This window comes from Cyprinus carpio, chromosome B10 (genome assembly GCF_018340385.1).
Source record: "Cyprinus carpio isolate SPL01 chromosome B10, ASM1834038v1, whole genome shotgun sequence".
NCBI lineage: Eukaryota > Metazoa > Chordata > Actinopteri > Cypriniformes > Cyprinidae > Cyprinus > Cyprinus carpio.
Window position 1 is genome coordinate 15,472,443 of NC_056606.1, and position 144,179 is coordinate 15,616,621.

The 144,179-nt window shown below is 36.8% G+C and overlaps 5 protein-coding genes across 9 annotated transcripts; all 5 read left to right on the forward strand.

Moving 5' to 3' along the window:
* The first annotated feature begins 20,087 nt into the window (after positions 1–20,087).
* Positions 20,088–51,535, forward strand: lhfpl6 (LHFPL tetraspan subfamily member 6). The gene is made up of 4 exons (XM_019079340.2): positions 20,088–20,331; positions 21,108–21,611; positions 50,568–50,666; positions 50,815–51,535. The coding sequence occupies exons 2-4, from the start codon at positions 21,227–21,229 to the stop codon at positions 50,931–50,933; spliced, it is 603 nt and encodes a 200-aa protein (XP_018934885.1). The 5' UTR covers positions 20,088–20,331; positions 21,108–21,226; the 3' UTR covers positions 50,934–51,535.
* A 2,123-nt stretch (positions 51,536–53,658) lies between these two features.
* Positions 53,659–57,875, forward strand: si:ch211-266i6.3 (cytoskeleton-associated protein 2). The gene is made up of 7 exons (XM_042732800.1): positions 53,659–53,823; positions 54,200–54,266; positions 54,405–55,225; positions 55,878–56,217; positions 56,347–56,419; positions 56,555–56,843; positions 56,931–57,875. The coding sequence occupies exons 2-7, from the start codon at positions 54,237–54,239 to the stop codon at positions 57,217–57,219; spliced, it is 1,842 nt and encodes a 613-aa protein (XP_042588734.1). The 5' UTR covers positions 53,659–53,823; positions 54,200–54,236; the 3' UTR covers positions 57,220–57,875.
* A 302-nt stretch (positions 57,876–58,177) lies between these two features.
* Positions 58,178–62,196, forward strand: thap12a (THAP domain containing 12a). 5 transcript variants are annotated; one of them, XM_019079343.2, is made up of 5 exons: positions 58,178–58,483; positions 58,998–59,118; positions 59,476–59,556; positions 59,695–59,737; positions 60,004–62,196. In XM_019079343.2, the coding sequence occupies exons 1-5, from the start codon at positions 58,395–58,397 to the stop codon at positions 61,899–61,901; spliced, it is 2,232 nt and encodes a 743-aa protein (XP_018934888.1). In that variant the 5' UTR covers positions 58,178–58,394; the 3' UTR covers positions 61,902–62,196. The 5 variants fall into 5 exon arrangements, with proteins under 5 accessions (XP_018934888.1, XP_018934890.1, XP_018934891.1 ...); XM_019079345.2 differs by having other exon boundaries at positions 60,007–62,196; XM_019079346.2 differs by having other exon boundaries at positions 58,179–58,483; positions 59,698–59,737; positions 60,007–62,196.
* Positions 62,197–62,744: 548 nt separating this feature from the next.
* Positions 62,745–77,386, forward strand: si:dkey-250d21.1. Its single transcript, XM_042732798.1, has 14 exons — positions 62,745–63,056; positions 63,618–63,738; positions 64,387–64,494; positions 65,193–65,229; positions 65,353–67,205; positions 67,318–67,345; positions 67,461–69,229; positions 69,320–69,368; positions 69,695–69,738; positions 69,961–70,009; positions 70,117–71,981; positions 72,121–72,157; positions 72,241–72,324; positions 72,404–77,386. Exons 1-14 carry the CDS (start codon positions 62,956–62,958, stop codon positions 76,660–76,662), a joined length of 10,404 nt encoding a protein of 3,467 aa, XP_042588732.1. The 5' UTR covers positions 62,745–62,955; the 3' UTR covers positions 76,663–77,386.
* Positions 77,387–87,119: 9,733 nt separating this feature from the next.
* wnt11 (wingless-type MMTV integration site family, member 11) lies at positions 87,120–97,636 on the forward strand. Its single transcript, XM_019065576.2, has 6 exons — positions 87,120–87,352; positions 88,767–88,977; positions 90,266–90,492; positions 91,581–91,861; positions 92,139–92,431; positions 96,369–97,636. The coding sequence occupies exons 2-6, from the start codon at positions 88,895–88,897 to the stop codon at positions 96,541–96,543; spliced, it is 1,059 nt and encodes a 352-aa protein (XP_018921121.1). The 5' UTR covers positions 87,120–87,352; positions 88,767–88,894; the 3' UTR covers positions 96,544–97,636.
* Positions 97,637–144,179: the final 46,543 nt, after the last annotated feature.

Below are 144,179 nucleotides of genomic sequence, written 5' to 3' on the forward strand. Positions count from 1 at the left end.
AAACTCATTCATCTCTCACAGATGTAAGTAAAGTCAGACTAAATTCAAATACAATCAGCAAAAGAATGCATACTAGAACGTTTTCTGTTTGTTCTGCTATGGGGTTACAAAAGAAAAGCTTCTGTTGTGATTGATGATAATGGGATTAATGATGATCTGTGATGCTTGCTAAGGCACTAATGCTGTTGCTCATACTTAGGGATAGGGAGCAAACCACTAACCGTAAGTATTATAATGTGATGCATAACTCATAAAATACAAAAGAATTATACCTCAGATATTACAGATCATTTTGTTTTGGAGATGTGTGTTATTACTTTTCAAACTGTACTGTTTTCTATCTATCTATCTATCTATCTATCTATCTATCTATCTATCTATCTATCTATCTATCTATCTATCTATCTATCTATCTATCTATCTATCTATCTATCTGTCCATCCATCCGTGCGTCCGTCTGTCCATCTACCAATCTATGTATCTATCTATCTATCTATCTATCTATCTATCTATCTATCTATCTATCTATCTATCTATCTTCATTTATTTATTTATTTTAATTTTATGTAATTTTTAAATAGCAGTTCTTTTAAATGTTCTCTTCATCAAAGAATCCTGAAATAAATATATCACAGTATCACAAAAATAGTCAACGTTGTTAAATATTGTGGAACACTGTTTAATAATAATAATAATAATAATAATAATAATGTAATTATCATTATTATTGTTATAATCATTGCTGCTGTAATGGCTGCTGCAAATTCAGCTTTGTCATCACAGGAATAATTACATTTTAAAATATATTGAAATAGAAAATACTTTTTTATGTAATAATATTAAAATGTAAATATTTAAATTTAATTATTACTGTTTTTACTGTATTTCTGATCAAATAAATGCAGCCTAGGTAAGCATAAGTGTCAAACATGTTAAGACCAAATGAAAACATGTAAAAAATCTTATTGACCCCAAACTTTTGAACATTGGTGTATATATTTAATTTAAACTATATTGTTTAAACCCTGAAAACATCATATCGTTGCAACTCTCTACCGTTACTGTGTGTGTTCGCGTGCATGCGTGCGTGCACGCTCAAGTGAACTGACTGAGTCATAAACCATCCGACATATTAAATGCAACACTTTAAACATGCATAGTTTCTCAGTGAATCAGGGAATCACAGCCATGCAAAACCTCACACAGCAACCCTTCCAAACGCACAAAGAATGAGTTACCCACAGGGAAGTGAGAATTATTAAATAAGAACAACAAGTTATAATTAGAGGTGTGGACCCGCTAGCTGTAATGCTGAAAAAGATGCAACTCACACACATAGATGTAGCGTGTACATTGTATCTTCTGCTCTACAGAGGGATTAGGCACCAGCTGTGAGACACCACCTAATTACCTTACTTGAGCTGTGGATTACACCCAGATGACAAGGTACTAGAAGTGGTAAGAGATCTCGGCCCTCGCAGGCAGGCCTGGACAGGCCCGCTTCAGACCTGGGACAAAGTAACGAGTATCATATGTCCATCTCATGGGATTTGTAAGGTGTTTGGTGTTGACAAGCAAAGTGGGGGTTGAGTGATGGTCCTTAAAATATATGCAGTGGGTGTATTGCCAAAGGCTTACATTAATATTACATGCGAAAGATTTACATTGCATTAAGTATCATTAAATAATACTTTCACAACATTATTATTCTCAGTTAATATTAATTTGTACTTATTATACTTATTTATTATGAACAAACAAATCAATAATTAACATAATATAATAGCCTATAATTTAATATTATAAATAAATGCTCTAAGAATAAAAATATATATTTTTGTTTGATACCTAATGCATTAACTAATGATAAATATGTTAACCTAATTGTATACTATTGTACATGTCCCTAATACATTTTTTTATTAAAAATAATAGTTTTGTATATTAATAACATAATATAATGTGGTTAATGTTAGTTTAATTTCAAAATATAACCTTTGTTAATGTTCATTTCTACATGTTAACTACTGATTAATTAACTATGAATTAATTCTGCATATTTATTATGAACAAATCAACAATGAAAATATAGAATATAATATAATAATGCATTTTAGTTTGATACCTAAAGCATTAACTAATGTTAAAAAATGTCAATTTAGCATTTTAAACCATTGCCATAGCTTCAAAATGTCCCAAATACATAAAAAAATGAAAATAATATATTTTTATGCATAAGTTTATGTTTAAACTCACCTTGGCTTTCATCCTCAAACTATGTCTCTCGGTGTACAGTGAAAATATGAGATTTATAATTTATTTACTACATACTAAGAAATTTACATATGAAAATAGAAATAATTTGAACTTTTCACCCAAATTATTATGCTGATAATGAAATTTGTAATGGAAACTTTATTGAAATAGATTTATAAATGCAAAATAGCAGTATATTCACTAGTGGTCTCAGACGTTGGAACTCGTCATAAGACTAGCGGGTATATATTATAAGACCATGAGAAGAATATTCCCCACTAAAAGGTTTCTATGTATGAGTACTTGTTGCATTCACTTCGAAAGTAGATGGGTGGATGAAGCACTTCAGATGCTGTGATATAATGATTTCTCGTGTCTGTCTGTCTACGGCACTCCACTTTTTTTCTTCCTGAGAACAAAACGTATCTGTATAAAAGCACTGCTGGACGGAGAGTGAATTAAGCTGAGCCTGCTCTCCGAAGCCTAATGGAAAGGCCAATAATTGCTCTGTCTGTTAAAAGATACAAAGTGGGAAACATGGGGATAAGAGTGTGCCATTGAAAGTGTGAACGGGAATAAAAGGACTAATCATGAGGGTTTTTTCACGGCCCTAAAATGCTGCGCTAGTTAAAGGTCAATCTTTATTAGTGGGCTAGTTTTAGCTCATGCAGACCCAGAGCCCGGTCCCTCTCTTCAGATTGTAATTTAGTCTTTATGAAAAGCAAGAGATATTATTTGAATCAAGGGCCATCTGAAAAAAAAAAAAAAAGCGGACAGCCGATGTAATAAAGCTGTTGCACAATGGTTAATATTCCTGTGTGGAAGATAATGCCATCATGCGGTGTCGTAATAGTTAAAGTTACTCAGAGAAATTACCAAAATGGCTTTGATGTGGTGTTCAGACTCTATGGAAGATGGACATTATGAAGGTTATTTTCAGATGTCTTTCTCTCCTGCACTCAAAGTATTTTCTGAAAGTTATGACTCAAAAAGCGAACACACAACTGCAAACTTTTGGGCCTTGTGTTCTCAGGAAAGAAAGTTGACATTTGCGTAGACGAGGACATGAAAGGATCCTCTGCATGTTATTCCGCCGTGTCTCTTGTTGTGGTGTGTTTTGTCTGATCATATTCCGTTGACTGCTGTCTATCCCTTCACTCTTCAGGAAATTGTGTTGAATCTGTGACGCAAGGCCAACTCTCACAATCTCATTTTGATTCAATTATGGCTCACCTAATCAAATTTAGGCTTTAATGCTTTTCTCAATTTAATCTTGGCTATTAAAGATGCTCCTCAATTCCTCACTACTGCTACCAGGTTGTGAAACCATTGGCAACGTGCTTTCAAGATGCCCGAGAAAAGAGGTCAAAGCGCCCAATCAGATTCTTCCTGTCACCTAAATGATAAGATGAATCCTGTATTTTAGAAGATGTGTGTGTAACAGTGAATGTGACGTTTTCTGTGTTATGCATTTATGGTGTTGCATTGAACTGAATGCTTTTCTCATGTTGACCTATGACTCCAATTAAACACTCTTTATTCTCAAGTGTTGTGTGGTCATTTTGTGTTGGTTTGTGTTGAGTTCTTTTCTCATGTGTGTATATATATATATATATATATATATATATTATATATATATATATATATATATATATATATATATATATTTATGCAAATGCATAAAAAGTTCCCTTTATGAAGTACTTTCATGACAAGCATAGTGATGGTGCACAAATCAACTGCACAACGAAATAAAGACATTTGGTCCAGCAAAGCGTGGTTAGTTCTTGGAAAATTTAATATTTCCGAATCATGTTAGGTTCATAGAATATTAAGATCATGGAATTTATGGATTTCTGGTGCTGCATTCATGTTTATAAGGATTTCATCACTGTCATCAAGGCCACATTTTATAATATTGTATTATAACTGAAATCTCTGTCAAACTCATATCTAAATTTCTATAACTAAAATTAATAGATAGATAGAAAAAAAAGTTATCTGTATAATTTAAAAAAGTTTTTCTATGTCATCAAGCTGCAAAAACCTTTTTGCTTCTAACTGGGTCCTTTAATTTTGTAGCCGCAGCCACATTTACCTAATCACTGCGTGATGTTCAGCGGCCTAATTGCCCATAATAATACAGTGACTCGAGTCGTGAGTTGTTGACTCAGTTTATTTCACTGGGGATGATGGGAGACACTGCAGACAGACCCACAGCATGAAGCAGGCATGCGGTGTTTGGTAATGGAGCAGAACGAAGCTGTGTAAAACAGAAAGCTCTCTTATAAACTTTCTGGAGAGACGCTTTTAGCCAAAGCGCCGCAACTTAAATGCGATTAAGGCCGACGAAAATATGATTTCAGGCAGGGGTCTCGCCACTGAAGAGTGTCTCTTTCAGCTGCTGAAAATAAACTGACCCATAATCAGATTTCAGCTGTAATTAACATTATGCAGCGGTTGAAACCACCGAATCTTATTTTGTACAACTGATTTTAAAATGCACCATTTTCCTATACAGTAAATATCAGAGGGTTTCTATTCACCTAAAGTGACTTATTGAACCAGCCTAAAAGAATATATTATTAAAAGAGCAAACCACCAGCTTTCTTTGGCTTTTTGGTTTGTTTTACTTGGTGTGGGTCTGGGTGTGTGTAAGAGAATACCTGAAACACATCATGTGCACTAACTGCTTCACATAAATAGGGAAGATTGATGACTATAACGAGCCAAACTAAAGAGCCAGTCTCTCTAAATCTGTCATTTTTCAGGAAAACAGGGTTATGTGATTCTTTGATTCTTGTGCAATGCTACTACAGTAAGAGTGTCATCATTGAAAAAAGAAAACTCAGACAAAGCGCCTAGTGCGCAGCGCTACTTTTCAATCAATTAAAATAAATATGGACATGAAATATTAATTTGAGTTTAAATTGTATTAGACTTTTACATGTTTATTATCTTTGCGCTTCCACTACTTAAGTAGTCCATTAGAATATAGGTAGGCCTACAAACAGGTCTATAACCACAAAATGATTGGGATGAAGCGATTTTAACGTTAAAAGAGAGTGAGGTAAGAAGTAGGCTTTTACCATAAAAAAGCAAAACAAACGATCATTGATGTGAATTACATGACTTTTTTTCTCAGAAAATGAATATGAAGGTATATGGAAGCCTATCATGTATGCTATGGTTCATGTAGACTAATTCCTAACTAAATGTGACAAGAGTCAAACGCAAAACTTCTTGTCACAATTTATATTGGACATACAAATAAGAGTGAATGTGTGAATATTTTAAAATATGATTTGCAAGTAACTCAAAATATTAACTCTCAAAAAGAATTAGACCTAGAATTTCCTTTACCTTCATATTCTACTGTTGAGGCGTTCCTCTTAGGGCTACACCTCGAGAATATTAATGTTGAAGTCTTAATAAAGTTCAGTACAATTGATTACAGAGATGCAAGATGCTCCAGTTGCTTGAAACAATCTTACCGTTAAATTATATAGAACATGTTATAAGACAACGCTGTGTGGAAAAAAAAATATATGGGTAACAACAGGACTGTCTCGCAGAGATTTCATGGCGACATTGTCTCGTAAATGTCCTTTTCTTAAACCCATAGGGAACATATTGTAGCTTAGCTGATAATAAAAAACAAATTTACTGACAGCTTCTAAAAGCTACTCATTATTTTGGCAAAGCTTGTTTCCATCTTGACATTTTAAGCTAAATCCATCTAAATGCCTAGCAAATATAGATTTAAATAGATAAGCGGGCTGCGGGCAGCTAAATTGCAACCAAAGCCTAAAGCTTTTTCTGTAACATGGCAGTTAATTGAGAAACAAATTTTGAACATATGCGACCAGTTTTTTCCGCCTAAAAATGCAGAGAGTGCATAATATTTACAGACGCTTTATTGTAAGAACTTAACATCAAAAAAAAAAAAAAGTGTACATTTTGGTTAGGTTGGTTGGAGCGTCTCGGTTTGAAATGTGTGAAGTGGCTTTATAACTGCCACAAATTGTGTAATTTACATAGCTGTTAAAAAGTCCAATGCGGCCAACAGGCACATGTCTGACATATTCTTTTCAGCCTGTCAGCATGTTTCAGAAGAGATGGAACAAAGGGAGGTTCCCTTTGACTATGTGAATTCCCCTTTATAATTCTCAAGCTGGTTTGACAGATTATGGGCCGTCTGAAGAACAGGTTCCAGAGTGGTTTTCTCTGATCTTAGGCCTTGCTTTTGAGGCAATCCAAAATACGGTCAATTTGGGTTACATTTTATGGCTAATTGAACAAACTCCACTAATAAAACTTACTGAAGAAACTGGCTGCCACCTTGTCAAAATAAGTCATATGGCTCTCGTTTGTCATCAGATACACCACAAGTGCACTAGATCAGCAGTATCCCATCCATCTCAGGGTGAGGTCTACAGCACAAAATGCAAAACCAAATACTTGTGAGTACCACTGAAGCATAATTTTTAAAGCTCAGCAAGTGAGTTGTCTGTCCTACTTTCTAGCTTTTCCGGGTAAATAGCATTCAAATTAAGTCTGGCAGGCTTTTTCAGGCCAATTAAAGAGTGTAGCGTGACTGGAGATTGAGCTGACAGAGATGAAAGCGCTCTTGTCTACTTTCAGCATTTGCAGCACTGTCCATTGCCAAACATGGCAACATTTTAAAGAGCCCATTAATTCAAAATTGGACTTCTGTTGATTTAAGTCCATATGTTAAAACCATCTATATACACCAGGTTTAAAAAAATGTAAACAAGTGGAAAAAAATTAACCTTTGAAATAAGTGCAAAATTCGGATGATTTCTGTCCAGTCAAAGGCACTCTAGAATGAGAATGTCACTACTACTAATTTTTGCATATGACATTTCATGACTGGCGTACAGTAAGATGACTGACTCTCTTAGATTCCCCACTGTTATTAATAGGTAAAACGTCAACACATGAAAGATATTGGCACCTGATTTACATATTTTTTTAACAAGATTTTGAAGAAAGGAACAGAAAATATTTAAGACAGTGAAGGTCAATTGTTTAAATGGGGTAACGCATTTCAAGTAATGTGAATTACGTAATCAGATTACTCAGATTACTAACCAGTAAAGTAACATTACTTTTTAATTTAAAAGAAAATATCTGAGCTAATTTTTTCAAATAAGTAACGCCAGTTACTTTGTTTTCTCATTTATTGACTGACAGCTCTTCTGTCTGCATATTGAGAGAAATCGGGAGCAAATTCTCTCACCAGCCTCTCGGGCATGCAAGTGCAGCTCCTATCAGTTTGAATGGAGAAACATCAAATTCTCCAAAACTATTTGCGAGGTTTAGGATTAAATTTCATATTTGAAATCACCAATGAAATCTGCCAACAACTGTATCATAAATGTTGTTTATTTTGCTCAAATAGCATTTTAAAAAAGCTTATTTGTCAGGCTAGACCAGCCAGTGAGCATGCGCACTGACTTTACTGATTAGGGATTGGCTCTTGTGCTCAGATGCAAACCTGCAATAATTAAGTTAAACAACACACACATCCTTTATGTATTTAATCCCATTTCATTAAGCAGTGTCTTCGCTGCTGACCCTCGATCATTGCAATCAAAGCAACCATTAATATATTAACAAGCAAAAATTACTTTAGATAAACATAAAATTTGTTTAATTTTTTGTTTTGTTCTAAAGAGAGAAACATGAGGCCAAGCCATATGAGAAAAAGTAAGGCAAAAGTAACATAAGGCATTACTTTCCATAAAAAGTAACTAAGTAACGTAATTAGTTACTTGTTTGGAAGTAACGCAATAATGCTTTACTTTTAAAAGTAACTTTCCCCAGTAGTTTAAATGCATTTCTCTCATCCTAAACTCAATTGTCTCAGTATCACTGTTAAGAGTCAAGTGTAGTCAGAGTAAAGACATTGAAAAGCATAGAGTTGATTCTGAAATGATGTAATACATTGTACACGGTTAGTTCATAAGTGTTTTGCTAACAGTTTATGTTGTAAGAGACCCTTAGCGCCCCTCAGCTTCAGCTTCATATCCACAAATGATGATGGCTGTATACTATATTAAATATTAAATATTTTTAATATATACAGTATATTAATATATACAGTGTATATTGGGGCAGTCGTGGTTAGAGAGTCGGACTTGTAGCCAAAAGATTGCGGGATCGAGTCTTGGTACCGTCAGGGATTGTAGGTGGGGGAATGGCTGCCCACTGCTCCAGGTGTGTGTTCATGGTGTGTGTGTGTGTGTGTGTTCACTGCAGTGTGCACTTGGATGCGTGAAATGCAGAGAACAAATTCCACCATACTTGGCCACACGTCCTTTCCTTTCCTATATTAAATTTAGGCAGTCTGATCAAATAAATGGTCAAGGAGGATAAGTTAGAACTTGCAGCTGAATTTTAAGGTCAAGTTCAGCACATTGCATTCTTTGCATTCTGGGACAGGCCTACAGTATTTCAGGTTTTATGCTGAAAGAATAAAAAGATATGCACATCCAAGATGAACAGCTACAGTTGTAGGGTCTAACACAACAAACTATTTTTTTTTATCTTCTTTTACACAAGTTGTACACTGGAAATTGTTAGCAAATTAGCATACTGTGTAAAGTATAATAATATGTACTGTGGAAATAGTATAGTGTGATATTCCATGACAGTCAGGCACTATAACAAATCCCAAAGCGCCACCTATTGGGTTTCTAGAGAGAATCACGCCTCAATTTGTGTTACATTAATGCTAAAGTGCTCCCTCTAGTGGACTGAGTCTGCATACAGTACACTGTTTAGCTGCCATTTAGCAGATGTTTTTTAGACATAGACATAAGGGGTTTTTGGTCAACATGCACTCAGCATTTTTTTTTTTCCGTGGGTAATAGACCACGATTGAGACCATCTCTGTTTTTAGAGTAGCCTCATCCCACACAGGGTGGCCAAAAATACATTTTAGGTAAACACCAGGTAAGGGCCCAGCTGGAGAGCAGTGTATTTAATGAGCTGTTTTTGATGCATCTGAGGTTTTATTACTGCATGTGGCTATTGACTCGACAGAGAAGTAAAGTGCCAAGAGGAAGGAGATAATGGCTGGATGACTTTAAACTAAATCACAAAATCATGATAGGATAGAATGAATCATCTCACGCCAACTGCTCGGTCTGTCAAGCTGCATGTTTACCTCCCTAAAAGTCTTAATGTTTTCAAATGAAAGTTTTTATTTATGCTTGTGATACCTGTACAGACGGGGAGGATGGAGAATGAGGCTCTCATTCGCCCATTTCTTTGAAGTGGTGGACTTAAATTGAAGTATTTTAGTAGGTATGAAGTAGGCCTATTATTACATTATTCACTGTAAAGAAAAAATATTTTTTCGGAGATTGTAAATAAAATAAATATTATTGGAGGATGTTTTACAAGAAAATACTATTACAGTATTTCACATTTACTGTAATTCAATGTGTTGCTTGATGTTTCTTTGTAACAATGTTTGAAATTTACTAGCAATTTCTGAGTGAAAATTGTTTCTAGGCCATTTTTTCAGTGTATATATCATACATTAAATAGTAATTAATATATTTAGATGGTTATTATATTTTGTTATATAAAAATATAGAATAAATATCACATACTCTAGATTACAGTTTCTCAAATTCTGGGTTGCCCAAATCAACCCAAAAAATTACTGTTCTGAAAAACATTGTAAAATGCAATTAACCATGTAATAATCAAATAATAATAATAATAAATAGGATTAAATAGGGTTGAAAAAAAACATCCTATATATATTATTGCTGGCATCAAAGCTTGTGTGTTCAGTCAAACTCTTCACTTTTTCAGCAAGAGTATTTTTGTGCAATAAAGAATTTTTGTATTGAGTTGAGTAACCATTTTATATCAACTGTAAAATCTGGAACCTGAAGCAGAATCAAATCTAGACCACTGGCTACCATTCTTTTTAGCAGTGGCCCACTAGGGGGCCTCAGTAAGTTTTGAAATGAATGTAAATGACAAAAAGTAACAAACCACTAAAGTGCAACATATAATGCAACATCTAAAGTGACATCAAATTACTTACTCTGGAGAAAAAATCAGGAGCTTCACAAGCAAGAGCACAACAACTGACTTCTTTAATCTAATAAAAGAGATGGCAAAATGACAAGGTTGCGTTCTCCTAATTGTATAGGTCTCTGTTCATGGCCAAGCCAAACAAGTAGCTACCTTGATGTTTGTCATCAGGTGGCGTTTTTTTCTGTCTCTTTGTAATTACATGCTTTGATCTGAAGACAAGTGAACAACAACTGAACAAAACCACTAAAATGCAAGAACATCTAGAACAAATATATATATAAAATTTTCAGTTCTGCATTGTTTTCTTTCCAGACATGTCAGCCATAATCCAAACTGCACTATTGAGGATCAGATGGCGTAACAGGCTCCTGCTGGCACAGCCATTATCTGGATGTCGCTGACTGTCTGGGTCACGCTGTTTGAAAAAGAACACAGTGAGAAAAGCATCAGGGCAATACACACAGAAAAAGTGTCTGTCACTGCAGTTTACAACCTCAACACATTACAATATCTTAATAATGAACCCCAGTTCTCATATTAACCTACATCTGAGCTGAAGTGTGTAATTATGTTAAAATGCTTTCTTTTATCCCATAATTTAAAAAGAAAAACATACATAAGCCATTTGTAAGTTTATTATACATTTTTTTAAGCGTAAACCATTTTTCTCTGGCGCTATCAAAACTTTTCTGTTTGCTTGAGCAGCCAGGCAACAGTGATTGATCATTTGTGAATGGTTTGTTTATTTTGCATTTGTCACTTGACAAATGAACGAAAGACTCTAGACTCTAGACTTATGTTTCTCATAATTTATCTTGGCTGCATTTTAATGATTTACAAAGATTGCTTATGTCGATGTGTTTGTGGGTTTTGACTATTGAAAGAAATAATTTAATTTAATGAATGAATTAAAGATTTGTTTATTTTGCTGAATGAAGTTCAAAGTTTAAGTGTTTCTACCAATGGCAAGAGTTTAGGGGTGCGGCTGTCCGTTAGCTTAGTTATCTGAGCTAAAAGAGACTACAGTGAGAAAAACAGAGTGCTAAAGTGTGAAAGGGGTTTTTGTCTCCTTTATAGAGTGCTGTGTTAGCATTTGTGATTCGTTCATGGCTTAGACTACAGGAGGATGAATAACAGCCAGCTGTCGTCCTCTTTCTGTGATTCATTCTCTCACTCTATGTTGCCCTACCCACATTTCCAGCTTTCCGCTTTTGATAATGCTCAAACAAGGAATCACTCTTTGTTCTTCATGATTCCTCATCTTGGACTATAGCCTATGTGTCATTTGATCAACCACATTGTTATCCAATTGGGTGTGTAGATTGCGTTTACACTTGCCCAAATAAATGTGTTTCCACATACAAACTAAAAACATTAGAAGGGCACAGTTGCTTTGATATAAAATGCAATAGCTGTTATGTGCCACATTTTATTTGGTGCTCCCAAAACATGCTTCCATGTGTTGAGGCTGTTCCATCTAAAAAGAGTAAGAATTGCGTATATGGCCTCCTGAGGTGGTTTGATTGATCACATTGATATCAATTGTGACTTGCAAGGGCTTTTACACTTGTTTTTCATTATCGGTTAGCTAGCTGATCAGTAAAAACACATGCAGTGTAAATACCTTCTGGGCTCAATTCAGTGAAGAAGGGAATGACACTGACAGTCACTGTGAAGTGACTTTCATTGTCAGCCTCACTGATTAATTTCTCAAAGGGAGACTGTTCTGTCATCAAGTATTCACAGTAATGAGGTAAATGTGTGGGTAACTGTGAGATCTCATTAACTTCTTTTGTGAGATTCTTCATCATTAGCAGGTAACAGTTCTAGTGTCTCGGTGGGCCACATTTGTCATTTTAAGCAACATAGTGCAACTACACCACACAAAGTGAGACTATTTAACATGATTCTTATGAAGTTTTGACAGCTCATAACCATCTTGTGCACGGCTTGGGAGAGAGACCATATGTATAATTATGATGGTCGGGTTTTGATGAATGCCTTTGTTCCCTCAGGTCACAAACTGCCATCGAAGTCAGGTGCTCAAATGGCGACACATCAGGGAAATCTCAGTTCACACCTACAAAATCCATATGATGTCATTTACGAGATAGTAAATGTCAGCCTGGCACTAAATTACTGTCTTATACATCTGTGACGTACAGGTGAATTCCAATGAGCTAATCACACATCTGGCACCTACCTTCTTACACTTGTAATAGACATCTGGCTTATGGGTTCACTGAATATTGAGCTGAAATCAGATCAGTCAGGCAGAAAGCAATATGGCTTCTCCAACTTGATTTGGTGCTTAATTAATCACAAGAGCTAATGGAGCCATAACTCTGTGAGGACACAAATATCATAAATTAAAGTCATATCTTTATATGTAGCAGTTGGTAGATGCATTTTATTGACTGTTTCCTACACAACAGCCCATGACTAATAGCTAAAGCCAGTCATGTGATGGATTTATTTATTATTAAGAAATATAATTAACCTTTATTTTACTAGTACTGCCATTTTAATGTTAATTTTATTAATTATAATTTATTAATTGTAGTTAATTTATTAATAATAAAAAACATTAATAATTTAAAAAGGACACAGCTGTCACAAAAAGTAAGATTTTAGTAGGCAAACGAGTAACGTTAAACATGTTTTAAAGATAGTAAAATGAAAGTAAGCACATGTAGTAGTTTAAAAAACAAATACAGATTTTTTTTTTTTTTTTGAAATTTTAAAGGGTTAGTTCTCCCAAAAATGAAAATTAGTCCATGTTTTACTCACCCTCAAAGCATCCTATGTGTATATGACTTTCTTCTTTCAGACGAATCCAATCAGAGTTATATAAAAATTATCCTGGTGCTTCCAAGTGTTAGAATGGGAGCAGGAGGAAGTTTTTGTTCAACAATCCAAAAATAGTCAAATAAACTGCGCTCATCCTTAATAAAACGTGCCTCACACGGCTCCGGGGGGTGAATAAAGGCCTCCTGTAGCGAATCGATGCGTTTTTGTAAGATTAATACCCATATTTATATTTAAAATGTTATAAACATTTTTATCTCACTTCTGCTTACTCTCATATACGTGCAAGCCGTTCCAGGCGGATGATGTAGGACATATGCGTCGCGTGCTCGCACCTGTGAGTAATGCTAGTTCTGCGAGAACCAGTGTCCTCTTAGCTTATATCGAAATCCTCATACATTTTTCTTTACAAATCCTGGGTTTGTGCTTCTAATTCATGACCGGCATTTTGTTTTGCTGTCTCTCCTCCGTGCTTCTGCGTTCATCACTAATCACCGCCGTGACACGTACGTCCTAGTTCATCTGCCGGAACGACTTGCTTGTATGACAGTCAGCAGAAGTGAGAAAAAGTGTTTATAATACACAAATATTTTTCTTACAAAAACGCATCGATTCGCTACAGGAGGCCTTTATTCACCCCACAGAGCCGTGTGAAGCATGTTTTATTATGGATGCACACACTTTATTTGACTACTTTTGGACATCACCCTACTCCCATTCTTCTGGAATAGCCAGAATAATTTTTAATATAAATCTGATTGAATTCGTCTGAAAGAAGAAAGTCATATACACCTAGGATGCTTTGAGGGTGAGTAAAACATGGACTAATTTTCATTTTTGGGTGAACTAACCCTCTAAGTACAACCACATTACTTGTGTTTAATCTGCTAAACCCTACGTAAACCAGACATTTTTTACCTTTTTCTCTGTGTTGGTGCTATTAAAGGGATAGTTCACAAAAAAAAAAGAAAATTCTGTTATTAATACTCACCATCCTGTTGTTACAAACCCGTAAGACCTTCGTTCATCTTAAGAACGCATAATTAAGATATTTTTGATGAAATCCAAGAGTGTTACGAGCCCCTGCACTTTCTTTCTGACCCTGCATAAACAGCAACGCAACTACCACGTTTAAGGCCCAGTAATGTAGCAAGGATATCATTAAAATAGTCCATGTGACATCAGTGGTTCAGTCGTAACTTTATTAAGCTATGAGAACACTTTTTGTGTGGGGGGAAAACAATTTATTCAACAATTCTTCTCTTCCGTGTCAGTCTCTGCTGCGCATTCACAAGAGTACCACAATGCATGGAACTGACATTCTGTGACTCGCTTGCTAAGAGAGAAATGCACATGCATGTGTCATGGTACTGTCATGAACACGTGCCAAATTCTAAACCAGAAGAGAAGAAATTGTAGAATAAAGTCATTCTTTTTCATTATTATTCTCATAGCTTCATAAAAGTATGGTTGAACCACTGGTGTCACATGGACTATTTTAATGATGTCCTTACTACCTTTCTGGGCCTTGAACATAGTTGTGTTGCTGTCTATGCAGGCTCAGAAAGCTCTCTCAAAAATATCTTAATTTGTGTTCCAAAGATGAACGAATGTTTGGAATGACATGAAGGTGAGTAACTAATGACAGAATTTAAATTTTTGGGTGAGATTTACTTTTGAGAGTATGTGTGTTTTTGTATTAATTAATGTTTTTGTGAGTAAACTAATTCTGTAATACAGGGAAAACATCAAGTATACCAACATATGGTCGCAAATACTTTAATAATCTCAAGATGCAAAAGAAAGTTGTTGTTTTTTCTTTTTCTGTACACCCATGGTCCACTGAGAAGCTAAATGATCCGTCTGTCTAACAGGCTTTATGCAGACCTAGTTTGAACAAACAGTTAGAACAGAGATCAGAGGATTGTCTAGACTACTAAAATTGTGCTCCCTCTCTAATGCTTGATTGAGAGATTTCAGCTCAAATGCAAGATCTGGCTCAACTGTGTAGTCTTTGATAGGAGAAATACCTCCCACTGTAGAAGAAGTTGTAAGTAACCCACCAGGTAGCTAAAGATGTAATCACTAGACAGGTAATCATTGGACATACACTTGCTGCCCAGACCTTTAACCACTAGGCTGTATCACAGCATACATATCAAAGATTATGGTCTTTCAATCTGGTTATTTCATGTGCAAGAGGCACTTTCCATGTATTCTGCATGACTGCTTACGGCTGCATCACTTTACACAAGGGAAAGAAGAAGAGATGGGCTCCCTCAATTTGCATTTCTCATCAGGGTCAGAACTGCTTTAACATGCAGCGAATCTCTGATGTTGCTTTTGGTTTATAATAAAATGCATGAAACAGCAGTGAAGATATTGAATACTAAAACATCATTACAGCCACATTAACCAATGCCACCAGAGAGACACTGCTGACAAGAAATAACACTGCAGGATGGAAATTATAATAATGGATCAAGAAGAGCTGCTGACAGTGTACCCTTTCCTCTGTCTGATCCTGAAGGTCGTTGCTGCCCTCAGACCCGTTTTGATATGCAACATCAGTTTTATGTGCCGTTTAGGCAGCGTGACAGCATACAGTACATGTGATCGATGTCCAGGTTACCTTATAAAACTCAGCAGTTTGCATAAATGTCTCTTAGATTAAATCATTTTCTTTTGTCAGGTGCATAAACTGTACAAAAAAAAAAAAAAATTAAAACGTGTCTTACTCACTGTAGAGGGGTATGCTGCATACCAAAAGATCTCCTCAGCCATGCCTTCAAGAATGTCAGACCTTTGTTTGGGTGGTGAAATAAGTAGCATTCCACTTTTGTTGAACTCTGTTTTAGCTCTCTGAAGCTGAATTTAAGCACAACATGAAAAAACTACTAAAACGAGGCCATGAACTGGAAACGTAACCCAAGACAGCCTTGACGCTACTGGAAAACGAGTCATCTGAAAAGTTGACTTCCTGGACTCAATAGCAATATAAGTAACATCTCCTGTATCAAAAGTTTCAGAGCTATAGGAAGCAGGAAAGTGCAGTCTCTTGCATGCTGGAGTTAGTGTCATCAGTTTGTAGAAATATTTCTTTCAGGGCATTCTTTTCTAAAAGTTTAAACGTTTTCAATGTTCCTCCAGTTGTTGGAAATATGTAGACAAACAGTGAATGTCCTATTCACTGAAACCTTTTAATTTTAAGTGCTTGAACCTTTGGGGAAAGCTTGCTGCCATCTAAATTCATAAGTACTTTCTGGAAGAATTCAAATGTGAACCTGAGACTTTGAGGGTAGCTTAAGTTGATCAGTCCGAAGAGCATTACTAATCCAAAGGAAATACTCTTTAAGTGTTGTAGCAGCTTTACATCCTCTATCACAACTCCAACATCACCCGGCTCATCCTCAGCACCAGCACCTTCTTTACGAATAACAAAAAGCCCCAGAGTGGTCTCAGAAATTCCTTTTTCTGCTTCTTCAGTGTTGCAGTCCTAAGGCCAAAATAAGTAAATAAATATTAAATAATTTTATAATAATAAATAAATAAATAAATAAAACACATTTTCAGTTTCACTGAAATATTGGCAACATACAGGCTGGGAATGTATGTTAGGTCCTTAAAAAAGGGCATATGTATACATACCTGGAATTCTTTGATGACTGTTGTCATGTCCTCATTGAGTTACATACACAGACTCTCTATGACACAATCTGTATAATCTATCTATCTATCTATCTATCTATCTATCTATATATATATATATATATATATATATATATATATATATATATATATATATATATATATATATATATATCTATCTATATATATATATATATATATATAAACAAAAACAAAAACAACACTTACTGTTATTGAGTGATTGCCCCAAACTGAAGACAATGTGGAATGATGTCACAATGATGAGGTCTCTGAAATAGTAAAGGTGACATATAACTTGAGTTTTGTAATGACAACTCTGCATCAAAAGAATGCATGATCGACTTAATGTACAAAATTGGTTTTAAATGGAAATCCTATAAACTTTTAATGTACCTTTCATATACTCACATAACGTAATGTCAAAAAAGAGAGAAAATATCAACAGTTTTACAAAGAAATGAAACGAGTACATTTTAGTTATATTACAAAAAAACAAACCATACATACCATAAGTGAGTGATTGACTTTAATCAGATTCAATGTGGAATGATGTCACAACGAAGTCTCTGGAATATTAAAAATGACATATGATTTGATTTTTGTAATGAAAGTACAACTCAGCATGAAGTGAATGCATGTCCCACTGCATGGACACGATTTGCTAATCTATTGGCTAATCTATTATTTTTCAAAATGCCTAAAAAGATGCACAGAGTCGACCATATATATCTTAAAATGATCCAAGTTGCATATATTTGATAACAGATATGAGATTTTTTTTTTTTTTTAATCAATAATTTTTTTTTTTGTGTGTATTTTTTTTTTATAAAATTTAAGGATGATTCTCAACTATGTTATAAAATATATAACAAAATGATTTGATATAGAATTTTGCTTTATGCAATTTGTGTTCAAATAGTCCATAAACTGGGTTTTCCATTAAGCACAATGTTATCTATACACTGTATCTAATTTGCATATTAAAGTGCTTGTTGGAACAGCATGTTGAAAAAAGAAGTGTAATAATGGGAGTAGTAATTGGCCAGATTTTCATAATAATATCTAATATTTCATAAGAATATTGCTATATAATTTGTTTTCCTATGCAATTCTTTTGTCTCCCAAAATGCATAATACAGTAAACATGCTTTTAGTCCTGGTGTCCTCTACAGTCGACGTGTAAAATGATGTCCTGTTTCATAACAGGAAGTCATATTTTGATTTGAAGCCCCATAAACATTTTCCTGATATGTTGATTTATGAAAAACTATTTGAAAGTTAATCAGATTTAAATTATAATTAAAAAATATTATCATATTTCTATAAGGATGTACAGTCAGGTACAGGTAAAAACCAAGGAGAGGGAGTGTTCATGGTGAAACATCCAATCATTTGGTATTTCTGGAAAGCCCTGAATGTGCTCTGTACAGGACATCCAGGCTGAAAAATGTGGCATGTACAGTCTCAGAGAAATTCGCTAATATATAGTGTCCACTACAGAGGCAAAAACTCCACAACAATCCTGCTTAGGGCCAGGGGCGCCCCCAAGGGGTGGCCAGGGGTGGCCGTATAAACTCTGGCCACCCCTGTGGCCACCCCTAGGATGATTTGCAGGGCTACTATTAATTTAAATCTATTTAAAATCTATTAATTTTAGATCTATATAATTTATATGTCATTTAATATAGTTACTATCACACGAAGAGTGACGTTTTTCTCCAGAAGTCTGCATAATTGCAACTGTGACATTGATTTCATACAACAGTTCAATAAACAAGAAGTTAATATCAAGAGTTTTACGTTTTAGACAACATATTCACTTTCATTGCGCTCTATTTCTAAAAACAAAAATCATTCCAAACACAGCCACTGTTTTGCGTCTCTGAGCAACATGATAGTGTTTCGTTCCTGAATGAATCAACCGTTTAAATGATTCGGTTCAATCGCAATGACTCACTTATTAACAGTGACTCGCTGCCACCTACTGGCTGTTTTAATTTCACATTTAAGGTACCATTTCATTTTTTAAACAATTTCAAACATCAGTTTTTCAATGTTTTATGTTTAAAATATCAAAACATTATTTATTAATTTGTAACTCCAGGTTAAAGTATTCCATGTCCCTCAGAGCTCCATTAAACAGTGTGTAAAAAACATCTAAATGGCACTTCAGATGCAGTTTCTGTTTTCTCTGCATTGCAAAGATCAATTTTGTTGATAGTGATTGCATTTGCTTGGTAACAGCCCAAATGCAAGTGTCTGACTTAAAAGATGGTGCACACTTTTAGAAAAAAAATGGCGTAAAGGTTAAAAAAAAAAAGCCTCAGCTGTCAGCACACTTAGAAATAAGATATCAGCACAATTACACACACAGCAAAATATTGTCTAATTTTCGTTATCGATAAAATCCCAGAAATCCACAGAGATATCTTTTTTTTTTTTTTTTTTTGTCAATATTGCAAACCCTTTATTTATTTATTTATTTTTTGATGTGCCACCCCAAGATTTACTGTGGCCTCATCTGGCCACCCCTATTAAAAATTTCTGGGGGCGCCACTGCTTAGGGCACCCATTTGGCCAGCAGCGGCCCTGAACACAGCTTTTGACATTAAGTGTTTTATGGATTAAACAAGGTTTTTGAGACAATCGTTCAGTTTTGCACTGCGATTAATTGAAAATATCCGACCCCCAGATAGCACACAGACGTCTGAAAGACGTCTGAAAGATCTCTTGATCTGAAAAGCATCTGCTGTCTACAAACGTCTGACAGACGTCTTTCAGATGTCAGTTTTACATACATTCTAAATCATAAACATCTTAAAGACGTCTAATATTTGACATCTAAAAGGAAACGTCCTATAGACGTATTGCAGATGAGCAAAATACTTGCAGATGTAAATACAGACGTCAAATAGACGTCTCCGAGATGTACATGTGCTATCAGGGCTATCATTTGAATTGTTGCGTTTTCATTGTTTCAAAATCGACATATAAAATTTTATTGCAGAAATCGTTCATTTGTGAAATAACTGTTCCTATCTAGGCACCATATATGGTGTAAAACAAAGTATGTGTCTTTAAAAAAAGATTTTATGTTCTTTACCATGCCTGCTGGATAAGCCGGTTTTCATTTCTATAAATATTTTCCTTTTTCCCACGGAGAGCAGGAATGAAATTACTTTGACTTTGACGAGGGACTTTGAGAGAGCTCGCGGCAGCCAGGCGGAGTCTTGCGTCGTCTTGGGAAACGCAGCATATTATCAGACCAGCCCCTGGGCGGAGGATCTGGAGATTGGTACCTCTGCTTGCTCTTTCCCACTCAGTTTAACACGCTTGGTTTAGTCCCGGGCAGAGACGTGCAGTAAGTGGACTCTAGACGGCGGAGTTAAAGACTTCAGAGACGCGCAACCCAGGAACGGATAGAAGCGAACAGACAGTATACGCTGCATTTTGTCGTCGTATATGTTCTCTAGGTTTTGAAATCAAGTGGAATCGGACACAGTGAACGACACAGTAAGATCTCTATCGCATGCTTCTATCAGTTTCTGACTCACTTTTGGACTTTCCACATGACAGTGCGCCATTACATGTTTCCTTTTGTTTACATTCCATATTTATAGGTTATTTATAGATGACTGACAATGTGTCCGCTAACTTTTCCATTTTACCAACATCAAGATATTAGATTAAAATGTTTATGAATGCATGTGGGAAAATGTGTCTTGACACACAGCACGTAATGCATGATACATGTAATTTAACTCTGTTCGTTTCAAGGATTGGTATATGATATGGAAAACAAGCCAAATATAGAAATCTGTATAAAATGATAATATAGAAAACTAGCCAAATATATAAAATAATTTTTGAAATCAGAGTAGTAACCCAGAAAAGTCATGGAAAATCAAAATATTTCGTTGATCAAAATATGTGAGAACTATGTATAACATCCTCAAAGCTAAGTGACAAACAGGTGACGTGTTACTGTGCATTTTATGTAAACAGTAGTTTATATTTTTGCTTTTTTAGTATGTATACTAAAAATTGACATATAGTCAATGTTGTCAATTTATTCATCATTAATTTGTGCCATTTTGTAATTATTGCCCTATACACAAGTTTCTCTCTCTCTCAGTGTTCACCTTTGTCTCTTCAAATAGAAAATTACATGAGAAATTGAACACCTTTCAGTTTATGCAGTTCGAAGAGCTTGTCACTTCAGATTTATGACTGAAAACAGATGTCCCACGGTTTTACTAACGCTCCCACACTTTTTACTGTTTCCTCAGGTGTAACCGAGCAGGAAGATGCTGGGAGGATCTAGGCTGGTGGGCTTAGGAGCTCTGCGTGTGTGCTCAACCTGAAATCAGTGTCTTTTGCATCCATATGAAAGTTTGAGCTGAGCGTGATGGCATCTAGTCTTACATGTGCAGGTGTGGTATGGGCCCTGTTGTCCTTCCTTTGTGCAGCTACATCTTGCATAGGCTTCTTCATGCCATACTGGCTGCTTGGGTCGCAGATGGGTAAGCCGGTGTCGTTTGGAACGTTCCGCCGCTGTTCCTACCCCATAAGGGATGAGGCCCGTGGTGGGACGGTTATGTTGGAGCAGTGTGGGCGCTATGCCTCCTTTCAGGGCATCCCGAGTCTGGAGTGGAGGATCTGCACGGTGGTGACAGGGACAGGCTGTGGACTGCTGCTCCTGGTGGCTCTCACGGCAATCATGGGATGCTGTGTTACTGATCTAATCTCTCGCACCATCGGAAGAGTGGCAGGAGGGATACAGTTTGTGGGAGGTGAGTTCAATTACAAGGAGCTTGACTGGAGATTCAGTGGATGGGTAAATGGTGAAATGGTTGGATGAATGGATGTATAGATGGCAGAATGAGTGGATAGATGGAATGAGAGATGAAAAGTGTTATAGCTGAATGATTGAATGGGCAACTGTTATAGTTTTAAGTAATGATAGATTGATACTGGCAATGCTGATAAGTCTGCTGATATTAATTTTGAGTTTTGAGCATTATCTTCCTATAATAAAACTAAATTAATTAAAGTAAAATAAATACATTGTTATAAAATAATCTAACATTGCCTTATATAATATAAATTATTTTATTGTATTTTCTTATAAGAATAAACTAATATAGGCTTTATATTGGCCACCCCAGTTTCTACAGTAGTTAGTTGGTATTGGGATTGGTCAGCTACTAATTTTCGGTGCATTTATTGATTGGATGAACAGGTGGGTTGTCAGAAGGATGGATGAATGTGCTTGTAAATGCATAGTCAAATAAAACACTGCAACTTCTCAAACACACTTTCGTTTGCGTCTTTCCCAGACGCAAGTACTTAGCAGCTCTTAGTGAAACCTGGTGTGCTTGTTTTGACATTCTGTTGCTACGATTCATGTCATCCTGTGAGGATAGGAGACTGTTGATTTGGGCCAACACACCAAACTTACACCCTGGTGAAAATCAGTTCGAGTTTGCTTGGTAACTAAACAAATAGTAAAAAGCAAACAAAAGTTTCCTTTCATGTCCTAAGTACTGGTCAGATGGGATTGTTTTTTCAACCGATGATTGAGCTACAGTTGTTAACACAGAAGGTCTAGGATTTCATGTACAGATTTTGGATGGGAAGTGGGTGTATTATGGAAAATTTGCCAAAATTACAAACTAAAACTAATTTAATTCAAAAGGATATTTCACTCCAAAATGAAACTTCTCATCATTTATTCACTCTCATGTCGCTCTGACATTATTTCAACAAAACACTTGAGCCCATTGACCTTGACATGAGGGTGAGTAAAAAATGACAGAATCATACCCGATGCTCCTACTACTGTGATCTTTCTGATTCGTTTGTGATTGTACTTTCTATATTGCTACACATTCTTTTTATATCAGATGCAATACCAGCAGTACTTGAACCACTGGCTGTTATTTTACCCAGATGGCAAACTGAAGTCAGCCGAAAGGTCTAAATCCATCATGAAGGCACACCAGGCAGTGAAACGAGAAATTTAAGCTTTAGTTTCCGCATTCACCAAAGGTCAAAGTAAATGAGGAGAAGCAATGTGAAAAATAATAAACCGTAATCACACACATTCCTCTCCGAACAGCATTTGATTTCTCCCAGGACCCCCCAAAATTTAAATTGCTCAGTAATTTATACAGAGGAAGGAGGGAAAAAACAGGCTTGTTCAAACGTCTGCGAAGCACAAATTTACCTGACCTCCTCTGGGAAAACTAGTCCTGGCCAAATAAGCTTTTAATGGTCAAGAAAGAGGACGTGTTCAATGGTCAAGAATCCAGGCTTGTTCTATCTCTCTCTCTCTCTCTCTCACACACACACACAGACACACACAGGTTAAAAAATAGAGAGAGTAGGAGGTAACAGAATAAATTTTCTCTTGTTACTTTCCTTTTATGAGATCTTTATATTTGTGAGGCAGTAACAGAGCTGCTTATGAAGCGATTGGCTTTGTAATGAGCAGTATATGAGGGGAGGAGGGCCCCTCATGGGCCCTTATGACTTACATCACCCTCTCTTCTTTTGTCCTGCCTCAGAGCAATGACTTTGCTCCATTTCAGAGAGATGGGAAATAATAGAGGTTGATTATACTTGACCTCTCTATGAGGGACCGTAGGCAACACTTCTCTTTTTCATATCTCTTTCATATTCCCTCCTCCTTTGTGCTCTCTTTACTTTTCCACACACACTTTGATACGCACACCTGCTTTCATTGTGTCGTTTTATTCAAGGGCAACTAAATATTTCCTGTTTGCAGTTTTTCCTTGTCCTAGAGGCTGTGATTTTGCTTTGTTTTTATTACTTGATACAGTAAAGGCAATAGAGACTCACTTACGGACTTACTAATTCTGGGATGGATGCCAGATGCCACATTGGTGTATCACTTCTTCAGTTTGCCCTTTTTAGGTGGGAATATTATTTGTTTATAGGTCAGACTTCAGGGAAGTATATTGTTGTCTGTGCGTTCTGAATGAACGTTATGGTTCATGCATCCTGTTGGATTTCCTCTCACACCCACATCTTGCTTCACAGCACCCGTTGCATGTTTGCATACGTCACACACGCTCTCCTGAAAGACAGTTGGCTCAGTCATGTGTTTCATACAGTGAATTTACCATAGGATTTATGGGATCCATCTGGCTCCTGTCAGAATCCCGGCCAATGAGAACCCAAGACCTTGAAATGAGTCTTTTTCGCTTGAGAGATCTGCCGATATGATTCAGTGGGATCTGGGTGTTTTCTCAATTACTCTCTAATGTATTCTTATCACATTAGTGAAATACTGAGGACATCCTTTCAGAACAACCTCAGCTCCTGGGAGATATTTCTCACTTTGCTGTAATGACATTGCCTGATGAGTTTGTTACAGTTTGCGAATGCAAAAATCAACTGTTTGGATTTCTCCCAAGCTTTCCGTCCCTTATGTATTGCCTTATGCCCCTATCAAAAGTCTGTTCTCTGATACTCTTTCTTATCGTACTCCTTTTTCTCTTTACTTTTGAGCCCTATGTGAATTTCGCAGTAGAAGATGAAAAAGAATGCATTCATTGAACCATAACTATGCCCACTAGAGTCTGTATCACTTTTTTGCATCTTCTGCAGTGGTTGCAGGCAAGAATCTAGTTATTCTGTGGAAAGGATTTCTATGATAAAAAGAGATTAAATACTACACTTTTACACTATTAGTAGCTCTTAGCTTTATCAAATTTACAATAATATTCTAAAATTAAAATATAAGTGACGTGAGCTCAAATTTATATGTGTTATAGGACTTTCTGTGGAATCCTAGAAGCCATATGATTAGGCTGGTTTTGGGCTCGCCTGACAATACGACATGTCGCTTAGGGAACTCTTTATACTAGTCAAAGTGATGAGCTTGTTGTTGAAGAACTAGTCAGCCATTATAAACCATCACTACTGCATACATATCGACTACAGTTCAAAAGTTTTTGCTCAGTAAATTAATACTTCTATTCAGTGAGGTAAAAAAATGACAGCAAATATATTTATAATGTTACAAAAGATTTCTGTTTCAAATAAATACTAAAAACTTTCTATTCATCAGAGAAACCTGAAAAAAAAGTATCATAGTTTCCACAAAAATATTAAGCAGCACAACTGTTTTCAGCATTTATTAAAAAAAAAAAAAGGATGTTTCTTGAGCACCAAATCAGAATATATTATATTTTATTAAATATTTTTTTTTCTGAAGAATTATGTGACACTGGAGACTGGAGTAATGACACTCAAAATTCAAGTTTGCCATCACAAAGCCAAATTACATTTTAAGTTTTATTAAACTAGAAAACGGTTATTTTAAATTGTAATAATATTTCACAGTGTTACTGTTTTGTATTGTATTTTTTGTCAAATAATTTCAATCTTGGTGAGCATAAGAGTTGTTTCAAAAACATTTATAAAATCTGACAGATCCCAACGTTTTTTGTATTCACATGTATATGTATATATACTCACTTGTGAATTCCTTGTCTTCAGTTGTTCAAGTGACAGAAATAAGGCCAGTTCACGTTCAGTCAGTGCTCAGAATATCACAATTGTTCTGTGTTTTTGTGGGCCCTGATTCCAGAGATCACGTTGTCATACTAACAGTGGAGAAATCTTACCCTGAGGAGAACACAAATAAGTCAGGTGGCAACAACTGTGTGTATGCGTGTGCTTGAGTAAGCTTTGAGACGTGACGGTTCAGTAATCCATCCAGCAGCAGTTGTCTTACTGTAAGCTTTCACTTCTTGAGCTGTAAACTTTCAACGAATACCAACAGAGGCTCAATGCCGCTTGGAACAAATGTGTATGTTGTCTGTCAAAGAATTCAGAAACTGCAGCAATTTGGCACTTTACTTGTATCTTTAAGTCCTTAGGCCGCCTATGTGTCACAATAATGATTAACTTTTCCAAAGTTGTCCTTGACTTTATGTCTGGTTACAGTGGACTGCACAACGTGCAAAATTGTTGAGCTGTGAAAGTTTCCTGTTTTCCCTCTGTTAGCTCAGATGTTAAATACGTCACGTTTGCATGCTGTGTAAATCACTCTCGTTTAAATCTAAATTGACAATATTGAATTAGTCACACAAGAAAGTATCTAATTGCAGAAACGGACGGGTGTTGAGAACTGCTGATTTGTGTACATTTGTGTGGTGAACGGAAGCGTGTGTGCGCTTGAGCAACGTGTATTTGTGGTCGTGTGGGAACAGACCTTGCTGAGGGTGTATACGCTGGTTTTAGCTGACCCGTGCTGACCCCTGGGCGCTTGGAGAGAGTCGGATGGAGAAATGAGAGGGCGTAGGGTGGTGTGAATGAGAAAGACAGGCAGGATCCAGCTGATGGAGACAGCTGCAGCAGCAGGAAGAGACTTACTGGCTCCAGTACTGGGGCACATCTCTCACTATGTCTCACTCTCAGTTTTTTTTACTGTCTTTCCGTCTGTCTGAAAAATTCTGTTTATTTCTTGGAATGCTTGGAATGTTGCTGGAAAACTGGAGAAAAAGAGTATAAGAGTGACACAGAGTGAACTGAATAGGACAGAGGTGAAGAAAATCTGTTCCTGTCTTACACAGAAATCAATGGCAGTGTCTATCAAATAATGTCTTGTAAACTCGACACCATTGGGTGTAGCCCATTATGATTGAATTTCAATCCACATTGTATCCTTCCTAAATGATATGCAAGCTTAGAAATCTCACAGGGCCAGTTATATTACAGCACAAAATCAAAATAAAATTTTATTTTACATAAAGTCAATAAAACCATTATGTTTTGGTTTTTTTTGCATTGCAATATTATTTCCATGACTTTTAAGCATATGTAACCCAAAATTTTCTTGCTGTAATGTATCCGGTATGTAATTTAAATGATCTATCTCTTAGTGTATGTAACAAATTCATCAAATGATTGTATCATTTATTCATTTAAACGATGCCTCTGTATTTCTGTAATTCTATAATTGTGCTAAAAAACATAGAATTTTATTTTAAAAATAATCATATACTACAGGTAGAAAAAGAAAAAACTACAATAATGTGAAAATTCTGAGGATTAGTGTTTTTATATTGCAGTAATGAGAATTGAGGGAAAATTTACTTAATTGTCATGAAAATAATCTCAATGAGCCAAAAAAAATTAAATCATTCATTTTTAATGTGAAAAATATATTTTAATTTATTTATTTATTACTTTGAAGTGAAATTTTTGACAGATTTTGTTTATACTAATTCATCCAAAATGATGTTATAGTAAATTAAATGCCAGAATATGCTTTAATGATGTACTAGTGTGCATCCATGCATGTTAAAATTCCCCACAACTTATGTTTTGAAAGAGGAGATGTTGTGATTATTACCTTTCAACCAAGAAAATGGCATAGTGAAAGAATGAAAGAGAGAAAACAAAAACTCCCACAACAGTTTTTTAAATTTATTAAATTAAACATTAAGCTAAGTGTGTTTTAAAGTAATGAATATACCTAATATCATAACAAATTGATATCAAGGTGCAGTTCCATGAAATGAAATGTCTCAATACTGGTATGTGTTTTCTCATCAAAGAGTGCAGATTTTTAATACATAGTGCAGCCGTAGGGATATTTTACACTTTGGGAAATAAAAATGGGTCATTAAACAAGATGTGCAATAACAGCTCTGACTTTAGGAGCCATTTAGGAGACTTGCCATTCTCTATTCTCCCTTGTTATTTGACCCACACACATAATTTAAGGCATATTTAGGAGAGATGGTATCCTTAAAGCAGACTTTTAAATTCCAGAGAAAACAATGTGAGAGCAGTAGGGCACTATCAGCTGGCCAATCTCAACTTTTATAAAGAAACCCTCACGGTTTACAAGAAATGATTCCTCCATGACTCCTTAAGGAAATGACTCAGAAACCTTTCCAACAGGCTGCAATATCGGCCCCTTTGACAAAACTGTACACAACAGCCATAAGGATATGTAGGTCACGGCTATGACTGGGGTTTGCATGTGTTTACATTCTTGTAAGAAAAGCGGCGTGCTGCATGACTTCATTTTCAGTTTGACAAAATCTTTGCCTTTGCTTAGCACTATTCTGGAACGATTTGCTCACTTATTGTAGGTGAAGGAAAAATTTTTTGGGTCGGGATAAAAGGAATATTTTTGTGACACAAAAATTTCGGTTTCAAAAACTAGAAATGTTAAATATGAACACAAATTATGAGTAGTACCAGTATTCAGTAATTTTGTCATAAAATTTACTTCATTCAACATATACAGTGTCACGAATGAGACTGTGCTCTATTGTTTGGTTGGGATGATGAAATTCAGAATGAGTTTGCTATGGTGTGTCGGATATAAAGAGCTTTGTGTTCCCATTTTTTGAGTGTCGTTGTGGGTGTATGTGGCCTGATAAACCGACGTCAGGCGAACATGTGCTGGAAGGAGATCTTTCATTCATGAATTATTCATTAAAACTTAACTGGCTAAAAAAAATCAGTCTTCAAATCCAGTATGATGTTTTAGCTTTGAGGCACATATCTTGAAACCAGCTCACATAATTGAGAAAGGCAGTGATTCACAAGAGAGCGGGGATGTTCAAATCCTCAGATGCTCAGAATAGCATATGTGAGCGTGTGGGTGTGTGCAGCGCATGAAAGAGCGTCCGGATACTTTTTCATATTTGCCCGTATACCATGTCCTCAGTCTGCTCATGCATCTCTTGAACAGTATCTAGCACTCTTTTCTCTGTCATCATCCAAAAAAACTATCAGCAAATTGAGACATTGGACTTTTACTGTTGTTAAAGGGATAGCTGACCCAATGTTTACTCTTCTTCATGTTGGTTCAAACCCATATGACTTTCTGTCTTTCGCAGAACACAAAAGAAGACATTTTGAAGGATTTTTATTTTCCAGTCCATTTCATTCAATGGGAACTGAGGGTTTCATGTTTCAAAATGGTGTGAAGTGGGATAAGTAGTAGTACACACCACTTCAAACAAATATTGACTGAAATCTAAGTCATTATTCACTCATAATCATTCCCTCCAGTGAGCTGTTAACCACTTTGACTAGATCAGTGAGTTAGCTTAGATCAGTCTGATTCATGAACAGATGGTTCAGTTTTATAAAATGGATAAACAAACTCATCAAAAATAAATGTAAGAGTCGATGTGGCTGAAATTTACAATCATTACAAAATTATACCACAATCTTACGTACATGTTTTTTGTTAAACCCCACTGAGACACTTGATGTTCCACAGATGAAAGAATACAGGTTGTACTGGTTTGGAATGACATAAGGGTAACTATATGATGACAAAATGTTTGGTTTTGGGTGAACTATCACTTTAATTTCTTATCGCAATGGTTTTTCTTATCCAGAAGGGCATGAGCTAGACGTTATTAACTTTTTGCAAATACGCACATGCACACTTGAACAAAGCCAATTTTCCATGGATAAGTGAACAAAGGAGCCTCTGTGTTTAAGAACTTTGAGAAGTTCCATGGGGAACTTGGCTCAGTCCACTTCCAGCGCTGCGTGGTCCCTCTCCGGCCCTGGCTCCCTCCCTCAGATTGGAATGCAGGTCTGCATTCTCCTCGGGGCAATCATGCTGGAATGTTCCAGGCTTCCAGATGGTCCTCTAAGGTCCACGACTGTGGCAGCAGAGACATTCTTTGGCTACAGTAAAAGAGGAAATATGGTTTTCTCTCCTAGCTCAGAGAGCGATCCAACAGTGTGGCAGAGGGAGATTTTTTTGAGGATAAAGCAGAAGAGAAGAAAGGTTTGGATTCACACAGATGGCACATGCACATTTGAAGGAAGCTCAGTAGAGAAGAGTTTTCATCTCTTCAGGTCTCTTGCAACCAGAAGGTGGTATCTCTGAGGCACCATTAGAGCTTTGAGGATTTTTTTCCATCTGTTTACTGCTTTCTTGAGTTTGAATATGTATTTTTTTTTCTGCAGCAGCCTGTTTCTTTTTTAGCCTGCTGCATGTGCTGTCAAAGCCAACGTTATGAAAATTCTGTTGCTTACCTTCATGACTTACTTTCTTCTATAGAACATAGAACAAGAACAGATATTGAAGAATGTGCTGCTCTGGACAAAAAGGACACAGAAGCACCAAAACATCATAAATCTTATCACTTATTCACTATATATTCCAAGTCCTCCAAAGCCATACGCTTTGTGTGATGAACAAAACTAAAAAAAAAATAAGACTTGATCTCCTAACTTAGAGGCATGTTAATCTTGAGAAAGTTGCCAAATCTTGCAAAATTTTGCCAAAGAACAAAATGTAGGATTTCTTTTTTCTTTTTTTTTAGAAATTCATAATTGAATTGATCAAATGTGACAGTAAAGACTATATATTCATAAAATAATTAATAATACTAAAATGTAATAATATTTCACAATATTAAAACATTTTTGAAAATCTTACCATCCCCCAGACTTTTGAACGGTAGTGTGTTCTCCAACTGTCAGCTGTTCCATTACAAACTTGGCTAATATAATTTTAAATAGCAAACATATTGTGCTCTTCTAAACAGCATTCCTAATTCATTTGCTGCGTCACACACTTACATTGTGAAGTTTTCCGCAGCCTGATTTAATAAGGAACAGGCTTTTGGAATAATAATGCATTTATGTTCATAAAAACATTCCCAGCTGTTGTTGGCTGTTATGACGGTAAATTAATTCATGAGCTTTGTTTAGGACACACCAGTGGCCTTTTTTTTCTGTGTCATTTTCTCTCACCATATCATTTGTGCCTCACTCTCTGGCTGATTGAAATAAGAATTATGGTCCGTGTAAGTCTGTGGTGGTCTGTAATGGCGTGTGGTGACAAGTGCGGCTTTACATCATGTGCACGAGGCTGATAGCAGCGGCTGGCCGGACGCTTGAGCTGAGCTCAGGAATGTCAATCACGTCTAGGGATTTAATGCCAAGGTTTATGATGGAGCTCAGTGCAGGCACTTCCGTCTAAGCAGCTGCTCACCCCAACTGTTTTATTAAAGGGATATTTCACCCCAAAATGTAAAATTTGTATTCATTAACTCACCATCATATGTTTCCAAACCCATAACTTTTTTCTATGGAACACCAAAGGAGATGTTTAGCAGAGAATTTATAGTTCAAACCAGTTAGAGAAATAGTAATTTTTTTTAGTGCCATGTTATTTTAATCTTAAAGGGATAATTCACCCAAAACTGAAAATTCTGTCATTAATTACTCATTCTGTCTTTCCAAACATGCAACCTTTGTTCATCTTTGGAACACAAATGAAGATGTTTTTGATGAAATCCAAGAACTTTCTGACCCTGCATAAACAGCAATGCAACCACCATGTTCAAGGCCTAGAAAGGTAGCAAGGACATCAGTGGTTCAACCGTAATGTTATGAAGCTACAAGAATAGGCCTACTTTTTGTGTGCAAATTCTCGTACCATCATAAAATTACGGTTGAACCACTGTAGCCGTCTATGCAGGTTCAGAAAGCTCTCGTATTTCATTAAAAAAAAAAAATCTTAATTTGTGTTCCGAAGCAAGAGGAACGATGGTCTTATGGGTTTGGAATGACTTGAGGGTGAGTAATTAATGACAGAATTTTCATTTTTGTGCGAATATCCCTTTAATGTTCCTTGTTGGCCTAGTTCAGAGGTTAAACCTAAAGACGATCCCTGTCTGGAGTAAATAGGAGCGAAAGGGTCATCTGGAGACCATTAACCCTTTATTGCTTTCTCACACGTCACTGTCATGGAATTTTAGTCAGGCTCTGTCTGTCTTTTGGTCAAAGGATTTTGAGAAGAGCAAGTCAGAAGATGGTTTTGAGAGGTTTTGTTCAAACAAAAATCTAGTTAGGTAAGCTTTGTTTTGTTAGTGGTGCAAGGACACTCTAAATTAGCACTCTAGGTTTCTCTTCAAATTTACTTTACCATTTTATTTTACAGGTCCCTTTTGTGTCCACGCTTTGCTGGCATCTTTTCGTGTAGACTTTAACAAACAGCAGCCATTTCATCACAAAAGCTGCCAAAAAAAGCCAGTCATCCATGGAAAATTCCATCTGTAACAGCAGGTCCGAGTCTGTGCAGGTCTTTCTCTGTTTTCACACTGTTGGGTTTTGATAAGACAGGACTGCACTTCCTGGCAATGAGCCTTGATTGGACTGCACATAAACATACACCTGCCTACCCACATATAGACACAACAGGATGTCAGAATTTTTAAAAATGGACGTAATTGCTATGAAGAGTTCCAGATTGCAAGTATGTGAGTTTTGGAACATTCTGTCTTTGTTCTGACCAGTTGACTTGGCAACCCAGAAGTCAACAATGACATGACGGGCTTTGGCAACAGTAACCCTTCATCCCTAGCAGGCCACTTCACAGATAGCGCTCTGGTAATTGAGATGTAATTTGCCCAGTGCAGTTATATATAGATTGAAAAGTGCTTGGTGGAGAAAGTCAGATGAGGAGAAGACAAGCTTCATTATGTGCTAGAACTTCCTCCTTTAGTGGTTTACAAACATTGTACGCCTGAAGCACTTATTTTCTTTACTATGTACAAATGGATAGATTTGTAATGCGTTACATTGATTTTACTCCCTTAACTGGGGTAAAATCTATGGATGCCCCAATTGCAAGATGCCCCACTGATAAATTATTTGCCTTATTAGACCAATTATTACTAATTTTAGACAGCCAAAATAATTGTGTTCTAACACACTGATGCAGTCTCTTGCACTCTTTTTTTTGGCTAGCTTTATGACAGAAGGCTTCGATGCAGGTTCAATAGACCTCCTGTGCATGATTTAAAAGCTATTGATTTTCCATTTTGTAAGTGTGCTTAAATTATATTGTTAGAAAGTAAATGCAAAAAACATCTCACTTAAGTTTTCCTTCAACCTCAGGAACTGATATTGGATTTGAATCACTGCGAAAGACAGGCTGCTTTGGTAATGCAATACTTACATTGATTTCTTTAGGCAAGAAGTAGGAGACGGAGAGGAGTCAGAGGTGTGGAGAATAATCAGAAAAACAATGTTCTTCAATGTGAAACCAGGGCTAGCGGTTTAGTGTGACATTCTAAGATGTTCTTTTTTTGTACCTTATGATTGACTTATGTCTACACTGGCTTTGGGTACTTGTTGTTCTATTTGTCAAGTGTACTAAATGCATGCACTAAATGAACACAACTTGCATCACAAGCAGTATTTAACTTTCCCTCTTTGCCAGTTGCTTGAGAGCCTATTTTACTGCAACTTTACAGCACGTTGTAGCTCACTAGGAAAAAAAGAGAGTCGCGGTCACCTTCGCAAGCTGAATAAAAGGACACAGTATTGATCATGATGGGACACAGATCAATAGGAAGATAATCACTCTTGACCCCAGTGCCACTGTGACCTGTAAGAGGGCATGCATTCTTCTTTGTGCTTATAAAAATGCTTAGAGAATTAGTAAAAAGCGATTTTGTTTGTTTGATTTATTTTTAAGGCAGCATAGTCTCGGGGGACGACAAGAAGTCATAGTCTGTTCTTTGAACTCCTGGTACAGCTGTCACAGCATAATGTGACAGCATAGTATGGCAGCATAGGACGACTGTGATGGACGACTTTTCTTACACACACACACACACACACACACACACACACTCACACACCAATTCTTCACATGAGCAGTGGACTATAAACTAGAGATTTAATTTCCTAGTTGGCAGTCCTTCTATGATTTGCAACCAAGGTTTTCTGTCAGTATGAGCATGTGCATTTTGCATTATTAGTGGTGCTTACTAATCCCAAATTTGTGCTAAAGAATGATACTTGAAATACTGCTGCTTAAAAAGTATGTATGTATATTTTAAATAATTGTATTCATAAATTTATTTTATTCTATTTTACCAATAAGTAACCAGCCAGAACACCCTGCAAAGTGCTGAAAACCAACCAGAGCACCCTAGAATAGTGGCTTCAGATAAAAATCTAGTTAATAATTTATTATGAAGATCATTATCCTTCAGAATAACTTGTGACACTCCTTGTTGAACTCCCCTACCCCTAGATATCTCATTTTAATATTGTCTATTTCTCTTAAATATTAATTTTCTTTTCCTCTTTCACTCTGTTTGTCTCATCAACCTTTGGTGTATTTTTGAAGTCCATGTTCTCATCTTCTTTAATGTTTCTGATGGAAACCTCTGGGTCTGTTTATTTTACTGTAGCTATGTGTGTTATCATTTTCTGCAAAAAATATCACTGTTTCATAAGCTGGAGGCCAAAAGGCACTCAATTCAGCCTTTGTGCCTTTTCTACTTCTTCTTTTATTATTATTATTATTATTATTATTATTATTATTATTATTATTATTATGGCAGAGTATCAAACCTTGAATATTCTCTTTCTCACAGGAGAAAGAGAAAGTGAAATTGTATTGTGGTATCTTGATATCCATCCCACTGCAATCCATTTTCTATGAGCTTAACTGGGATTTTCTTTCTCACGTCCGAGCTGATGATGACTCTACTTGTGATGCATGTCTCTTAGGCAGTGACCTTGAATTCTCTTTTTCTCTCCTTTTAGAAGGTAACCGATTCTGATGAAGTGTAAATTACTCTTCTCCTTCCTAATGCGGGACCTCACTTCACACTCGCATTTTTCATTGGAATGATGCTGGGAGTGATTTTTCACACCTTTACATGTTTTCCATTATTTCTTTGATGTCATTCGTTCCCGTCTGTTTTTTACCCTTCAGATTCCCGCTCCACTGCTCTTCCATGATCAAAGTGCATTTTCTATTTTAAATCACATCTTGAAAGGGAGAAAAATATTAAAATGATAGGCCTACAGACTTATACATGGCAGAAACCTTATATGTGAGCTATTAAAATTCCATTTTAACAAAGTAAAAGGCAGGAAACATTTAAAGTAGTGATGTCAAAATTAGCCTGTTAACGCAAGTGATTAATTTTTTAGTTTTAACGCGTTAAAATTATTTAACGCCGTTAACACAGGGGCGGAGCCTAGGGTTGGCCACCCTACTCATAACTGCTACTTCTGTCTTTTTTTTTGACAAGAAGTACATTTATTCAGTCGCAGAACGACTGAGAACGGGAGACCTTTCAGATACGCACTCTGCTTCACTTCAGTGCCAGGCGTGAGCCAAACGAGTGCGGATACGGTACTGTGCTTGCAGCACATGATCTTCAAATGCACTCACAAAGGCCTGACATTTTATCCAACCCATCAGATTTTCTTACAAGGGTTTCCTTTTTCTCATGCTGGACAACAATATTTAATTTATATGCATTACTGTAAGGGTAGGTTTAAGGTTGGGGTAGGTGTAGACTTTAATAAAACACAATCTAATAGGTAGAAAAAAATATTTATTGTTGGTTTCCTGTAGCTGTATCCCTTCTAGCTACAACCTCGAATATAACACATAATTACTGTATTTGCATTTTTCGTTGTCGAATTGTACTACCCACTGTTTTAATGGGAGGTAGCAAAATCTGACAGTGTAGCACAAATCGTCAGAACACCAGTGCGCGCTGTAGCCTGTACCCATTCATATCAAATCGCGAAAGAAACTACATGCATGCAATGTCGTGGTCAGCCCAAGCGGCAATCTCCAGCTCTCTCTCGTGAGGCCAACACGGAAGTGACTTAAAGGGATACTCCACCCCAAAATGAAAATTTTGTCATTAATCACTTACCCCATGTCATTTTAAACCCATAAAAGCTCCGTTCGTCTTCGGAACACAATTTAAGATATTTGGGATGAAAACCGGGAGGGTTGAGACTGTCCCATCGACTGCCAAATAAATAACAGTGTCAAGGTCCAGAAAAGGTCCTCCACGCCACAAGGATGCACTGTTTCTACGCGTATTTAGCTTTGATTTGAAATAAAACAGCACATCCTTGTGGCGTGGATGACACAAAAGAGCATATGCAGCATAAGGTGATATGGAGAGACACAGAGGAGATCGCTGACAAAAGAATTATTGAATAAAGTCATTATTTTTGTTTTCTTGGCTTACAAAAAGTGTTCCGTCACTTCATATAACCAAAATTGGACGTCTGATGGCAGATGGCGTATTCTGACGACGACTTTCATACCTTTTATGGACCTTGACTCTGTTATTTATTTGGCAGTCTATGGGACAGTCTCTTAAAGAAATAGCAGCCAAAACAAACTAATAACCAGCTGCTGTGATGTCTGTTCATCAAGAATAAAAGAAAAAAGAGGAAATCAATAACTTTTATAGCTTTAAGGATTCATCTGTATTTAGTTTAGAATTTGGTGTTTGATAACTTTATTCAATTGCTGTATATTTCTGCTGAGCGGCACAGGTAGCCTAGCTAAATATGTAATTTATAATGGGTTTATGTGAAGATTGTTTTAATTTCACTTAAATTAGAAGTTATTTTTAAAGTCTAATAAATGTTCAAATTGATAGCTCTTAATTATAATGTAATGTTGAATGGCTATAGTCAATGGTTAAATATTAGGGAATTTTTTTTTATAGGGAAATCAGTATTAATTGGTATCAGTGATACTGGGCTTCAGTCATAAAAAAGATGCCATTAAACAAATATTAAAAATATACTTTGTTGTTTGTACATCCCTTTGAAGATTGAATGTGAAATTATTGCAATATAAAAGTATATTTAAAAAATGTAATGTTATATGGGATTAATCACGATTAATTGTAATTAATTTCAGAAAAAATGTGTGATTAATTAGTTAATTTTTTTAATTGATTGACAGCATTCATTTAAAGTATACTGAATTTGATTTGAATTAAATGTTGTATTCTGTTAAAGTTGTCAAAAACATTTTTTAAAGGGATAGTTCACCCAAAAATAAAGATTCTGACATTAATTACTCGCCCTCAGTCATGTTGTTCCAAACCCTTAAGACCTTTGTTCATCTTCGGAACACATATTAGGCTATTTTTGATTAAATCTGAGAGCTAAAAATATCTTAATTTGTGCTCCGAAGATGAATGAGGGTCTTACAGGTTTAGAATGACATGAGGATGAGTAATTAATGAGAGAATTATCCTTTTTGGTTGAACTACCCCTTTAAAATCCCATCTTGATATGCAGAGATAGCTGTAAGTATGTAAGCAATTTGTAGGTGAATTTCCCACCAAAAAGTGTCAACTATATGGCAAATTTAAAAAAATTATTTGTTTGAGCAGCACAACCTGCCCAACAACAGCAACATTGGCTCAACCAATGGCATGAGTTTTTTGGCGGAGCTATATGTTTGGCATACCAGCAGATGAAACCTGTTTGGAAACAGGCCAGGTATTTATTTATTTTTATTTTTTTTTTTTATTTTTTTTGCTGTTTGGTAATTGGCACCTGTTAGTGTCAAAATTAGTTTATTAGCTCATCAACTGATTTTTTCAACTCTTTTTTTTTTTCCCTATTCTGTAAAAATCCAAGGGGTCCAAACTAGTTCAAAATATATTTTATGTTTTACAGACGAACAATACAGGTTTGTACTGACATGTAGGTGAGTAAATCATGCCAGAATTTATTTTTGGGTGAACTAAACCTTAAACATACAAGCTTTATGGGCAGTGAATGAAGTTATTAACAGCTCTTTCTTGAAATATGTCTCACATACTCTCTCAGTCACTTGATATTTGATGACACACTTCTAGAGCTGCTTCTAGAACAATGGAACACTGTTCTTCTTCCCAGAACCTCTCGAGTGTCATTTTAGCATCTGGTATGGATAGAAATCGTGGGTCTTTTGGGAAGGTTCCTCCCATCGGTTCTTTTTCTCAGTTCTCTACTGCTGATTCCTGTATGACATCGTCTCCTCTATGTGGGAATGTACTGTGTTGTAACTGCATCCAGATGTTTCCATTGTTGACTTCAACCAAACTCAATAAACCTCTCCTTCTCTCTAGGGTTAAAAAGAAAAGCAAAACTCAACATCTGCTGGAACGTTATGTTGAGAAGCTAGTGAAATCTTTAGGGTGTTGAAAGAAAGGCTCTAGACGTACTTCGGATCATAACCTGTTTTTGAAAGAATTTTTCAGGGTGTGGGTTAGGACAACAATGCCTTAGTTTTTCCCTTTTTAATCCTCAATCCTAAATCCCATTTAAGAGCTTGTAGGTGGTCTGGGAAAGTCCTTCGGAAAATACTTGGTCAATGGTGTGGAATAGAAATGTTGCATCGTTCTCAAGGGGCCTTAATTTCATGTTCAAGTTCAAGCTTTGATGGTCTGTGTGGGTACGCTTTTCTACCATATGCTGCCGTAATGAGCCATCTGTGATCAGATCTTCCAACCAAGATGTCACACACTGATGTTAATGACAGGGGGAATGCATGAACATGAAGATCAATGTTGGTCATACGAAGCCTTCATGGCACCATTTTCATGTCTCATTTAGATGAGGCTCCCACTTTATATTAAGTGGCATGAACTACTATGTACTTACGTCAAAAACTAAGTACAATGTACTTATTGTGTTCATATTGTATTGCAAAACACTTCTGCTGCTATTGAGGTAGGATACAGGTAAGGTTAGGGACAGGTTTGGTGGTATGGGTAGGTTTGAGGTTAGATTAAGGTGTAAGGAATGGGTCAGCAGTGTGACTATAAATGTTATTACAGAAACTAATTACAGATGTAATTTCATGTCTGCATTTTTTTAAGTACATAAGTACAATGTAAAAAACATGTATGGATGCAGTAAGTGCATTGTATCAAAGGATTAATTTGAATGTAAGTACATAGTAGTTAAGGCCACCTAATACAAAATGGACCATTGACCCTCTATCTACAATCTCAATTAGGAGTGCCAATGGTCCACTTGAGAGATAGGTGGTGGTAATGCACTTATAAATCTGCGATCTGCCATAAAGCAAGAAGAAGAAGACGCCTCACGCATCTGCTGCTGAGAATGTACTCAGCAGAGTTCTTACAGTTCGGACATTGTGTGAATCAGATGTAAAAACGATATAAATACTGTTCAGTTTCTTGCACAGACCGATCGTTTTGTCTTTACACATCAGTGTATTGTCACGAGCCGCAGGGTTTAATTTGGTTTTGTTTGTGTATGTTTTTTTGTTTTTTTTAGTTCTATTGTATGTTTTTTTAGTGATTATTATCATCTTATTTTATTATAGTGGTGGTATGCTGAAGGTTTTTGTTTTAAATATCTGTTTTTGTGTTCTACTGAAGAAACAAAGTTACCTACATCTTGGATGCCCTGGGGGTAAGCAGATAAACATCAAATTTTCATAGTCATTAACCCTCTGGAGTCGATTAACGCGTATACGCGTTTTGGGGTATTTTCTCCTGATAACCCCGAAAAGAACTTAAATTACACTTTCCAGTTTTGATCGTACAGATAAGTGCAATACATCAATCGAATCTGTAAAGGGTCTACTTTTTTTTTGTATACAGACATAATAACAACAAAACTTTGTGCACTTATAAAATAAAGATAACAAACAAGGAGTCTGTCTGCAGCCTTTGTCTGCGCTGATCTTCAGATACCAAATGCGTCATTAAAATGAACTGTAACTCAGTGAATACTCAACGAAGAGACATGAGAGAGATATCTATAGAAAGCCTGACATGTCTACTTTTAACTACACAATGCTGCTGTACAATATTCTGTGATAAAGTAATCCATATGAAAAAACAAGGTTTTCACGTCTCCCTTCATTATCTTGTAATGCGACCACGCCCCCGCGCCGAGCGCGCTTTTTTGAGATTCAAATGTTTCACTGAAGCGCGCGGCTTTTGAATACGCCCACACAACAGAAGACAACGCAGCGAGACTGTTCTTCAAGTTTTTTATTATTTACTGTTTGCTTCGCGATGAGAGGAATAAGACATAATTGACCCCAAAAAGATGTGATGTGGTTTGAGGATTTGAGAGATTTCCTCAGAAAAAAGAATGAAGCACTTTATTCAGCAGAGATCATAAACATGAGTAATTAATTTATATACTTGTAGTTTTCACATAACGTGTACTAGTTAGACTTTTTTCCAAAGACTTTTTCAAACTATAATTCCTGACTAAATGTATAATCAAGTGAAATTTATGAAGTTTCAATAACAATTTACACTACTATACCTTCAAAAGCTTGATGTAAATATATAAATGTACCAATAAATGTAACTGTAACGTAACAATCTGCTGTTCTTTCAATTTATCCCCCCTAAAAAAATTCTCAGCTCTTTTCAACATTAATATAATAATAAAATAATAATAATAATAATGGTTTGATAGGATCATAATAAACAATAAATGTTTTTTTTGTAGAAAATAAGATTTGTTGATTTCTGAAATGATTGTGTCACTGGAGTAATGTTCAGTTTTCAGCTTTGATTGTTCCTAATAAACTTGTTAACTGCACTCACAAGTGAATATTAAATTATGTTGTGGGATAATTAAATATATTCTAAATAAACTACAAACATAAAATTATATAGATTTATTTTGTCCTCACACTTGTAACTCATCCCTCTCAGTGACACACACTGAATGGCTCATTATGCAGCTCTATGCAGGGCCTTTGTCTTCTCAGGTGTGAATTCATGATAGTTGACGCCTACTCGCATATGACTTTTACCAACAAAAATGTCTAGATTGTTTTCTGTAAGTGAGTAATCAAGATGATTTTCACATCATTTAGAAAAAAAAAATTCTAGGCTACAAGCTCCAGTTCTCAAAATATCTGGAACCAATTTTCTGTATGTGATTTTATTGCCTTATTCAAGTGATTTAACATTTTTAGTTTTTCACTAACCACGCATAACATTTTTTTTTCTCAAAAACACAATCATGTACATACATGCTTAACATATTATTATAGCCTAGTTTTGTGCTGATTACAGTGGGATTAGACTTTAGCCATTTAGATATTTATAAGAAACTGAAAAAAGCACAAATGTCAGGGCAAGACAAAACTTCTCCAGGCCCCAAAAATACCCTTAGACTCCAGAGGGTTAAAGTCCATAAATATCCATTATATTATTAACAAGATTGTAGTTTATCACCAATTAATGGTATAAAAACAATTAAATGGTAATATTTTGCAAAATCGCATAAAAGAATCACTAAACCTTGAACTGAAAATATAAAATTAAGGGCAAATTCAAAATGTTAATAAATAGAACATAAATAATAGTACTGTATATGGTATATAAATAATAACACTAAAATAACACTGGTCCAGGCCCTCAACCCAAAGTATAAGCAATGATAAATGTGATGCTTGCATTAGCTAGTAAATATATATTGCTGTATCACCAATTCAGCAGAGATATTTATCAGTACGGAAGTGGGTTGTCTATTCCAGTATATGGTCCAGAGTATCTGAGCACTTAACAAATGATCAGGCTGAGAGGCTCATTTTTAAGCCAGCGTAACACAATTCTTCATCCTCCCCAACCTTGGAGATGGTTATTTTTCTGAGGAGCATAGAGGGAATGTAAGTGGGTGGGCAGGAGAGAGCAGCAGTGCAGGCATGGAGCCAGACATCTAGGTCATGAAAGAGCTCTATGATAAAAAATCCCAAAGCCAGTAAGGCCCACCAGCATGAAAATTATGGTTATGTCAAGACAGCACACTCCAATTCTGAGCAATGACTGCTTTCAGCGATAGAATGAGAACCAGCTGGGTTTTGTTCTCAATCAGAAGCCATCGCAGCCTGCCAGGGCTTTTTAATAAAGAGGGGCAGATTTATGCCGACATCAAAGGGAGATGCTAGATGTCTGACATTGTTCGCCTACCCGGTGCCAAACTGTATGGAAGGGCAGAACATGATCGATGATAGCGGTATTATCAAACATTTGAAGACTGTATGCTTCTGAAGAAACTTCAAACTAATTTCATAAGTCCAACTTTGTTTGAGAAATATTATACATTATGTAAACACAACAGCTGTTCTCTTATGAGTAAATTTGAGTAAACCCAAAGGGTTATGGTGAATAACACATGCATGTGGAATTACACATCTGGTTGTTTTGCAGGCAACATTAATTCTTATTATTATTATTATGAATTTATTTATATATATATATAGTGTATGCACTTTTGTTGTTGTTGGTATAATTTATTTATTATTTATTTAATGAAATGTAAGTGTAATAATATTATGCATAATATTTGTGTACAGTAATATATTATTATTATTAATTTATATGTATTTTGAATTTTGTTGATGGTGTGTATCATTTATTTATTTAAATGAAATGTAAGCGTATATAATTGTAATAATATTATGTACAATATTTTGTATAATAGTGTAATATTTATTTTATTATTATTATTATTATTATTATTATTATTATTATTATTATTATTATCAAGCCATGAAATGGACTTTTGAAATAGAATTTTTGCACAAAAGGGTTGAATTGATTTACACAGAGTTGAAAAAATATATATATAATTGTGTATTTATATAATAATATTTGTTTAATAATAATAATAATAATTATTATTATTATTATTATTATTATTATATTTTAAAGGTTCTTATAATTATTAAGTGGATTTTAAGATGGGATTTTCCCTGTTTTCTCCAGGTTCTGTAGACATCTGTGGCCCAATCTCAGAAAGGGTCATGGAAAATTTATGTGGCGATTGAAAAGTGCATTCGACTACAAATCTGCAGACCCTAATTTCCATACTTCTTTGATGTGATATCCTCTCTTCTCAGTTAAGACAGAGAGAATGAGATGACTGATTGCAGTGGAGCCAAAAGTGGAATGTTTTGAGACTGTTGTCGGCTGTCAGGCTAAGAGATACGTCTTATCGTTGTGTGCTGAAGTGTTTACTGAATCCATACGTGACTGGTCTCCACACGTTCCAGACAGCAGATCTTTTGGATTGTAAGTGAAATGTGAAGTTTAAGTAATTCCTTTCAGATTATGTAAGCTCTTGAAGGCTGCAACTGCACTGCTGTCCCTTCCTCCACAGTGTGGTTTCTGTTTTTTTCTGGTGAAAAACACTTCAGATACTGTATGAAGGCGTTATCTGTGCACTCACTGAAGAGAGCTTGCGTAAGTAGCAATCAGAGGTGTTGCTCTTTGTGATAAGACAGTCGTCTCAGCTGTCCTGTCTCCACTGAAGACTGTGTCTTGGCGCTCTCATTTCCTGCGGTGTTGTCAGGCTGTGTGAGCTCTGTATTGTGTTAACAGTGGACCATCTGCTGCGTTACACAATAACTACAGTTCTGTGTATCACCTCTAGAAAACAATCTATTCCATTGTTTTCCCTTATCAGGGGTTGTAGCCCCTCGTCATTTTTAACAAGCCTTCAAATTATTTTTAGATTAGTTTTTACTGTCAATTATGTGTATATTTTATGCTTTCTGATTTTTTAAAATAAATTTTTTAATTCTTTATCAGTTAATACATTTTTAAAATTTGTGTTTTTTCCAAACAAAATATGGATCCATGGTGAGATATTTAGAAATGCAGAAGTTTAGAAATTCATTAAAAATAATATTAATCATTATTGTTATTATTAATATTATTATTATTATTATTCCTATTATTATTAGTTATTCATTTATTTATTGTTTTCTAAAACTTTTAAAATTATTCTTCAGTTATTAAATTAAAATATTTTTAATAAAAATGCACCAAATGTTTAGAAATGTAAACATTTAGGATTTAATTAGAAATTAGAAATGTATTATAAAAAATAAAAAAAACATTATTATTTTGTATTGTTTCTAATAAATGTACCAATTCTTCATCATTTACTAAATTCAAATCTTTGAAGTATTTTCTTCAAATAAAAAAATTGATTAATGGTGAGATAAACCCATATTTTTTGCATGATAAACATTAACTAATGCTAATCCACTTGACATAAACCTTCTCATTCCATTGCAAGGTTCTGGAATCGCAAGTATTGGCAAAGCATGTGACATGAGAGTGAGTAGATTGAAGTTGATTGAGTTGTTTTTGTGGCCTGATTGAAAATTCAAACGCTGCCATTCTTCATGCAGGGAGAGAATTGTGTTTAGATGAGGGTTTAAAACAGGATTATGGGTTTCGGGTTAGAGCTTGATCTCTATATGTGAGCAACATGAGAATCCTTAGAGACGAAATGCTTAGAAGTAGCGCCTTGTGCTGGATTGTGTCCTCCTATGCCTCGCTCTCACACAACTGATGCTGCACACAAATATGTAGCAGCTGCACACAATGCCCTTTTCGTCCTGTTACTGAAACTCATATGGAGTAAACACACACATCTTATGAGATCATTATCCAACGAGTCAAACTTTCTGCTGTTTTTTTTCCAATTTGTTCCTTAGATTCATTTTTCCAAGTCAAAGCAAAATTCCTTTTAGGTTCCTTACATTCTGAGCTCTAGTGCAGCTCAATCTGTGTCCACATGACCACCATTTATTTCAGATCCAGTAATATATATTACTTATATGCACATCTCCTAACAGTCAGCTTTTATAGTGCATGCAATTTCATGCACAGTGCATATTAGTTTTTTCTCATGCATATTTATTTTGTAGTGTAGGCCACCTAGTGCATTTTTTTCATGCATATTTATTTTGTAGTGTAGGCCTTCTAGTTCATAGTTTATACTTCAGCCTTGAATGCTACCCAGTGCATACTAGTTTTATTGTGCACTTTACCAAGTATCTGCCGTTTAATGCATACTTGTGTTATAATGCATAAAGTCTAGTTCTGTAGTGCATTAGTGCATACTTGGTTTGTCATCTAGTGAGTATTTCAGGCTAGTTGTGTAGTACTTTTTGTAGCGAAAGCTACCTAGTGCACAGTTGTTTTGATGTGCACTCCACCTAGTATATGCTACATTAGTGTGTATGTGGTTTGTAATGCAGTGTCTAGTTTAGTCTAATTGTGTAGTTAATTTTTTTGTAGTGAATGCTACCTAGTGCATGCTAATTTTGTTGTGCACTCTGCCTAGTATATGCTACATTTTGTGCATACAGTATGTGTTGTTATGCATAGTGTTTTTCAGTATAGTTGCATAGTACATTTTCTGTTATGAATGCTACCTAGTGCATACAAATTTTGTTGAGCACTCTGCCTAGTATATGTGCATACTTGGTTTGTAATTGTAATGGTACAGACTCAGAGAATGAGTGGAGTCTCATTTCCAACTAAATGACTCCAGGCGCATGTGGCAGGGACTGAGAACTATCAGTTCTTTTAAAAGTAAACCCTCTGTTGCGGTGAGTGCTGACTCTTCACTAGCCAACGAGCTGAACACCTTTTATGCACGTTTCGAGGCAAACCGCTCTGAATGCCCCACTCTGTGACTGGGTTCTTGATTTTCTATCATGCAGACCTCAGGTAGTGAGGGTGGGTCAGACCACCTCCAACATTATCATCCTGAGTACAGGAGCCCCACAAGGAAGTGTTTTGAGCCCGCTGCTTTACTCCCTCTACACATATGACTGTGTGTCCTCTCTCACCTCCACTTCTGTTATCAAGTTTGCGGATGATACAGTGGTGATGGGCCTCATCTCCAACAACAATGAGGCTGCCTACCTTGATGAGGTAGAAAGTCTGACATCATGGTGCCAAACAAACAGGCTCTTTCTGAATGTCAGCAAAACCAAGGAGCTGGTTGTGGACTTTAGGAGGAGTCAGCAGCGAATCTACACCCCACTCATCATTAACAGGACCCCAGTGGAGAGAGTGAGCAGCTTCAAATACCTTGGTGTACACATTTCCGAGGACCTGACCTGGACTAATCACATTCAAGCTCAAGTTAAAAAAGCCAGACAACCACTGTACCATCTGAGACTCCTGAGAGTTCAAGGTTTCCCCTGGAATCCTGAAAACTTTCTATATCGGGGCTATAGAAAGTATATTGACTCAGTGCATTTCATCGTGGTATGGAAACAGCTCAGCCCAGGATCTTAAAGCCCTGCAAAGAGTATTGCGCCCAGCTGAGTGCATCTCCAGAACATCTCTCCCCTCCCTGCAAGACATCCACACCAGGAGATGTAAATCTAGGGCTGTTAAGATCCTCAAAGACTCCACCCACCCTGGAAACCTACTGTTTAATCTGCTACAGTCAGGCAGACGCTTCGGCAGTTTGATGGCAAAAACGGAGAGGTTCAGAAGGAGTTTCTTCCCTCACGCTATCAGACTACTAAATATGGACATTAAACATGCTGCACTTTAGAGACTCTGGTAGTGTAGGGTTACCAAATAACTCTTTGCACACTGCACTTTTTTGAGATAACCTATGCAACTCATCCTCACTGTACATTGTTTACATCTCTGCACATCATCTGAGTAGCAGTTTCTGTGTAGCATCAATGCACATCATCTGTGTAGTAGTCTAATATATTGTGTATATTTCATTATTTGTATTTAATCTTCTTATTTTTTTCTTCTACTTCTTATTTTTTCATATATTTCATTATTTGTATTTAATTTTCTCTTATTTTTTGCACAGTCTAAAAAGAGTATGCCAGACCTAAATTTCACTGCTTGTTGTATGCCATATTTGCCATATAACTTGTACGTGACAAATAAAATCTTGAATCTTGAATCTTAATTCAGTCTAGTTCAGTCTAGTTGTGAAGTACATTTTTGTAGTGAATTCTACCTACTGCATACTGGTTTGCTCGGCCTAATATATGCTACATTTAGTGCATAATTGTTTTTTAATGCATAGTGTCTTTCTGGCTAGTTCTGTAGTGCATTTTCTGTAGTGAGTACTACCTAGTGCATATTAGTTTTGTGCACTCTACTTACTATATACTACATATAGTGCATGCTTGGTTTGTAGTGTCTAGTTTTAGTCTAGTTGTGTAGTACATTTTTTTGTTATGTTTTCCACTCTGCCTAGTATACACTACATTTAGTGCATACTTCTTTTGTAATGCCCTTTTGTCTTTCCATCTAATTGTGTAGTACATGTTCTCTAATGAGCGTTGTAACAAAGTTCGTAGGTCGGGAAGAAGGAGGCAGGAACCGGCGAACATTTAAACAAGATTTTAATAATAAAATAAACAAACACAAAATGAAAGTAAAGCGGCAGCACCTCGCGGACAACTGCCACACACAAAACACAAAATAAAGCCCAGGCCTGGTCCTCTCTCATCTTGTACTGTCATCACTCCTCCTTTTATCCTTTCGGAGCTCCTCCGTTGGACTCGAGAACGGTGAGTGGCGCAGGTGTCACGCATTAGCATTTACCCCACTGGCCTCGCTCCATTCCTATGGCTCTCGGCCCCGTCCCTCTCATCACAAGCGCTACTTAAGGCCCTGATATACTTCAAATGAAATTGAAGAACGGACTGATATGACGTTATTTCGAACAAAATCTGGCTGAAACTAAGTTCATTTGAGTTCGTTTTGGCAGTTCGAAAGAGCTGACCAAAGCAAACTTTCTGGGGGAGTTTAGGCCCCGGTATACTTCAAATGAGTTCGTTTTCGTTCTTCATTTGGGGCAAAAAGAAGTTTGAAAAGGCTGAGCGACGGTATACTGTTTCCAAACTTTCCAACACCCCCGCGCTGCTGGAGGCAGGGTGTAGATTAATGTAAACATGACTCGCAACGCTTGCGTGTATGCCCTAAACACAGCAACAATGAAATGATGAAGTGTAGGCAATATAGGTGTGAGACGGGCACCAATGGTCAGAATATTATAGACAAAGGAATAATGATTAGCAGCAGTTCAGAGTCAAGTATCATGTTTGCAATACAAAAGAACCATTATATTTCCATAATCAGTCCTTTATGGGAAGTGTGAATGTCTCGTAGTCTGAAGACTTTAGCATGATGTGGGACAAATATTGGAGTCATCTCAATAACACAAACCTGTTTGTTACTTTATTTTATCAGTGTTCATTTATTTTATTAAATTGGATAAATTATTACACCTTTTTATATTTTATGTGGTGTCATAATTTGATAAAAAAAAAAGGTTTATTATTGTATGTTCTTTTGGCATTTCATTTATTGTAAACCTTTTAAATTCGCTTATTGAAAGAACAACAGCAGCAGGAGTATGGTGTAACATTATTTTGAAACACATGTATTTGGTACTTGCTACCTTATATCTTTACTCTTTCCTTTCATTCTTTTCATGGCTTTGGAAAACTTGCATCTGATGTTTCTCTACGTTTCTTTTTGCATAACTCCGGGTTGTCGACACCAAGCTTCATTGCAATTTCTTTCTATATACCGGGGCCTTTAGTACATACTAGTTTTGTGTACTCTACCTACTATATGGTGCATTTAGTGCATACTTGTTTTGTAATGCATAGTGTCTTTCAGGTTAGTTGTGTAGTACTTTTTTGTTGTGAATGCTAACTATTGCACATTAGTTTTGTTGTGCAATCTATCTAGTCTGTGCTACATTTAGTGCATATTTGGCTTGTTATGCATAATGTCTAGTTCATTCTAGTTGTGTAATACATTTTTGAAGTGAATTATACCTAGTCCATACTAGTTTTTAATGCATACTGTTTTGTTGATGAAGTGAAAACTAGTTTTCTAGAGCATATTTTTTTATTATAGTGCACACACTTTGACTAGAGTGCAATTTAGTTTGTATATGCTGACTATACACTATGCGCTACATACAATTTAAGAACTTTCCTTATGTTGGTGATATTATGACTTTGAAAACGCAGTGCTGCATTCTACCAGAAGCACATTGCACGCACAGTGATACTTTTGTCAGAGTGGGAGTGTGCAGCACTTGGTCCCTTTTGTTTACTTTATCACTGTCAATTTTTCCTCACCTTTTCAAGGGCCACCTCGTTTTACAGTACTGCAATGGTCCATTTTTTTCTTGGTCAAGGAGAACTGCTGTACTCGCAACTTTATAAACCTCAAAATATATGCTCGACCACACGCCAGGGTGAAAGGAGTAAGGCTGCAATCTGCAGAAGTTAATTTCTGCATAAGTCTGCATTCTTTTCACACTCTCACATAAACATAATAACTAGCCCAATATCAACTTATCGATTACTCATAACTTCTCTGATTGCCTCTGAGAAACAAAAGTAGAAGCACTAAAAGCTTATTTTCCTTCCCTCTGTATTCCTTTGCAGTTTTGAACTAGAATGTAATTTTTGTAAGTGCCTGATGCAGTGTAATGGATTTTCAGGCCTGCTTGAATAGATGGAGGTAACAGGAGGCATTTGAAGAATTTTAAAGACAAAGACGAGTTTTGAAATTTCTGACAAGGAGCAAGTCCTACAGAACTGGGATACTAATGTCGGAATCTAGGCTTTTTTTTTATATCAAAGAATCTCTGTGACATCAAAGTCTAAGTACAAATCAAAAGCAAATCATTCCAAAATAAAAACTGCTACTGTGCTTTAGCTTGTGTGGCAGTGTGGGAGTGTTCTTTGTGTTCAGTCCTCTGTCCTCTCATTATCTCAGACAACAACTAGTCGGCACAGACAACTTGAGAAGATCACACACCCATCATTTGTAACCAGACACAAAGAGACCCAAACATTACACGACATGCATAGGTATGCACACAGCATGGTTGCGCTAGCTGCTAAATGTTTCATTTACACTGTAAGTCTCTTATGCTCACCAAGGCTGCACTTATTTAATTTAAAATACAGTAAAAACAGTGATATTTTAAACTATTGTTACAAATTAAAATAACTATTTTATATTTGAATATATTTTCAAATGTAAACCTTTTGTGACATTATAAATGTTTTTACTGTCAATTTAATGTGTCCTTGCTGAATTTTTTTTACTACTTATTCCAAATTATCGAATGGTAGTGAAAAAAATACATGAAAATATTTAAATAAAAACAGTTCTTCTATATTGTAATATTTCACAGTATTACTGTTTTCACTGTGTGTTTGATCAAAAGCATAGATTTTTCTTTTTTTAAAAAAAAAAAAAAAAGAAAAACATAATTATTCTAAACTTTTGACCAGGATAAATATGTGTATCTACATATATATGTGTATGTGTGTGTGTGTGTGTGTGTGTGTGTGTGTGTGTGTGTGTGTGTGTGTGTGTGTGTGTGTGTGTGTGTGTGTGTGTGTGTGTGTGTGTATAACATTAATGTAAAATATATAAATAATAATTAGAAATATATAGACGTCATAGTCACAAAATACTTGCTGAATAAAAAAAGAGCCTTACACTAGCAACCATAATACAAAGCATCAGGGTTGATGATTGCACATGCAGGTCTTTTTTTATTAGGAAATATTCTGGTAAGAATTTTGAGCTCACTGGAGAGGAGGAGCCATATTGAAACTTGTATATGTTTCTGGTGGGAATTGCATGCCTGTTTATTTTTGCTCAATTGGTAAGAACATAAAAGGGAAAATATGAAAGAATTCCCTAGAAGCTCGTTTATAAATAAGCTACTTGCTGCATTTATTATCATATTTTCATAGCTGTTTGAATCTTGAGCCAAGATGAAAACAAGATTTGTGCTTTATCGTCTCTGCGGAGGTGTGTGTTTGCATTTGCGAGTGATAGAGTATCTGTGTCAAATGGGAAAAAAAATGAGCTAATGATCATGCATTGTTTGCAGTAAAACAAATAATAGCTTTTCAGACCAATGACAAAATGCATGAAGCGCTGTTTTTCATGGCTATCATCTATTTTTCAAGAGATATCATGCTCTCCTCCTCACACAGCGGGAAACTATGTGAGCTCTTAGTCATGTTATAAAGTTCTTCTTCTTGTTTACTTTTAGGTCTGTTTGTATTCACAGTGTGTTTTCTCTCTCTGCAGGGCTGCTGATCGGATCGGGATGTGCCCTGTACCCGTTAGGGTGGGACAGTGAAGAGGTCAGACAGACTTGCGGCAACAGCTCTGACCAGTTTGATCTTGGTACGTTGGTATAAAGACAAGTTCAGATTTTTACGCTCATCATTTAAATATACAATAGTATTAAAAAGTCATATTTAACAATATAGTGTGCCTCACATTATATATTGTGAGAACATAACCAATTTTGAGCATTACATGTTTCTTTCAGGTTCTTGTGAGATCGGATGGGCTTATTACTGCACCGGGGCTGGAGCTGTGGTGGCCATGCTGTTGTGCACGTGGATGGCATGTTTCGCAGGGAAGAAACAGAAACACTACCCTTACTAAACATGTAGAAGAAAAACAACAGTAGAGGAAACTATAAACACACATATATGGGCATGACTTTCATTCTTCAATTCAGAGAGCTTCTACATCCAGTGCACTTCCCAAACGCATTTCATATATCAAGGAGACATGACTGAATGATGACCTTTCAGTCGCAGTTACCACTTGAGATTTTTCCTACCACTGATCTTTGACCTGCATTGGGATCTTTTGCATTTAAAGTGGTGCCAGTATCATTAAAAAGGAATATATGTCAGACGACCTATTGACTTTTGAATTTTTGTGTTCAGAAGGAACCTACTGTGTTACTATCACTTATATGTTGCTTTTTTATGTGTTTGAGTAAGTACAGTATTCTCTGTGGTTTAAGTTGTTGTGTTTTGGTATATTGTGTTATTATAATAGCCTGTTCTATATTATGCATTTCATTAATGTCCTGTTATTGCCTTACATATCTCCGCTGCAATAACATCACAATATATTGTGTCTGATATGATCTTTGTTTGGTATTTTCAACTTTTATATAACATATGCGTAAATGTCCATTATATTTCACTGCATTTGTAAATAAATACTGTCATTTAAAAACTCATAATTGTTGGCAATATTATATATGAACATTTATATTTAAAGGATTGCATTTTACAAATGTTCATTTTGAGGGTTTTTATTAGTGCATTTGTTTTTCTGATCTGCAAGATCTGTGTATTTTTAACCTGCGTGTATCTTTCTCTTTTGGAATGATGGATTGCCTGGTGTTAATTTCCGACAGGGTGATGCAGTGCTGAAGTATTCACTGCTGGAATGTGAAACTGCAGGGATCCACGCTGTGGGAAGATGTAAAGGCTGATCAGAAGTTATTGACGATCTGCTGTTCCCATTTAGCACTATCAGCAAACCTTGCATTTGTTTTAGAAATGCAAATGCCTGCCTGAAGATGAACTGTTACTGATAATCACACCATTTCATCAAACCTCACCCTGGTTTAACACTTGACTGAGTGGAGGAGAGTTCATACAGTTTCCCCTTAATTACGCTAAACCTGTCATTGAGAAGGACAGGCCAATTGTGGAAAGCTGCAGTAAATGCAAGGCAAAGGAAAATCAATGTTACACGTGGTGGAGTTTTAACAAATATATTGCTTTGGCAGGTTTTTAGCGAAGACAAGACGAATCTGTCAGACTTCAGGGAAAACAAGCTGTCTGTATGTATTAAGATCACCTCACCTCTGCTCTGTGATTCTCTCTTACTTTAATAATTTTGATGGATGATTTACTGTCTCTACACTAGTATTGTCCTGAATCAGGAAGTTGAGTCTTTGTATGAGATGGTCTGATGTCTTTCAGATATTTCCTAATATTCACATTATCCATGGCAGCTACCAAAATACATTACGTCCATCTATTTTTTTGAGATGCACCTGTAGGTTAAATAATGGACAGGGATTGGCTGATTTTGTTTTCGCTTGATGTTTCATTAGAGCCATATGGTTGCCATCAGTGCCATATGTGAAGTCTTCTTCACATGAGAAACTGTAGGCCATGTTTAACTTTTTTCTCTTGTAACATCAGGATTGAATAACATTTGTTATTATTATTAATATTTGTTTATTTATTGTAAATGATAGCTAAGTAGATCCATGTTAATTTTAAGTCTTATTGTGAACCAATAAGAAAACAATGCTTTTCAGGTCCATGTCTACTTGAAATGAAATAACCAAGAAGTTGGTTATACTTGGTAATCGAACTAGTTTTAATTTGTTCCCTCTTGCCTCTGGTTTACAGGAAATGAGTCCAGATAAAATTAGTTTTCCTTATTTAAATCAAGGTCATAATTAACTGGCAGAAATGACCACATGTGTGACAGACCTCACATAATGATGCAGTCAGCAGAATATCTCATGAATTAAATATTGCATTAATTAAAGTGGTATCCCCAGGGAAGCAATTTGAGATCACAGTTGGAGTCATAGCCTAACAGCTATAAGCTCCTTATTTACTCATTATCACACACTAAAATGCAGGCACATTTCACATTCATACCGTTCAAATGGGTTTCTATTATTCTGCACAGAGCTGGTTTGGAGCATCAAGAGCATCATGGAATCTTCTGCCATCTAGTGGCTGGATATAATTTTCTATGCACTTGCGCATGTGTGGCCTTTCGAGAGGACAAATGAACAGGAAAATGTCCAAACTTCTTAACTGCATTCTGTAGGTATGCAGGAGTTTAGAATATATTCAGTGACGCGCTCACCATTGACTTGCACCCTGTGGCATAAAAAATACCAACAAAACCTTTTTTTTTTTTACCAATCTACTTCTTATCTTTTCATCACATTAAATTAATATTTTTGAGATAAATTAAAACATTTCATACAGACAAAATCAAATATATAAATATGCTGTTCATACACGCTGTTTTTTCACATAAACTCACAATTTAAATTTTCTTACCGAGACTAGAGCTATCAAAAAATAAAAGGAAACATTACATTTTCTTACAAAGACTAGGCCTATCTAAAATTAAATCAAACATTAATGTCATTAGTCTGGAATTTAGGGTGGCTGGGGTCGTCAACAGTTTTGAAACTGAGCAGTTATGAGAGGAATTTTATTTTGGTTCAAAACAGGCTGCTCCCGGCTTTCTGTAAAAGGGGTGAGGCCAACTCAATTTTAATCACGTGATCAGAAACAGCCAATACAAATCGTAGGCTAGAGTGACTCACAAACGGTCTTCGCCAATCCGACGGCTCGCCGCGCTGCACTCAAATCAGTTTGAAACAGCGTGCGCTGTGTTTGAATGTGAGGACAGTTGTTCTTCAAATTCAGTTATTAAACTGAAATATTATACTTGTCTTACCTGACTGGTTGAAGAAGCAGTAGCTAACGTAAGTAGATGCTGTTTTAGCAAATGTTATCAATTTGTTGTGAGTATTGACATGATTTGCATCGTTTTGAAGCGTGTTAATATAATGGGACGTCCTCGCTGTTTCTTTTACTAACGTTACTGATATACTAGTGGGTATTAATTAATTTGTTCGACATGTTATATGGTATTTTTGTATGTCTGGCTGCAACCCCGGTTTCTATTTTATTAAAAAAAATGTTGTTGTTAAGATGAAAGTCCCCCAAAATTATGCAACTGTTATTGTATCATTTTGGTGTAGTGACCCAGAAAAATAAAGCAGTCAAAAGTTGCTAATTTGTGAGACATCTTTTCTTGTTTTGCTTGTTTGAATGTTATAACAATCTGATGTTCTGCAGGAGAAAATCATCATCTTTGAAGAGCTGTCCTTTATAGATGCACAGAATGGAGTCAGTGGTGAGAAAGGTGATCATTGCATTTTGTGAAGCAGACCAGACTTTTTTAAATTTCGAACATTTATTTTTCACATTTAGATGTGTGACCGATGTTTGTGTGCTTGAAATGTAGTTTGCTTAATTCTGCTCCTTTATTCTTTCTATTCAGAGCAACAAGGAAAACACTAAACCAGTATATGGCCCAAAAAAACAAGTCACCAGCAGTATTATATCAAAACAAAAAGTGATTTGTAGATCTGCACCCCTTCAGTCAAAGAATGACCTTAAGGAGGATGACTCTGGAACAAGAGAGAAGGAAAAGGATCTTAGACCGAAGCCCAAAATTAATGCTGATCCTACTAAGCGTAACACACTAAGCCAGGCCTTCCGTACTGAGCAGACTGTAAGACACAGGAAGCTTGTAGAAGAAGTTCAAAAACCACCCTCTACTGTCTCTGTCATCCAGAAGTCCAAACCTGGTACGTATAAGGGTCGTGTAGTTCAGTCTAAAATCGACTGTTTCAGAAAACCCAGTGCTGATGTGAAGACCACAGAAAAGAAGGTGATTTCAAAGCCAGATGTGACCAGACCAAAACCTGAACTGCCCAAAGTTCGGTCCACGTCTGTTACTTCCCTGCCAGTGTCCACTAAACCCAGAGTAAACTCTGCTTCATCATCTAGACCGAAATCTGTCTCTGATATCCAGCTTAATGCCACTGAAAAACCAATCCAGAAGTCTGTTTCCCATAAACGCATACCGCAAAAGGTCCAAGGCACTGTCTCCCAAGCAGGTGCTTGTGCTCTTCCCAGGTCAGCCCCTCTAGCTACAGGGCGACTGGCCATCAGCAAACCCATCGCTTCGAAGAAGAAAGAGATGACGGTGCAGGTGGAGAAACCCAAAACATCCACCACTGAACAGAGAGTCTGCAGGCCTGTCACAAGTACAATCAGCCAGTACAAAATACAAATAGAGACCGCCGAAGAGAGAAGGTGAGTTGAATACATTAACATCGAATAGTTTGGGGTCAGTAAGATTATTTATAATATTTATTTGATTAATTTTTTTTTTTATTATTATTATTCAGCCAGAGTGGATTAAACTGATCAAAGATATTTACTGTTACAAAAAATTATTCATCAAAGAATACTGATTAAAAAAAATGTATCACACGTTCCACAAAAATATTATTCTGCACAACTGTTTTAAACAGTGATTATAATTAATAAAGATGTGTCCAATAAATATTTTCTTGAGCATCCATCCAGCATATTAGAATGCTTTCTGAAGTTAAATCATGTGACACTGAACACTTGAGTAATGCTGCTGAAAAATCAGCTTCGACAACACAAGAATAAATTACATCTTAAACTACATTAAAATAGAAAAGTTGTTTAAAATTGTGGTATTTCGCAAAATTATGGTTTTACTGTATTTTTCCTCAAATAAATGCAGTCTTGAGACTTTTTTTTCAAAAACACAAAATCTTACAGACACCAAACTTTTCAACTATAGTTTATGTATTTTAGAAACTTGAGTCAAGCATAATCTGAATGATTTTATCTGGACAAGCGTGACACTGTGCTGATAGAAGAGAATATATTGATGTGATTGTTTAATGATTCATTTGTACTCTACTTTCAGAGCAAAGCTAGCAGAGTGGCTGGCATCTAAGGGAAAGAATCTGAAAAGGCCTCCGATCTCTGAAAAGTCGGCAACATTTTCAAGAAAACCAAAACCAGCTCCGCAGCCTAAAACTGGACCCAAAGCCGCAACTGGTGCCCAGTCTGAGCCTGTCGCCCAGACTGAGGCTGTAAAACCAACCGCTGCATTGAAGACTGACAACCAAACGAATGATATCGAAGTCCCTGATAATAAAACAGTGTGTTCTAGGAGGTCAAGTAATATCATGAATACCACACTAGACTTGCTGGACAACAGTGATATGGATTTGCCAGTTGACCCAGAGATAAGGATGGAGTCGGTAAGAACCATAAGAGAGTCTTATTTGTGAAACCAATACATAGACAGACAGCGATATTCGCTGATGTATTTTGTCTCTTTTTTTTTTTTTTTTATCGTAATTTCTGTTTTGCTTATATGTAATATGCAGTTGGTGTTGAACTTGTGTGATAAATTGGAGGCAATGGAGACGCCCTCATCATGTGAAGATGGTGAGTCCCATCATATTCTTTATGCAGGAATTGCTAATTAACACTAATATTACCAGAATAAACAAATTTATTCTCTTTTTGAGTCGTGATGTGATTTTTATAAATTGCTCGTATGTTTTTGAACATATTCTATTTTTGTGTTTTTTTATAAATCTGACATGGTGGCAGAGAAAATGGAAGTGAAGGATATGGATGAAGTGTTTGAAATTCTGAAAGAGGAGGAACTGGCAGATGAGGAAGACTCTGAAAGTGACCTTACAGAAGACACTAAGAAACCTTTTATAAAGAATGAGGATGATGATCAGGAACCTAAGGAGAAGAAGCCATTTGCGAGTGAAGATGATGACAGTGATGAGGAGAGGAATAGCGCCACTCCAGAGCTGGCAGGGGCTTCCATTGTAAAATACAATGTGAAAACCACTCCATATCTTCAAAGGTGAGTTTGGGGTAATTTAACGGTATGTACAAAGACACATACATTTGTAAGAAGTTTGAGTGTTCATCTGGTTTTCTCGTCCTATAGTGTAAAAAAGATAATCGATTGCGAAACGGCACCAGGCAGTGGCTCGCGACGCAAAAGCACCATCAAAGACCTCAAGTTTCTGACTCCTGTTCGACGATCAACACGAATCCAGCGCAAGTCCTCTCGTCTGCCAGGTATGCTGAACGACCACGATACTTGCGTCTCGTCATTGGCTGAGCTGGTGCAGATGGAAGATGCAGATGCAAATGCTTACATCTACAGAAAAAACCCAGCACTACTAGAAGATCTGCCTGATCGGTCTGAAGACTTTGCAAGAGTATGCAGTTAAGCAGTATAAATTGATGTCACTTTTAAATCGGACATTTATAAGCATTTGTAATGCCTACATTTTAAGCATTCTATGTGACACTATTAAAAATAGTTTGTTTTACTATATAAGTGTTTGTTGCATTTGGACTGCTAAATAATCTCTTAACTGTAATGGCTTAACAGCTAATGGATAATAATTTGATTTATAGGCACTATTATAAAAAGTTATCTTCTGTGCTAACAAGGCTCGTGTGTGTGTATATATATATTTGAAGAGCTTTTTCGTTTTTTTGTAAGATTTTAACATAACACTGCTTTGTTCATTTTGTGAACCTGGAAGTTAAGGTGAAAAATATTGACATGGATGTAAAAAGGATTTTGGTTGTTGATTTGTTTTGAAAAATTAACAAACCAATGAATGTGTTGCCTTTCTCTCACTGTAATTTTCTGTTGCTACTGTTCAGCCGTTCAGTTTCTTTTAAATGTGTAATTTTCTGCACCTACAGTAAAGTCTTTTAATTAACTAGACTTATTTTCTACAAAGGATTTCATTAATCCCTTACTAGTGACCATGTCTTTTTAAAGGCAAGATGAGCATTTACTGTATTTTAACCATAATTGTGATCACTGAGCTAGAGACTGTATGACATCTTAATAAAGCATCTATCAGTACAATATCAGTATCAGTTTGATTGTGTCAGTGTAACAGAAAATTGGTTTTACTGTCTGATGCATCTAGTTAAGGATTAATGCAAGCATTTCTGTACATGGGAAAGAAATGCAATGAAAGGGTGACTGAGTCTAGCATTTTCTTTTGTTAAAAAAAAAAAAAAGCTTTAAATAATGTGAGTAAATGACACCATTCTTGGCCGAGCTACTACTATAATATTGCTTATAGAATTGTTTTTCTAATATATCCACGGTTCCTTCCAAACTGCCGCCAATTTCTTCCTGTAAGCGCATGCTGATTGGCTGGGAATTTGAACTTGCTGTGCGCGAGCAAAGCATTGTGGGTCGGAGACGAGCTCCAACGCGCTTCTCCTCCAGGCCACACAAAGCACTAGAGTGCCGATCAATTTACCGCTTTATTAGTCTTTAAAACTATATTTTTAAAAAACTTTCTTAACAATATCATCACGGTGAGTCCGATGAACTTGATTCGCTCTTAAAGATTCGACTCAGAGTGAACGCACGATGCCTAATTTCTGCGCGGCGCTAAACTGCTCCAGGAACAGCACTCATTCGGTGCTCGCGTTCTTCAGGTTTCCACGGGACCCAGAGAGGTAAATTACACATGTTTTCTCCCCTGACTTGCTCTTTGTCATATAGACGACTTCGTGTCTATCGTAACATTCATTTAAACCTTCATTTATTTTCCAGTACAGACATTGTGTATAGAGCTGTATTGAGCCAGTTAGCTTGCTCGGCAGATCAAAAGCGAAGTTGAAAATGTCAGTATGTAATGTTTATCAGGCGTCACAGTTTTACTTTGCAATTGTATTGTTTAAATAAGATAAGAAAGTGCGTTTATTAGGCCAACTGTCTGATAAAACGCAGTTCTGATTGAATGTAACGTTACTGAATGTATGTCAGAGATATGAACTAACTAACATTGATGCCATTATGGATGTTGCGTATTAGCAGCTAGACACAATAACATTGTATGTTACATTAAAAACAAAACAATACAGAGAATATGCACTGTTACAGTATTCTAATGCTATATCCACATCATAATGCTTAATGTGCTATGGCAGATGCTAACAGCCCTCCATTCATGAGATATTTGTTCCCTAGGTGTAAGAAATGGGTGGAAAACTGCAGTCGCTCAGACCTTAAAGACAAAACACCGGACCATCTGAACAAATACCACAGACTGTGTGCCAGACACTTTGAACCTAACTTGATAACCAAAACCGTAAGTTGTTATTAATCTTTTTGTGTAGTTCGTATGTAATCATTGTATTTTTTTTAATGTATTTTACCTTCATATGAATTATAAGAAATTGTATAGGCTATGCATTAGTGAAAGGGTGTATTTTAATACTGTTTCTGCTCACTTTGAGATTCACTTAAATAGTCCTGCAATGTGACATACATTTCAGTGAAAATATAAATATTAAAAAACTGCAAAAGTGCAATATTTATACAAGAATTAAAAATTGTTGTGTTAGAGTTTTAAATATAGCATGTAAAACAGACATCATAACTTCCCATGAATAAATAACATGACCTCTAACATACTGCATTGCACATTATTGTGATTATTATCCAGAGCCCTTTCAGGACTGTACTGAAGGATAATGCGATACCAACCATATTTGACAATCCTTCCCTCAAACGGTCGAATAATGAGGTAAGAGTTGCTCAGTATTAATCACTGAGTTGTTACTCTACTGTATTAAACCTGTCTCTTAACATTTTTAAGGTAAATGTCAATTATGTGTAAATACTGAATGTGAATGTTTTAGTAACAAATTTGATATGTTTCTGGCAGACAGAAAATATGGATGCCCCTGAAGCGAAGAAGAGTAAAGGTGAGTTGTTTTTGTGTGTTTTGTTTGTTCCTTTGTTTTATGATCCAGAACTATTTAGATATTAAGATATAATTTTCTCACATATTTACATACCCGGCTTGCTGAATCTGTAACCTGGAAGGATTATTTTTAATGCATTTTTATTTAGTAATGCTTTAATAAAGCTCTTTGACACATTCTGTTTATTTACATGAAGTCCACTATACAAAATAATTACTGAATTTACACAAATATTTTTTTTTTTTATTTTTTTTTTGTATTTTCAGCGGACTCCCAAAGTGAGCCAGCGAAAGATAATAGTGAGGCAACAACCAAAGAGATCAGTGAGACCAAAAATGGTGATGGGGTTGACCGCAGCCCTCAGGTCATTGATGAGGAAACGCTGAATAAAGAGTATCTCAAGTCTTTGTTTGATGTTGTCGTGATGATGGGAACGCAGAACATCCCTCTGCATGGGCACTCCGACAAAGAACCCAGAAGCAAAAGCTTCACTCCCAGCAACTTCCAGGCACTGTTGGAGTACCGCATCAACGCAGGTGATGAATTTCTCAGAAAGAAGTTTGAGGGGTCACCCGTAAACCTCGAGTATTGCTCCTCTACTCAATTGCAGCAGATGCTGGAAGTGATCGAAAACTGTGTTCGTGAAGAGTTGATGGCTGAAGTTAAAGAAGGACGCTTCTTCTCATTGGTTGTAGACAACCTGGTTGAGATAGGCGGAGAGAGCCGTCTCCCATTGTTCATACGTTTTGTGGACAAGACCAACTGGCTCCGGGAAGAATTTGTCGGATTTCTGCCTTTTGAAGGTGATGTGGAGGCTATCACCAAGAGGCTTATCGGTGAAGTGACCGAGAAATGTGGCCTGGACATGCAGTACTGCAGAGGACAGGCATATTTGTGTTCTGGTGTGTCCGCTATGAAGGTCAAAGCAGTGGTGGCCAGAATAGCTGAGTTACACCCGCTAGCAGTTCTCACCCCTTGTTCCAGTTGCTCTCTAAACATCTGCCTGGCAAACACAATGACCTTCACAGGAGTGCATCTCGTCATGTCTACCCTGAAAAAGCTGGATGTATTTTTCAGTAAGTCACCATTGTTACAAAATCAGCTGGAAAGTGCTATTTCAATCTACTACCAGGGAAACGAAGAAAAGGCCAATGTCCTCAAAGGGGCCTGTTACTCGAAATGGACCGAGCAGCATGATACATTCGAAGTAGCTGTCGACCTCCTGGAGTCTCTCCTGCTTTGCATGGATAGCATCCATGATAATGAAGATCACAAATGGAGCGATGAAGTGGCACACAACGCCTTTGTCATATCTGAGGCACTGGCCGATTTTGAATTTGTCATGACGTTAGTGGTGCTGAAGAACACACTTTCCTTCTCCAGAGCCTTTGGTAAGAATCTGCAAGGCCAAACGAACGAGGTCTTCTTCGCATCTAGCAGTCTAACTGCGGTTCTGCATTCGCTGAATGAAGTTTACGAGAATATCGAGGTCTACCATGAGTTCTGGTTTGAGGAGGCTGTTAACCTGGCTGCAGCTCTTGAAATCCCAGTGAAAGTACCCAGGCTGTACTTCAGAAAACGACCGACGTCTGGTGAGGAAATCCAACCTGAGATCTACTATAAAGAGCAAGTCACCCTTCCAGTGGTCAGCCATGCGATTAAGGAGCTGTCTGATCTTTTCTCTGAAAATCATCTGAAGGCCCTGAAGTCCTTGTCACTTGTCCCGGCCATCATGGGACAGCTGAAGTTCAACACTGCAGAGGAGACCAGTGTAGACATTTATAAAGATGACTTGCTGAACCCAGACACCTTTCCTGCCGAGTTACACTGCTGGAAGATCAAATGGAAGCATGGCACTAAAGACGTTGTACTGCCATCAACCATCTACGAGACGCTTCAGCTGTCCGATGTGAAGTTCTTTCCCAACGTGTGTGCTCTCCTGAAAGTCCTGTACAATCTGCCAGTCTTTGCTCTGACAAATGACAAATGCAGCACTGCGAAACAACGACTGACAGCGTACCTGGAAGATACACCTGTGCATCACAGAAACAAGAGCATGGCTCTCTTCTATATTAACTGTGCTATTAAGCATGATTTGGACAGCATGGTGGAGAAATACTTGAAAATGTATCCAGATAGTGAGCCGTCAGAGAATCGTGATTGATTACAGGCAGCAGCACAGTCTCTCATATTGCAGTATGATGACTTTTGTCAATCAGCAGTTTATAATTTTGCAGCTATATTTTTTTTACTTTTGCTTTTTGTGTACAGTCATACAAGATTAGCAGGACTTGAGCCTTTTCTTATTGTTCTACCGTTTCATTTAACATGGTGTATATAAAAGTTTGAATTCGAAAAACATTAAAAAGATCTTTTGCTGACCAACTCCATGAATGTCTTTAAACTGTTAAATGCATTTTTCAGAATTAAATTCATATTCTGCAAAAAAAAGGAAAAAATCTTTTGTTTTCTGTTCTTAATGTTTTAATATAATGTGATATTAAATTATATTTTGTCAAATAATGTATTATAACTATTATCATAAGCATATATAAATTGTATTCGCTTATTTGTGTTATGATATTTTTCATAGGAGCAAAATAAAATTAAACAGCTGTGGGACTATATGAAATAATAACATCAAATCAAGCTGAATTTGTAATTTATCGTTGCAAACTACATCAACAAAGCATACTCGATCATTCAAAGTCAGATGTTAGTATGTGGGACTTAATGGGTTAAACTCATGAAATAATCAGGACTTCAAAAATGATCAACAAAGCGTTATTAAAAGGGTGTGACCTCGAATGTTCACGTGGGTTACAAAAAAACCTTTGCGCCTCGTGAAGAAGGGGAATAAATTTGTAGCCGAGTTATCATTTTGTGATGATACGTTTAAAAAATCAGCATTTTTGACTTATCCTGGAAATGCACCTGAGAAGGGGAACGATTGACGGTGATAGATTTATTTTGGGGGCGGGCGGGGGGGATCCGTCCTCAGTTTAGTCCATTTCCGCTCTACATATGTGTTCTTCCTGGTTGTTGATTCGTCTGTGAAAGTAGCAGCATTTCGGCCATGAGCAAGTTCCAGTAGAATGCACGCGACGTTTGGAAATAACACCAAATAGCGTGAAATCTATGTAGATGCGCGCGCGCTTTTTGCTGCCAAAGCGTGTCGTTTTGCGCTGAAGGATTCGTGCAATGCAGTGTTCATTTTGATGAAGTCCAAAATGCCCGACTGCTGTGCCGCAGCAAACTGCAAGCAGAGTACGGACCAGTCCAACGTTTCCTTCTTTAGGTTCCCGCAGGATCCCGTTCGGTGAGTGCAGCCTTTGGGCGTAAATGCAATCGCAGTTTAATCGATGCTATTTTTATTCTATTTAGATATTTATTTATTTTAAGTACAGAATGAGCAAATTAGCATCGTTTGTTAGCTGGTTAGCTTCTGCCCCATTTTACAATGATTCATTGAATGCATGGCACCCTTATTGTGTGCTTATGCTATCCCTGCTGCTTCCATTAATCTGGTTTTGCAAAGATATTTTGGTTTGCGAGGGCCTGTTTTTTTAATTGGCAATCATGAAATTAGGCTATCTTTCGCATTTCTTCAACGTGATTGCTGCAACTTTTAAGGGGTTACTGTAAGCAACTGACTTCTGTACACGTTCGCCATCATCAGGCCCTTCCCAAAATGGCAGGAATTTAATTCCCTCAGAATACGTTATTCTGTTCAGGGCTTGATTTGTGCTTTGTGGGATTTGGATGTTAGACTTATTGTGGTGTTTATGAAACACGTGTGTTTTTTTTTATTGTTGAGGTTTGTAATAATGGTAAAATATAACTTTTGCACTACTGCAGTAACCTTACTTCATATCTTTAGATGTAAACAATGGGTGGGTAAGTGCCACAGACCAGATCTGGAGACCAAAACACCTGAAGATTTACACAGCAACTACAGATTGTGCTCCAAACACTTTGAGACCTCAATGATATGCCAGCAAGTAAGTTTGCGTGGTTTTGGTGAGCATCTTCTATTTATAAAAATGTGAGATTTTTATTATTATTTTATCATGATGTGAGTGAACAAAACCAGTGAAATTGATTTGGCCAGTAGGCTGGCATATGCCCTATGTTCCCCCCAGAAAATTGCACCATTTTTGGCAATTACCAGTGTTTGAAACCACTTTTTTTTTTTTTTTTTTTTTTGTTTTGTTTGTTTGTTTGTTTTGCTAAAGATTATCTATGCATTAATAAATTAGGCATATTTCCCAAAATAAGTGTTTGCTGTTCCAGTTGCTCAGCTGGGTGGTTATGGTAAACTTTGCATGTAAATGAAATACAATTAGATTGGTCTTGTGAATAGCCATTTGTAAAGTTTCATTTGCTTTTCTTAAAAATTTAAGATTAAGTACTTTCACAATATTACATTTATTTTTTGGTGCCTTAAAAATAAAACAATTTCCAGCAACATAAGCCCCTAGCATAGAATGTTATTAAATTATATTTTGTATAAATGGCTGATTTATGTTCGTATTTTATTTGAAATATAAAGCATTCACACATTCCCAATTATTGCAGCCTGTCCCCCACCCCCTGACATGACACAGTTAACCCATAATGTGTAAAACTTTTTAACCTTTTTATTTCAGAGCTCTCAGAAATCTGTTTTGAAGGATGATGCCGTTCCCACTATATTTGATTTTGCAACCAACCAGGACAATGCACAAACTAGCAACAGAAAAAGGACACGGGAGAAAGTGAGTATCTAATGTACACATCAACATTCAAAAACTCTTTTTATTCTGTTTTATAACTTTCTTGCTCCGTGAATAAACTGAGAAAAAATAAAATATTTAAACAATATAAAAAATCTTTTTTTTCTTTAATATTTGAGTTTATCTCAAAATAAGATAAAACACAGGAAATTTTTAATAATGAGTGGTCTCTAGCAGCTCATTTAAAGAAAGATCTTCCAAAATCTGATAAATAGCCTAATGAAGACAATGAAGTGTTCTGTACTGAATGGGTTTTAAAGAGGTCCTTTGTAAAGAGTGGCACAGTGAGGCCAGCACACATAAGTAGCATCAAGTAGATAATCAATGCAAAGTGTTTTACATTCTTATGCAATACAAGCTTTTATTAACTTAAAATAATGGAGCAAACTACTTGCCCGTTTTTTATTTTTTGATTAAGTTGATGCAGTCAAATACAAAGTGACAAGGTAAACAAACACTTTGGGGATTGAGTTCTGTGTGGATTACTTATCATTTGAATGCAAATGTGATTCCACCATCTCATTTAAATTAGATTTCATGCTTGTAATAGTTCTCAACAAGCATTTTATAATTTGTAGCCATCATTGTTATTAATTCATTGTTTTTATTTGTCATTATGGACACATTGTAGCATTGACTACAAATGATAGATTTTTTTATTTTGTTTTCATTTTTTTCAGATAGGAGAGGAGCCTGTTGCCACAAAGAAAACTAAAGGTAGGTAATACTTTTCCATGTCGGCATTTTTAAATTCTGTTTTCTCTTTGTAATTACACAAACTAAATACAGCAGATTCTCTGCATTTTTGTTTTTAAGTGTGTTTGTGTTCTGCTTTTTTAGGTACCACCAATAACTCAAACCCCTCTGTGCCAGAGGCAGAAGATAAAGTTGAGGGTGATTCAGCTGAGAACAGCGAGAAACACAATCCTCCTGCACATGATGAATCAGAGAAGGAGGATCCTGCTTTTTCCAAAGCGAAGGAAATTTTGAAAGACTACTTCAAGGAGACTTTAGCCTTCACTGGTTTTAGCATCACCAACAGTGCATCTCTTAACGCTGTTAAACCACTGGGGAATGACCCAGCTAGGCCACTCTCTGTCAACACCATATGCGCAGAGAAGATTGACCAAAAAGAAGTGCTCACCTTAGGTGAGGATGTGATGCGTGAGGAGATCCGCAATAGCTTGCGCCTTGCACGCTTCTTTTCCATACTTCTTCAAGACAGAGTAAGCATTGAGGGCAAGGACCAGATTCCTGTGTTTATCCGCTCAGTCACTGGTGAAGGCTTTCCACAGAAACACCTCATGGGATTCCTTCCTTGCGATGTTGACTCTGACACTCTGTTCCTTATGCTTATATCTGAGATCCGGAACAAGTGGGGCCTGCGGATGGAGCACTGTCGCGGCTTCACCTACCTGTCATCAGGTGCCATGTGTCAGAAACTGAAGGAGCTCTCCTGCAGGATGCTGCGGGATTTTCCACAGGTAGTTTTGTCCCCCAGTGAGCCTTATGCCTTCAATGTGTGGTTGATTCGCTCCATGCCCATCCTTCCAATTCAGGACGTTGTTGATACTGTAGAGCAGGTTGCTGCCGTTATTAGGCAGTCAGAAACTCTGGCAAAGAAACTGGATGCCAAGATCACTGCTTCATACAGCCACATCAAAGGCGAAGTGGACAGAGTGAAGGAGTCTTGTCAGAACCAATGGGAATATGCCACCGATGCTTTCCAGACAATGCTTGATATCTTGGAGCCGCTTTTGAGCAGCATTGGAGAGATGTGCACCAGTGCCCTTTCAGATGTAGACACAGACACCATCGTAGTGCTTCTAATGCTAAAAGAGAAGCTGAAGAACTTTGATTTCATCATTACACTTGTGGTCTTGAAGAACACACTGTGTTGTGTAAGCATCCTGAACCCCAGCCTCAGGGGAATAATCAGCATCAGCAGCACGTTGCAGTACACCATCTCTAACGCCTTGAAGCTTCTAACCAAACATATGCAGGAGATCGCCATTTTTCACAGAAAGTGGTTCTCTGATGCAGTGGGCAGAGCCAAGAAGTTGGGGGTGCCAGTCAGTCTGCCAGTGGAGATGGTGACAAATGGTGATGGTGCAGAGAAACCACAAGCCTCTTTGGAGGATTACTACAGGGAAGCACTGAGCAAGAAGGTTTTACAATACCTTGTTGATGAAGTCAAAAGAGTGCTAGGTACTGAAATGGCAAGAATCCTCAGATGGTTGTCATTGGTGCCCTCATACATGGCTGACCACAATTTTAGCATCCGCAAAGACAAAGTTGCTGATGCTAACCTGAATAACTTGGCTCGTCCTGACTCCTTTTACGATGAGCTGGGCTGTTGGGAAGTGAAATGGCGACATGCTAGCAAGCGAAGGATTCTTCCCACAAGTGTGTTTGCTACCCTCAAGATCCCAGATATAGGCTTTTACCCAAATGTACAGAGCCTGTTGAGAGTGCTGGGCACCATCCCTTGTGTCCGTGCAGAATCTGATGTGTATGGGCACTATGACATGGTGTTGGGCCGCTATCAGTCCTACATGAAAGAAGTACAAGTGGAAAAGAGACTGAGCAATATGGCCTTTGTTTATGTCAATCAAGATGTCCACTTCAGCATTGAGGAAATGGTGGAGGCGTATGTGAAGAAATATCCAGAAATCCTGCAGCTATTACACGAAGTATGTTTTTGGTAACTAATTAAATTTGATTTGTATTTAATTATATTTAGTTTCTGGAGAAAACTCAAGCATGTTTTTTAACAAGCTTTTTGATCCACTCGTTTGTTTTTAGGATGATGTAATGGAAGTACAACCATCAGGTAAAGCTTCTCACCTTTCTGGTTTTGATAGCTTGAACAAGAATAAATTTAACAGACCTGAAGTTTGTTAAATACAGTTGTTGATTTTATTTATTTTACTCCAACCCCATAACAGTTCCTGAAACCAGTGCAAATGACGCCTCTAAAGAAGATACAGAAGAACCAAGAGAGATGACTTTAAATATGGACATTGAGAGACAGAAACCGCCTGAGTGTGCAGAAACTGACAAAGAGGCATTAAAATCTGCATTACAGACCGCTGTCACGGCAGCATACGGCAGGCAAAGCAGACACACTCAGGGTGATCAAGATCAGGAAGTAGAATATGTGACCAAATCCGAGATGAATGAAGTCCTTAAAGTGTGTGAGGATGTTGTAAGGGAAAGGATTCTTTCAGAGCTCGGAAATTCATTCTTCTCCCTGTTTATCGACCGAGTTGTCAGATTGGGAGAGACAGACTACTTACCCATGTTCATCAGATTTGTTGACAGTTTTGATGTCATGCGCCTTGAGCTTCTGGGTTTTATTGAGGTTACTCATGACACTGAGGCCATGTGCGAACGGCTTTTTGATGTTGTCATCAAAGAGTGGAATCTCGATTTGAGCTACTGCAGAGGTCAAGCTTACCTTGGCTCTGGGGAAGTGTCCTACAAGCTCAAGGCCTTTGCATGTAAAATACAGGAGCAGTATCCTCTTGCTATATGCACACACTGCTCATGTTACTCTTTCAATACCTGGTGGTCAAGGTCAGTTCCAGTAGCTGCAGTCATCAGAGCCATAGACACCTTAGAGGAGATAGTGTCATTCTTCCACGGCATGCCTGCCCTCGAGAAACAGTTAGATCAAGTCTTAGCCATAGGCCTAAGAGAGAGCTATGAGAAAATCCATGAGCTTCAAGGAAAGTTCTGCTCCTCTTGGCTTGAGAAACACGACTCTTATGAAGTCTTCGCTCAGATTCTGGAGCCTCTGGTAGATTGGCTTGAAAATATTGATAACTGCCAACCACAAAGATGGAGTTTGGCAGTATCCAACCGAGCCAAGAGACTACTTCAGTTAATAAGGGACTTTGATTTCATTGTAGCAATTGTTGCGCTAAAAAATGCCTCATCCTTCACCAGAGAACTGAGTGCAGCATTACAGAAAGACCATTTTAGTGCTGCCTCACAGCTTAGCCAGATCAGTGGTATTGTGGCCACGCTTAACAGAGTGAAAACCAACATCAAGGTTTTCCATCAGAATTGGTTTGATGAAGCTTCTTGTTTTGCTCAGAGTCTGGGTGTGCAGGTTAAAGTGCCTGATAGTGTGATTGTTCCAAGGGACAGCCTTTTGAAGCCAGGTTCATACTATAAAGACACAATGAGTGTCCCTTTAGTTGACCACCTTATAAACATGGTGAAAGACTATTTCTCTGATGACCACAAAGAGGCTCTCAACTTATTGTCCTTGGTCCCATGCTCTGTGACAATGAGCTATGTTTTTGAAACGCTCAAGTCAAAACCTCCATTGTACATTGGTGACCTTCCCGATCCTGACAACTTCTTCACGGAGCTAAGCTGCTGGAAAGTGAAGTGGAAAACAAAAGTGGTTAGTGTAACCATACCAGAGACCATTTTTCAGACTCTGCGTCTACCCCTCATGCAGTACTTTGTAAACATCAACACATTGCTGAAGATAATGTGTGTGTTGCCAAGCACAGCTTTGGAATATTGTGGTGAGGTGAAGCGCCACAAAATGTATCAAGACTACTTGAGCAACACCCCACCTATGGACAGATCGCCCTGTTTGGCCGTGCTTCAGGTGGGCACTGACTTTAACAGAGACCTAGACCGAATGGTTGCTCAGTGCTTAAAGCTCACACCTAAGACACTGGAGGGCATTTGCCTGGTAAGGATCAGTTTTTAAGTAATTTGTTGCTTGTTTAAGATGCTTAATTTGCTTTCCAGATGTGATCCTAAAGTCTGTTTTACTTCACAGGACAAAGAATCCAAAACCTTAGGAAGGACTGTTGAAATAAAAACAGAAGGTGTGTAGTAATATTTTTATTGCTGGCTTTTTTCCTTTTTTAAAGAATCAATGTCTGGATGCTTTCTTTCCTCTTGTCTTTTGTGGGAGGAAAAGGTGGAAGAAATATTTAAGCACACCAAGTAGAGATGTCAGTAATCAAAGAGAAGTCTGATGTTTTACCAGTAGATTGAGCTATATTTCAATTAAAAATTGAGGTAAAAAAAATTAAAAACAAAACATGCATGCATGTTGCTCACAATAAGATCAGTAACATGCATTTGGAAAATAGGTAGGGTGAATTTTCATTTCATGTTGACTTTAATGCTCACTTTTCCAACATTGCAGATGACACCCACATGGATGAAGTAGAGGACAGGGAAGCTCAGCAGGTTTGTAAAGTTGTGATGATAATTGTTATAATTGTTATTAATAATTGTTATAATAACATATTTTGCAAAGGCTTTAGATAATAGATAATAGATTACAGTATAGATCGTTGATTGAGTTGAAAATTGTTTAAAACTATTATAGGTAAAATATTGATTCATATCAGCTGGTGATGGTTTATTGCTTTTTTCAGTTTTGTTCACAAGTAGTATTTCTATTCACAGGACAAAGACTCCAGAATACTTGTGGTGAATTCTGAGATAACAGGCAGTGGTATGTCATGTTTGGGAATGGTCTTGCATTTGAGTCTTTAATGAAATATTTGTTTTATTGAAAATGCTGGATTCATTGTCTAAAAAAATGTTTACCCTGACTTTTAGAAGCAGAAATCTACAAAGAGGGAGCAGAGAGCATAGAGACTCAGCAGCAGTCTGAAAACATAGAAGTGGTTGCTGGTTGCGCGGAAGTGGCTGCTGAGGAGCAGCGTGAAAAGGTTGAAGAAGCGGAGCAGGTTCCAGATGAGAATGGCCATTCTGTTGAACCAGCTGACAACATAAAAAACTGTGAAGAAGTCTTTAAACAGGCAGCTATGCTTGCAAGGAGAAACTGCTCATTGATCGACCTTGATAAACCAGAGCAAGATGCTGTTGTTCAGAAACTTGCCTTATGTCATTGGGTAAAGGAGGAAGGGACATCGTTTTCAGAGGGAGAAATGTTACAAAGTATTGTGAAGGCCATACGAGAAACAATCCTCAATGAAGTTCAGGACTCTCCTTTCTTTTCCATCATCACTGATAGAGCTATTTCAGTGGGTGAGGCGAAGTTCCTACCGGTCTTTGTTAGATATGTGAATGACTGCATACCTAAAGTGGAGCTTATAGGATTTCTGCCCTTTGATGAAAGCTCTGATGTGGATTTGCAAGCTAAGGCTCTTTCAGCAACACTTGAAGATGAGTGGGGACTTCAGATGGGCTGCTGTCGCGGCCAGTCCATCATGTGCTTTGGTACGGGGAGCAAAAGTCTCAGGAAGATGGCTTTGGGTTTTTTAGAGAGCTATCCATTAGCTGTGAACACTCCCAGTGAGTCTTGTGGACTTGCTTATTGGCTGGCTTTAAGCCTACAAAATGCATCCATTACAAAGGTTCTAGAGACAGCTGAGGATCTATTACAGTTTTTTGACCAGTCACCCAAATTAGAGAGTGAGCTTGCCAAGACCATGGATGGGCTACTGAATACCCCACGGGAAGCACTTGCAGAGGTCCCAGAGACCTGCCTGTCCAGATGGAAGAAGAGAGAAGACTTCTTTGATATTTTGGTGGACATGCTGGAGGGAGTCCTGAACTGCTTAGATTCTGTGAGCACCAACTCCAGTGGGTCATGGAGTGATAGCATGTCACTGCATTCCCAGATCCTGTCCACAGCTCTTAGACAGGTTGATTTTATCATCCCCCTAGTGATCTTGAAAAATGCCTGTGCACCCTTAAGGAATTGCAGCACTGTGTTTCGCTGTGGAAACCCTGCTGACATTATTTGCGAGCTTGAGAAGATTATGCCAATAATAGATACATTTAGCAAGATGTTGGACAATGTGAGTGCGGTGCATTCTGTCTGGTTTGAGGAGGCAGTGGAGCTTGCAACTAAAGTCATGGGATTGCTGTCATATGCAGAATCTGTCAGTGGCTATGATTCACCAGAAACATCTTACATGGAAGCAGTTAGCTTACCAGTTCTAAATGGTTTGATTGAAGAAATGAAGTTTAACTTCTCAGAGAATCACCTAAAAGCCCTGAAAGTTTTGTCCCTTTTGCCAACGTGCAACCCTCTGCCTATTCTCCCAGAATCCACAGAAAAACTGCACACTATATACCTGAGTGATCTCCCTGAGCCAGAAACAGCAGAAGAAAACATCAACACCTGGGCCATGGTATGGAGGGAGAAGTATCAAGATGTTTGTCCTCCTACCTCCATCTCTGAGACATTGCTCCATAATGAAGCTAAAAACCTTCCAAATGTTGCAACCCTTCTTAAGCTTGCGGCGGTGCTGCCCAGCATTAGCATGGAGTGCGATCTAATGAAGACAACGCTAAACTCTTTGAGGACCTTACTCCGAGATGGTATCTTCAACAGGGGCAGTAAGACTGATGCAGTGATGCTTCTTATGCATCGCCAGACACTACAGAGCCTGGAAGAGGTGATCGAGAAATGCATGGCGGGTGATCCAGAAAGTAATAAATTTCTTGCTCAGGTGTGGTACATTTCTTAGTGTTTACACTGTTAATAATTCTCAGTGTCCAAAAATATCAAATTAACACACATTAATATCAGCTGATAAAACAAAACAAAAAGCAAAAACACTTTTTTTTTTTCATTCTTCATACATGTAGGTAAAGTCAAGAGTTAATCACCTGAGAATGGAAGGTGGTAAGTAAGCTCAAATGGGCTTTCAAAGTAATGAAATTGCTGCTGTGTTTTATTCTGACACACTCATTCCTGTCCTTTTTCAGAGGTGATTGCCATGGCTCCACAGGAGATGGTTGTAGATACAAATGATTCTGATTATCCACAAGAGGCAAATGTTTGTGGAATCGGTAAGTAATGTTAAATTAAAAATATTAGTAAAAAGTAATTATCTCTTTTTATTAAATATTATTTCTCATCCTTTGTTAGACGCCAAACCTGCTGCTCCAGAGGAAATTCTTGTGGAAACCAATGACTCTAGTGAAATAGAAAGAGCTGAAGAAAATACACCTGACCAGCCATCATCTTTAACAGTTAGCAGCTCAGACAAAGCCACAACTGCAGCTCAAGTCATCCCTGCATGCAGCTCTCTGCCAACCAGCACACCTGACCAACCAACAGAATCTGTCCAAGATGCCGCTATGCAGTCTACAGCAGCCGAACATGATAGAAGTGATCAACTGATCGCACTTGTTCAAGATCTAAATGATAGGTCTGAAGTACTTGATCAGTGTGGAATTGGTCTACCAGTAACAGGGGATCAAATAGTTACTAATCAAGGTGGAACTGAGCAGTCCAATGAAGAAGAGCCAGTTAGCACTGTTCAGTCCGTATCAGCTAATCAAAGTGAAGCTGATCAACCTATGGAAGTTGATCAGTTTGTTGCCACAGAACCAGGTGAAACTGACCAGCCAGCAACAGAGGAACTAAGTGTACCTGATCAGTTCACGGCAGTTGCTCAAGTTGATACTGATTCCACCATAGTTGCTCAAGATGAAGGTTGTCACACAGTAACAGGCTTAGCAGATGGTCAGTTTGTGTCAGAGGATCAGAGTGAATCTGTTCAGCTCATGTCAGTTGATCACAGTGTAAATAAGTTAGAGTCGGTCCTTCAAAGCGAAACTGATCAACCCATGGAAATTGATGTGAGTGGAAATGATCCATATGTAGTTGAAGATCAGGGTGGAAATGGCCAGCCAGAAACAGGGGAACAGTGTGTAGTTGAGCAGTTGGAAGATAGTCCAGTTGAAACTGATCAGTCTATTGTAAAAGTTCAGGATGAAGCTTGTCAGTTATTAACAGTGATGTCAGGTGAAGGAGAAACTGGTCAATTGGTATCAGTGGAACAAATTGGATCTCATGATCTTGAGGCTGTTGATAACTCTGGAAATGATTGTTCTGTAGCAGCAGGTCAGGACAAAACCGGTCAGTCAGTAACTGAAGATCAGATTGTAAAGGATCGGTTTTTGTCAGATGGTCAATTTGAAACTGTAAATTTAGTAGTAAAAAGTCAAGATTCTGTTCAGACAGAGCATGAATTAGCAAATGAAGGTGAGTTAATATCAGAAGATCAAAGTGAATCTCATGAGCTCATGGTAGTTGACTCTGGAAAAGACCAGTCTCTAACATCAGCTCACATTGTAACTGGTCAGTCAGAAATGGGAGACCAAAGTGTAACAGAAGAATTCTTAGTAGTTGGTCAAGTTGAAAATGATCATTCCATAGAAGAGGATCAAGATGAGACTGAGACGACGGAAACTGAGTTCCCAAGTGAAGGTGAAACTAGTCAGTTAGTATCCGGAGATCAAAATGTATCTGATCAGCTTATGGTAGTTGACTCTGGAAATGATCAGTCTGTAACAGCAGATCACAGTGTAACTGGTCAGTCAGAAATAGGAGACCCAAGTGTAACAGAACAGTTCATAGTAATTGGTCAAGTTGAAAATGATTATTCGGTAGTAGAAGATCAAGATAAAACCGGACAGACAGAAACTGGGTTCCCAAGTGAAGGTGAAACTAGTCAGTTAGTATCCGGTGATCAAAATGTATCTGATCAGCTCATGGTAGATGACGACTCTGGAAATGATCAGTCTGTAACACCAGATCAAAGTGTAACTGGTCAGTCAGAAATAGGAGACCCAAGTGTAACAGAACAGTTCATAGTAGTTGGTCAAGTCGAAAATGATCATTCGATAGTAGAAGATCAAGATAATACCGGTCAGACAGAAACTGGGTTCCCAAGTGAAGGTGAAACTAGTCAGTTAGTATTAGGAGATCAAAATGTATCTGATCAGCTCATGGTAGATGACGACTCTGGAAATGATCCATCTGTAACAGCAGATCAAGATGTAACCTGTCAGTCAGTTACAGAAGATCAAAGTGTACCTGATCAATTTATAGCAGTTGGTCAAGTTGAGTCAGATCAATCTGTAGTTGAAGGTAAAAATGAAACCGCTCCGAAAGAAACTATATTACCAAACAAAGTTGGAACTAGTCAGTTAATATTGGAGGATCAATGTGGAGCTGATCAGCTCATGGTTGTTGATTCTGGAAATGAAGAGTCTGTAACAGTAGATCATAGTGGAACTGGTCAGTCTGTCTTACCAAATGAAGTTGGAACTAATCAGTTAGTTTTGGGAGATCGTGGATCTGATGAGCTCATGGTTGTTGAGTCTGGAAATGATCAGTCTGTAACAGTAGAGCAAGGTGGAACTGATCAGTCATCACCAGATCAAACTGTAACTGATACATTTGTGGAAGTTGCAGCTTATCAGCCTATAGTAGAACATCAAAGTGGATTTGGGTTAGAAGATGGAAGTGGAACTTGTCAGATGGCATCAGGGAATCAAAGTGGAAATGATCAGCTTGTGGCAGATGAACCCTGTGGAAATGATCAGTCTGTAGTAGAATCTCAAGGTGAAACTGTTCTTGCAGTTGCATTGAATCAAAGTGTACCTGATCAGTCTGTGGAACTCAGTCAAGGTGGAAATGATCAGATAGTACCAGGGAATCAAAGTGAAACTGATCAGTCCAACATAGATCAGGTTGGCCTTCAGCAGCCCAAAGAAGCTACAGATTGTGGCACAGATCAGTTCAGTTCAGTGGCTCCAGATTGCTCAGAGCAAGAAACAGCAACAGTACACATTTGCCTTGATCAGTCCTCTGCAATAACTCCAAGTGTTACTGACCATTGCACACCTGATTCACCTGAGGATATTACTGATCACCCCATGGCAGCAGAATCTGAAGGCACAGTCCAGTCTGGAGTAAAAGCTCAAGATAGTGCAAACCAAGTAGTTACCCTGGATGGCACTGGACTACAAAAAATAGTTTTTACCCCCTACGATGCTGTTGCTCGAGAGGAATTGCTCAAGGAACTGTGCAACATAAAGTTCTTTTCCATAGTCACTGAGGGAGAGTTTACAATCGATGGCCAACCATACATCTCTGTAGGAATACACTACCTTAACAAACAAGACATCAAGTGTGAAAATATGTTGGCCTTTATCCCGCTTTCCACAAACATTACTTCATTCATTGATACACTCACCATCGCTCTTTCTGAGAAGTGGGGTTTGAACTTAGCACTTTGTAGAAGTCAAACCTTGGCAAGACCAGGTGCCTCAGTCTCTCAGATGACACAGGCTTCAGCTTTGCTTTCCCAGAGACTCCCTCATGCTTTCATTTTCCCGAACCTTCTAACTCCAAAATCTTTGCTAGCCAGTTTGTCCTCCCTGAGAGAGATATCTCATAGTTTTGAGTTTTTGGAGCAGCTCTTCATGTGGTTCTCTGAGGATATTCAACGACGTGTACGACTAGAGGATGCTGTTGTACATTTGTTCCAGGAGGACGAAAGGAAGGCCAGTGAGCTGAAAGCCAAGATCAGCAGCAATCAATTGGCAATGAGCCATGAAGTTCTGGAACTCACTACAGAAATTCTAGAGGCCATCGTCTTTTGCTTGAATGAGATGAAAGGGAACCAAGATAATGAGGCAAACACAGCACAGGCTCTGAGCTTCCTTTCTGCTATCCAAAACTTTGATTTCATATTGACAGTTGTGATTATGAAAAACATCTTGAGCCTCACCAAAAGCATAAGCCTGAGTCTTCAGGGAAATTCCTATGATGTGTATCAAGCTGTAAACCGAGTGTCTGATCTGCTGCCCTCTCTCAGTGAAATGAAGAACAGTATTGACTCACATCATCAAACCTGGTTTCAAGAGGCTGTTGCTTTGGCTTCTAAGCAGGTACCTTCACTACAACCACCCTTAAATGTGCACTACAGAGAGGACATCAGTAAAGGGGCCATTGAGCACTGTATTGCTGAGATGGAAGGACTCTCCCAGGATGTTCTGTCTGCTGTTCGCTGCTTGCAGGTTGTGCCTTATGTCATGTCCAAAGTGGAAGGATGCTGCAACGACTCTGAGTTGTTCAAGGTGTTCCAAGATGTCTTACCTGACCCAAACTCCTTCCAGGATGAGCTGCAGAGATGGAGGGACAGGTGGCAAGACTGTATTGCCAGTCATCAACACCTACCTGACACTGTTCTCGGCACTCTCAAAACTTCAGACATTGAGTCTTTTCCCAACATTTCAACTATCCTTAGGCTCCTGGCAGTCCTGCCCATCTCCAGCACGCAGAGTAGCTTCACACAGGGAAAGATGAAATCTGAGCTGTACCCTCTGTAGTACGCTTGGCTTAGCTAGCTGCCCCCGAACAAGCTGTCTAATAGGATGTCATACACTGCTGAAACTTCAGAATGTCCCACTGTATTCTCTAAACTGTAGATCACATCTGACTGTAGGTTTCAGTATGTTTATTTTATTAGTTGAATTAGACCTGTACACTCTAAGTATAATCAACAATGGTTTTATTGATGTTTTGTCTTTTTTTTTATTATTTGTTTTCCTTTTATGTAAGTGGCATGGAAAAAGAGGACTGCCAATTGGGACCAATGTCTTGCCAAAAAAAAAAAGAAAGAATAGGATGCCCTTGGGGGGCCTTACTGTTTCGTGCCTTTATGCAAAAACCCTACATAACACTTTGAATCATTTGACACAAAAAGTCTGGATGGTCACTTTCACATCACACTTTTTGGAAATTTCCTAATATCTTCAGGAACTTTTAAAGACTTCAAATCATATAAATATTCTGAGATGCATTGTGAGGGAAAAGAAAATTGTGTTTTATCGCAATGAATTATAACTGTGTTATATTGTCAATGTCATCCCACGGCACAAGCTAAAACCAGTCTGTCCCTGTATCATTATGCGTGTTACAATGTTTGATTTGTTTGCAGTTTTATTTAGATGACTGGACCTTTCTGTAAACGTTTCTCCCAGAAGCCCTCCTCACAAAGGAAGCATTCATATATATTTGACTAAAATAAACAAATAAAATCATTGAAAAGAAGCAGTGTTTTACATCTCAATCTCTTGCAATTCAAAGCCAGAATATTTAAGGATGCCCACAAGATGGCAGTCTACACCTATTATAGTTAGGCAAGTACCCGTACCTGTGGGTGATCACTGATTCATCCTTGTTTTTTTTAAAAGCTTTTTGCCCTTATACTTTTTCCCTAGACGATATGTTATGCATAGTAGAAGCTAATTTAATTAGCCCCCCACCCCCCCAAAAAAAAAGCTATGGAGAAGAATCCCACTTTTGTTGACCACTTTCTGCCAGTGTTCCACTAAGTTAAAGGTAGGTAATGATTAATGTCTTCACATTTAATGCTTTTTTTAAGAGTTCAGGCTTTTCACAAAATAACATTGCCCCCCCTGTAGCCTGTCGATGATTTGCAGCCATTCTTTAACCCTTGGTTCATACACTCCAGATCCATCATAGAATATTGTTTTCAGGAGTAGATTGTGAGATGTCGTTGAGAAGCAATCAGTCTCCTATTTCCATGTAACCTTGGACCTATGTTTCACCCTTGGGGGCTAGAGCTTTTGACCTTTTAGGGTCTTTTTTTTTTTTTTTTTTTTGAGAATGGCAGTAGATGTGTTTGGAAATGTTTATTGAGGAAAATAAACCTATAAACAAGACAACACCACAGTAATTACAACCACAAATCAATTAAGGCCTGCTTTATTACTTTAATTTACTTGCAGTCAAGAGAAAGAAGGGTAACAGTTCAGAAATTCATGAAGTTTATTCCAAAGAATGTATGTATTTTTCTTTCTTTGTTCCCTAGGGTTGCATTTCTAAGTTTTTGCCAACAGCTTAAGTGACTTAAGTTTGAATTTTTTATTTTATTTTTTTATTTAAGTTTCATCAATCTTATCAAAACACGTTGTGCATATACATTCGTTCTCTAATCTTGCTCTGCTGTTAAATGGCAAAGTGCGGTTAGACAATATTGTGCAACATCTGTCCTCAAAACAATTGTTTGTTTGGTCAGTTCCCAAAGGATTTTTTATGTGGTGTCCGATAGTGTGCTGACAAGCCAAGTCCTTGTCCGTCTTTCATCGACCAATGCATTTTGCATACCACAGTGGGGGTTTTTTTTCTTCCCATTTTCCACAAGCAGTAAATTATTATTTGTGAGATCTTCTGGCCAGATTTTTATGAATTCCTTGTGATATTAATTGTTGTCCAACATTTAACCTCTCTTTCTTATCTTTAGAAAGTTCAATAAGGACAGGAGTTGCAACATCACATGGTGAGTATTTTATCCTTCCAGGCACAAAGTATATATCTTATTGTCAGTTAATACTGTAGATCCGAGGACACTGTTGCTCAGGTAATGTTTTTTTAGATTATTTTAAACTTTCAATCTATGAAGATCTAGCCCATCTTTAAGGACTGAATTCTTGTTCCTTTGGCAGCATTTTCTAGGCTAATAACATGAGCCTTAAAACCCCTGGAGCCATTAACGGCAGCTGAAATGCCAAGATATGCTTCCTCTTGTGAACTGCTATCTGGGATTAGTACATTTCCTTTCTCTTTCCTCCAAAAGCACTCAGTCTGAACATTGTTTCACTCTGTGTGTTCATCTGGAGCATCCTCTGCTCTGATCACACTGTAGAGGGCTCATGTATTCTCTGTCTGTAGGCCGAAACAGAGCTGCCCTCTCCCTCCTCTCAGAACAAGGGTCTGATTGTGTCTGCTCAGCCCGGTGTGAAAGAACTATCTCTTCGTATTACCCATGCTCATCCACAGCGCAAACGGATCCGTCTCCTCTAATGGTTGGGCAGCCCGGCAGCGCTGTTTGCAGACAGGATTATGTCAGAGTCCTCCGGTCTTCTCTAGCCTTCAGAGACTCTCCCACCATCAGCTTTTCTCATAACCATTTTCTAACTTCCAAATTGTCAGTAATCTTATAATCTTTTCTAAAATCAGATGTACTCTTTCAAATGGCTGATTAAAAAGTATGTAAAATATTTCATCACTGTCTGTTTGATTGTATTATATCGCCTGCTAATCTCCTGGCCAAACCGAGAATTGCCCTAATTGAACTTCTGAGCTTGTTTCCTGCTGGAAGTCAAGGCTGGGCCATTCCATGGGACCTGTGGCGGTGCATAATCATGTCCATACACAGCATGGTTTTAACTATACTCCTGAGAGAGAGGCAGAGGGCTTAACAGGATTTTATTTCAAGGTTTCCGTGCCGGCAATCCCTAGCCAAAATCTCAGAACCACCAACAAATAACGCATTTGGTTTGAGTTATTCCAATGTCAAATATGTTGGTCCAAACCGGAAACACTTAATTTTTTTTCTCCTCCTTTTTTTGTCCATGTACTCTACATGTAAATTTAGACCTTAACATCAGATATAAATGCCATGGATTAACCTGTGAGTTTTTAAGCGGTTTTAGTGTTTCGACTTTCTCCCCCACACCTATAACTGAATATTGGATATAACTGCATTGGAAGTGAAATGGGCATATCTTTGACAGATTAATATGGCTATTAGAATTCTTGAAATAACTCTGTGCTTTTTGGCTTTCTAAATCAAGAGTATTAGGAATGTGTCTCACTGATTAATTGGCTTATGAGAGTTTGAGGTCCGAGTGCCTGCCGATATGAATAATGCCCTGCTGTAAGAGTGGAGGGCAAGTAGGATTATCTTGTGATTTGGAGTGATTAGGTTACCGCTCTGGCAACCTTTTCTCCCGACTACTTTACTTTCAGATCGGAGCGTCTGTAGTTCTTATAACCGACCCTGGTACTCTGGTTTCATTTTGTTTTAATCCTACAGAAGGCTATTGATCAAAAACAGATGTGTCTGTACAGTTTATCTATTGTTCTACTTGTTACCTCTTTCTGCCCTGTTAATCTCCACTGCCTTAGTAGATCAGTGTTCATCTAGACCCAAAATTTATGCCAAGTCTGTGCTCTTACCACCCAGAAAGCTTACTCCATTCTCTCATTGGTTCAAATTCTCTTAATCTTCAGAGACACAAACTCTCCAAGTCAGGTGAAAATCTGTTATAATAGGCCACGTTCACACAGCAGCAGAATGCGGTGTAAGTCATGTATTTAAGTGCCTAATATGGTTACATTTACTCACGGATTTACAAGAGTGACAACCTCATTCTATCCATCTTATTTCTCAAAGCTAAATGCAAGCTGTTTCCTGTCAATTCAGATTCATTAGCCACTATCTGCTATACGCATTTTTGAACCCCTGATGTGTGAACTGGACCCTACTGAATAATAACTAGTTGTCACATCATAAAATGCAATAGCCACTTGCTGCATGTATGTCTCGTGTGTAATCCCTTTTCTTTTCTTTTTTGGCCAATTTGCACAGACTGAGCTGTGTGTTATCTAGTTTTTAAATCTAGTCGGATAGATTAGAGGTCTTGTACGCAACTCAAATGCGCTTCACTCAAGTACAAGTAGCTATGGGTTAATTAAGATTTCACAGTTAAACAATCACTGTCACAAAGGTTACAGGTGATTTTCAAGCAAGCATGAGAACAAAAAAAGCAATTGGCATTCATTATTCATTCATCCAGTAGTGATTTGAATGCTATGTAAGTGGTAGTGTGAACAGGACGGTTCAAGAGTGAAGGATCTAATTTTCAGTAGCAACCCATGTGTGTAGCTTCAAGAGAGCAGCCATACATCCTTGTTGTTTGATTTTCTTCATTTTGGTTTATCATTTAATAATTTATACTGTTTTTACTAGCCTATATTTTTATATTACTTATTTAACTTGTGTGCTTGTGATTGTTTAATCTTATGATTGTGGGGTTTAATGAAATATTTGTCATTACAAATGAGACGGAATATCTCAGTTTCAAGATTTTATGGGATGCTGTTGTGAAGCAATTTGATATAACAACAACAGACAACATTGATATCTTCTGACAGGATCTTATAAGGAGACTGGAGCCAAAATTCCTGGCATTAACAAGAGTCTCACCTGTTGTTATCTAGTTGTCAAACACTGACTGTGTGAACAGCTAAAATAGATACTCCTGACTGTTTATTCTAAAATAGTAGTGATACATTAGACATACATGATGTCCTGTGTATTGGTTTAAGGCCGACTGTATTCCTCTGGCTCTTATGTTGCACAGTGGCTTTTTATCTAGCTTTTGCTAGGAATGCAGTAGCAGCATGTATTCCGTCAGCTGTCTCATTTCCAATGACAGTGGTTATATCTCATCTGTATAAACCTCTATAACCCGCCCACTTTTGTTGATGAGGAGCTTCTTTTGATCTTGTTTTGAGTTGAAAACGCTCTTACCACAAGTGCGTCTCTTCTGACCGATAAAATCGCTGTGATACTGATTTTATCTCATCTGTATCGCCTGTCCCAGCATTCTCCTTGGCAGATGGGTAAAGGCTTTGATCTTGTACTGAGGGGAAAATTATGCTCTCTCAAATGTGGACAGGACAACATGGACACACACAAGGCGATGTCTGTAAGGCCTTTCATGCTTCTGCTGTTTGTAGCCGTAGTTTAATTCTACTTCCATGTTTCACGCTGGCTTGTGAACAAGCCTTCATTGTTCCTCCCCTTTGCTTCCTTGTCTTTCCCACCTATTTTATCATTTACAAGTGTAGAGATCAAACCCCACACAGCTGCAAGACTGCAGTGACAAGCTGCGGATCATCAAGTTCCTTGCATGTTTGTTAATGATTATAGAATTTGCTTTTTAATGAAAGGTCTACTTCTGCTTATAGCAAGTTTTGTCATTTTCCAAATCAGTTTGCATATAACCATATCTGAGGGACTTCTTTGAAGTAGCAAATGTTACCAGACACCAATAGCAAAAAACAAACGGGTGCATGTTCCCATACAGTGAGACAAGTCACTTGTGTTTTTGAAAGTACCTCCCATCTGGTACATGAAAGGGGTCATCGCCTTCAAAGAGCAGAGAGAGGGCCAGTCCTAAACAAATGGCCCCTTTCTGAAGAACAGGTCCAAACTCTCTAAACAGTCTGAATTGGACGCTGAACGTTTTCTCTGAGTTCTCCTGCTGAGTGTGACTGTCCTAGTGTTTTCACAGCAAAAAGCACCTGAGAACACACAAACCCAGACGCAAAAGCATGTTCTGTGCTTTTTTTGTGCATTAAAAGCATTGAATTAGTTTCTTCATATTAAGAATCTTAATTGTGGGGGGGAAAGTGGGGAGCGGTTCTCATTCTTGATGTTAAGTGTATGTAAACTTCCCAAAATGTTCTTTCTAAACAGTAATTTGATTACATTTAAGCCATTTGAACTTTAGCACCACTGTGCTTGCAATAGAAACAAAACCTGAGGATACTGGCATGCCGACATAAGCTGTTTGTCAGGTCTTTCTTCGTTCAGCCTATTAAATCATGATTTGTTTTTATGAGATTGCATTATTAAAACAGGTTTCAAAAGAACAGCCCAAACAAAGCTTCTCCCACCTTAGCTTAAATAAACTGGCTGGACACAGTGCTGCAGCCAAAATGATGCATTTCCTCCTAGTTTAAACAGCCAGTCAACGCCAGACTCTCCATCACGGCGTAGAAGACAGCACCAAACAGACGCTGCCGCCTTTCTTGTGTCTCAAACAAATGGATTCTGTATTTGTCGGAGACACAGAGCTGCTGAACAATGTTTCAAATCAACATTGTTGCTGTGTTCTGTTTGGACTGTGTAGATGTTTTGCCTCAAACGGGTAACGATTCCAACCATTCGTTGCTGGAACCATGCATTCACACAGAGCAGTGTCTCACTTTTTCTATTTCAAGTTAGACTTATATATATTGCTTACTGGAACAAAAGTTAGAGTAATTTTTGTTATTTTATTGTTTGAGTGGTGTAGTAGATTATGTACATGTAGATATTGTGTGCATTAATGTAGACACAAACACACAATTATATATATATAATATATATTGTGTGTGTATGTCTAAACGAGTGGTTCATGGTTGTTCAATAGAGATACATGTTTAGTATCAAGTAATAAATTAATATAATGATAAACACAGGTTTTATTATAGAATATTGTCACAAGACATTAAATCTCCGCTGCTGATGACAATTTTAAGGCATTTTTTAAACTAAGAGGCATTAGGACAGATTTATTTTATCTTTGGTTGAAGTTTATTTGTTCTTGTAACTTTGTGTTCTTAGTGATTACATATCAGGAGTGTGATGTGCAGCTCAGATGCAGCCGTGCAGTTCTAGCTCTGCACCGCTGACAGTCGCTGAGACACGAGACAGCTGTGAGCAGGGCAGAGACCCGAGACGTCAGGGGACGGGGGGCACTGTGTCTCTGCACTCCTTCAACAAGCTCAGAATGACCGATCTGAATATGTGTCAGGGTAAATGGTGCTATCTGTCTGATGATGTCTCAGATAGAAGACAAATAGTGCGGAGCAGTTGGCACAGCTGCTGCAAATGATTCATTATGTAAACGTTAAATCATTAGCCTCAGTAACGGCATTAAACTTCACACATGGGTAGCAACCACAAAATGTCTAAAATTGCTAAATCTAGTTAACATTTCAAATGTGAAATGGCAAAAAAAAGAGACATTTTCTCGTTCAAAGCACATTTATTTTTCTGCCCTATGCATAATTTCAGTTATATAAACCGAAGTAGCTTTCGTGCCCTCTATGAACCAGCCTAAAGCTATGTAAGACTCTCAATGCTGGTAGAAGAAGGCTGGAAGATCAAAGTGGCTGTGGTGTTGATCCTGGTACGGGAAGGAATTGAGAGCCTGCGTGTTAAAACCTCTAACACAGACACACTAGAGAGGTCATGGCTCTTTTGGTCAGTCTTCAGTCCCGTTTGACCTAATATTAAGAGCTCATGCCCATTCACATTTTATTGCTACTAGATCCCTCATCCCTCATAAAATAGCTGCATGACTTAGTTTTTCCATAAACATGCTGCTATTATGGCTTCACACCACATCAAAATATAGCTTTCTGAAAGATATGAATGTGTATTTTTGTTTACTTCATATAACAGATCATGAATAAGTTTGTAACAACATTTAAAAAATATGTATTGATTGATACTTCAATCTGTCCACAATGTTCAGAATGCATGAATCTCGAAAAAAAGGCCTGTGGTGTTTATTCATGTCCAAAGTCTATTATCTCCAGCACATCCCCCTCAGTTTGGCTAATTCCCATTCCCGCATATTTAATTCATTTGCTGTGGGCAGATGTGTTTAGTGAAACAACGCATATATTTGCTTTCCCATCTCTTTGGTTCGAGATTAAACCTCCACGGGCATTTCACGTTATATTGAGCTGAAACTGTGCAGCCTGGCGGCGAATGGAAATGTCATGCTTCGGCAATTGTCAGTGATACCTCTTAAGAGTATCAGATTAGCTCTAAATATACATGCTGTCCTCTTTTTTGTTCTTTTTTTCTGTTCGCTGCTTTGGTTTCAGCTGTGAGAGAAGGATTAGTTTATTAGATTATTTCTTAAATCAATTAAACTAAAATAGTCATGCCTACAGTTTCCAATATCATGCCTCTCTCACAGGCCTCATTAGAGTGAATGATTTAAGTCTGTGTGACATTTTGTCTTCCTGACATCCCTCACTATGCTTTATTATGCAACAGGACGTGAAAAGAAAGGCATTCGGTGGGTCAATCAAGGTTACAGTGCGTGATTTACTGCACATAAGTAAAAACAGTTCAAGATTATAAGTAGCGCCTGGCGTTCATACACACGCAAGACCTTGAACAAACGGGATCTGTGCAGTTTGATTCAACTTAATAGCGAGAAACATCCATTGGGTGTCTTTTGATATTGAGGAGCGTCAGAGAATAACCTTGTTCAAACCTTTGCAAGTGTTACAAAAGATATGTAGATGGTAAAATGCATAGAACAAAACAGACTTTCATTGCTCATTTACTGGAAAGTATCTGCTCTCACCTTTCTATTGTTAACACTGTTTTGTACTTTACAAGCAATTTGCCATACATTTCATGTAAATTTTTTCATATGCAGTGTGTTGACCTTTTTTTTGTTTTGCACATTAGCTTTGATGTTTGTTTTTCTTGTTTGTTTGTTTTTTCTCGCTTGCTCTTTTGTTTCAAACCTATACACACACACCTCCTTTTAAACATTTAACCACAAAATCAGTGGAATTGCCTGCTTTATATAAAACAGCAGATACTGTTAACAGTGGAAAAAGTCTTAATGATTGTATTTTAATTGCGTCGTTATTTGAAAATTGGGTTGTGTGGTGTGTTTTACAGGGGAAACTTGTGTGAGTGTTACGGAATTCACCGCAGGAGGCGTTTTTGGACCAGAGAGTCAGGTTAATAAGAGAAGCATATGGCCAGAGAACATCTTGACTTTTATTACACCATAGACACTATTAAAATGACAGTTACATTAGATGGTTAAAATATTAACTTAGCCATTGTGTGTGGTGTGATATGTAATAAATAGACACACATACTGGCCTATTTTATAACAATATTTTCTCAACACATTTATATTTATTATTAGCAATCCATAATGATAATGAATCCTTTAATGGACTCTTTTATACTTCTTGATAGACCAAAGACAACAAAAGAATTGAATAGCTCATTTTTATAAATTAGGAAATATCTTTGCTCAGATGTGGACTTCAATGGGCTACTGGGAGTATTTCTAGAGGTTAAATCATTTATCGTGTGAAATGTAGAAGAACCTTTGTCATATAGGGGCTAATATGAAACGTGCATCAGGAAGTATTCATCAAGTTGAAATCATTATTAGCGTCCTTGGAAACTTGCCTTGTTTTTGGAGTGGCCAGTATGGGCCGTGTACAGGACTGTAAATGGCACGAGTGTGGAAACTCTGTCATACAGCTGCATAGCCTACTTAATTTTATGGACCATGCAAACACTAGAATTGCAATATTTCCAGCGTTGTAGCAAATTCTGTGATTTTATTTCCTGAAATGGTGCTCCCTCGATTTTTCACTAATTTCACCTCTCAAGGATTACAGTGCAGGAAATTAGTAATAGGGTGTCTGTTCCATTTAGTGCTTGTAAAATATAATACTAGCCAATGGCATGATATCATGAGTAGTTCATTAAAAAGGAAATATATGCAAATATCCACTCCAAAAATCACTACTGTACAAAATAATGGCGACAGGGTGGACTATTTAAAATCATGCCTTACTGACAAAATCTAAGATAAAGTGCTAATATCACACCTTTGTCCTCGAGTTCACATCCTGAAAGGATGATGATGTGTCATTATGTAGTTATGGAATTGTAAATCATTTTAATAGAGTATTGTTATAAACAACTTTTGAAACTATTGTTTTTATTCTAACCTAATCTAAAGTTATTTAAAGAAAGAATAAATATAAATATATTTTTTTCCACTGAAATGTGTGTGTTGGAATAAGTTGGAAACAGAAAAATAAAAAATAAATAAATAAATAATTGCCTACAATATCACAGTAAGAGTTTGTGTTAATTTTTCAAGCTCATCGTTTACACACATAGGCTATTCATGAGGGACACAAACCGCACCTTTTTCGACGTCTGACCCAGAATGAAAATAGCCTTTTAAAAAAAAAAGTTGAAATTCCGTGTCAAAAGTAGCGAGATGTCGGAGTGTCACAGATCATATTTTCAGCGTTTTCTTTGGCTTGGTAACCTTAACCACTTTGTTATGCTAATGGCCCCTGACATCAGCGCGAGATCAAAGTGGCGCGCGGGCTCATATAGTCTCGAGCTCCGTCTGCAGCGTCAGTCCAGCAGATTCCAGCGCGCGACCAACACCGCACCGCAAAATCAACACACATCTCTTTATCAGTGGACTTTTGCATGATGCTTTCTCATTTGGACTTTACAAAAACGGATTAACGCACATTTAGACCTTTGGCTAGAGAATTTTGGTTGGATTTAAATAAAACACACTTCTGGATTACTTTGCACATTTTTTTGGCATCAGTCTCCGTTTGGTGAAGGTGAGGATGAGAGTGCGTTCCCATTTATTGTGCGCAAAGTTTCTTAACTTGGTATGCTTGATTGCGTATCTTAACTTACTTATAAAGATGTTAAGCTTTTAAATATCATCCCTAATTCAACTTAAAGTAAATTGACAGGGAAGTAGCCTAATCTGCAATAGTAGACCAGCTAATTATATCGAGTGAACTAGTTACATTTTAAATTTACCTCGTTTCCTCCCAAGGTGAAAAAAAAAACAAGAGATAAAAGATAAAGTGCAAACTTAGAGAAATCGCAGCCTGCAAGAGTGAAACAGCTGTTTTATTGCTTATGCATCTTACATACAATAAAAGTTAATCGCTCATATCTTTAAATAGCCGTTATTTATATATCATATGAGATTTGTTTAATTAGCCTAAATAGGCTGTATAAGAGCTCTGAAGAAATATTAAAAGATTTGGATTGCGTATGGCTGGCCATACGATGGTAGCCTATCTAAATTAGGGTATGGAAAATGCATAGGATATAAACTATAGCTACTACATTGTATTTCTTTATATTTAGTAGCCTAGACTTTTTCTTCTGAAAATAAGAAAAGTTCATTTGCAGCTTAAAATTTGTTAGTAAAATCAATGTAGTGTTGTAAAGTAAAGTTACAATCTGCACTTTACATTTTGTTAATAAAATAATATAAATTATTACAGTTGAAATTATAGTGGTAAGTTCAACAGCAGAACATTTTTTAAATGTAATAAGTACTATAAGTATTGTCATTTACGTTTGTAATAGTAATTACATTTTTAATGTATAGTTTTCTGGATGTAGGTCTATAGCCAGAAGGAGAAAAAAAAAGGAAAATGAAAAACCACAAGCTCTCTGCAATCTGGACAATCACTGTCTGTATGTGAAAGCATCATGCCAGAGGCCAGACAGCCTGTCCACTGAGAGCTAGTAACTGTTTATTGCCCACCTATTTCAGCAGATGGAATAATCTGAGAACATTTGATAACATTCCAAGTACTGCCACACCTATATTTCAGAATTTTGCATGCAGAGTCCTAAAACACTGAAAAATTTGAACATATTCTTAAATAAAACATAGTGCTTTTCTAATCACTTTTTAATTAGTTTTTTATCAGGGTTTTCTTGTCACAAGGAGATACAAAAAATAAATACACATTTTTAATTTAAATGATATTAAATCCTCAGTAATGAAAGTGATACAGTTATGCAATAGAATAGCATAATAATGATACAGAATTTAAATATATTGGAGCAATAGTAAAGCTATTTACAAAGACTTTTTTTATTTAAAAAAATCTTTTTTCAAAGTATGTCTGGTGCACATTAGTAATCATCAGAGTATAACATGAACCTAGGGTCCGCTGCATGTGATCTATGCAATCTAAATCTGATTTTAATTTTTCCAAGCAGGAAAGAGACGGAAATAAGGAATAAGTGCCATGGCTTTTGGCTTTTAATTATAACTGTGTCAAGAAGCAGTGGGGTCAGCGAGCACCTGCATCAGTGTCTTCTGATTGAGCTGGATCTTATTGTACAGCATGAAGCGAACCTTCCCTTCACTCCCGCTCTGTCTCCTTACATTCCTGCTCCTGTCCCAGCAGTGCACAGGAATCAGATGGCTGTGAGTTGCTCTTTATTCTTAATATATACCAAAACTGTTTAAAATGCATTCAAGATGTTTTAAAAGCTGACTGATTTGTCAAATTATCTGCAAAAAAAAAAAAAAAAAAAAAAAAAAAATTGGAACCTGGGAAAATATGTTTTCTTGGTAGTAAAAAAATGGGATTGGAAAAAATCTTCACAGAATTTTATCTTAATTCTATTAACTCAAAGGAAAATCCAACTGAACACTATTTTCCTGGTAACTTGTGATTTCTGCAGAATGTTTTGTATTCACATAATCATACTGCTGATGCATTGCGATAGAAAACATGATGGTGGAGAAATTGGGCCGTGAAGAGGCCATTTTGCATGAACAAGATGCTGGTAGAGGTCTTGATATTGCATGGCAAGAAATGCAAAACAGATGCCGCCATAAACACCTGTGTTCCTTGGATAACAAAGACGGAGAGTGTATATATGTGTGTGTGTGTGTGGAGGTTAAGACAGGGGTCTGTCAGTCACAGCATATCATGGAACATAAAGTGGCGGCCCCTAATCTGAAACAGGCAAAGGTAGAGCGGGCATTAGTTGGTTCTCACGAATAGTGATACATGTATGCATTGTAGTAATAGCAATGCTTCAATTTGGAAAGGTTTCCCTGCAAAGTCTTACTGAAATTAATATTGTTTATCTCTGGAGATAATTTCTAAGATAAATGTATGATTAGCATTTTCTACTATGACTTAAGCTTGCAAAAATTCCTCTGGCATTGTCCGACAGCACCGTGGAACATTCACAAAAGTTTTAACAATAACCAAATCATTTTGCAGATAAACAACATTTTTTCCATTGGCAATTGCTTTTTGGTGCCTTTTCTTGCTTCCAAGCGATACAGAAATAATCTTCTTCCATTTTGGTCTAATCTTGATTGATTATCTCTGGGAATGGGTTGTTGTTTGCATGCCTTTGCGTGAGACACTGAACAATTTTAGCCCGCAGCCTAAATGTGTGCGAGCAAGCTTTCGCAAACGTATTTAAACCGTTGATGTCACTCCTAATATTTTAGAGTTGGCTTTAACCATGTTTATTTGACTATGCTTCATTTAGTCACTTTAAATTCAAGACTTGCCACAAATATTTTGATCACTTTTTCACACCCCCAAACATTTTAATGAGTATTTCAAGTGTCTGTTTAACTTATAATACAAAATTTGATTAAATTTCTACAACTCAAAAGACATTTATATCAATGCACACAGTTCACCGACATCCAGTGTTCGCTGAAACATATGCGTTTCCTCATCTAGGTCGCTATCGCAGACCACACAACACATCAACAAGACCCAGCACTGCAAGACGTTGCCAGGCCTCGTCTCCTCTCAGGCTCAGCTCTGTAGGAGTAACCTGGAACTCATGCAAACCATCATCCAAGCAGCACGGGAGGTTAAAAAGGTCTGCCAAAAGACCTTCACAGACATGCGCTGGAACTGTTCCTCCATTGATGCTCCAAAATTCCTCCCGGACCTGGAACGAGGTGAGATACAGAGGAAAATCATGTCCAAAGAGGATTTATTTCCAATTGAAGTCTATTTGGTGTGAAGCGTTTCTGAAATCTATCCACAGATGTTCTGTTTAGACATAGCAAGCCTTAAATTTTTCGAAAGGGCTGCTGTCCGTCCATTGCCAGCCTCTTCAAGGGAGCCACACACCTCTCTTTATACCCAAGTGTGGTTTCCATTCAGGCCTTAGTAGGTCTGAGGAACCCATCTAACTCTTTATGAGGGCAATGCTTTAAAAAGCAGCCTACGGTGATCTCTAAACACTCAGGGTAACACAGACTATGCCAGTTACATGCTGCAATTCAGCCTAAGTGCCTGGCTGCATAATAAAAGAAATCGTACCCCTAACCACCCAGAAACCTCCGACCAGCAGAATTCTTGTGCGTCGCTCTTCTTTCTCATGCTCTGTTTGATGAGAGGCTTCACGGAGGAGCAGCGTTTACTATGAGGACAAACAATAGGATCCTTTCTATTCAATGAGAGTTGCTATTGAGCGAGTTAGTCAGTAATGGACAGAGAATTGCCTTTTTTCCTGGTTTCACGGTCGTTTAAAGCCTACAGTTTTACCCTGTGTCCGACCCCTGTAGCACAGATGTGATTTTCAGCTGTGAACCAACTAAAGAAATATGAAATCAATTAAATAAAATAGTCGCAAAAAAGATTTTGTTGAGATATTTTTTTTCTATGGATTAACGATGCAGCGTCATGTCTTGAATTTCCACACATGGCGGTGACACTTGCATGCTACGTTTTGGCGGTTGGCTTAAAGCACTCCTTCCTGCCTCTTGTAAGTGCACTGCTAAGGAGACGGCCTTTGATGTACCTTGTACAGGGTCAAGTTGAGCCTCTCCTGTTTCTACACCTATTATCTTGTCATGACATATGTGCACTGAGAACAGTTCCATAATCTCCGCCATTATCCTTTCGTACTGCATACTGACGGGTTTCTCATGTTGCTTTGCTTTGCTTTTTTTGTAAGGGAAAAAAGTCAGTTAAAGTATTCAGAATTCATGTTTTCTTTTTATATAAGCAACTAATTTTAATAAAAAAAAATTTCTTTTAGGAACAAGGGAATCTGCATTTGTATATGCGCTCTCCGCAGCTGCTATAAGTCACACTATAGCACGGGCATGCACATCCGGAGACCTGAGGCTGTGCTCATGTGGTCCGATTCCAGGTGAAATACCAGAACCTGGGTACAGGTGGGGCGGCTGTGCTGATAACCTGCATTATGGTCTCCTCATGGGCTCCAAGTTTTCTGATGCCCCCATGAAGATGAAGAAGAAGTCTGGCTCGAATGCCAACAAGCTGATGCATCTTCACAATAGTGAAGTGGGCAGACAGGTAAGCGGTGCCTCACAGAAACCATGTGGCATCAATTCACTACAAAACCAAAATCACATGACTTGAGTCTGATTCAAACCACATTTATATTTAAAATGGGTTATTACATTTTAGTTTGATTGGATTTCAAAGTTTTTTTCTTTATTTGATACATGATGTGTAATGAGGAAAAAGCTGCTCAAATTCACTAATATGTTGCATTCCCTGCGTAAACTGTCAAAATGTCTTTTTTTTATTGTCTTCATCTGAATCCATTCCACTTTTCCCCCCTACGCAGGCTTTGCGAGACGCTCTGGTTATGAAGTGCAAATGCCATGGTGTTTCTGGTTCTTGCTCCATTCGGACCTGTTGGAGAGGCCTACAGGACCTGAAGGACATCGCCATGGACCTAAAGACCAAGTATTTGTCAGCCACTAAAGTGGTTCATCGGCCCATGGGCACACGCAAACAACTCGTCCCCAAAGATATCGACATCCGGCCAGTCAGAGAGAATGAGCTGGTTTATCTGCAGAGTTCACCGGATTATTGCATGAGGAATGACAAGTTGGGCTCTTTTGGTACTCAGGACAGGTGAGACTAACTAATTAACAAATTACATACTTAGGTATAAAAATTCCCTGACAATACTTTAACAGGCCCTAATGCAATATATATATATATATTGACTTAACTAGAATCAAATTTAGCTTGCTTTAAAAGCCTTGTTTTTAACTTTGATTAGTCACTGATCAGAATAACAAAATATTCCACATATTAAAAACTATTATAAATTGGCAGGTTATCTCTAAACACAATGATCTTGTGATTAGATGTTTGCCTTAGGTTTTTCATTGGCACTTTAAGATGTCTCATCTCTTCCTCCTGTGGTGGCACTATTTTTTTGAAAAGCCCTGATAAAGCCAGACTGTGTGTGTGTACACGCGTGTCTCTGACATGTCCAAAGTGACTGTGTCCTCTTTACTGTTATCACAGTCTGTCTGTGAGTAATGCTGCTATTCACAGAGCTAAGAGCTCTCAGCTGATAGCAGCTCTGCACACACAAATTAGCCAACAATGAATTCTTCCTGCTTATTTCCCATTGCTTTATCAGTGAAGACACAGGTGTAGATTTAGGTAAGAGTGGAATAACCGCAGCTTCCTTGCTTTTGTTATATTTGCATTTAAATGTCGTCAAGTTTGCTTTTTTGGCTAAACTTTGTGAAACTACTGGTTCATAAGACATGAATTTTCAGCAAAAATAAAATACATTAATGACTTTTCAATATTTTCAGTTGAACATAAAAAGCGTTTAGGTTTTTATAGGCATTATAGGTTAGTGCGCTGATAACCTAGAGACATGCTATATGTCAGGTGCACTGAACACACAGAATGCATCCTCAGCCTTAGTGCTGATAAGACTACTCACGCGTGCTTTTTGTTCATATATTTAGTGCTTGGCAGTACTTGGTCCTTGGTCACAAGACATTGGCGTGTTTTGTAATCAGTAGAGAATGTCAACAGAGAACTGTGTGTGTCACACATGTTGCTTCCATGGTGGTCTGGTATGCAAGGGGTTCAGCACCTCTGTTTATTCCATCACCCCATACCTGTCTTTAAAACAACTGCTGTCCTCAGATGAACATTGTGTTATGTTTTGATGTCAGTTTTTTATGAAGGGTCAGTTATTATAATTATACCATACAACAAGGGTGAATCTCATGAACACTGTGAAGAAATCCAGGTCATGTTTTACCCCAAAATCAGCAGAAAGAATTGAAGAAAATATATTTTGCCTGAAGAAAATGTTTACACTGACATTATTTTTGTGACAACTAAGCACACTTCCCATTGGGGGAAAAAAAAAACATTCTTATTGCTGTAATGCCAATAATAATGTGAGTGTGAGTGCATGTGTGTGTTTAAATTATTACATATATATATATATATATATATATATATATATATATATAGCAAAAGAGCGAGAGAGAGCATTGTTTTTTGGGGATTAAAATAAAAAAGCTTCTGTATTAAAGTAATAATGTAGGTAATGAGAAATATTAAATTATTATGTAAATTACAAGTTAAATGTCCATACAAATTCTGGGAATGCAGTTTTCATGAAAATATATTATTTCATATGGTTTACTAATATATTTTATTAAAATATTTTAATTATTTAAAATATAGAAAATATATTTCTGCAGATTTTTCTGCAAAAAAATATCTGGACCACCAAAATATATTTCCTCAATATGCAAAGTGCTGATAAAATATAATGGCAAATAATAAAAAAAATATATATATATAGATAAATTACAGAAAAAATGTTTCTATAAAATTGTATTTTACCTAAATATGTGTGTGCTTTGACACACTAAAGACACTGTATTTTTTTCATTTGCACATCCTAAGTTTTTAAAATGTTTCTATAATGAGAATTTTGGGACGTGGAAATGTGCTTAATTTTTTATAACTGTTGTTCTAATGATAATTAAGCACATTAAGAACAATAGAACTACATATTGTAGTCTCATAATTTCTTTCTATTTTTCTTTTTTTATTTGATGTTGTGGCGAAATGTGACCTGTTTTTTTTTTCAGCGATATTTACCCATGAAGTCAGGAAGCTGCTATCATTGCACATCCTCTCTTTGTGATTTAAAGAGTCTTAAGATAATGAGCCGTGAGTGTTACCCTAACTAGACCTGCAGAGATGGCTTCTCTAATCTGATTTGGCGATGAGAGATGGGGAGACCAAATGACAAGCTTAGTGCAGCCCTGAACGTATCTCATCTGAAGTTACATTACTCTGCATGTTCCTCACGCTGCTTTGTGAGCCGCAAGACTGCTATTAATGAAATTGGCGCATTAGAAGTTCAGACAGAACAACATCCCAGAGGCTTAGAGATGATCGGTATCACTAAAAAAACAAGAAACAATCTTGAAGTGAGTGAGAGCTGTTTTAAAATGTGTTTTCACTTTGGAATGAAACTTAAAGTTCTGATCACAGCTGTTAAATTGTTAAACTGATGGTAAAACCAGATCACTTTAGAGACGTTAGGGGTTTGGAAGCAAAATGTACTAAATTTGACTTCTTTTTCTTTCTTATTTAATTTAAGGTCTCTTCATGAATAATTAACCGTTTGACTGTATAACTCCACATTGGTGCAGGTCAGCAGAACATATGCTACTCATTGAGTCCTAAAGCATATTTACCTGCCTTTCTGCCCTTTCAGCATTGACCTGGGAGAGACTTTAACTTTTAGTTCGTTTTAAATAACAGCATTCTTCACCTCTCTCTCTCATTCTCTAGTAGCCATCCCCTCTTGTCTGTCTCTCAGCACCCTGAGCATTAACACCACACAATTATAAAACAATGCACTTACGCTGAGAGGGCTACACACAGGCAGACCCCTAGTGTATAGAGCGTGATTTATGACAGGGATGTTCATTGCTCAAGATGCCTCTGGCTTCAGTACATGAGGGCGTCTGCAGGATCCACTTAAATGCAAGAGAAAATGTTCCCTGGGTACGAATCATCTGGCTCTTAAAACGAGTTATAAGAAGGTTTAGTGCTGTTGGTTTAATATGTGGTTGGGCTAAATGTTTACCTTGGTTTGAAAAGACGCTTATGTTTGGTCATTTCTTTCATGGTCACAGAAATGTTTGGTCATCTATTTGTGTGAATGTATTTTTGAAGTCATGTTTCTGAAATTCGATATACAAAATAGTTTAGATTAGGTATGAGTTAATTGTCTAACATCTGACTAGTCAGTTAGTATATTTATTTATTTTTTAAGTATGTAAATAATTTTTTCCCCAATCAATATTGAATTTTAAATATATTTAAATATATATAAAAATATATATTTTTTTAAATTATCTTTTTTTAATGTTAGAAAATTGCCTGTTTTATATTTTTTCAATAAAAAATTATAATAGATACATATAGAAAAGATTTATTCAAATATTTCTATAAAAACTGATCAGTCACTCAATATAGTAAGATCAAAAATATTTAAAAAATTAAAGAAAAATGTAAAAAAATATATATATTTTCACAGATTGTTCTATAACAAAATATATGTCCTTATTATTGAAAAGTGTTGATGTCAAATAAATTAAAATGGACTTTTTAGAAATATTTATTTATTGTAATATTTATTTATATATTTTTATAAAAACTATAATACAAATATATTATTTTATCAAAAATATAAAATCATAGAAACAATATTCCTCAATATGAAGTGCCGATTAAAAAATGTCATATGAATAAAAATGGACTTTTATAAAAAAAATATGAAGAAATTTTTTTTTTATTTTTTTTATTTTTTTATTTTACCCATATTTGTGTGTGCTTCCTTGTTTTAAGATAACCTGTTAATAAAATATGTAAAAGTCACCTAAAAATGCCTTCCTTATGAGTGATTATCTTTGCCAAACCACTGACAGCAATAATGTTTTTATTATGTTTGTTGGTGGTACAGCATGTCCTATAAAGTTCTTTTTGTCTGTTTATTCTGCAGGCAGTGCAATAAAACCTCCAGTGGAAGTGACAGCTGTGATCTGATGTGCTGTGGCAGAGGCTACAACCCATACTCAGAGAAAGTGGTGGAGCGATGCCACTGCAAATACCACTGGTGCTGCTACGTCACGTGCAAGAAGTGCGAGAGGACAGTGGAGAAATACGTGTGCAAATGAGTCGGCTCTCCATCTCTGCAGTCGCCGCCGACAATTGTCCTGATCCCTGTCACACGTACCTATTCTCAGCTAAACTAATCTAAAGGAGATCTGGAATGTGCTCTACTCATTGCAACAGAACTGGACAGAATTCTCATTCGAATTCCCAGACTTTGTGGTTGCAAGAGCTGAAAATTTCAAGACTTGATTCTGTTCTAGATATATTCAGCCTGGGTGTGGAGCATAACTTTTGTCTACATGACTTACTTGGCCACAAATAACCAAAGCATGTTACCAACGAGGCTTTCTTTTGTCATACGCTTTCCATCTTATATGATTTTGAGAAGACATGGTTTATTTTTGGCTTCATGAACTTTTATAAACTCAGAAGCTGGACTTTATTTTTTTACTGCACAAGTGAACATGGTTTTTGTTGAAAACACCCAGCTCACCGTCCTCAAGAGGATTTTTACTCCTCATCTTTTTTTTAAACATAAAAACATATGCTCCTTTATCCAGATCTTAAAAGTCTATTTTCTTACACAATACCTGGGTCCGTTTATTTTTATTTCTTAAAAAGGTACATTTTCCCTGTTTTTGGCATAATTTTTCAGCACTCTCCATAGAACCTTCGGAATCGCATGACGTTCCAGAGGATTCCACATTCCAAGTTCTAAGGGATTCAGACCTCAATGCTCAGATGGTACTTGATTTTCACCAGTTAAGACTGTTTAATAGACTGACGAGATAAAGAAAGTGCTGATCACGCAAAGGGAACTTCACATGTGGCTTTTGAATGAGGAACTTACAATAGCTTCCATCTGTTGGTTGGTTACTTCAATTCTAGAGGGTGAATACCTGTATTTATTCCACATATATCAACAAGGACATTGGACTGTATGTGTTGTGCCTTGTTATATTTTTACCCAACATAAAAAAATGCTGACTTTCAAATGCCAAACCTCTCTGAGCATGTGAACAGAAAATGTGGGTCACCTATTATGGCTGTAATAAGTTGTGAACCACTTATCTGTGGATGTACATACTGTCATTTTTGTATGCTGAATTAAAAAAGAAATATTTATGAACTAATTAAAAATCTTTACCATTTAAACCTGTAAGACTCCCTTTTTTCTTTTAATTCAAATGGACTTTCACGAGATGTTGAGCAAGACGGATTGCAAAAACATAGTTGTCATTAATTTAAGTTCCATGTCTTGAGCAAATACCAATTTAGCACAATTACACATGACACTTCTATAAATCATCTCACACTTGTTATTGTTCCGATTAAACGCACACAAGAACCGGTCTCTCGAACTCAAAAACCTTGGGAAAGTGTTTGTTTGGACACCATAGGCTAATAAATAGCAACGTGCTAGCGCTAACAATACCTCGCGCTTGGCACAATGAGCTCAACTCTTTCCAGTGTTTAATTGACCATTACTGAGGGTCCTGCGAGTACGACGGTTGTTTTATTCAGGTTTTACAACAACAGAGAAGATGACGTAGATGGAGTGAAATGTTACATTAAGGCTCAGTTCCTTATTATGTTCGAATTTCTTCATAATTGCTTCTCATAGTACGACCAGGGCGGAAAGATCTTCAAGAGGTTAGCGTTAAAACAAGCCTCTTGGCTTTAGCTGTTTTAACACTTTGAGTTCATGAACACCACCAGGCAAGCACATGTTCTCCACGTTGACCGAGATTATAAGAGTGCAATCTCGTCCAGAAAAGCAGACTGGTAATCTTGGGAGGTTTTACAGTGTTTCGTTTGTTTGCGGTAGTCAAGAAATCAGTGTGGGGGTGATTAGCACATATTCTGAATGGATTTTAATGATGAAAGTGCACAGTTCGTATACAGAACAGTTTCGCCTTGTTAGCTAGCCAAGCTGTTGTCATGGACTCATAAGGGTTTTTCATGCTGAGACTGCTCTCGGGCCAAGAACAACGCTGGTGTTTTCATACATGCCGAGGAAAATCCTGTAACAGAAAATCATTTGTAAAGAGGGACCGCTGAGAAGGAAGCGACGTGGTTGTACATCACATTTCAAGTCGATTATAACCCAAATACAATTGCAGATAGTAAGCAAGCTCATTACATCCTGTTCTCTGTATCAGTGTTGAACCAGACTTTCAACGCAGATTAGGGTTATTATCCTAATAACAGTTAATGTTATTTGAAGAGATCTCGGCGCGGGGGGGCTCGTTTGATTTGAACCTGTTCATGGAATTGAAAGATTCTAATCTCATATAGGCCGCATTAGGGTTATTTCCTAATAAATAGAATATTCTCTAGAAATTTCAAGATCAATAGAATGTTATCTATATATAATTTTTTTTTTTTTTTTTTTTTTACCTGTCTTGATTGCCTACAACAAAAGAACATTGGCAGAGGCTGTTCAATGCACTTAGGGTTTTGGAAAAATCAACATGAGGCGCTTGTACAAGTCTAAACCATTTGGTGTAAGAAACATTTCTATAGACAAAGTTTTTCTCTAAAAATATCCGTTTCATAAAATGGTATCTTGGTTTTGCAGTTGTTGAAGTCTAAAGACTTTCTGTCGCAACTTAGAGGTAAAAAAGTTTAAAAACAGTTCATTAGTTTTTAATATAAAATAGTATTTTCGTTGGCTTCACTTTTGGATGAAAATTTTAGTGTTCAAGGCGTCTTCAAAAAAAAAAATAACAAGTTTAATGAACAATTCTAAACCAGCCCACCATTCAATAATATTGTAAGAAACATGGCCTTGTTGGAGGGGCATCAAGCCCTAGGGGGGGCCATGGAAACTCGAATGCCCACCACAAGCGCCGGGCACCTCTAAATATCAGTTCAGCTAAAGAATATCAATGCATCCAGTCTGTTCATGCACCGTTTTGTGAAAATCACATGAGGCGCTTGTAACTTCTAAACCAGTTTGGTGTAGAAACAATTTTCTAGTATTTTCTTAAAATAGTATTTTTAGGTAAATGTCTATTTTAGTGTACAAGAGTTTGCAAGAATTTGAAAGTGGGTTAAGTGTCTTGAAGAAATGTTGTTCATCAACCCATTCCTCTTACTGTGCAAAAGCCCACCATAATTCACCATCATGGTAAACCCCCAACTCGTATAACAAAATGTCTTTACAAAACCCCCATAACATAGCATAATACATTAACATGCTGTGTCTAAATTATTTATATTGCGCATTTCATACACTACATTTAACTGCACAAATTTATTACATTGCAGCTGAATGCAAAGCATGATGAGAATTGTCAAATTGAATATTTCTGTGTCACAGTATAAGTTCTGAATGAACATAACATTTTATTAAACCCTACATTCATTTCATTTCATTTGATTTTTTCAATGTTTTTCATGCCATTTGTACTAGATTGAAGCACTGTATTTTATCTATCTATTTATTTATTTATTAAAAAAAAATTCCCAGTTACTGTATATGGTCTCTTCCTGAATAAATGTGGGCAGTTCTTGTCCAGAATAAGATGGAAACTGACCCAAACTTTAAAGAAGTAGTTTACCCAAAAATGAAAATGTTTTAATCATTTACTCACTCATGTCATTCCAAACCTGTACACGTTTCTTTCATATGTTGAACACAAAAGAATATACTGTAAAGAACCTAAGTAGGGAAAGAAATACTATGGAAGTCAATGGGGGACCATCAACTGTTTGATTACCAGCATTTTTCAACATGAGAAAGAAACTCATATGGAATTGTTATGACATGAGGTGATGACAAAATTTAAATTTTTGGGTGAACTATCCCTTTAAGTCCAATAAGTTCACATGCTCAGTCAAAGAACTTAGCATGGACAAAGTCAGTCATGGTATTGAATGGCACTGCATGTCTATGTAGATCTAAGTTTGGGCCTATTTGTGGGGGCAGGCAGGGCAAAGAGGAAATAACCATCTTGTGCAGATGGGAGGGGTACCTCTGCACCCACAGCTAGTTCTGTTGACAGACTCAAGGACGCCTCTGTCAGTTGTGTGCCCTGTCCTGGCAGCTGGAGGTGGGGGTTTGGGTTGTTAGTCGCCCCTGTCCTCTCTCTGTCAAAGGGGCCTGAGCTATCACCAACACTAGTTACTCTCAACTGATGAGTGAGAAGACACATGACGGGGTACCCCGGTAAAAGAGGACAGCAAACATGGAGGCGACGCTTCACAGAGAACGTGGAGGTCCCACATTCTTTCTCTCACACTTACTTGTTTAGCCAGTATCCGTACCTGTCACACACACCTTTAAAGGAGTGCGAAGATCCTCCTGTCATGAGGTGGAAGTGTGGGATACTAATCATAGACTAACACAAGTAACTAATGGAAACAAACGGAAATAGAAATTTTGGCAGATACTGATAGCCAGTAATTACTTTTCAGGCTGTTGTCAATAACATTGTCTGATACTATAAATCTATATTGTTAACAGTGTTTGCAGCAACCATCACTTTTATTATTGCTCATACTTATGTCATACTTTTTAAACTATTAAACTTTGTTGTCAAAACATACTCAAACAATCTAGCAATACTCTAAGAACCACATAACAGCATAATATGCTAACAACCAATAAATAGAATGCAAAAAAAAAATGTAATTGGAATGAATTTAAAGAAATACTATTTCAGTCTTTCTACTTCAAAATGCAATGTGCATTTTATTTATTTTGCTATTTCTTTGTAATTATTTGCAAAATTTACTTTCAATTTCTGTGTAGTATTTTTTTTCTGTGTAGATCTCTTTTTGTTAATTTGTTTAAAAAACTTTTCAAAATAAATCATAAATCTTTATAAAATTCTACTTGCATCAAAATGTATCAAATCATAATGTAAGTAGAAAAGATGTTTAATAACAAACTAATTCAACAATAATATTGGCTAATATTGATATGGTCATATACCATCAGTATTGTTATTGTTTATCCCAGTCTAAAAAAAATGTAATTTATGAAGGTGTGTATTTGGCTAAAAACACAATTTTATCTAATTTATATCATATTTTATTTCTTATAAAGCAAGAGAATGTACACTGTATATGCCTGAATATGGAGGCACTGAAAACTTCCCTTCTTATAAAAATATCATAAATCACCAAAATAAATATATTTGATTTGGCTTGAATAGCATGGCTTCATTGCGGCAGATTAAGTTTAATTCAATTCAGGAGTTTAGGAATGTTATTTCTCCAGTCTTGGCCTGATCAACTTAAAAAAGGGGACAGCCAAGCCTCATTTATATATATCTATATTTGTATTCATTATTTAATTTAATTGGTTTCCTCAGTCTTAAATTTCAGCTTGTGCATAGCAGGGCAAATTTAGGCAATTTTGAGTTTATGAATAATTTGTAACTCAATTTTTATTAATTGCGCATGGCAAAACTCTAAAACAGAATGATACAGAAACAGTTCATACTTTTAAGATATATGAGCTGACTAGAAGATTTTTACATTTCTGTCAGTTCTTCAAGTTTGTCTTTGAAACTAAACCCCTCAATGTGTGAGATTTGGATCTTTAGATGTGTGCACAAACCCCAGCATCATGTCCTGTGTGGATGCTCTGAGGATTGACCTTATTTTGACCCCTGTAAAAGCAGGATTAGACTGGGATGGGAGCATAATGCGTGCAGCTCAAACTCACAGGGAGATTTCTCCCATCACTGTGTCCTGACTCTAAGCCAGGCTGAAACGGAAACAGGACTATGAGCTAATGCGAGGCGAACGGCTCCAAAGGCCGGGACCCCCTTTGTTACGGCAGCTAATGTCTTCTTAACAGCAGAATCCTTTTGGTGCTTGGAAAAAGGGCAATTGTTCCGTCGTACAGAGGAACTAATTTATTGCTAAAGGCAAGTTGCCGTATCTCTCACTCTCCAATTGCTTCACACTCGAAATGACCTGTGTGACGGAGGAAGAAAGGGAGAGGTTTACTGGCACGATAGAGAAAAGAAAGAGCAGTTTAATGGAGAGGAGCCGAAATCTGTTGGGTTAATGTCAGTGGAGACCATAAACCGCCGGCTGCCCTTTTGTGTGTGGCGTGGGCTAGATACTTATTGTCAGCGGGGGGGACACAAAGAATTTGACTGGAATTGTAAAGGTATTGAGATGTACTGACCCGTACTGTAAATGGACTTTTGTAAAGCTGCTCTCTCCCCTCCCTCCAACCCTTTTGTAAATAGCCAGAGCAGTGTGCTCGGTTAAATACTGTTTTGTCATCATTGTGACCCCCAGGCATTTCAGGACAGGCTTCAGGCATGTTGCCATGGAGAAGGTTGATGCAAGCATTCCCGTCCTTCCCCATTCTCTCTGCTAGAGGGGCGAGGCCATCAAAAGTGGCCACGGATTTGCAAGGAAGGAACAACCAGGCCGAAGGATCCTAGATCGCAGATCAAGTCTAAGAATGTATTTAAGTTCGAGAAGATCTGCTGTAAGCCTGCACCTCTCAAATGAGTCTGTTGAAAGAAGTGGTTTGATTGTTTATTGAATGTAGTTATACTGTACATTTACAAGGTTTTCTCATGAAGACATTTTGTTTGAACTGGTTTGAGTTATGCACATGAGTTAACTATGCAAAGAATTTTAATGTTTCAATGTGACAATAAATATATCTCCTTTAAAAAACATATTTTTTTTTTCTACCTCAGATGTTCTACATCAGAACATGAAATTTAATATCAAATTCAATAAACATTACATATACATAATTAATATATAATAACTTGTTATTTGAAATTAAATGTATGTTAGAAACTTTTAATTAAATAAAAGTGTATATGTACGAAAGTCATTTTAAGATCAAAAGCTGTTAAAATGGTCATATCAATATAACAATTTAAATTAAATTAAATAATTGACATTAAATATTTATATAATATGTATAAATTACAATGAAATAAATAATAATCTTAACCTATATTCAATGACATTACTACATATAATTTTTCAATCAAATTTAAATGAAACAAAAAGTTCACAGTTTCAATAATCAAAAGTTACACACATACAGGTATATATATATATATATAATTCTATATTTTACAAATGTTACAGTTTCATGTAAGGAACTATTGGCACTTTGGCAGTGATACATCCCAGCCCAAAATAGCTCCTAAATGGGGAAACACTGAAATGAGGAGACTGAGGTATACTTTAATGGAATTCTGTTTCTACAGTATAAAAACAGGAGTTAAGCACTTTGGGAAAAGTCAACAAGAGTTTGTGTAATTGGTGCAAATCTGAACGGCAGAGGTGAGAACGAGAGGTTTTTACTCTAAATAATGGAGTCAACAAACACCAGGACAATCACTGCGAGGGGTATTAGTGGCTGAGGCTGGTGAAAGGGAGGCGACCCTGGGAGCGTTTTAAATGGGCACTGTTTGACTGGGGCCTCTGCCAACCCCAGCTAGGGTTCCATATGTGTGCCTTTATTAGAATGGGATTGAACTTAATCACGTTTGGCTTATGTTGCACCCTGTGATTGCCGAGAGTAATTTTCAGGGCCAGCTGCTCGTAGAGACTCCCCACATTTCCCTACATCCTCTGCGTTTAAATAGTCTTCATTATTTTGCTTATCACGTTATGGCCACTGTCCACTAGACAAACTCACATGCTTAACACAGCCAATGTAAACTAGTCTGGTCAACCACTCAGGAGCAAATTAAGTGGCCACGGTTTGGTCCGGCCAGAGATCAGTGCTGATAATTCAACAAGAGAGGATGAACTGGAGTTTGAATCGGACCTCAGTTAAAAGGGAGTGCGGTCAGCTGTGCATCTTCTCATGTCAACACAGTTTGTGATGGATTTGTGCTGTTGTCTGTAATCTAATATACAGCCGGGCGTGCTCTGATAATCTGGCAAGGAGGGCTCTTGTAAATGTGCCATATTAAATTCCTCAGCCGTTCACTCTACTGTAGCATTCTGTTCCCATCTCCTAATTTCCAAAGGATCACTTTGGTTTCAAATAACATGGCTGGAGTGCAAAGTCTACCTTGATTCATGTCACCTAGTAAATACAAAACTGGCAATTGCCTTAATTGAGTAATTCAGTCCTGCTTAGATTTGCAACTAATTTGCACAATCATTCATTCACAAACCGATTCGTTTTTCAGTATGAACAATACATTTGTAGCTAATTAAATTAAAGTAAAGCCTAGTCACATGGGTCATTTAATTCACTCGTATTTCATTGTGCCATTACAATCTGACAGAAATACAAGTCTTTGGCTCGCAGACATTACCTTATAAACTTAATACGGTAAAATTATAACCATAAAGCATTCAGCGATGCACCTGCAAATGGAGAAACCATACAAATGAGATTTTAATTCAAGTACAGGAAGTACGGCAGTCTCTGACATCTGAACGGCACTGTGAAGTAAATAAATTGTACAGCCTTTGAATCTCGTTCCATTTTTAACGTTTTTGCAAAGCAAGGAAAACGTCAGATTCCATTTGATTAGGGCGAAATTAAAAAGTACACACATGTACGTTCGCATCAATCTATCTCCAGCCTCCCAAAGCACAAGTGACTGTGAGAGGTAGCCGTTAATTGCTTCCATATATTTCAGCCCGGATGAGGTAATTCCATGTATTTAGAGTTGACTGAGAGCAAATGGCAGCAGTCAAACTCATTACAACTGATTATGAGTGCTTACAGGAGAGTATTGGCCAAAGTGCTCAAGAACGGTCTGATTATGGCTCTCCATCGAGAATCAGGGTGGATTCTTCCCCGCTAGCAAAAAACATTTTGACATATTATTAAACAGCCATATACTTACCGTTTCATATTATAATTAAGGTACTCGCCAGCCCCCCACTCATCTATCAGAGTAAATTATTATTGTAGGTGAAAGTTTCCTCTGTGTGATTTGATTTATACATTAGCGGATCCATCGCTCTTCTGTTCATTTGAGTGGAGCTAAGTTTTGACAGCGAGAGCAGTCTATCACATCTCGGGCAGTTGACCCCATTCATAGCCAGCATATATCATACCCAGACCTGACAAAAACCTGATTTACAGTCTTTTATTATAGCACAGTAATGTGTTAAACCTCCACCTGGGCTGCTAAAACAACTCTGTGGGTAAATCTGGAGGGAGAACTAACTCTAGACTGAGAGTTGTGAACTGGCTCTTACTAAGCACAGATTGTAGCCCAATAAACCCTTGAGAGGACTGAACTGCATCAGCCGAATATGAGCAGGAAGTCAATCTAATGTTCTGAGAAAACCCTCAAAATCCTTTGACTTCACCTCGATTTCACCCTACAGCTCAACCGAACATTCCTCTCTTCTGCTTGGACTGTAATAATCATTATTTGCATTCCAGTTCAGTGTCCGTCTATATATGGAGACACTGTAAGTGGGCAATGGTAAAGTAAGGACTCAGCTGAGTGTTTGGAAATGAAAACCAAACACAAAATTCCGCATGAAAGTAAGCACTTACTTTTGCTTTTCAACTTACACTACCAGTCAATTTGTATTATTGCAACAAAAAAAAGAGAGAGAGAGAGAGAGAAGAGAAAAAAAAACTAAATTACACTAAACCTGACACTCAAGTCCTTAAATCTATGAAATAACGCAAAAAAATTAAAATAAAAAAGTCTATGAAATAACACAAACAGAGGTATAGGGCCTACAGAATGACATTACCAATAATGAAAACAAACTCATATTTAAACTGTTTCACTTTTACAGCTCAAACTATACTTCAGAAATCCTGGGATATATTTTAAACAGTCTTTAAATGAGTTTGAATGTTTGCTGTGAACATATTCGCTGCTTTCCCTTCATTATATGGTCCAAATCATGTAATTAAGTTCATGAGAAATTCATAAACTAAATGCTAGCGTTACAAACAAAAATAAATAAATAAATAAATAAATCATGGGAGAACATCTTTATTTGCCTGGATGTGAATAAAGATGTAAGCAGTTGTGCTTTCAGAACAATGACAACATCTCAACTCATGACAGAAGATAAATGAAAACCGGTTGGGCTTTTGAGGTACCCAAGATGATGTGTAATTTTGAAGTATTAATCTTTATTTTCACCAGGATAACACAGCTGTAACTGATGACAAATACGGTGATTCATCTTAATTTCACTTGGGACTGTGTGTGTGTGTTGGGGGGAGGGGGGTGGGGTTATCCATCTTGCTCTAGCTTGGGCATAGTGAAGAGATGAAAGAATGTCAGAGAAACAGAGCAGCTGTTCTGAAAGTTTACGAAGAGAGAGGAATCAGATGTTTGTTGCAGGTTTAGATCTTCATGTCTACAGCTTTAAACCATGATTGAAGCCAGACTGAAGACATGAAGATCATCTCTCGCATGGAAACCATTCAGGTCCAGCCTTTCATTCTATGAAACCGGGGTCTTTTCCCGTTCAATCAAGTAATTTTTTGTAGAATTTATTAGATGAAAAAGTATTCATAAATTCATTGTAATTTTGCTTTGTGACTATTAATTGTTTACTGTACAACATAATAATTATAATAATATAATTTTTTAATATAAATGTATAATACAATATTCAAATTTTATAGGATTTTTGTCAGATTTTTGTATTTGACACAAATGTCACCTGCCAGCTGCCTTTTTCCATCATAATGTTCTCCTTGACAGTCCACTAATCATCCCTTGATCCATTCACTGAGGAAAACTCCTTCAATCGGCAACCACCTCAAGCTAAACAAACACACCTTGGTGTCAAGGTTCTCCTGCTTCCATACACCAATACACACTCCCGCAAAAATCCACATTCATGTACCTCTATGCAGTCACAATGTTTCCTGCTCATTTTGCATCGCGTGTCCTAATATTTACTCTCGGTTTCAAGCCCGGGCACAGTGTGTCTTTTGCCATCAGCACTCTAACTGATACTGTCATTAATTTTAGGCTTCTCGAAGGACAGTAGGACAAAGATTCGCCTTTCACTGTACTGCTATGCTCTGCGTGGAGCTGTATAGACTGACAGCAGCTTTTATTGCACTTCAATGCAGGCGATTAAGTAATCCAACCTCTGAATGGTTATATAGAACAAATACAAGCAGTGAAAAAATAATAATAATCTCTCTAGTGTGACTATGCATTCAGTGAATATGGGCGGGTTGGAACTAGAGTGGGAATTCATATGCCTACACATGTACCTTTTGAGTCGTCATTGACCGAAAGTATGTGGATGCTTATAAAACAGCAAATTGAAAAGGAACGAATGGGAATGTTTGTGCAAACAAATGTAATAACATCATTCATCGCAACGCAATCCACGAATGATGAATAGATATTAAATAAATATGGAAACAACATCTGTGCAGATCAGAAGGGGTTAGACTAAAGAAAAGATGACTGCGTCTGTCTACACGGACAACAGGAGTGTATACAGGTCTGATTGTCGTTACACTAAGTAGATTGATGTTGTCTAAACTCTGCCCTTTCTGGGGGTTCAAGAGTTCCATCCAAGTGCAATTACTCTCTGATGTAGAGCGAGACAAATGATGAATCGTTTTCATTCTCTCTCTCTCACTCTCTCTTTATTGCTTCTCTCATTAATCTATTTTTCAATAGTCCTTTTCATGTAATGTCCACCGGCTGCCTTGCCAAATAGAGATTAGCACTACAGGCAAATCCCCTGCCCAGCCGCCCTTAAAATGGCTCACTTCTGGCAGAAGCATTCCACGGCCGGTCACATGCTCCCCACTGGAGTAGGGTATTTCAGTTAAAGGGTTCAGAGAATGTCAAGTGCGGGCATTCCTGCGCTGTCCACACGTTTTGTTGAAGGGATTTACATTTATTCATTTAGCAGACATACAGTGCATTCAGGTTATACATATGTATATATATTTTATCAGTATGTGTGTTCCCTGGGAATTGAACCCATGACCTTTTGCACTGCTAACACAATGCTCTACCACTGAGCCACAGGAACTTTCTATTTCTATTGCTCATCCCCAGTGACTCTTTTGACAAGTTTCAGTAATCATACATGAGGATAAAAGTCTTCAAAACTTGATTTTTGGGATCAGAATGATGTAGTTATGATGCCTATCCCGGCAGGCAGCTAATGTTAGTCTATGTTAATCAGACAAAAATAATTCCTTGTAACCCTAACATGAGCACAGCCCAATATGGAAGCTTTCTGCCACGGAATAAAAAATTGTGAGATACAAACTCGCAATTGTGAGTTATCATGTCAGAATTGCATGATATAAACTCACAATTGAAAAAAAAAAAAAAAAAAAAAACTCTAAACTGTGAGAAAAAATGACCAAAATGGAGACGCTTAAGGATATACTTAATAAATATACACAGTACACACACATATATTATGTAAACAAAAACTTTTATTTTGGATGCGAGCAATCGTTTGACAGCACTAATACACACACACACACACACACACACACACACACACACACACATTATATATTAGTGCTGTCAAATGATTAATCGCATCCAAAAGTTTTGTGTACATAATATATGTGTGTGTAATGTGTATATTTATTATGTATATATAAATACACACATATGCATGCATATATTTTGAAAATATTAACGTATTTACATGTACATATTTATATTCATATAATGTATATCACATATAAATATATTTACTATATAAACATAACATATTTTTCTTAAATATATACATGAATGTATGTGTATTTATATAAAGATAATAAATCTACACAGTACACACACATATATTTTGTAAACAAAAACTTTTATTTGGGATGCGATTAATTATTTAAAAGTACTAATATATATATATATATATATATATAAATATATATATATATATATATATATATATATATATATATATATATGTATGTATGTATCTCAAAGAACATTTATTTAATTAAAACTTTAAATGCCACAATATGTTCTAAAACGGCTTTAAATTATATATATAATGGGAAAAATATTTAAAGAAATATATTTTTATATGAAGGTTTTTTTTTTTTTAAAATAGCAATATATTTTGACATTTTTGTGTATTTTAAAATATGAAGTATGTATCTGAAAACATGTTTTTGACATATGGATGGAAAAGAGCTGACCAGAAGTATAATACTGCAAAGAGATTACAGAAATCTTGGCAGAGACTTTGAAACATAGATCACTGTCAAAAACAAACAGTGATTTTATTTTGCAGAGATTAAGAACCGCACGTTCACAGCACAAGGTTCAACTGGAGACATTAGGTGATATGTAATGGACTTAAGTATAGCTGTGGGTTGACCGGACCGGGGCCTTACAACAAGGAAATGAAACCATGTTTGGAGAAGTCTACATCAACAGAGTCAACCTGGACAATAATTCAGTGGAGCTTGTCCAGCTTTACCTTGGCATGAAGTCAGAACCAATTATGCCTCTCACAATAAGATTGAGTAATGATTGGTGCTCTGTAGCAGCTGTTTCTTCTCCATCTACGCTAACAAGACGAGAGAAGTTCTGGCGAAGCTGAGAGTCTCATTTATTAAAACATCAAGAGGAAAATTTATATTAATCACTTTGCTTTGGCTCTACAATGCTGGAATGAACATGAAATGAGTGATTATAAAACATGCTTTGTCCTGTAGCCTAGCGTGATAAGCAAATTTTGTTAGCGAACAAGTTGAACAACTGAAAGATAGACCTGAACCCTTAGACCTAAGACAAAATAGAAACATATATTCCTTTCAGATTTCTCCAAGGAAATCAGAATCCTGCACAAAATACGTTCCATACTGAGGATAATTCTAGGAATTCTGAGCTAGTGGGGCAAAACAGAGCATGCGAGTTATTAGCCGCTTGATAAATTCTGGGAATTCTAGAACCGCACCTTGGACGGATTTTAATAATTCTTCCAATTATGTTGTTTAGCTACACAGGTTTTTTAGACATGAAATGTCATGTTTTTGAACATGTAGCATGTGTTTGGTTGTAACACCATGATATTATGTGACATTTGACCTTTGGGTACCATAAAAATACTATGGAGTATGTATTTTTTGCCAGCATTTTAGGTATTCTGTTGTGACTACAGTTTATATTGTTGCAGATCAGTGAAGCCCAAGTGTATTTTGGTGCCTCGGAGAGCATCAACTGGTCCAAGAACATAGCTTCACCTAATTCCCTTCCAAACCACTGCAGAGAAAACAGGCTCAGGATGAGGAAATGAGGATGACACTGCTGGCAAAGGACATAAGCCTGTCTGAGTCGGTGCCATCCTCGGCAGGAGCAAAGTATTCTTGAGAGCTGATGGGGGCCATGATAGCTCCCACATGGTGTTATCTACGGCGACAGGAATGCTCCTTCTGAAGTCCTGTCTGTGTTTATACTTTGATAACACGTGTTTGTTTGTGCCTTTTCGTTTGTTTTTAAGCTGATTTTGATAGTTCTGTTTGCTTTCCCGTTCACTTCACTCTGATCCGTTTAGGATGTTTTTTGAAGTGGATTGGTAAAGACATTTATTTAAGCCTTTTTCCGAGCACAACAGCATTGATTTCTATGTAAACAATGTGAGGAGTAATCAACAATCATAATTATCTCCTGTTGTGGTATGATAACAAACACTTCGCACTTTAAAAGAAATTATAATCCGACTTTGATCAAAATCAAAGGGATATTTCTTTCTAGACATTATTACAAATAACGTGCAAATTCCTTTGAACTGAGAGATATAGGGAATGATGTAAATAATGTCTAAACGCAGAAATAAATACTCTTAACATGACGTGCGAGAGTAAATCTGTGTTTAGCGATCCAAAGTTTGTGTGGTCACAAATGTAAGCAAATCGTGAGAGATTTTTCTTTCGCATCTAAACTTAAACAACCAAACGATTCAGGCCGAGCACCATTAGTGGGCTGATTAATGCTATTGCTCCAACAGATGCTGAGCCGGTGGGTTTTCTTAACATCGTTGTGGAGCAACGCTCTCCTAGGAGACAAACCTTGGCCAGAAACACTATTTTACTTTGATAAGCTCAAATTTGTATTGCTTTTTGACAAGCCCATAACCCTTAATGGGTTCAGTATTCAAAATATATAGGAAAAAAAGGATGCAATCAATTTCTCTTCTTATTGTTTTTCCACAGTTCCTGTTTATTTAGGTTAGATCTGCCATGTTTTCACGAACACACAGGCCTCCCTCTGGTTGGCTTTGTGTCAGTGTTCTCTCATTGCTCTACTGAGCTTGCATTTTCCAGTGCAGTGGTGCACTAGGTTGGTTTAACAGCTGTGCAGGGTGAAATGTGTGTTGTCTTTTTATGCTTGAGGATCACTTCCTGTGCACCCCTCTAACCTTTTCTCTGCCTGACCGTGCCTCTAATCTGCAGCATGTATAACAGCACAGGACAGACGCAGGCGATTGACAATGAGAGCTTCGTTCAGCTCTGACACTTTTAACTGGCAACAAAACGTATTGCTTTTTTGTGTGGAAGCCCATTTCCACCACATAAAAAAAAATTGTGAAAATATTACATAAAATGTAAAAAATAAAAATAAAAATAAAAATCATGAGATAAAGCAATTAAAGTCGAAATGATCACTAATAAGATAAAAAGTTGACATTGACCAAAAAAAAAAGAAAGTCATAATTGTAAGATAAAATGTCAAAATTACAAAATGTATGGCAAATGAGATATAGAAAGTTGAGATTAACATAAAAGGTTATAATTATAAAACATCAAATATGACCCTGATACAAATATAAATATGACCCTGATACAAATATAATACATATAACATACATATAATTATGACACAAAAAGTCAAAATCATGTGTTTAGGTCACTATGATAAGTCAAAATTAACAAATGAGGTAAAAAGTTGACGATAAAATGTAAAAATTATCATAAATTTTAACAAAAGTAAAAATTAACACAAAAACTATTAAATAAAAATTTTAAATTGTCAGATAAAAATTAGTAATTATGACATAATTCCACTTTTTACATCATAATTATCACTTAGTATCTCATAATAGTGACATTTTAAAATCTTTTTTATGACTTATCCTTTTATTTCATAATTATTATTTATGATTTTCATAATGATTTAACAAAGAATATTAGTTTTTTTTTATTGGCATACTTTTTATTTATTATCCCTATTGCCCAAAGTCCAAAATTAATACTCACGTAGCACTAAATGTGAGTAAGAAAGTAGTTGTGGTTAATAATAAAACTTAATAACTTGTAAAAACCACTTGCATTTTCAAAAATTGATAGAGTCTGCTGTTGCCTTTTTATGCTTTTATACACTTATAAAGTAAAGCAATATCAGTCATCCCTTTTTAACCCTCAAAAAAAATAAAAAAGATAAATAAAAAATAAAAATCACATTTTCTCACTGCTGGTTGACAACAATGATACAGTTTTCTATGTCCTAGTTCAGTGTGCCTTAAAGATTTAATTAATGCATAATCGCCGTTATGCAGCATTAGGAAATTCAGTTTGATATTGTCTCTCACTAATACATCACCATGGATGAAAAGTTGGTAAACATGACATGCAGGTTTTTGAGGATAGTCAGGAAGCTGAAACTACACAGCCGAGTTCAAATCAGTTTAATTCTGTGTGTAAACATGGTTCTGTATAGCTTAACATGCCTGTTTAACCGCTATGTTCCACTTAATCTCTACAGGATATAATTTCTGTTTTAAATCCAGTTCAGAAATCCCTGCCCAGCAGCATTTTAGTCAAGAGCTATGACTGAACAAATTCATGTATTTTAATATTCACATTTTTGTATGCCTCCAATTAGCAGTTTCAATACTGCATATTCAGACCCATGAGACACCTTCATATGAGGGCAGAAACTTCCATCTGACTTGTGAGCCGAAATGTAATCATGTCTGACATTGCAATGCCACATCCGTTGCCTCTGCCCTCCCTCCCAGTGTGCAGCCAGACAGCAGGAGTGAGTAACAGCTGATTTATCGATGGGTTAATGTGGAGCAGAACTCTGCAAGGGGCCCTGAGATGGAAAGCCATGCACAAATACACTCACAGGCACGCACATTTGAGCAGTCACACATATACTAATGCACATACACTACCGCTCAAATGTTTGGACACACTTTACTGATTTTATGTTTCTCATGATCTTTAAAATGTTATGATGTAATGGCTTATACTTAAAAGGTGCAAAACTGGTAGTGTTACATACAGAGAAACCCAGCCAACCACATAGTTTAGATCCAGTATTTTATGAAAATTTGCACCTATAACAGTTTACTGGCATATTAAATTTTATATGTCATAATCATTCAACCCCTATTCAGCAATGCTGTCTTTAAGTTACTTATTTGTATGGTAAGGTACAAAATAGTGTTAAAACACAATTAAGCTGTTAGATACTAGATAACAAAACAGAATCATGCTGATATACTTAAATTTAGCCCATACAGTTGAGTCAATAGAGCTCACACAAAAGCTATAAAGAAGAGAATATAATTAATAGTTTTTATTGCATCAGAAAGTCTGAAGCTAAATAAAGATTTCCAAGACACTAAAAGTTCCTAGAGACACAGCTGACAGTCTTTTTCATAAGTTTCAAATATGCTGCACCAGAAAACCTTTGAGGGCATTAAAAAAAAGCAAAATGGAGTAAAATATTTGATCAGGGCAACTAAGAAAATCCCTGAATTTACTGCTAATGGCTTACACGATGACCTGATGAAAGGAGGGAAAACATTTCAGTGCATAAAAAGTATAAAAAGAGCTCTGGACAAGAATATGCTATAATGACTCTGGATAGGGCTCTGGAGTTCTGGAAGAATGTTTTCTGGAGTAATGAGACCAAACTGGAACATTTTTGCACCCAAAGGTCAGCAGTATGTCTGTTGCAAAAACATGGTCGAACATGGAGGTGGACCAGTCTTGTTATGGGAGTGCAAAGGTTGAAAATCTTCATTGTGTGAAAAACATCATGGATTTTTTGAAGTATCAGGCATTTTGGCAAAGATTTTGATGATTTCCAATGATCATCAAGATTCAGTCTGTGCTCCGAAGGCATCACAAAGTACACGTCCAAATCTAGTTAAAGGTGCTGTATGTAAGTTTTTTTACTCTACGAAAGCATAAAAATACCATGATATGTTTGCATATATTTAAGAAACATGCTAAGTTAACATACTTGTTTATCTGAAAAACAATGCTACAGTCAGTTATTCTCCTTTGAAAATGTGCGCTCCGGGACGGATTGTCTGTGTTTGTTTTGGTTTGTGAACTCGCCCACTGCCAGTTTACCCAACTGTATTTCGACTCCCCGGGTTGCCAGTTGGTGGAAAACACAGCGTATGTCATTCATTGTCAAGTGCGCTCGTTCCTGTTTGTGTCATCAATCTGACAACCTAGTGTGGTCAAGTCTGAGGAGGAGGGGCAGGGAGAAAAAAACCTCTCCAATATTTTGGATTTGGACAGCATTGCAATACCTAGTTCAACCACTCGATGTCAATCCTACATACAGCACCTTTAAGTTTGATTCAGCCTGTTTAGAGAATTAAATTGAAACGCATAGTAAAACACCCTCGTCCAACGTCATCTATCTCCTCTGACAGGTGGATTTAACTGCAAACAAAGACACCGCAAATATTTACATTCCTTCATTGTTCCTCGGATTCTCTTCCATGTCCCTCATCCCTCATTTTCTCTTTTAACCCTGTCTTCAAAACACTTCTTTACCCAGGTCATCTGGCGTAATTGTCCTAATACACTCTCCCTGGTGTTCTTATGTACAATTCCAACTTGAAAGTGTTTTATGCTGTTATAAAACAAATGTAGCTTTTAACCTTACCCTTTTTTATTTGTTTATTCAAGTGGACTATTAGTATACTTCTTTTAAATTAAAAATAGGAAGGTATACTTTTAGTTTACTTTTTATGTACTTCTCAGAAATTGGCTTTATATACTTCTTAAAATGACATTTAAGTATACTTGACTTATACTTACAAAAAGTCTAAATATATTTGAACTATACTTGTGCTCCTAGAATCTGTGTTTTCATTATTATACGGAAGAGGGTGCTAGTACACATCTTCTGTACAGAATTTCCAAAAAAAAACACAAGTGAAGAAGAAAAAGAAACAACAGGTACTAACACATGTAATCTAACACAATCATCTGACATGAAACAGCATCAAAACTGTAACACTATGGAATAAAATGTCGATGGATGAAGTGGTAATAATTACAGTCAAGCTTTGGGGTGTTGATCGACTCCATCTATGTTTTGATTAACATTCTGAATCCAATTCATAGTCTTTTTTCAGCTTTTTGTTCAAAATGTTATTTCTTTATTTTTTTATGAAACTTACCCATATTAAAGTGTTTAAAAAAAGAATGCATGAAGCAAGAATAAAATGTTTTTGTTTACAAGCAGATACCCTGTTCTTTCTTTGGATGTTTTGTATATTCAGATATTCATATAACAAAATATATACAAATTAAAACCTAAATAGGGACATAGTAGTATACTTAAAGTATGATGTAAAGTTCACTCAAAGAAAACTTATGAGTATACTTGCAGTATAAAACTACTAAACTAGTAGTTTACTGAGACTATACTTCAAAGTGTACAATGTATTTAATTAGTAAACAGTATACCTATAAGTTCACTTTTAGTAATTGCAGTACAAACTAAAAACATAGAGGTAAACTAGTTGTGTACTCAAAGTTTGCTACAGTTTTTTATATACTAGAAAGTGGGCCAATTTAGTCCCAAGGAGTATTGAAAGAGTACACTTACAAGTATACTACTAGAACACTGATATTTGTATACTTGCTACATAAAGTATACTTAAAAATATACTTAGACTTTACTTAAGTATACTTAATAAAATAAACTTAAACTTTTTGGTAAGGGTAATGAGGTTAGTTAGATCCACTTTCATCTCTCTCTCCAAAGTATACATAAAAATATACAAATTATTTATCTCTTTTTTGCAGGTGCAAATGTACATACCACATATTCCCATTCAGTTAATTAATTGTGTGGTCATTCCTGACCCATTTTTCATACAGTGATCTCCAAAAGTATTTAGACTATTATGCAACACTTAAAGGGGTCATATGATGCTTTTTTTAAAGATCATTATTTTGTGTATTTGGTGTAAAAGAATATGTTGACATGCTTTAATGTTAAAAAAACACATTATTTTTCAAATACTGTACATTACTGTAGGTCCTCTATGCCCCACCCCTTCAAACGCATTGTTTTCTATAAAGTCCCACTTTCTGACAAGCGCAGTCTGCTCTGATTGGCCAACTGACCCAGTGCATTGTGATTGGCTGAACATCGCTAGCACTCGTCGAAAATGTAACGCCCTTTTCCATAATCGCGAGCTTCATCTTTCAAAATAAATGTAAAGACAGTTAATAATGTCCTTAGTTTTACCATCAGTTCAAGCCCGAAAGGGGAACAGAGTCGTGTGAGAGACACAGTGATGAAGCTCGTATGTATTTGCAGTACACAAGCCATGGACGGTTAAGACTCCACTGTGTGACCCTGTCTCTCTCTCTCACACACACGACGAGCAAAACTCTGCATTTGAACAGTCAAACGCAAATACTTAAATTAATAACAAAACATACTTACAATAGCTGATTCAGAAGCACCAGATTGTAGTAGCAAAGTCAGAATTACCTCCTCTCCTAAGTTCATGAAACGGTCGTCCATAAAATACGTTGCTGTTCTGTTGTAAGTAATCTTAAAGCTTCCTAAATGCATCTACTTTTGGAAGGCCAAATAAAGTGCCTTTGCTTTCTCCTAGATACACACATCATCTCCCTGACATGGCTGCTTCAACACTAACTGCGGTTATTGAAACCTCGCCTTCTTTCTTGGCGTGAACATTTAGACGGCATTACGCAAATTTTCCACATAGTGACGTAGATATGTGGGGGCGTGTTTAAACGAGCCATTTTAGGGGGGGCGTGGCAGAGTCTTAACTTTGATAAAGAATATCTCTTTGGATTTGAGACTTTAGTCTTTGCAACTTTACAGATCTCCTTCATGCACCAAGAGCTTGTAACACTCCAAAGAGAAACGAAAAACGTGAAATCGCATCATATAACCCCTTTAAGAATGTCATTGCATTATACAACAAAATACAAAACAGCACAAGCATGTTCAACTAATTCTTTCAAAAAAGATATATACAGTTAAAATATGACAAAAGCAAAAGATTAGTGAAGCATGTCCATAGTTAATGTAAGGAGCAACACCTGTAGGACACCTGTGTGAACTTGAGGAGAATGACTTCATACAGACACTACAAATCTTTTTGGGAATAGGCGGTTTAAAAAATTGCAAAAATGTCTCAGAAAGGTGAAGATAGTTCTGAGAAAAGCACTAGAATCATTCATTTACAAATGCAGCTTGGTTTAATCATTTGCATGTAATGCAATGACAGATTTTTTGTGTTACTTACAGCAAGGTCACTGTATATGGACACAAAGTGAAGGACCGAGGAGGGTGAGTCTGTCTTTACGGAGCCCAACCATCTGCCCAACATACCTTCTTGAATGAGAACTCAAGGGACACTCATTCACCCTCCCTCTCTCCATTTCTCTCTTTCCTGGTCATACCAGGCTATTGGAAGCACAACTATGCATAAACACCCATCTGTTTCTGTAGCAACTAAAATCAATGCAGCTCTAGTGCTCACGTCTCATTATTTAGAGTTCTCCATGTGACATCATTACACAGAAAAAGCCAAAGAGAAATAGAGATATGGACAGAGACAATGAGAGTTGCTTTCCTAGTCTTAACAGATGTCTCTTTCTGACTAATGGATCGTTTCTGTATTTGCAGCTTGAAAGCTCCAAATTTATTTTAAAAAGCCACCTGGATATTAAAAAAAAAGAAATCCTTTCTGTTCTACAGAAGAAAGAAAGTCATATAGAGTTTGAAATGACGTAAGGGTGAGTAAATCATGGATATTCATTTTTGTTTAGACTATCCCTTTAATCACATTATGTGCCGCTGATACTGTAACTCTTGTGCATGAACAGCTATTCTTTACACAGCTTGCACAGTGATGAGACAAGGGCAACTAGTAAGCACGCACAAGGGTATTGTATTCCCTTTAGAAGCAGTTTTCTATACAGCGGTCACAGCAACAACAAAAGAGTTTATTAGTCTCTCCCTGTAGAACTGTCAACATTAGTTTTATTGCTATAGATGGATGTGAGAGAAATGGAAACATCCTGTTGTCCTCTAGAAAGGTTACTGGAATCATAGGTGTCCTGTGAGCTTGGGAATAACAGCAAAAGGTCAAGCCCAGCAATGTTGCCCAGTAGGGGGAGACATATGGGGGATTATTGTCCCCAGGTTGGAAGGTAATAAGCTATATCTCATGCTCCAGATCAAAGTAAAGCCACATCATTGGAGCTGTCTGTGGCACACAGCAGGCCATGGGCAGGGTCAGACCAATGTGGCCAAAATAAACATGAACCGAGTCTGTTGCTTTCACACCACTGCAACATCTTCACTTAAAAGTAACAGCATGTGTTTGCTTTTGTCTCACTTTTTGGTTTCTCTGAACCAGATTTTGACCATCATGCTACAGGCAATGTGACCATTAGTTTAGAGGAGAGCCATGATTTGCAGAAATGTTTTACCAAAACTGTATATAAACATGGACAAACAAAAGTAGATCTGCAGAGCACCTGTGCTTACATGCTTTCCTTTTGCTTTGTCATGCACTATGTTCTAGACATATTGAGTACACAGCACTCTTTCTTGAGACAATTATTTGTTTCTTGAGGATCAATTATTTGTTGCGTATCAAGAATTTATGTAAACTGTGCCAGGATGGGATTATTTATATCTGTAGCTCGTTATACAAAAAAAAAACTCAACATTTCTCATGCTCTTTATTAGTTCCTATCGGTTTTGGATCTACTGAAACAATATGAATATTATGGCAAAGGAAACATCTGTGCTGGATGTTCAAAATTTAATTTAGCTCTGCAAATAAATAAAGTTTTAGGATTTTGTTGAATTTAAGACAAACAAATGTTATGATGGAAAAAATGAATAAGAACTATTTTATATTTCTAGGTCACTAATCAAATAAGATACTTTTTGACATTGAGTATGTGGACCTCAGATGCTCTTTCGATCATTCTCAGATCATGCTGGAGAACATGATTATTAGGTTTTACACATACTTATGAAGTTCATGCAGATCTAAATGAACACAAACCAAATGCAAATACTTTCTGAACTTGTAAATGTACATTTTTCAGTTCAGTTTAAATAAATCAAAACTCATATGCTGATGAAAAATGCCTTAGTGGAGAGTCTGGTGTATGTCTGTCAGATTAACATGTCTTACTACACTGCAGACTGAAGCACATTAGGGTTTCATCTGCTATTGTTTGTGTGGCTATAATGAGTCAAACTACCACCTCATAAAAGAATGCATGACCACAGAGTCTACCAGTGGCGACTGCTTTCATGTTCAACACCAGCGTTGGCCTGAGACCATGTGCAACCATCTGTCAGACCTCAAACCTTAACCAAATACTAAACTATGTAATATTTCTCTTTATGAAGACAGTGTGAAGTGAAATTCTGTTTAACCAATGTAGCTGTTAGCTAAACTTTGCAAAGACACTATAAGGTATCATTGCAACCAAATCTATGGGTCCTGATAATATGGTACAAATTATCCTCCATAAATCACTGAGGAAGAAAAAAAACTTTCCCCAGCAATACATGGCAACCGTACAGATTTTTCACAAGGATTGGAAAGGATCTTTGGAACCACAACCTGAATGATATCATTTTACTGTTAACCGGTATGACGTTTGTTTGACCGAGTGCAATTCACGGGGAACCATTTTTCAGAATGGGCTCGTTTTAAAAGGTGTTTGTGGGTGAGAGCTTCTTTTAGAATGACAGAAATAAAAAAAACTGTTAGTAATAAAAACTGTTAGCAGAAAAGAGGAGTTTAAACAAGAGATGTTTAAACACTATTTATGCTATGTTGTGCAAATAGAGCCCACAAAATCAAGTAATACCAAGTAGTAAAAGATTCATAACTGTAAAGCAACTATTTTAAGTCACAAAGTAACAGAAGTACTGAAAGTTATTTTTTTCACTGAAGATCGAATTTTAAAAACAAAATTCAACATAAATGGAGGAATTGTTCACAAAAATAATAGAAAATAGATATAGTTGAATTTCCTACTGACGTAAAAAAAAAAAAAAAAAAGAAAGAAAAAAAAAAATCCAAGACAAACGTCCTGTTTCAATAGGAAATACATGATAGAAAACTTTCCTTTAGACTTTAATACCAACCAGTGATGATGTGAATGGATAAAACAGAGATATTCCTTTCATATTATTTCTCCATATGGGGCTGCGTGTCTTTAAGATACATATTTACATACATACTGTGCTCCGCAATAACATGAGTCTCCACAAACACTGACAGATCTGAGAGCAAATGTACAGAAGTAGCAAAATAAAGGAGCTAAGTTCACGGCAACAACGCAGATGTCATTTCTCAGAGACTTTGAGAGCCAACCAGGAGCCACTGATGTGTGTGTTTCTATTTGCTCCAAGAGGAAATATTCTCACTCCATTTTTCAAAACACACCGCCTACGCTTTTTTCGTGTCCTATTCATCTGCTCTACATTTTCCAGAAGCTCATTAAGTGTGTTGTGTCGGTGCTGAATGGCTTCAATAATCCAGGGCAGGTGGTTATGGCTCTACCGAGGCCCTGAAGTGTCTAGTCAACTTCAGCATTTGAACCGTAGGCCATAAGTCAAGCCTCTTTGCCATTCCCTGGCTTTTCTTTCAGGTCAGAATTCGGACACATGCACCCAGGAGTTGAAACACAACCCTGCCCACCCTGAGAGCTTAAGGCCAAAGCTCACAGACATCAAGGCGAACATACGACCCAACCGTTGACCCCTGAGACAGCTTCACTCTACTTTGTACCTTTGTCGCTGTGGCCAGTCTAGAAGAGCAGCATTGATTTGCTTCACCTCCATTTTTGCTGGCAAGGGAGGTAGCATCGCCTCTTCCCACCCAGGGACTTTATCTCGCCAACTACTGCTGACCCTCAGCCTCCTGGGGCCGATGGGAGCTTTGAAGCCCTTGGGGCTCGGCTCCTAAGCCTGGTTTTATTGCAGTGGAACGGGATGGGTCAGGTGCCCGCAGAGACCTGTTCAGTCGTTCTTATCTCCATGAGCCTAATCTACACAACAGCTACTGTGGATTAAATCTCAAGTGCCACTCTTTGCTGCTGAGGTTCACATGTGACCATTTCCTCTGACTGGAGTCTAAGAGCGGGGCAAGGCGAGTGTGTCGGGGAGGCCTGGAGATGGGATTGAATTACGCAGAGTCCTGAGGCTGTTGGGCTGCGTTTTGTGCTTTCCTGCAATTCATAACACAATGTGTAAGTGATCATTTGAGGCAAAGTGGCCTTACAATTGCCATTTAGAAGCGATTGCTTTTAAACAAAATGCCGGCACTTCGGGGGACTTCACTGGGAACATTTGAAACATATTTGGGTGGTTCTTACGGTAGAGGAGCAGAAAGATCACAGCTTGAGATGCTTTCTTGTTTAGCTCCAGTTCAAAAGGTCATATTTTACACTTATGTTTCCCATTAAAGCCAAATAAGACATTTGGTGTCCACCTTCTAAACTGAATTTACTCCAAGATCAATCTGGAACACAAGAAAAGCTGTCCCGAAAAGAAACTGTGGCTGTATATTATGAAACATCCCACGTGTCCCATGTTCTGCAGATTGTTTTTTTTCCTAAACAGGCAAGCATTCATGCTTTTCTTCGACCTCAAGATGAAACCTCTTTGTTCTCACTTAGCTTTACACAAATCTTCCTCATCATCGAGCTCCTTCAGCTCCCTCTCCCTCAGCCTTATAATGATTCACAGAGAGCTGAAATAAATCACCAAAGCAAGAATGTGCCGCTACGAAACCATAGAGCTCTTTGATGGGGTAGATAGGGGCATCATATTTCACAAACATGCCAGTTTTGAATTTTTATAGAAGTTTATTGAATTCATTTCTATATTGTATTGGAGATTTTTGCAAGAGCATGCAACCATTCAGAGAACGCTTGAATGATGAAAGCCCACAGGAACAAAACAAGCATGCCACAGTATAAAACCTGGAAGAAATGGTTATATAACCAGAAAGAAAAGCTGTGTGTTTTAATTGTTACTTTTATTATTTATACTATATATTTATTTTGCATCAAATTGCATCAGTCTTAGTCCTTTTTACTTATTTATTTTTAATATCTTTTTTTGTTGTTGTTGTTTTTCAGGACGTAAAGGCAGAAATTGTTGCACCAGAGCAATGATTTAATGCACAGAAACATATTATACCAGAACACACACACACTCAAGCATTATTTTATTATTCCTGTGACTTACTCCAACCTGCCCGTTTCCCTTATAAACTTCTCTTCTTGTGGAAAACCTTCCAGCAGCACTTTTCACTGTGACTGCTTGCAATCAACATCTCCAGAGTGAAAGACCTGCTTCCTGACTCCATTTGCACATGCACACATATTTGTCCTGTATTTTATTTTAAATGTTCTCGATGTTACAATATGACACAAATCTCGCTCTCAACTTGTTCCTCATCACTCGAAAACCACTTACTGACAAGAAAACCATCAGTCAGGAGAGCCTGTAAAATAAAAGTCTCGGAACCTGGCAAGCTTATATTCATCAAACCACAGAAATGTCACAGCACACGAGAATGATGGCTTTCAATTCAGAAAATTAGTGTGTATCATAAAGTTGATACCATAAAGCTCAGGCTTGAACATCCAATTAGTCATTCACTATGAAGTAATGCATTTAGAGCTACTGTACTTCCTGTCTAAAAAACATGTCATAAATTCCTGATAAGCTCTGAAAACTTTCACAGAGCAGACAGGAATGGAAACTAACCCCGTTAGAGAGGCCATCAAAACAATGTTCATGTGAACACAAATTACAAAGACTCAAACTTACCGGGCACAAGTGGTTTGAATTTGATAAAAAATGACTCTGCCTTTATCTAATTGCCCAGTATTGTCGTCATTTCATTTTCACTATGTGGTTGAACTCTTTGAACATTTATTTAGTTTTTATGGAAATCTGTGGAATGAATTAAGCTTATGACGAACAGATTTTTCCGTATATTTCAAAACATGATTATGATTTGAAGTTAGGCCTTTTGTTAGAAATGCAGCTATAAAGTAAAATTATCTGGTCAATTTTTGCAAAACAGCTGATTTGAATGACACCACCATACAATTCACTCTTTTACAGTCACTTTTACAATGTAATTCAATGAGGCTTTTTATCTGTTTCAGCATGCTTTTTGGTGTGCTTCACTATAAGTGGCTATTTTATTGATTCATTTTGTAGACAAACATTACACTTTATCTTCTTTTTTTTTGCGACAGCCACATGGAACATTTGTGTGTTGTTACAAATATAAAGCTATAAAACCACCATCTTATCACTGCTTGACAGCTCAAATATATATAAAACGAATGCCTTTGTAATTAGACGTTTTTTTTTACATTTGTTATTTATGTTTATGCAATTTAAAATACTGATTTTCCCCCATATTCACTGAATAAACACAACAAATATGGTACAAATAAAACAATATTTGATTAACTAACAAACAAATCAGTGTTTAATGTTTAATAAAAAGTCACCGTTTAAGTTTGTATGATCATTACCAAATCAGAAATCTGCAAGCAAAAAATCAAATATGAAAAGAAAACAACATTTCATTTTGTGTAAGCTTTAACAAGTAAAAAAAACAAGCAATATATAAATATGAAAAAAAAATCAAATATTCAATCTGATTTTGTCCCCAATATTTCTCAGTCTTTAAATGTTTACGCAAAATTAAACATAGACTTTTTCCACATTTGTTACTTGATACTTACGCAACAAGAAATATAGTTTTTCCTCTTTTTTTCCGTACTAAATAGCTCAAGCTAAAATATTTAAAGTTTTACGCCAATTAGCAATTAGCGACTAGAAATCATCATGACAATGGTAATTTAACACAGATGGCACCGCAAACATGCGCTCATCTTGTTTTTCTGCCGTCCAACCTCAGAGCAATCACACTGCATACATCAGTTCCTCATACTGTATCTCTCCTCAGATTGGCTGCACCTCACACCCAGTAACACGACAGTAATGCTATATGTTTTAAAGAGCTGTCTGCTGTGATGGATTGCCAGACCTCCCTTTAATTCACAGTAACCTGGGTTCTGCCAGATCAGGCAAAGGCCGTGGTAGTTTTACATTGTCTGTGTACAGCTGAGGGAATGTGAGATGCTTGTCCCCTTCTGACCTCACAGTATAGTTACTGTTTTACAGAGATAAGAACTAAAGCTTTGAGGAGACCAGATCCCCTTTTATGCGTCCAGTAAAGACACACAGCGGCATCATTGTGCAGGTGGTTCAGACCCACTCACACACACACACACATACACAAACACAGAAAGTGCTCCACCTTTTGTCGATTGTCTGGACTGCTGAGAAAAGCCGTCCCTATGGAGTTCACACGGATATGTTGGGCAGACTTACAGAATAGATAAAAATACACGCAATACTGTCTCCCCTGACCTCTGCCTGTTTTTTCCTCGGCGGAGAATAAATGTTTAGATTCTACAGCTCTCGCCTTCTCATTGATATTGAAACGAACAGCCTTCGGTAAACAGGTCGGTATTTAAATAGGGAACAACCTCTGGCTTTCGATTGAAAAAAATTAGGAATGTTATTTGTTTGCCCAGGAACCAATGCAGAACATCACGGAGCCAAGCCTTATGACAGACTCAAATGGAGGTGGATGGTTTTAAATAAATCGACCTCATGTTTTGCTAGAAGGAGCCAAAAGTAGATGCAGAAAATTGCAGGAAAAACTTTGTTAATGTGTCCATGTTTATTTGCACATTCAAGCTCTGTTCCAAAACCTAGTGCTGCTTCACTGCCAATAGACAAATTTCATAATATCAGTGCATTTATCGATACATTTCAGCATATGCGAAATGTATAAATAATAGATCAAATGGACATGAGAAAACATTCTGCTGGATTCTGTTGATCTTTGACTAAGGATTACACTTTATTCTGTTTATTTTTCAGGTTAAAAAAACTGTGATATTGTTAATGGAAAAACATGAAGGAAAAACGGAAAACTAAACAGGATGACGAAAGCATGAAGCGGTTTGGTTATTTTGATTATTGCATGGAATATTTCCCTCTTTCTGTGCTGTAGGTGGTGGTCTGTTTCTTCTACATTATTTATGGCTGGGATGGAGCTCTTGTAGGGTAATTAATAACGACTTAATTCATCCCATTCCAAGAGTTCTGGAGCCTGCGGGAGGGAAACAGGGAGGCTTGACCTGATCCTCCAGGATGATTTAAATCCCAACTGCCCCTCTCCCTCCTGTGTCCTCTCAGAATCTCCAGTGAGTGAATCGCCAGCCATATAAACCCATACAAGCATACACAGTAATTATTATGAATTTTATTTATTTAGTGTGTGTGTGCAACAAATTCTATGACTTTATTGTAAACACCATGACATGTCTTTCTGGCTGATTTTGACTAAATAGTTTAATTTAATTATACCATTTTACAATTTTTAAAATGTAATTAAGGTAAGTGGTTATGTGAAATGTATTCATTATTACTTGAACATCAGTATTCAAACTACACTTTTAAAAGTTTTAATCATATACATCCTAAAATGTATTTGTAACTTAATGAATGTATTTTAAGTATTATTTTCACATTTAACTTACTTTCACATTTTGCAGTAGGATCCAGATGAAGTGAAACAGCTAAACTCAAAATAAACCTTCTTTTAATGTCCTTCTTTAAAGCATTGCTCTTACGTTCTGCACATTTATTCAACAGATGGGTTTACTTTAGTTAGCCCTAAAAGAAACAACAATCTCCATATTGATTACTATAATAAAACACCATTTATTACGAAACAGCATAGATAACAGAATATATATATATATATATATATATATATATATATATATATATATGGCTGAGACAAGACTGCAGCTGAATTTTGATTAAAGTCAATTAGAAGAAAAATGAGAAAATCAATTTGTTCAGATAATGCATATTCACTTATTATTTTGTCAAATGATCATTACAATAAAAAGGAATCAGTTCTGTTTTCTGTGCAGACGGAAAGCATCATAATTTTTTTTTTTTTTTTTTTTTTTTTTTGGTCTGTAAGAGAAGGAAATGACTTTCTCCTTCTTCATCCCTAACAGGTCTGGATTGTCTCAGCGTCTCTGTGAGGTCAGAATCTGATGAGCGTGTGACCTCCTCTCTTTCCTGTAGCTGGTTCTGCAAAGGCAATGTCAGGTGTTGGCTGATACCTCTTTCTGCAGAGGAGGAAAAGGGGTGTACAAATATGGGGGGAAAGTAAAAAAGAGGGCATTTTAACAAGCCATATTAAAAGCAGGGATGCATTAGTGTGGAAAACAGTCGGTTCTGAGCACGGGTCAAAGGTCAGCCTCTAAGTGACGACAAAAAGTGCTGCATCTCTATCACTTTTTGTGTTTTTAAAGGAGTGTGTCGGGGTGGCTCGGGTAACAGCCCCAATAACATCACACCTTGTATAAATAACTCTCAAGAGAGAAGACAGACAGAGACCGATGGTGTAAAAGAGGCTAGAAATGAAAGAGAGAGGAAGAGAAGCGGGGGGGGATACTTTGGGACTTGCCTGTCTAATATGTTTTCTGTGTTGGGGCCTCTCAGCTTGCAAGCAGAAAAATACTCATGGGAGAGGTAGAGAAGGCCTCACCGCCACTCATACAAGCCACCTGAAAGACACATCCCAGCACAGTATGGCCATTTCCTCTGGAAGAAAAACCCAGAAACCCTTGCAAACCACTCAGTGCCTTCACATACCTCCGAAAAACAGACTTTCCAGAGATGTGCTTTGAAGTCGGACATCGTCATCAGCTTTACCAACAAAACTGCCCACAGTGTCCTCCAATACTAAGCAGAGATGTGAATTTGTATTATTTATTTTATTATTATTATTTATAATTTATTATTATTATTATTATTATTTTAGATACAATACTACTGAATGTTTTACAGATTACATACATTTATTCAGGAAAAATGCATTTACTGGTAACACAACTTAAAGCCTTTATGAATTATTTATTATTAAGGGGTATTAAAGGGTAAAATGCATTATGATCATTCCTAATGTGCGTTGTAATACATTATGTCTTGTCTTACATAATTATAACCAGATTTAAAATACATAGTGTAATGATGAATTGATAAATGTTATAATGTATTAACTGTGGTTACAATTACTCATTAGATTGTGCAATGCATTATAAGGTGCATTACAAGGCATAATTAATGCATTATACATAAAGGCTTTAAGTAAAGTGTTACCCATTTAACTGATCAGTGATAGTAAAGACATTGTTACAATTTCTTTTGAACTTTCTATTAATCAAAGAATCCTTAAAAATATATCACTGTTTCCACAAAAAGTATTAAGCACCACAACTGTTTTTGACATCAATGGTAATAAGAAATTACTCTTGTGTCTAAAATCAGCATATTAGATTGATTTCTGAAGGATCATGTGACAATGAAGACTGAAGTATTGGCTGCTCAAAAATTCCGCTTTGCCATTACAGAAATAAATTAATTTATAAATTTTAAAATATATTCTAATAGAAAACAATTATATAGGCTATTTCCAATGTACTTGTGAAAGAAACATTTATATGCACTAAAACTGTTATAATATTGAAATATTATTATTTTTTTTACCAAAACTCTGCTCAAAACCAACAATCATCTACATACATTGATTAAAGAATTCTTATTATTTTTATTCAAACATTCTTAAATTTTATTTCAAAATTGGCATTGCAACATCACAGCAGGATAAAATCTTGCATGTTAGCTCCTAGCCACAGCATCAGTCATTTGTGTTAACACTGAACTAATAACCTAAAGAAAAACCAGATATCAGTTTAGATTCAAAGACACGAAAATTGAGACAAATTAGGTTACTTGTAGAGACTGTGGAGAGACAGCTATGAAGGAAACTGGTTTCCTGAATGATCATTGCCATGACCATAACTATGTATTACTTCCTCCATTATACTCCAATACATAAAGTAGTCCAATTTTACAAACTGCAAACTAGAGATGTGAGAGCGTGTTGTGCTGTAGCAATTGAAACCGCTTGGCCGAGTCACATCCTTGAGTTTGGTGGATCGGTTTACTGTCGCGTCCCTGACGCATGGTAAAATGTGAGATTCATGAACGAGGGCATGATGAAGAAGTGTCTGGCAACAGTTTGGGATCAAAGAGTTATTACTTTCCCTCAGTTTAATGGTCACGAGGGACTCGAGGAATTTGGTTAACGCCAGCTATGATTTAAACCAGCGACCGAGCATCTCCCTCTCTCCTCTGAAGCAATCGGAAGAGTTTTACCTATGCCTCGTTGTCTGTCGTCTTGCGGTTTTCTCATGTCATGTGAAAAGAAGAATTCGATGGTGCTGGAAACATTTTGGCTGGTATTATTTTCCCATGATACCACGCTGAGATTGTTTCCACTTGAGGACAATTGTGTTTATCCTCCGAGGAAGTTTATTCTGGGTAATGACAAGTATTTCTCATCTCACAAGCCTGAGTCTGACAGGAACCAATAGTCAATCTTCACTGCGCTCGAGAGGCCTCTTCTGAATTTCACAGTTTCAAGGTGAGAACGAAATCTCGGGGTTTAAAGACAGTACTGTTTGCTCCGAGGAAATATTAAAAATCCCACACTCGTGGATTCCACCGTCACTCTTTTCCTCAGCTGGCCAAGTTTGTCTGGGGAGCAGCCGGGCCTCTGATAAGCGTCTGTCCTGTGCTACAGGCTCCAGCGCTGACCATGTAAACATGACCTTGTGGTATATGGACCCATGTGGTTACAGGTCACTAACACATGCAGTGTGTGTGTGGTGAGAGGCTGTGGGGTCATAACGTGTCAGCATGCGTCTCCAAGCACTCGTTGACTCCTTACCTGACCATGTAAACACCTCTGGACACACAGCGGAGTTTATGAGCAGGGCGCACCCACAGGGCTTTGGCTGGGATTTTGTATGCCGAACTATTCAAGCAAACGCCCTTGGCACATAAAAACACAAGGCTATTTGTGTTTACCAGCAGTACAAGAGGAGTGAGGTTTGGATTGCAGCGCGGCGGTGGTTCTAAGGGATCGCTTTTCCCTAACCTCATCTGAGCTTGTGAAGTCAGTGTTCCAGTAAAACCCAGAACGTGCTGTCTGCAACACTCTACTCCAGGGTTTTGCAAACAGACTTGTTTCAGGGTGATAGAGTGCAAAGGTAGGAACCAAACATAGGTGTTATGATAGACAGAACACAGAACTGACTTTCAGAGGGAAGGTGTTAGAATACATTTGCTTTATATATAGCACAGTGCATAGTAAAGGAATAGCTTTAACCCCCAAAAAATTGCATTTTCCATCAAGTTGTTCTAAACCTATATGCTTGCTTTCTTCTGTGGAACACAAAATTTGATCATTTGGACAATGTTTGTTATACCAGAAAGTTTTGGTGACCTTTTTTATATCTTAAATGTCACACAAGTGGAGTAAACAGTGAGAGAATTTTCAATTTTGGGTTAATTATCCTTTTAAACATCACAACATGCTGCGGCATCCATGTGGATGATGCAAGTTTGAATACGACTTGCAACATTTCCCAGTCTTGTTCCCCCTCCTCTCATTTTATATGCTCTCTGTGTACTCTAGAGGATTTTTTTCTCCTTAAAATCAGAAAAATATACTCAGTTATGTTGCCGTACAGTGACAGTGACAGTGAAAACAGTGAAGAATGTTTCTTCTAAAAATCCTAAGGAGAAATAAAAAGAAACAACTTATACATACAGTAAGAAAATAAAGCAAGTTACTATACAAACATTGCAAGAATTTGATGAGTGTATATTGAAAACCCAGACTTTTTTATTGCAGACTGTTGTACCTTACCAAATCTGAACACAGTTTGAGACATCTTTGAGATCTTTTTAGAAGTTCTTCTTTAAGCAATAAGCCCCAAGAAGCATGGTTTACAGTGAATTTATAACAGCTAAGGGGCGTTGTTAGCCCTTAAAACCCCATTAGCTGTTTTAAATTCACTGTAAACCATGGCTTCACGGGGCTTATTGTTATTCCATATACTGTACGCACTGTAGTAACACCTTGTCTACACCAGACATGAGCAGTGCGACAAAATGCCATAGAACTCATTATAATCAGTGATGATGTCTACACTGGATGCGGCGTGGCACGACAAATCCTGACAGAAAAATGCTGCTGCGTTCTATTTATGACGTGCTGACACAAATTTCAAATGATTTTCAATGGTCACTTTGTCACGTCCGGTGTAGACAAGCTCTAAGATTTCACAGAATAAAACAAATAAAGTGTAATGAAATAAATGAAAACAGTATTCTTCCAACAACCAATGTAGTTACTTAGAAACAGTTGTGGTTCCAACAAAGTGGATGCCGAGCAACACACAGAAGTCAACAAAGGTTTGTTTGTTTTAAGTAAAGGTTCGTTTTATAATAAGCTTCAATAAACTCCTAATTTTCTTTTTATTAATAGGTATTAATACGTAAGTATTAGGGATGCAGAATATGGTCATGCAGAATATGTGCTTTGTAAGTAAGGAATAATTGACGATTTTTCTAATAATTCAACGGCCCGGAGTCAATTATTCCACTTATACTACGGTTACCACACCTCAAGAAATCGATCAGATGATATTTTTAAAGGGATTCATCCGGTTTTTGTACTTAAATCGCTATTGTGAGTAGGATTATTTTTTCTGCCTCTCATCCAACGGCTCTTTTGCTGGTTCCAAAACGGCATTTTAAAGCTGGTAAAAGAGGCTTGAGCCGTTGATAGCATTCTAATGCAGTTATTAATGAAGTTATTAGAAAGAGAGCGAGAGAGACAGAGACGCACAGAGAAAGAGAAAGAAAGAGAGAGAGAGAGCTTGTATGAATTAGGCTACCTCTGTGCGTCCCTCAACAGTGTTTTGCAGCAGCTACTCTAAACAGCACTGTTATTACCTCACTAGTGAGAAATGTCATGTATATTTACTTTCGGAAAATTGTATGTCATGTTGTTGTGTTTGTTAGTCCTGTAATTTCTGTTATTACAGTTAACTATGCGAAGTGATATGGAACTGTAATGCAGTCAAGAGAGCTGCCTGGAACTATGTTCGACGTGCGTTTCCCAGAAAATAATTGCACACCTCAGAACGTTCGTCAGCCAATCAGATTCAAGCATTCAACGGCCCCGTAGTATAAGTACTTATAAGTGTGTTGATATGTTAATAATAGGCATGGTATTAATAGTGAGAATTAGTCATTAAACTAGAATGTTACCAAATTTAATTTTAAAAATTAAAGAATAGGCGGCCTAAATTGAAACACATTTGAACCAGTTGAGATATTAAAGAGCTTTTAGTTGTTATGGCAAAAAGTTAAAAAACAGCACAAAAAAACAAAACAGCACCAGTTTCAAAACAAAACAAACAAAAAGATGCAAAAGCAATACAAAATGAAATGAAATGAAAAAATAAAAAAATCTCATCGCTATCAGCTCAGCCGGGGCCTCTAGTTGACTCGGTTGTTGTAATCTAGCATGTCATTTCTAGATGGGCCTGTCAGTGTGCTTCCTTCCTAAAGCGCTGATGGATAATGCCCTTGATGGATAATCAGCTCCTCTGCGGAATGCCTGCTCTCACTCACGCTTACGATCACACACGTATGACATGATCAGAGGGCTCTGCAGAGGTCAGTGAGAGCTGAAATAGGGCGGCAGGCTCCATGTTTTGGGACAGCTTGGAACATTTACAAAAGGACTACACCAATGACTACAGGAGAGGAAATACCAGGGAGGTAGAAACAGCCTCAATAGACAAATACTTCACAAGCGTCACATGGGATCATTAATTCGCTGATTCTGGAGCAGATGACAGTGTTTTTATTTATAGAGGACGAGGGTAGAGAGACTCACTCAACAGCTGCTCTACACCTGGGACAAACGCTAAAATCTGTCTTAGGCCACATGGTCACCTTCAAAAGAAGAGAGTGTAATGAGAGAATAAGAGAGAGGGAATCCATGAGCATCTACCCATGATTCAGTGGGGCATGACGGGCACGCTCTCTCTCTCACTCTCCTCATTTTTTGTGAAAGCAGACAGGAATCTCCAAAGCTTTGAACATGCAAACCGCTGCATTAAAGCCTGCTCTAGTGGAATTAATCATACAGCACTAGATATTTCCCAGAGTTTTCACTCTACACACACATTCATACCGTCTATTCTTACACAACGTGTGGTTAGCTGTTACTGTACTACATGGGCAGGCTAAGACACAAAACATTCCTACAATTTTAGATAATATTATCAGATTTGTTCTGCATCCCCAGTCAAGACATTAAATTTCACTCAACACATAAAGATGAACAAGATATGTTCTTCGGTAAATAACAGTGATAACAGATGTTCAGAGTATTTTGGTGACTAATTTTGAGTCATTCAGTTCCATACCATTTGACTATCATGCATTTTACATAAAAGTAGTAATTAAAAATATACATAAAATATCTTAAATTCAAAATTCAAATTAATCATTCTTCTAAAAGATTTAATATAGATAAACACACTTACATATTTATTTTATAAATATTTATATTAATGCCGTCAAATAATTAATCGTGATTAATCGCATCCCAAATAAAAGTTGTGTTTACATAATATATGTGTGTGTACTGTGTATATTTATTATGTATACATAATTACACACATGCAAATATATATTTAAGAAAAATATATGTAATGAATTTACGTATACATAATAAATATACACAGTACACATATATTATGTAAACTAAAAATTATTTTGAATGCGATTAATCGCGATTAATCATTTGACAGCACTAATTTATATGTGAATAATATTTTATTTACATGTCTTTTTAGCCAGTCATATATATTTATAACAGTACAAGAATAATACATTATAAAATATTACAATTTATTTATAAACTATTTATGGAAAAAAACAAATCTTATTGACTTCAGAAGGCTAATGTCAGAAAGCCATCTTGGATAAGATGGAGAGCAGGATCCATTCATTTTCATCAAATCATTTTCTAGTAAATGAGGCAGATAACTCTTCCTAAACAGAATCAAATCAATTTTAAAAATGGGATTCCCATACCTCTCCATCAGCAACATTATTAGTACAGAACTGATTAGGAAACCACACTTCTGCTTCAACCATCTGAGAGTATTCAGTCTGAGTGAAGCGATTAAATCAAAATGAGCAACAGGTCCCATAGCGACGGCCTTAGCAACACAACAATTCATCTCATCTCTGCCATAAACCTGCATTCAGACAGAGGGAGCAAGCGAGGCCCCCTTTCTAATGTTCCCATGATGACATCAGGTCTTCATCAGAACAGAACAGACACTTTGTCATAAACCTGTTGAATTGCAAGAGAATAATGTTCCTTCTGCTCTGCCGCTGTTACATTACAATGCTGTGGAGGAAAGTATACGTAACATAAGATACTCCAGGTGAACGGTAACTTCCATGAAGCAGAAACATGAAAAATGACATCTCCGTGATTGTAGGTTCGTACCATAAACAGAGCTAAACCATGAAAACCAAACCCAGTAAGACTTTTTAGTGTTTTTAAAGAAGTCTCATTAAGGCTGCATTTATTTGATCAAAAATACAGAAACATTGTGAAATATTAGGTAAAATGTGTAATTTATTCCTGTGATGACAACGGTAATTTTTTTAGCATCATAACTCATCATAACGGAAGTCTTCAGTGTCATATGATCCTCAGAAATCATTCTAATTTGCTGATTTGATGATCAATAAATATTTATTATTATCAGAAATGCAGAAAACAGTTGCACTGCTTAATATATTTTTGTTAGTGCTGTCAAATCGATTATTCGCAATAAATCACATCCAAAATAAAAGTTTGTTTTTATATGTGTGTGTACTATGTATATTTATATGTATATATAATAAATACACACACATACATGTATATATTAAATATATGTAATATATATTTGTATGCATATATAATATAAATTACATATAAATATGAATATGTATATGCATGTAAATATATATATATATACACATACATACACACACACACACACTAATTTATGTAGAAACCTTGATGCATTTTTTCAGGATTCTTTGATGAATAGAAAGATTAAAAGTTTAACAGCATTTATTTGAAATATTTTGTAACATTACAAATGGCATTATTGTAAAACTAATAATGGTAGTGTATGGTAGTGTATATAAAAAATAAAAAATTATGGCAATGTTATGATTACAATGAAGTAATAAAAAAAACTATTTGGACACAATTAAAGTGTGCAACTATATGGCTAACGGAAATGTAACTATATTCTAAATATAAAAATATTTTGCTTTCTAATGAAAATATATTCATTTTTTTGTGTGGCCACTTTTTGGAGTTTCATGAATACCTGACTGAAATCTGAAGCACATTACAGTTAGTTGATCTGCAGACGGAATAATATTTGACACACATTGAGTCAGTGAGGTTTGTGTGTGGTACACATTAAATAGTGAGTTATTTAAAGTTTTGGAGCTCAGTTACGGCATAAACAGGGTTGTGTGTGGCCACATGCATATGCATGAGTGTTTTAAATTCCTTTTTGCTGGCATACTCTGCCACTGCTCACAGCATTCATTTCCTAAGCGCTCACCTTGTTGACAAGCCCCCACTCAAACTTTAATACAGCTAGCCCACTCTCTCTCTCTACTGTTTTTAACACTTCTGAGCTGTCATTACCACACTCTCAAAAACCGGCTTCCTTTCACCCTCGGGACCGAGTGCTCCTGTGCAGGGGATATCCGTCGTCTCCATTTACCTGCCCTCCTCCATCCACTCAAACACAAAACGAATGAAAACACACTCATATATACATTCAAGCACACACACACTAGAGCTGATGTCCGTGTTCACTTACAATAGTTCCTGCAGGTGAATCATCAGCTTTGTGTAGCTTCATATCGTGACAGAGTGTGTTATGGGGAGGAAGACACTATTGTCACTTTCATACAATGACATCACTGTAGTCAGTTTCAGAACAATCTAAAAATATCACTATGTACGTCAAACATGCTTTTTTTTAAGAGTATTAATTTATTTAAATAAATTAGTTTCATATAAATGCATAATTCACCAATTTAAGTAATTAAAAGATATGAATGTTTAATTATGAATATATGCATTACTGTGCTTAATTTTAATATAACATATTATACTATTATACTTACATGTAATAGTTTATAATGAATAAAACAGCGACTATTAATATTAAAATATTAAATATATATATTATATATATATATATATATATATTAGATATTTATTATATTAATAATTACATGTTTAATCTATAATCTATATAATAGTATATATTGTTTATAGGCATACAGACATATACAGATTATTCCCAATTAATACAATTATATACAATATTATAATATGATATTTTCTACACAAACACACATTAAGCTGTATGTTAATAATCACGAACAATTTAAATACAAAGTATTATGATACTATAATATTATATACTATTACTTTTTATTAATTATTAATAATATTATCTATGTAAATAAACCTATCTTGAATCATTTAAATATCAACTACTGTACTATTATACATATAATTATTCACAATTAATAAAATAATTACTATTAATGAATAAATATATTAATATACAATAATAATAATTATGATAAAAGTATTATTTTATTAATTAATAATATTGTATATATTCAGCTTTATATTGTTATATATATTCTATACACACTCATTTATAATATATACTGTGCAATTTAAATATAATGTAGTACCCCCACCCCCCTCACCATTTGGTACAACACTGCTGGGACATAGTTTTGATGTCACAGATTTATGTTCTCCACTGTTTTTATTCATGTCTGATGTCATGACAATATTTCAGTGTGTGCAAGGTATTGTGGGGTCAATGTGATGTCTGCTCATATAGTGAGATTTATCCCTCAGGTTTAAATTGAAACACATGTCATTTCCTTCCTACTGAACGATGGCCCAAAATCACACGGGATCATTTTCACATGTGCTCTTAGACAGCGACAGCACCTCTTCACCTGCTGCGCCCTGATAAGGTTTACAGCTCTAACTCAGAACACCCTGACAGCTACAGTTAAACAGATGTGACGGCATTGGTTTCACACGAGCTGCTTTTCCGATAGCTCACCCTGCAAACGTAAACCGTATTATCCAACATGTCATTGAGAACAAGAGTGACTCCGAAGGCTATGCTAGTCTAAGGTTTCTCTTTGATAGTAATCTTGAAGTGCTCATTGGGTGTTACACATGTATTTACGTGCCAAACAAAAGGACAGAGATCACAGCAAGGATGTACACGGGATTCCCACCTTTCCCAAAATAGCGCTCGCTCTGATTCAGCTGAGTATCAGATGTTATTTTTAGGTCATTCTAGGGGAGTTTTGATTGTTGTAAGGCCGTTTCTGCTTTCCTTGGCTGCAGGGTAGCAACATCTAAAATGAACACCCCTGAGATGGATCAGCTTTTGGTACTTAACAACTCATCTACATATAAACAGTCACAAAAGACGCAGCGAAGGGACATTTCTGGGGTCATATATCAGACTTTCCATACAAACTGAATGGAAACAGTGTGCAGAAATTCCACGTTAAGCATGATAATCTCCGGACAGGATATGGAACTCCTTTAGAAGCGTGAAAGCGCCCACACTAAGCTGCAAAATTACATGCTATTACGAAAAGCCATGCCCTAAAGCGCTCCAGTCGCTTTGCTCAATGGCCTTTGGGGTCAGAGATGCAGCGATAAGGGAGACAGATGGATGTTGTGGCTAGACGGAACTAAATGAGTTTAAAGTTCCTCCAAAATCACCCTGAACCAAGCCACCAAGTCTACTATATTAGAGGATGTCTTAGAGGGTTAGTTCACCCAAAAATACTCACCCTCATGTCGTTCCAAACCTGTAAGACCTTCGTTCATCTTTGGAATATTTTTGATCAAATCTGAAAGCTCTCTGACCCTCCGTCTTACGGGCTTGGAACGACATGAGGGTGAGTAATTAATGACAGAATTTTCATTTTTGGGTGAACTAACCCTTTAATAAAATAGCCATGCTAAACATACAGGATTATAAAAACGCTCACATGTGATTCCAATAAGATTGTATCCGAGATGGGATGAGGAGAGTCAAAGCTCAAGCCTCTAAAACTAACAAGGATAGGTGGATAAATCAGGCCGAGGGCGATGCTCAGGCGATAAGAGGTGAAACCTCTCAATCTGGCGCCTCTTACCGACTTTTATCCCATTCGTTTCTTTTAGTCCAATCCTGCCTCGCCTCTGATCTCATCCCAATAGTTTCCACAGGAATCCGCACACCTCCCGAAGCCAGCATCCCAGAATCACATCCCACATCCGTCTCTCCACAGCAGACAGTGAATCTCTTCCAACAAAACACAATTAGTCACATCTCAGTTCACGTTCAAACGTATATTACACAAACAGTCAATCAAAATTTCGCCTTACTGAAAGCAGTGCAATGTGCTGGCGTGATATGTATTAGAAAATGACAGGCCCACTCCTTTATTTTACGTCCCATGTGTTTTTTTATGTTTCTGTTTTATGGCTTGGATTTGTTTTGAAAGGGAAAAGTCTTTATCGTCCAACGATGAGAAAAATCTATATATTCTGTATAGGGTTTAGCTGCTAGAGTTATAAAAATCTGATGACAAAGGGCAGAATGGAGATATAAATATTAAAGGACATCAAAAAGAGGACGAAATGTGAAATGTTTTCTGATGCATAAATTGTTGGGGTTTATGAACTGAAAGCCTCTGTAATTAATTAAGTCCAGGCTGCAAATAAAAAGCCACTAAAGATCACAACAAGTCACTTTTAAGCATGCAGAACATAAAGAATGGATTCTACAAAGACCATCGGACTGGACTACATTAGCTTTATCTGATTTGTATGAGTAGTTATGATGCTCTGCAGGAACTTTTGCTCATGACAGAAAATATATTCGCTAATAACGTGTAATACAACACATCCTCATGGCCAGATGGAGTAGAAATGTGAGTTCATTCATATTTTGGTGATGCCTTCCGCAACTAGTCATATATGTATAACTCTGTTTGACTGGCAAAACACAGAAATCTCCAAACTTTTTGTCAAGATTATGCTTCAATAATCTAATCCAGCAGTAAAATCAGGAAAATTACGAAATGAAAAAGATGTCATATGTTTGAAGACCAACAAATATGAATGCAATAAAAAAAAAAAAAAAATTAATGACATAAAATGACTGAAATTTAAAATGAGTAAGTGTGGAAAAAAATCACTACTGGTAATATTTTATGTTCACCAAGGCTGCACTGATTTGACTGAATAGAATACGTTGAATTACAGTTTTTTTCTTTTTCTTTTTGTTCGCCCCTATTTTAGTATTTTTAAAAATGTAAATGAATTCCTATTGAATGCTGATTTTTCTGATTTGGTGCCCAATTATTATGAATTATTGTTGATGCTCAATTATTAATAATAGTTCTTATTATTATCAATGTTGAAAACAGTTTTTGCTGCTTATATAATACTATATTATATTTATTATTTTATAATATTTTTGGAAACCTTGTTCCTTTCTTTTAGGATTCTTTGATAAATTAGAAGTTCTAAAAAAAAAAAAAAAAAAAAAAAGGAAAATTTTGTAACATTATAAATGTATTTACTGCCACTTCTGATCAAATGAATCTGTCCCTGCTGAATTAAATTATTATTATTTAAAATATCAATTACATTGAACATCTTTATAGCAGTGCATTATGGTTTCCCAAAAAAATTAAGTACCAAAAACATCATATTGATAATATTTTTTATCATTGATAGTAATAATAAATGTAACTTGAGCACCAAATCAGCATATTAGAATGATTTCTGAAGGATCATGTGACCCTGAAGACAGGAGTTATGATGCTGAAAATTTGCCATTAGAGGAATAAATTAAATTTTAAAATATAATTTAAATTGTAATAATATTTCACAATATTACTGTTAATAGTTTACTGTATTTTCAATAAATGATCAAATAAATGCAGACTTGGTGAGCGTAGGAGACTTCTCCAAAACCATTAAAAAATCCAAATGATTTCAAACTTTTGACTGGTATTGTATAGATTGAAAAATATTCAAAGATTGTAACATATCTGCACCAAAGGCGGCTAATATCTCTCAAGATCCCCAAAGGAGATCAAGGAAGAAGGAAATGTATGACTCTGAGTCAGGTTGAAATCTATCAGGTAGCTCATGGACATCTATCACAAATGAAATATTACATCCTCTGTATTCAAGGCTCTCCAGAGTGAGGCTTTGAAGTGAGTTTGAGAAGCGTACAATATTAAAGACATCAGCCATGGGAGGGTTTGATTAAGTCCATCAATCACAACGTAGACGCCCGAGTGGCGGGTCGTGCTCCACAGAGTACACACAGTAAATAAAATACAATTCCCCCCACCGCGATTTAAGAGCTCATTTATCCAGCTTCTTCTAAAATGAGTCCTGACGCTGTGCAGAAAAAGGAACGGTTTGGATTTAGCACATGTTCCATGCCAGCGGGGTTCCCGAATCTAGAGGGATGGCAACGTGGAGCGGATCTCTAAGACCACGCTGCATCTTAACGCGGACCAGGCCATGGCCGAACAGGGCCCATCAATTTAATGCCCTATCTGTCTATTTAATTTCATATGGCTCCTGGAAAACAGAACAAAAAGGGCAGGTGTGGAGGTGAAGGAGGGAAGCTTCTTTCACAGAGAAGGAAAAGACAGACCACATTCTGAATTCAGTTAGATGGGGGTGCCCATTGTTCAATCTAAAGTGGAAAGGTGGAAGCACTTTGCGGTGACCTAGTCACAACTCACAGCTTCTGATGGGGCTCAGTTCACAGAGAGACCACCTGGGATGTTGTAAATAATTATTCGACTCACACTCCGCAGACAGATGTGCACTACTGTTTGGATGAATGTGTAACCTGACAGTCTCTTCAGAGATTTACCATGTTTCTTTATCCAGAGTGATGAAGGCAGATCCCACTGCTGCCCCCAATGGCCTGTCCTATGAAGAAAAACACTCTTTACAGTTTTTTAATGCAGTATTTATACATTTAAAAATGTTCTAATACATTTAAGTACTTGTGCTATCACAGTACATCATGTAATAGCATAAGTAACACAACTGCAATGTAGTGAACGGTCTTTCATTCATATATATATATATATATATATACACACACACAGTACTATGCAAAAGTCTTAGGCCAATTGTATTTTCACCAACCAAAAAAATGGTTTCAAGCCAGTTATTTATATCTTTTGTTGTAGTGTGTCAGTAGGAAATAACAGTTTACATTTCCAAACATTCCTTTTGCAATTAATTGTAATAATCCAGTAAGATTTTTGTATGCACAAGGAGTCTGACAGCAGCCAGTGCTCCACACAGAGATCTGATCTCACCATCATCCAGTCTGTCTGGAATGACATGAAGAACCAGAACAAACTGAGGCAGACTAAATCCAGAAAAATTTTGGCAACACCTCCAAGACACTTCCTGCAAAGCTACCTGAAAAAACTATGTGCAAGTATACCTAGGACAAAAGCTGCTTTAACAAAAAGGGTAGTCGCACCAAACTCTGATTTGATTTAGTTAATAGAAGTTAATTGATAAATAAAATATATTTATGGCATTATTTTTGAAAGTATCCTCACTTTACACCATGTTTACACAAGTGATTAAAACTTTGAACAGTATTGTAGCTTTGCAGGAAGGTTTCCTGAAGTGTCTTGGAGGTGTTGCCACAGTTTTCCTGGATTTAGTCTGCCTCAGTTTTTTCTGTTTTTTTTTCATGCATTCGAAGACAGACTGGATGATGGTGAGATCAGATCTCTGTATGGAGCACTGGCTGCTGTCGGACTCCTTGTGCATACAAAAATCTCACTGGATTATTACAATTAATGGCAAAAGGAATGTTTGGAAATGTAAACTGATATTTCCTACTGACACACTACAGCAAAGGAAAAAGTAACTGGCACAAACCCATTTTTTTGTTGGTATAAATACTAATGGCCTAAAACTTTTGCACAGTACTGTATGTGTGTGTGTGTGTGTGTGTGTGTGTGTGTGTGTATAAATACGTACATGTATATATGTATATGTATATGTATACATACACAATACCAGCTAAAAGTATTTATATATATATGCTATACCAGTCAAAAGTTTTTGAATACACATATACATACATTACATAATCCTTCAGAAGTCATTCTAATATACTGATTTGATGCTCAATAATAATAATTATTATTATTATTATTGTTGTTGTTGAAAACAGTTTTTGCTGTGGAATCCATCATATATTAACAAAGGTTTGGGGTAATTTTTTTTATAATTTTTAATTATTATATATGATAATTATATATGATACTTGTATGGATAGTAAGAATTATAATTAATTATTATTATAAACAAATAATTATATAAAACAACAAATATAAAAATAAGTTATTTGTTATTTAACAGTTATTTCTTATTTTCCTTTTATTTATTTAACTTTTTTGCATTTTTAAGTATCTTACTGTATTATTGTTATATTAATCTTTAAGCATTCGTAAAACAAAATCAAATTACACATGCATACACAGCTAAACTGTCTAAAATAATGTTATCGTTGTTTGAGCAGAAACAACAAAAACAATTTTTTTTTTTTTTTTTTTTAAAAAAACTATTTTTTTGCATAGGGGGGGCAATATGTTCTCTGAAATAGGTCATACCACAAATACATTTATCATGTTTTAGCAAGAAAGAAGTTTTACTGGAAAACAAGACAAAAAAAAATAAAATTGTGTGTGAGAAAGTCTGGAAGTTTTTTTTTTTTTTTTTAAACCAACAATTTGAGTCTCTTCCAGACCATGGTGAAGGATTCTCGGACTGATGTGACACCCCAGAGTTAAAAAGCCAGAAAGCAGAGATCAGGAGCTCTGATTGTGTAAAACAACAGCAGGGATAAATCTACACAGCATGAAAGCCTTTCACAACCTTTACCTTTGACCCTTTAACCTCTATCCGTATGAACCATGAGCTATTTACAGTGGTCACAAGGCAGTGCATTTCCTCTGCACACACACATCTGTGACAGTTTTAAGAAAAGGTGAATAGACTAAAATGACTGATGAAAATCAAGCCCAGCGAATGACCTTCTGTACCATACATGCATGTACATACACCACTTTATGTTGCACCGAAGGCTTTAATCATATTTCTGGCTCTTCCTCTGTATTTGCTGTGTTAATCAGACTGTTGGAATGAGTCAAACAAACAATTTGGTTTAACCTGCTCAAATTCTTTCTGACAGCCTTCAGGAATCTGTGTATGGGAAAGATGAATGCAAGATTGAGAAGACGCCTGTCAGTTAAAGACAGGCATCCATCCATATATTAACAAAGGTTTAGGTCCAATTTAGTTTTCACCAACCAAAAAATGGTTTCAAGCCAGTATTTAATCTTTGATGGAGGTGGGTTCCCTAGGAATAACCGTTTACATGAGATTCCAGAACATTCCTTTTGGCAATTTAATTGTAATAATCAGTAAGATTTTGTATGCACAAGGGAAGTCCGACAGACCGCCGTTGCACACAGAGCATCGGACTCACCATCATTCCAGTCGGTCTGGAAATGACAGTGAAGAACCAGCACCAAAAGTGGGCAAGACGAAATCCGAACAACAATTGTGGCAAACTCCACAAGACATTCCTGCAAAGTACATGAAAAAACTATGATGCAAGTATACTAGGACAAAAGCTGCTTTAACAAACAGGGTAGTCAGCCACCAAACTCTGATTTGATGTAGTTAATAGACGAGTTAATTGGATTAAATAAATCTATTTTACTGGCCATATATGTCTTGAAAAAAGTATCCTCACTTTACACCATGTTTACACAAGTGAACTAAAACTTTTTGACACCCCCCCCCCCCCCCCCCCCCCCCCCCCCCCCCCCCCCCCCCCCCCCCCCTCCCCCCCCCCCTCCCCCCCCCCCCTTCTCCCCCACCCCCCCCCCCCCCCCCCCCCCCCCCCCCCCCCACAGGTATGTAGCGTGTGCAGGGAGGTTTCCTGAAGTGTTCTTGAGGTGTTGCCACAGTTTTCATGGATTTAGTCTGCCGATCAGTTTCTTCTGTTTTTTTTTTCATGCATTCGAAGACAGGACTGGATGATGCGTGAGATCAGATCTCTGGATGGAGCACTGGCTTGCATGTCGGACTCATTGTGCATACAAAAATCTCACTGGATTATTACAATTAATGGCAAAAGCAGAAATGTTTTGGAGAAATGTAAACTGATATTTCACCTAATGACACACAAACCCCTACAGACAAAAGAAAAAATAACTGGCATAACAAACATCAAGCC

Coding starts and splice junctions, on each gene's coding strand:
- lhfpl6 (XM_019079340.2), top strand. CDS start 21,227: ATGGCATCTAGTCTTACATGTGCAGGTGTGGTATGGGCCCTGTTGTCC. Junction 21,612..50,567: donor AGGGATACAGTTTGTGGGAG/GTGAGTTCAATT, acceptor CTCTCTCTGCAG/GGCTGCTGATCGGATCGGGA. Junction 50,667..50,814: donor CTCTGACCAGTTTGATCTTG/GTACGTTGGTAT, acceptor TGTTTCTTTCAG/GTTCTTGTGAGATCGGATGG.
- si:ch211-266i6.3 (XM_042732800.1), top strand. CDS start 54,237: ATGCACAGAATGGAGTCAGTGGTGAGAAAG. Junction 56,420..56,554: donor TGAAGATGGTGAGTCCCATC/ATATTCTTTATG, acceptor TTGTGTTTTTTT/ATAAATCTGACATGGTGGCA. Junction 56,844..56,930: donor ACCACTCCATATCTTCAAAG/GTGAGTTTGGGG, acceptor CTCGTCCTATAG/TGTAAAAAAGATAATCGATT.
- wnt11 (XM_019065576.2), top strand. CDS start 88,895: ATGAAGCGAACCTTCCCTTCACTCCCGCTCTGTCTCCTTACATTCCTG. Junction 91,862..92,138: donor ATAGTGAAGTGGGCAGACAG/GTAAGCGGTGCC, acceptor CCCCCTACGCAG/GCTTTGCGAGACGCTCTGGT. Junction 92,432..96,368: donor TCTTTTGGTACTCAGGACAG/GTGAGACTAACT, acceptor TTTATTCTGCAG/GCAGTGCAATAAAACCTCCA.
- thap12a (XM_019079343.2), top strand. CDS start 58,395: ATGCCTAATTTCTGCGCGGCGCTAAACTGCTCCAGGAACAGCACTCAT. Junction 59,557..59,694: donor TCAAACGGTCGAATAATGAG/GTAAGAGTTGCT, acceptor ATATGTTTCTGG/CAGACAGAAAATATGGATGC. Junction 59,738..60,003: donor TGAAGCGAAGAAGAGTAAAG/GTGAGTTGTTTT, acceptor TTGTATTTTCAG/CGGACTCCCAAAGTGAGCCA.
- si:dkey-250d21.1 (XM_042732798.1), top strand. CDS start 62,956: ATGAAGTCCAAAATGCCCGACTGCTGTGCCGCAGCAAACTGCAAGCAG. Junction 64,495..65,192: donor GAAAAAGGACACGGGAGAAA/GTGAGTATCTAA, acceptor CATTTTTTTCAG/ATAGGAGAGGAGCCTGTTGC. Junction 71,982..72,120: donor GTAATAAATTTCTTGCTCAG/GTGTGGTACATT, acceptor TCATACATGTAG/GTAAAGTCAAGAGTTAATCA.